Consider the following 144,179-nt stretch of genomic DNA (forward strand, 5'->3'; position numbering starts at 1 on the left):
TGATTTCTCTTCGCACAACATGACCTCGCCATTCATTCAGCTTTTGTGTCTGATTTTTTAGGAGAAAAAAAGAGGGAGAGGAAGAGGTTAACATTCCCCCCCAAGACAATATTTATTAACATAACTTTCCCTAACTGGTCAATATCTCTACCTTGCAATAAATCATGTAACCTTAAGCAACCTGCTTCCTTCGGGAACCCTTGGCTTTTCCGAACAACACTGTTTTGCAAATCAATAATATTTCTAACAGGACATTGCCTTGTTGTTCCTACATACACCTGCATATTACAGAACCTCCGAAGAGAGAAATGTTATTTCTTACACAGTATTGCCATCTAGTAGCAAATAATTGTACTTGGAGAAACATGAAAGCAGAATAGAAGCATGCGTGTGTGTGTGTGTGTGTGTGTATGTAAGTGCTCGCCATCTAGTTGCAATAGAGAGTACTAATATAGCTTTCATAACTGAGCATGCATAACTTTCTCCGAGCTAGTAACATTTAGCAATGCCTCAAAGTTTGTACATACACTTGCATATTACACTTTTCCAGAAGAGGGAGGGGGCGGTTACTAACAAATAGAAGTATGTGTGTGTAAGTGCTCGCCATCTAGTTGCAAAAAAAGTACTTGTCAGACACAAGTTTCATTACGTATTGTTTTATATCATGTTCAAGCAGTGACAGGATTTAGCTGAAAACCATAATAGAGCGCTCTTCAAGTTGACGTAGCTAAGTTTTTGGGCTACCTAATGTTACAAGAATATCTTAAACTTGTATATTTCTTGTACCACCATGATGCTGCTGATTAGTTATAAGCACAAACAGTGTGAAAAACAATGTCATAACACTGGAGGATATGAGAATATGCAAGTACGGTATCTTCGGTTCAGATATAAATGGACCGAATGTATACTGGGGTATTTTGCAAAAAATTTTAAAATTGACTCATGAGCGCCAATTATTTTTTACAGTTAAAAAAAGTAATGGATTTCGCTTTAGTTATTTGAAAAAGTGAAATTTAAAAAATTAGGTGTCATAGGGGGAAATTATTTAAATCTTAGAATTTTTATACAATAAAATTGGAATTTAAGCTCTTGCGTAAAACAAATTTTCAGTTTTTTACACTTGGAAAATCAGCTAAAATCATGATTTTCAGTTAAATTACACTAAGAGAGCTCACTATGAAATTGTTAGATTTTGGGAGAGTAGCCACTCGTGCCCCCTCTCTGACTACTGTGTGTGCAAATCACTGAAAGATGTGCAAGTGAAAACAGCTTTTATTATGTTTTTTTTCAAACTGATATTAACTTGAGTGTTCACATAATTGCCCTCCTACTTACATTTCTAACACATAAATGAAGATGGGGACAACATATAGTAACATGCATCAAAGGTGCAGCAATTGGTCTAATACAGAATATTACACATTATTTATTTTAATACACATTATTGGTTTTCATAGTAGGTATTTCAAACTTATTTGGATGATTTCCAAATTTTTACTCACCGAATGCCATACTATACTTTTAAAACAATTGCAGCAATTTGTTTCACACATTCATAAAAATTATGAATCAACTTTTATTACTTTCACTAATTAGAACCTAAATTTTTAATGCCTAGGCTTTCTGTTCGCATGTGCAGTAGAGTACCCCAAAATAACAGAGAAAACCACAGACCGTAAGACATGAGGAATACGAAGTTCCATAATGGATGATACTTTGCACTTTTTTCTTTAGCTTCCTCATTTTACTGATAAACTGCCTCTTCAGCATGTCTTCATATGTACACTAGTCGATAATTGCTAAGGAACAAACGCATATTGACCCATATCTTTTTCATACACAACTCTGGGTCAGTTTGTTGGCAGAAAGAGATCAGTTGGAATCGTTGCACCCATTCAGAAAGGAACGTGTGCGCTTGGAGCATCGTTATGAGGAAAAGACTGCAGTGCTTTGGCAGGAGGTGGTACCCACGGGAGACAGTCAAACACGGTAGAGGCCGTTGGCAGTGCAATACTGGTGTGCAACAGAAGAAGCATGTAGGAAGATGGCGAGAAGAGTACATTTAAGTGATTACGAACGGGGCAGAGTGGTTGGTCAGCTGGAGTCAGGGTGAAGTGTCACTGAAGTGGCACGTGTTAGGGGGGTATCAAAAAGTGTCATTTCCCGACTTCAGAAAGCTACTTGTACCAGAGGAACAGCTTTGCGTATGCATGGTGGAGGTCGTGAAAGGTGTACAAATTGCTCAAGACGTTGTCGGTGCTTCAGGTGTCCGTGTCTCCCCAAAAACCATTACAGGACGACTGAATAGTGGTGGGTTGTATGCCCGGAAGCCAGTTAGGTGCGTGCCATTAAAGCCAGCTCACTGTCATGCCAGCATCATAACTGGGACCAAGACAGATGGACAAATGTGATGTTCTCCGATGAATCGCAGTACTGTGTGACAAGTGATTCTGGACATCAAATGGTGTGAAGAGAATGTGGAACACGATATCATGCACAGCACATCTATGAACATGATAGGTATGGGGGACCGTAGTCATGGTATGAGGGGGTATAATGAAAAATGGGAAAACACCACTGCAAATCATCGCCGCAGGATCCATTACTGGAGCACGGTATTCTACCGAGATCCTGGATGGTTATGTTCATTTTTTTTTGGGGGGGGGGGGGTGCAGTGGGCCCTGACTTTCTTTACATGGATGATAATACGCATCCACACAGAACTGTCCAAGTGACAGACACAGTGGAAAGAGAAAACATCACTCGCATGGACTGGCCTGCATATTCACCGGATCTCAATCCCATCGAACATGCATGGGATGCTCTCGGAAGGCAGGTTGCACAAAGGAATCCCCCACCCTGGGCCCTCCAGGAGCTGAAAACCACTTCAGGAAGGATAGGACAATATACCCCTCACGCTCACGAACGCTCTCATCGACAACATGCCAAACAGGTGTGCAGCTTGCTGTGCAGTCTGTGGTGGCCCACGCCATACTGATTTCCTCTGAACTCACTCTACACATGCCAAATTGTGATTCATGTGCTTTCCTCACTTTGTTTTGCTTATCCTGGTTTTGTTTTATGACGTCCTGTTTCTTTGGTTGATGGGGAATCCCCGTCATATTTTCTCAATAAACCTTAAGTGATATCTGTACTTATATATTGTTCACTTGTTGCACCCTGATCACGTAGTCAAAAGTTATTGGTCAGAACGTGTTTGTTCCTTAGCAATTGTCAACCAGTGTACTTGAGGTTTGAATTTTGAAAGAGGAGGTCCTACTAACTTTATGAACAGCAAAGTTCATTGGATTACCGATGAAGACACTTGGGGCTCCCCGACATATTAGTTAATTTTTCATTCTAATTATTTAGCGTCACTTTTCTTCCACATTTTGGCTAATTGAGACCATGAGGAAGAATGATGATATGATCAAATTGATGAAGGGACACACTCAAAGAACACCCATGGATAGGGTTGGATTCAAATCTGAGATTGTGGGTGATGTTTTGATTGAGTTGGTGTTTTAAGTCCAATTTATGCACAATAAGGTTAATTGGGACTGGTCCTACAGTTTAAAGTGGGATCCTAACCACTAGGTGCCTCCACAGGGCATTGAACCCTTGATTACAAAGTGACGATGCTACCGCTGCACCATCGGGAAGGCTGTAGGTCATGAGATCATGAATCCAACATTTTATTAAGAAAATTAAAGACCTTTTGTTGTAATGCTATTTATTACCAAAAGTAAATCAACAAAGATAAAAAGAAAATGTTCAACATATATTTCCAAAAACTTTTCCTTTCCAAATACAAAACAAAAGTGTAACAAAAAACTATACAAGACTTTTCAATTTAATTTATAGTTAATGCTTGTGTAATATTTTAGAATTCTCTACTATACAAACATGACAGTCAGGGAACGTTATTTCCAGAATACAACCTTCAAGCAAAACAATATCTGATGATGATTTAGAATATTGCAGCTACTTAATATTAAATTTCCAAAACGTTTTTCACTTGCCTACTGTACTCTCACTCTGAATTTATAATTTTAAAGAAAAAAATAAAATGGTCTCACAGAAATTTCAAAGAACTAGAAAGTAAAAGAACTTCTGATATCATCACAATATTTAAGTATGGGATTAAAATAAGTATTACTTCTTGCCTCAAATTCTTTACTGTAATCTTGTATGGAAATGTTAATTTTGTCAAATTATTAAGTCTTACCTATAAACTCAACTGAAAATAAAAAGTTTTTCACTTTCATTTGTTAGCAATTCTAACAGGTAACTCTCTAGCAACAAAACTGTATTATAAAAAATAACTCAAAGTTATAAAAACAGGATTTTCATCCAGACTAGTCTTGACACTGCTTGTACTTATTTTGATTCAGCAAAGAAATGTGGTAACTATAAATTTTTCTTAGTTTATAACTTATTCCTTCATTCTCCCATGTTTGTAAATGTCAAGTTTCCACCTTTCAGTTGTCTCTCTCACTGCCTTTTCAACTGCACGACCAGATTCCTTTTCTGCAGACAATGACATAATCGATCTGACAGTGGATTTTAAAATATCATCAAAAACAGCCTTTTTCAGTTCACCCTCTATAACAGACATGGCATATTCACTTATTTGAGAAGATGCAGTGCTTGTTCCAAAATTCTGCAGGACCTCACACAGTGACAATTGCAGGATTGATGCCATTGCCGGATTAAGAAATTTACATGAACAATCAAAAGTAGTCTTTGTTCCCTTAGGCAAGTTTGAGTGCGGCACCAAATCACAATCTGAACTGGTATTTTCCTGGAGTAAAGAATCATAAGAATTTAAAGTTTTCTTCGTTTTGTAGTTCACATTTTCATTTTTGTTGCATTCACTATAAAAAATCATCCTATCTTGATGTGATAAGCACATTTTCTGCTTAGGAGATCTGCAAACACAAAAGGATAAATAATTAAAACTGAGTTAAACTTACTTTAACTCACAAAATGTGTTGGCATGTATGAAGTTTATTAGAAAATTAAAACAAATTGTTAATTTTATATTGTTGAGAATATTTTTTTTGTATTCTCGACTATCTAAATTTAACAATAATTTTTATTAATTTTATAATAAACTTTATATGTTTAAAAATGAAAATTCAAAGAAAACCTATATGCTTGAAAAATTATATAACAAAAAAATTGATCACAACCAATCTTATGTATGTAGATTACACTCTCTTTCTTAGCAAACCATAATTTTGTTTGTTTACTTTTGATATAAAGGGTGTTGCTACAATAAGAACTGCAGAACTGCAGATCTGTCAAAATAATAAAAAAAAAAATGTGCATTGTACTGCACAGAACAAGAAAGAAAATTATATATCTGTACATGTTCCCAAAAAGGCATTAGATGTTCTCCACAACCAATATAGCCTTCCTGATTCACTTGACTCTTTTGACGTGTTTTCTTAGCGAGTGCAAATTCAAGCAATTTAATATAAATTTTGCTCACATAAAACACCTCACATGCTTCGCCCAACTCTGACGAGCTGATACGTAGAGCATCCTTCATTTGTCTATGACGTAAAGTATGGGAAGTCGCAGGTAGAACCCCTCGCGCTTCATCGTTTTCTCCTGCTATGAGAAAGCCAGAACAGTTTAGCCGATGCGTGCATTGTGCAAGGTACTTGAAACAAGCATCTCAATGGCAGACTTCGCCACGGGGGGGATATTGGGTTCAGTCTCGCTCGTCTGATTTAAAACTTTGCATTCTTCGTACCAAATTGTATTGCACCGACTGAGCGAGAACAGTGCTTAAAAAGAATCAATTATAATGTAACGACGATTTGTATGGTTGCGTTACGTAAGCAGAATATTGGTTAATTGCATTTCTTCGTTTGGCACATGGACCTTTATTAAGTGAAATTTACCGTCTGTAAGTGAGTGGCAGTTTGGATTGTACCACGAGGAAGTGTCGAATTGCGACTATTACGCTCGTTGAGAAACTTTGTACGAGTGCCCCATTATATTCGTTCTGGTAGTTTAATTGAACGTTTCGCTAGAACATCTGTTATGATGTAGAAAAGGATCCACGAGTCAAGCAAGTAACCATATTGGAAGAGGTTACCAACACAACCTGAAGTATTGGTGTTCGAATGAGACAGGGTTTCCAAAACTAAAGAAGGGAATCTACGAGTCAAGCAGGTAACTATTGGGAAGAGGTTACTAGGACTGTGAGAAGATCTTCCACGTTCCATTGGGTCAGAAGTCGTTCCCGTTCTTGGAGTTGATTCTAGAAGGAAGTACCGAGTCCGACAATGATTGGAGCCAAACTTCGCATTTGAAGATCCCCTTGTTAAATTGGACAAAAGGAGGGTGACAACCAGTTCGAATAAGGTATGTACTGTGAACCGCTCAGTTGTATTCAGGTGAATGTGTTAAAGTGATCGTGAAAGGTAGAATGTGACGATATTCCCAAGTGCGCGAAGAGAGGATTTGAAACTGAACTGAAATTTTTGTAAACTCTTGACGTGTTACGCGAACTGTAGATTGTTCTGATAATGACATTATTCTTGTGTTTGAGGAAGGTGTGATTAAAAACTCTGTTTGTCGACTAATGTCTTAAAAAAAGGGCAAACATGTAGATAGGGGAGCATATTTGAGAGCATCAAAAGGCTTATGATTACCAATTGAAAAATTAAGATTGTAATGGTTATAGGGATCCAAGTATATCCATGTCTGTTGAAACATAGTTTATACACTGTTTTGAATGTTATTGGGAATAACAATTAAATTGTGTACTTTCATAAGCTGCTTTTGCGAATCTTTTGGATTAATGATGATCGCTCGTAATTGGTGAAACTTTAAATGTTGTATTTGAATTTGGATAACGCTGGACGTTAGTTACTTGTAATTGTGGATGATGTACTTTGTTATTATTATCGGCAGTCAATCTCTGTTGTGCCGGCTGTCGAAATAAACCAACACAAAACTTTAATTTATTGTACCTTTTAATTAACCTGAACAATCTGTTATATTTAAGAACCGTTTAGTGCATAAAAGATACGCTTAGGGTAAATAATATTTGGGGATCGAAATTAGCACCAAAAGAAGTACTCTTATGGATGTATTTTTACCTTGCCTTAATCGATAGAGGCATGACGCATCTTGGGGAAGCGACGGTAGATTAATGCTAATATTTGGTTGATAGTAATTTGCACGTTCCTTGTTGAAATGTTGTAGCGTTGCTTCGACCGCATGTCATTGATGGGTCGCTGGATCTCTGTAACGGGACTGAAGTGGTTCGTTACCACGTTTTGCAAACTTCAAACACTGTGTATTGCTTAGTACTTTGGTCGGTTGGGTTGTAGATTCGATCAATATCCTCTGGGCCACCTTCCACATTACATTCTCTATTCCCTATACAGAAAACTATCCTGCAATTTAGGCTGTTTGCCTCATCCATAAAGTGCCATGACATCTGTGTTGAAATTGGCATTGCCGACTCAAAAGATTTACAAAACTAGAACATTTGATTTTTTTAATCCATAAAAATAGTAACACAATTACAGAATTTTGCCTTAAACTGGGTTATTTATGGATATATCAGACTGGTATAGCCTCCTGGTATAGTGGAACCACAAGGAAAGAAACCTGCGCAGAACCTCATCGCGCTGGGGGGGTTGGGGAAAAACACAGGGGGAAGAAGCCTTCGGCGTACACCCAAGGTCGTTGTTGCCAGACCAATTGATTTCTTGGGAGAATTACTTAATAAACTATTGCTATGGCACCTCCAACGGCCTGCTCAAAAACACGTTTCCTGCTCATATCTTACTTGAACATGGAGGGGAGAGGTAGAGTGGAATTCCACTCAACCATGAAAAGTGTTGTTTGAACTGTGAAATTATGCCAAACGATACTCAATTGTGCTAGGACATTATTATTTTATTACTATTACTACATTACTATTTTTAGATGGTTGTATTTTATCCCACCCGATTCTATTTTAGTTATTTTACGTCACTTTTGTAACTCTACGGGTAAGTACGACAATATGGATGAATGAAAAACTGATGAAATGGATGAAGTGACACAGACACAGTGAGACGTCCTTGCCTTACTAGGTAGAAACACTGACTTCGTAGCTTGGGCAAATTATTTTATACGTGTGTGTGTGTATGTATATAAATCGAATGCAGCAACATAGAAGCAGCATAACTGACGAATAAAGCATTTGTGTTAATAACAAGAAATTTGCTAGAGAACGAAGCGGCATAGTTCAATTACAAAGGAAATAATGCACCCCCTCCCCCGTAGTTGCTTCCAACTTTCATTGGTTTGAAAATACTTAATTTTCTATCCTTAATATACTATTCTATACTTAAATACTTAATTTTCTACAAAATTATATAGCGGCATGGATGTCCAGAAGGAAGTGCAAGGATGGTCGCCACCCCCTCCCCATCTGACATAAAAGTATCTATTTTTTCAGATGTATGAGTTGATTTCAGTCACAGTAATTTACATCCTTTATTATAATAGGAATGTATGAACGTGTTAATTTCAAACTCAAGTGGCATTTTCTGAGAGGGCAACATTATTACGGGATAATATGCCTCGTTTACCGCCTGATAAAAATACATTGTTTCCCCTTTGCTGGAAAAAATCTGCGGACGTCCCCTTGCCCCCCCCCCCAGTGCACATGCCTATGCCACCCCCTGCCCCCGAGAACGTCGTTCATTTGCTACTATTAGATAATCTGATTTTGTAGCAGATCTTCTGTTCCCAAGGAACAATCTGCCGATTTTTTCAAGTCTGACCTGGCAACACTGCCCCGAGCACCGACAACGGTAGTGAAGATGCGCAAACGCATTTGAGGGAAGGTTTTTTTCCTTGTGGTCGAGCTATAGAGACCTCTCTACATAACGGTTTTCTACATTCTGCGAAGAATGGGGCGTGTGTTTGTGTTGAAAACCACTGTAGAGTATTCTTGACATTACAATTTCTGGTGCCAACGACAGATGGAGCAAGAATTGTGTAATTTTCCATGCTTGTTTGTTATTCCAAGATGGCGTCCACATTGTCTGCAGATATGTATGTGTTCTTCAATAGTAAAATTTTAGAGATTATCATCAATACTCTTTAGGAGAAAGAGTAATAACTACCGATTTACTTAGATGTATTTTTTCGTCAGTGCTTTCAGATTCTTCATTTGCAGGGGCAGTTTTTTGCCGATGTAGAAGCTTCGCTACATTCGGCAGTAATGTGTAAATTTAATGATGGTGAAAAAATGTCACTTTTTAAAATTTTTAGATGGAATCATGTGAAGAATTGCATTTAACTCTTCCAGAAATGAACACTATTTTTTTTGGTGTACAGATTTATGTATGAAAATAGTGTTAATCAATATTCTACATGACTTGTATAGGTACTATAGCTATGTCGCCATTTTTCTTACAGATTGCAGACGCAATGTTTTGTCCACTGAAGATGTATTATCGGCCCTTGATGACTCCGATGTGGATCTATCTGATATATTGGATGAGGAATATCATCCACCTGAAGAAAACATTTCTCAAAACAGTGAGGAAGACAGTGGCAAAGATGAGTCAGTCCAACCAGGTAACGAGAGTGTCTCACAACCCTCAGCATCAACTCAGATGACTGCAGTATGGAAGAAAACTCAGCAGACTTATTTCAGTACAACTGGACAAAGATTAAATACTTCCAAGTCTGAGAGGAAGAAGTTCTTTGGAGTTTCAATGTACATGTCTTGTCTAAAGGTAGGTGTTTGTTCTGATATTCTTTTTGTTTATTTTATAAATTCAACCGTATCCTTTACATTGGAACATTGTTCATTACTTCCTTCAGGAATGAAAAATTTCACATTCCTTTGAATTTTTTTTAATATTTTGAAGTAAGTTTTAATACTTTTGAGCATCAAATGTGTATTTAATCTACTAAACAAAACCCAGTTCACAGAAATATTTACGAATTTACAAGTTTTATGAATTTGCATGTAACATATTTTCAACTTTAAATTTTGTTGTGATTTTTTTTTTTAATATCAGTATTTTAACTGATTCCGAATTGTGTTTTTATACTTTCAGTATCCTGTCATGAGGATGTACTGGGCTGAAAGGACAAAGGTTCCATTCATTGCCTCAACTTTCTCCAGGAATCTTTACCTTAGCCTCAGAACAAAACTTAAAGTAGTCTTTGTTGATGATGTGAGTGACCAGGCAAAAGAGGTGGATACGTTCTGGAAGGTGAGACCACTCATTGAACGGATACGTTCAGGTTGTTTGCAGCTTCCAAGGCCTTCAAGTGTTTTGCATTGATGAACAAATGGTTCCATTTAGTGGGCGTGTACCCATGAGACAGTATGTTAGAGGTAAACCTAATCCTGTAGGGTTGAAAATGTTCATCCTATCCAGTCCTCATGGAGAAGTGTTGGACATGATATTGTGTCAAGGAAAAGGGACATTTCCTGGTGTTGATACATCACTAGGTGTAGGTGCTGCTGTTGTCTCATCCTTGTGTATCACACTTCCAGCAGGCACTCATGTATATTTCAATCGTTTCTTCACATCAATCCCTCTCCTAGACAGACTATTACAGACAAGAATTTACAGTACAGGAACCATTATGACTGGAAAAATTCCCCCTGCAGTTAAGAATAAACTTTTATCCGACAAGGAATTACAGAAGAATGACAGAGGAAGTTCAGATGAAGTAGTACGATCAGATGAAAAAATTGTTGTAGTTAAGTGGATGGACAACAAATTAGTTCTTATGGCATCACAATGGTAGGCATAGAACCTCTTGTAAAAGATGGTGCAAGAAAGACGAAAAAGACACATTGACTTAGACAATAGTTTCAGAATACAACAGAAACATGGGAGGCGTGGATTTATGTGATCCCATGATGTCTTTCTACAGGATGCAAGGTTCTACGAGAAAATGGACTATCAGAGTAATATTTCATGTTATGGACTTAGCAGTAGCCGATGCATGGTTCTGTTACAGAAGAGAATGTTTGTCGAATGGCATTCCAACCAAGAACATTCTGAAGTTCCTTGATTTCAAAATATCAATTGCAGAGAATCTACTATATGAAGGAACTGAAATGAAGGAAGCTAATGAAGAGAGAAACAATGCCAATGAAGAATCAGATGTCAAAAGGAGAAAAACACAAGTTTTTCCTTAAGTTTCACTCCAAGAATTAAAAGCTTCCAATTTGTGACATTCAGTCTAAAGGTTTAATATTTGATAAAAATTTAATTTAAATAATGAAAAATATTAACATTTTGTACGTAAATAATTCAAAAGTATATGAATAATTAATGAAAAAAATATTTTCCATCACAATCATTATATTGGACTTCAATAGTTCAGCAATTGAGTAGAACAAAATATTATGTCAGATTCTTAAGAAAAATAAAAATGTGTCTTGAGTTTAATATATTAAAGTGTTTCAATTGTTACACCTTGAAGCCCAATGTAAAGGACTCTACACCTCATTCTGCGCATGCACAACAAAATTTTCTAACAAGGTAGATATTTTTCTTCAAGTTGGTGCTCAATTAATGTGAATAACACAAATTTACTGAAAGAAGTAATGGGATAGGCTGTTACAGATTAATCTGTTCCATACCTCTAATGCCTTTGAGAGTGTAAGGTAAAGGAAGTTTCCCATGCTCACTGCACAGTGTCCTCAAGCATATAGACAGATATTAATCTCCGCCATTTTTGGAGGTGATGTGATCACTATCTCCCAGGGCTGTCCCCGGGTTTATTTGAGGTTGGGTGAACCCCAGAGCTGTTTTATGAAGGGACAAGGTTGGTAAAATTCTGGCCTTAGATTACAGACCCCAGGAATCAAACCCAGATCTACCATGTGGCTCCTCTGAAATAGTGAATAAGTGTATTTTACGAGGGCAAATCGAAAAGTTTTTGCACCTAATTTTTTCTAGAATGTCATAAGTGTTATTACAAAAGCAAAATATACGAGCGATGCAGTAGGATTTTCTTGGAATGGCCCTATTGTAACTTCCGATTTCTTCCACAGCACAGCGCTGCTATCAGTTGACAAAGATGGCCGGAGTGCTCAGGAAGTCCACGCCATATGAGCAGCGAAGTGTTATTTGTTTTTTATGGTGCAAAGGACAAACAGCCACAGATATTCATGGGGAAATGGAGCCAGTGTATGGGGACAAGTGTTTATCAGTCGAAGTGTGCAGTGGTGGTGCAAGGAATTTGAAAATGGACGGGAAAATGTGGAGGACAATGAGTAATGGGGCAACCTCGTTCCTCGCTGACACCGGACAACATTACCCATGTTGATGAAATGATGAAAGGTGATTGACGAGTTCATCTGAAGAACATTTCCTATGGTAGTGTTTTTGGTCCATTGAAGAAGTTCCTGGCAGGACAGAGGTTCACGAACGACACCGAAGTGCAGAACGTTGTTCGTCGTTGGTTCCGTGATCAGCCGGCCACCTTCGATGCAACGGGCATTGCGAAACTTGTGCTACGGTGGGACAAATGCCTCAACAGGTGTGGTGATTATGTGGAAAAATAACAAATAGTACATAGAAGATTGCGTATATCTTGTTTTTCTTTTATGGTTTGTAATCTGGCAATAAGGAGTTGGGTGCAAAGACTTTTTGATTTGCCCTCGTACTTGTGTGTCACAATCACTCTTGACTTACAAACTTTTCTAATTTTCTCATCCTGGATCACTTTAATCTTTTCTCTGTGCAGCTGGGTTTGCCCAAATACATTCTCACATTCATCTTGCCACATCAAATTCCCAATACACTTTCAAATGTATTTCCAAAACATATTGGAATATTTTAACTGATACAGCTTTGTTTATAGTATATTCTTGTACAAAAAACCTGTTGCAGCAAATTAGTACTTATTAATACATGACAATGTGAATGTGTACTTTTCCCAGGTTTTGGGGGATACTTATGAAATTTCCTGACTTTTTCACCCAAAGGCTGAATTTCCTAGAATTTCATGTTAGTGAAAATTCTGAGAGCAATTAAACCTTCTCTAAATGTTTCATGTTTCTTGAAATTATTAAATATTTTTCAATATTAATATGGATCATATATGATTGTGAAAGGTCATACACTTTAATCAGTGACATTTTTTTTTCTGAAGCTTCATCCTGTATGTTATGGAAACATACATCCTCTTGTTGGTTCTTGTGTGATGTGTAATGAGTTAAGAAACGCCCATGCCTTGCTGGAATTCGAACTCAAGACTCCCGATTTAATGCTACACTACACAAGCTACACACAGGACAGCTGCTACAAGGAAAACAATGTAGCAAGAACATTAAACTGTTTTGTACTCACACTTTAGTTACATAGCGTTACAAGAACAAAGCACACACTGATATACTTGCCCTGTTGACTTTATACCTTATCTTGTTTTCGTCTGTTTTCTCACTTGATGTACATACAGAGCTCTCGCAATTTAGTCCTGGGTTCTCTTCACCAACTAGTGGAGCCTATGAAATGAAAAAAAAATACTATAAAACAATATTATATCACATTTGTGTCACCTGTCGATGGACAGTAAGAAATTGAAACAGCATACAGTAAAAATGCTGCTTAAATTTAATTTGTTTCACCCTGGCATTATGAAGAAAAAATGGAAGAAAATTAACCCATCGCATACTCAAGACTTTTGCAACTTCACCACACTTTCACAGAATCAAATCAACCATGCCACAGAATTGTGTTTTTGCTAAAAGCCAAGGTTTTAAGTGTCACCAGGCAAATCATAATTCTGGATACCATGTTCATCTCTCTACCACTTACGGAGAAGAGTTGGGTATTCTGCACAGGGGTATATGATCCTGCTCCAGCACTCAGGTAGTGCTGCAATCCCTTGGTGATACAAAACAGCTAACATTGACCCACAAGAACTGTTGTGCCTTTAGTCACATTCTCAAGGAACTCTACTGTCTACTCCTGAGGAAGTGCACTCCAAAATGGAACAGGTGGAATTCAGATGCGCGAAGTCTGCACTGTTGCCTTGGCCAACCAAGTCTTGATTTTTTTAGCAGAATAAGTGTGACTTGTGATGTGGGACATTGTTCACTTGCATGAGGACCTCCTTTAGGGTTCACCAAAGCTGGGTAATGGTAGCTATAGCTGAACACGTGCTGCAGGTGGTTGGCACACATGTTCCCATTGATGGCCCTTCAACTTTGACTTTAGACTTTGTAATTACTAAACAAAATGTGTGTCTTATCTATAAATTATCATGTAACTATCCTAAAAATCAATGTAATGCATTTTGAATATTATATTTAATTTATTATTGAACTGGGAAAAATTGCTTGGAAAAGAGTAGGGTGAAAAATGAGAAAAATCATCCAATTTCCCCTTTTCAGTGAGAACACAGGTCTGGTTAATTAACAACAAGAGAATTTTGGTTTAGGACCAGTTGTTAGCTTGAGATAATCTGAATGACTTGCAAAGTGCACTGACCTCATGAAATGTCATGCCGTTGCCACTGGTATTGTGGACTATCACCCTACACCAGAGTTTCCATTGTAGCAAACTACATTTGAGAAGGGGAACAGGAATGTTATGCCATTCCTCTCTACAGGCTTTCCAAAGAACAACTCTGAATGCACAGAAATGCATAGGACTGGAATCAGGGCTTTTCACCAGAATGCACATTGATCCGATATGCAAAAATAATCGGCAAAAATCAGGAACTCTCTATTTGACCCCTAAATCAATACAAATGTGTAAGATTAGCAACTTTAAGGAATAATTCACAATATGGGTCCACAGAATTCACATGAGATTGATTACTTTGATTTTTATACAAAAAGTATATTTTTGACCTATTTCAAAACACTTGAAACCACAGTAAAACAAAACAATACACTCGGAACACTGAAATCCATTTCCAGAAATAGATTAAATAACGAAAATAATGAAAATAATGATTATAATGATAATAAAATAATAACAATTATAATAATAATAAAAAATGTGAGAAGTATCGTTAAATTGAATTTATGCACAATAAATGTTTAAAGCGAGGAAAATAGACTTTCTATCAAATCACTTTCAAGATAAATTAATATCTTTTAAGGCAGTAAATAATATTTATTTACTAGTTCTGATATCTTTCCTTCTTCCTTTAAATGCACTTTGGTGGTGAATGGAGTTCCTTAGCTGTATTTTCCTGGCAAAGCACTTCAGTTTATCGCCTATTATTTCTGTCATTACTTTCTTCAAAACTTATAATCTGCTTTTAAGATTGCATAGAGTGAAAAAAAAGCAACTACAAACAACACATTTTTTTTAAAAGTCAACTGAAATTATTTTTAAGAAAATTATCTTCTTTTCGGCAACAGTTTTCATATCCTTAAAATACCTTGCTGCAGCACCGCGACACATCAACACTAAAGATCTTAACACAATCTTAAGCGATATTTTCAAAATTTATAGAAAACAACACAAATGAAAAAAAAAAAGAAGATTAATCTGATCATTTCTATCTTCATCAGATTTTTCAGGAATAATGTTTTGTGGATTTCTATGACACACCATCACCATTAACCTGCAAGGACACGTGAATGGGTAATGACCCAAAAGATTTTTAAATATTTCTTTCATCTTTACCAATGAGTGTGCCTGAGGCGACCCTTCTCAGTACCTTTCCAGTAAATGCTTTCGAATGTCGTGACCTTGAATCAGCTATGAGGCTTCAATAGTTCCCCTCACAGGGCTGTAGAAACATAGCCTGTGTAAATTTCACCCACACATCCGCTCCTGCATTTCAGTTTGGTATTTAAACATGATCTTTTCTCTCATTTTTATCAATTGTGAAATGCAATAAAGATGTTCAAAATTAATACAATTAGTTTAGCCAATGAAAGTATTGTTAATCAAATGCTTTAATGTAATTATATCTCAGATTTATTAAGTAATTTTGCTTCTGGGTAATATTCACACAGCCAAGTCTTTGGAGAAAATTTTAGAAAGGGTGTTGATGAAGGTTTTGGGAGGTGTTAGGGATTGTTGGGCATGTTTCAATAAATTTATGTTACACTGCACTACTTCTGTATGTATTAAGCATCAACTCATAGTGAAATCAGAGACAACCTATTCCCCTAGCACGTGCACACGTGACCACGTTTGATTCAGGGTTGCCAGCTGACCCATTAACAATGGAGCACACGTTCACAAATAAGCTAAATTTGTCAAAAATAGCAAAAAGTAACAAAACTTTTCTCCCGTGCCGTTTTCACAATACTTTAAAGTATCCCTTGCTTTAGAAATCGTTGCGGGAAATAGCAGCGAAAGCTATGTTAACTCAAGATAACTTTTGTATTTTCAAAACAAAAAATAAAAACATTATATTTTATTGTAATTCAAATATGTGTTCATTTTCTGTGTTTTACTGAGAAATTGTGAGTCCACCTAGCACAATTATATTGTTCGGCTAAAAAATAATTGCTACAAGTCTTAAAAATAAGTACAAAATATAGTCCGAAAATTCCATTTTTACGAAGCGCCATTTTGAGGCATGAAAACAAGAACAAATAAACAATTTAGAGAAAAATGTATACGGCAGTTTCATGCCCAATTTAGTTGTTTACAGAAGTGGTAATGTTTTATCCCCTTACCGAAAAGTCAAAATTTCTATTTTTACCAACTTTTTTGGCATTCTGGATCACTGTCGAATGCCCTGAAATGGGATAACATGGATCCCTGTTTCCCTTTCCATCTCTTAATGAAAGCGAATGGATGTTCGCGCCATATGTTTTGAGGTCTTGTTCATATGAATGCGCACCTGTTGAGCGTCATATTCACAGTGGAAGAAGCTATACGCATGCTCCTGCCCACCTCTCATTGGGTTGGTGGATTTTTCTGGCATGCCATTCGCCACATATAACAGGTGTCCTGTTAAGAATGGGGTGAATGTTTACCAACAGACCCCTGTCGTGTGCACTGGAACACTATCTCTTTCAGTGTTTTTCCCAACAGTCAAACCATTCTCCCGACAATGTTTTACTATTTGGTCAAGAAATGTGCATGGAAACAACCCAGACATAGCCTTAAAAATAACGGTTCACTTTTGGTGTTACCATTTCACAGCCACACGCACGACACTCCAGCATTTGCAAGTTGCAATACACAACTGGTAATAACAGCTGCACCATTACTCCAGCTCAATCCCACAGATGGCAGTGGCATCACAAAGTTCTTAGGATATATATCTCGAAAAACTTTCTGCACAGCCACACCACCACTTACAACAACTGTTTCCATGTAGACATAATACATCTATTACCCCAGCACACTGACACCTCCACCTGCGGGTGATGGGAAAGGGCCTACATAATAGGCATCCACGTCACCATACCCACCGGACTCAACCTAGCCACCCAATAAGCATTTCTCCATTCCCTACCAATCCGCACTCACCCACCAGCATGGTTGAAAAGATCTGCTCGTAAAACCTGCATTCTATCACTTGTTTCTGGCACCACTGTGCAGACACTGGCATCAGTATTCTGTGCCTCTACGCTTTTGTTTACTTCCATTCTTTCTACCTGCATGTGGCAATGAGGCTATAGTCTCAAAATATATGACTTTTCTTCTTTCGTGGTAAGTGTTTACTGTTTCAACGGCCAGTTGAGAGATCGCGACATTATGAGGCGGCAACAAGCAAGAAGCCCAAGAAGCAGTCCGGACTATGGAGGATCATTAGCCAAAGCCAGCCAGAGAATCTGCACTCCATAGAATCAAGTTGACGAATTTGCCTGCTGCCTCTTATCACTACTTTTGATCTTTCCAGCGGGCATCTGTCACCATTCAACCGTCGCCCACGGCAGAAGCCGAGGGTCAGACCTACAGCAAGGGGTGAGTAGCGTTCAACATCACAGGGTCCCAACGATCCTTCATCAGCTTCCTTAAGGGTAAAGGTGGTTAGCTAAATCAAACTTAAAAACCTGTCTTATTTATCCGAGTTACGTTCCGGCGTGACTCGATCCCATGCCATACCCTAATTCACGCTACAATATATGGGCCAATTAGAGACGAGAATAAAGAAGAACATATAATATGAAATTAGAGGAATTATTCAATGTTGTGGCCACGGTGGCTCAGTCGGTAATGCGTCTGACTACCATGCTAAAGGTCCTGGGTTCGATCCCCGGCCGGTTCAAATTCGGGAACTTTTTTAATGGTGGAAGCGGCCCCGGCACCCACCCAGCGTCGAATAACATGGGTACCTGGGGGAAACCCTGGGGGGTAAAGGTGGTCAGGGGCGTGATGCTGATCACATCACCCCCACTCACGACCGGACCAAGAAAGTGTGGGGCGTTACCCCCACACCCCCTATACGCCTTCATGGCATGGTGCTAAGCACAGGGGAACACTTTACCTTTTATTCAATGTTAAAATAAATAACCTTATAAAATATAGTACAAAGGGTAGACTATGAACTGTACACATGTCGTCTATGTTATTTGAGGTTATTTGTGCAGGATCACAATATGCTGATACTAAGAATGGGGAGGGATGGATGGAGGGGGAGAGAGAGAGAAAAGAAACTTACAAACAAGACATATTTTGATGCAAATCTGCACAATAAGCAGATACTTACAAAGTCATTCTCTTCTGCAGAATCCTCTTTCATTTTAGCAAAATTTTCAGCAAGGTGAGTTCCTACAGACTTTTGTGCAGAATTTTCCTTTCTTGTTTGAGAAAGCTTCTCTGAAGGAATACTCGATTTGCACTCATCCACTGATACACACTGAGAAACTTCATGCTTCGTACCTTCAGAATTAATACATGATCTACCATCACCATCTTTATCACAACAGCCCAACTTACGTAGACCAATCTTTGTCCTGCAAGAAATAATTTTCTAAGAAATGAGTTATTAAACAAAAGTAACTTTCATCATTATTGACAACCTATTAATAATAAGTAACTTGCACACTAATGACATTTAAGACACTATACAGAGTGTTCCGTTAAAATCTCCCTAATTTCAATTAATTACTGTGAACGAAGTATGATGAATTGTGAAATAACTGCAACACCAAATGAAAGGCCAGATCTTCAAGTTTTGTTTTCATGACTTGAAGTTGTCCGTTTGCTCACTACGCAGCGCCACGGTCACATAAATAGAAATGGGGACTGTTGAACAATGCGCGCAGGCAGTGGTGTGGTATGCTGAGACAAAATCTGTGATTGCAACGCAATGAAATTTCAGACGAGTGTACGGAGGAGTTGCACCTGATGCTAAATCAATTAGGCTGCGGTTTAGTAAGTTTCTAACAACTGGCAGTGTGCTAAAACAATTTGGTGGAGCTCGCCGTCGTGTATCAGAGGAAAAGGTGGAAGAAATTCGAGCGGGGTTTTAGAGAAACCCAAGTAAATGCATCCTCCAGGCATCTAGGCAATTCAATGTGCCTCCAACAACAATGCATGGAGTTCTGCACAAGCGGCTTCGGTTGTATCCGTATAAAGTGGCGATTGTGCAACAATTGAAGTCAGGTGATAAGCCGCATCGCAAAGAATTTGGTATGGAAACCCCGCTCGAATTTCTTCCACCTTTTCCTCTGACACACGACGGCGAGTTCCACCAGATTGTTTTAGCACACTGCCGGTTGTTAGAAACTTACTAAACCGCAGCCTAATTGATTTAGCATCAGGTGCAACTCCTCCGTACACTCGTCTGAAATTTCGTTGCGTTGCAATCACAGATTTTGTCTCAGCATACCACAACACTGCCTGCGCTCATTGTTCAACAGTCGCCATTTTTATTTATGCAACCGTGGCGCTGCGTAGTGAGCAAACGGACAACTTCAAGTCATGAAAACAAAACTTGAAGATCTGGCCTTTCATTTGGTGTTGCAGTTATTTCACAATTCATCGTACTTCCTTCCCAGTAATTAATTGAAATTAGGGAGATATGAACGGAACACCCGGTACAATAGAATCCCAATTTTACATTCAAATGATTTCATTGACCTCCTTTATAAAAATGTTACCTGATGAACGAAGGTTTGCAATGCAAAAGAAGCTGTATAAGATATTTATAGATATATCAGATCAGTAAAATTATCAGCAATTTTACAGATAAACTGATACATTGATATGCCTATATCGGCCAATACCGGTAGAGTCCAAATAAATCTGTCCCATCCCTAATATATATATATATATATATATATATATATATATATATATACACACACACACACACATACATGCACGCACACACACAATTGAACCTGAGTTACACACATGTCAAGGTGAAGAGAAAGTAATACATATAACTAAAACTTGCTTACAAATCAAATTTAGATATCATGCAACATCATTCATATCAATATTAAAATACTGTACTGTAATTGCATCTATTTTGAGGAACAATATATAATACAGGTTATTTCTGTCATAAAGTGGTAAATTAGTGAATCTAAAAGTTTGATTCATAAATACAGGTAAGAAGTGCTTCTCTAAATCTCCATATCTTTCCCCTTCCCTATTGCTGACGACTGTGTTTAAATGATTTGGTACTCAATTTTAAAAAATGCATCTAAAGTAGTATTTCTTTCACTAATGACTGTGCAACGTGTGGAGTAAGCCCCAGTCCACACGGGCGGAAAGAATGCTTAAAGAGTGCTTAGTGTTTCAGCACTCTTTAAGCATTGGTTGTTATGGCTGAAGGAAGTAATAGGATCTGCCACACGGACTGACTAGTCTGCAGATGCTAAACGTCTGTCGCATTGCGTAAGCATCGCCCATAGCGAACAAAGTGCAGAATGAAGACTGGGCTGACTGCTATTTCTATTGTGTCTTATGGTATCGTCCACATGAGTGGAACGTCTGCTGAGCTGAATGATCACATCACGTGCTTTGTGCATTGTTTCACACCACGTGGTGCTGAGTTCTAGCATTGTGTTTCTGATAAACATTGTTTTTGCAAGTGAAGATGGGTGATCTAGATATAGATAAATTAGACACAGAAGTATTTATTATGGAAGTGGAAAAGAGGCCATGTATTTGGGATATTCGGTGTGAGGAATATAAAGACAGAAACAGAAAAGATTTGGCGTGGAATGAAATTTGCTGTACTTTGTTACCAAATTTCGCAGAGCTTTCAGTAGTTGTAGTACAACGAACCACTCATCATTGGTTTATTCACACGTACATGCTTCCCGTCTATTGCTCCTATGCAGTGTGGAAAATTAGCATGATTTTTGAAGCCATTTGAATATTCTTCCTCCTCCCTTCCGTTGGTTGAGGTGAGGAAAACACTGGCTTTTTGGAGAGTGTCCCATATTGCACGACAAACTGTTCTGACAACCTCACTGGCCGTAGATTTGCCAATAAGGTAGCAACCAGTTTCGGTCCAGGAACCTTTTTTTCCCCGCATGAATTTTAATACAGTCCACGAACCTTTTTTCAGCTTTCAGATAGAGAGAGGAAATCTCTTTGTTGGTGTAAGTCATGACTCATGTACAAGAGCTTATTCATAACACACGGCATACAAACACATTAAAAAAAAGGTTACTAGTAAATATCTCAAAATACACCGACATAAAAGCCATCCCCATCTCCCAAAAAGGGAAGGGCCTCAACTTTTTTGTTTTGGTGAAAATATAATTTTTTAAATGTTTACATTCCTCACCAAAATATAATTTGCTGTCACTTGGATAAAAGTTACGTATTTTCAGTTTCCGCTGAGTGTCAGCATTTTCTCTGCATTACCTTACAGACACAATGCAGAAAGAATGCTTAGACGTTAAGCACTTTTTAAGCATTCTTTCTGCCCGTGTGGACCACGTGTTACGGACACAATGCGGAAAGAATGCTTAGACGTTAAGAATTTTTTAAGCATTCTTTCTGCCTGTGTGGACCTGGTGTAAGTGATGCCTAAATCGGCAGCTATTTCAGTTTTAGTTTTATGTTGATTAGTGTCCACTTCCTAAATAAATATTACTTTCTGGTAAAGCATGCAACCTTTCCTCTTCCTGTTCTTCAGTAGCAACTGAAAATGTTCACTAAAGGAACCGCTGTTCTGTTTTCATTATGGAACGTGCTGAAGCATTTGGAATATATGCAACAAAGATCTAACTTTGGATTTCAAATTTCAAAAGCAAACGTCAGCTGTCAGCATCTTTTCACTTTCGTTTTGCGATTACACAAAAGAAAATGGCTCTTATTTTCTGAAAAACCACAGCAAATCTTTTCCACTGATTTCATGCATGCATGCACTGCCTCTCATACTCTGTGACATCGCACGTCTTTCTCGTACCTCAAGACCAAGTGCTGCCATGCTCTCCTATATCTTTCGTATTTGAAACTCGCCAAGTGGGTTTTGTAACATACAAATAAGGCTTAATTAACATGTTTTTAAATAATATTTGCCGGGAACTACACTAATTTACATATGAAACAGAATTATGTATAAGCAGTCTCAACTGTGCATGCGTGAATGTATTGTTTTCCAGGTTGGGAAGGAAGTTGTAGATGGTGCCAAATAAACATGGTTCTTTCGCCTGTCTTGTTGAAAACTGTGAGTGGTGGGGTGTGCTGGAGGAGGTGCAATGTGGGGGAAGACGATGATGGTGATGAAGGTGAAGGGTGAGGATGGGGGATGTTACTGGGTGGCCTCATTCAGGCCATGGGATGTGCTTGCACTCATGGCTGATATGTAGGCCCTCTCCCATATTTTACATACTGAGGTGTCGGTGGATTGGAGTAAGAGGTCATTGAAGGGGATAATATGGTAGTTGGTATGCACAGCAACAGTGAAGTGCAGGTTTCAGGTGGAGAAGCGGTGGTTGTTGATAGGGAGGTTGAGGACTGTGGATGTTCCCCAGATAGAAGCCACCACAGATGTTGCAGGTGATTTGATTTGATTTGATTTAGTTTATTTTACTTCGCGTTTTGTGCCTCTTGGCTAATTTGCGAAGATGGGGATGAGTGATGAAATGATGAAATTGATGAATGGACATTCACAAACAACCAAGCCCGACCGGGATTCGAACCCGGAACCCTTGGCGTCGCAGCGCGATGTGCTAACCACTCGGCCACAGGGTCGGGCATGTTGCAGGTGAGGATATAAATGAGGTTAGAGGTGTGGCAGGTTCCTTTGTGTAGAGGATGAATTTGCCAGTGGCGGTGTGGATCTGGAGGGTGCAAGAAGTGACAAAAATGGGGTAGTTTTTGTACCTTGGGTAGTTGCATTTGTGGGTGGGGAAGGGGGGGAAGTTGATTGTGATTTTGGGGAGATATGGTGGAGCAGATTATTTTGGAGGTGTGGGGGCATTTGAAAACAACTCTGGGCTTGTCAGGGAAGATGTTTCTGGTGCCAGGATTACTGTGGAGGATGGGAAGGAGGGAACGTAGAGTATGCCTGATTTTGTTGTCAAGTGAGATATGAACCAGTTCGAGATATTTGTTTGGGGACCAGGGTGGATGGATATCCACGGTTGACCAAGGCTTGGTGTAGGCAGAGGTTGTAGTTTTGTCGGGAGGTGGGTGAGGTGTTGAGGCACTGACAACTGAGGACCAGGGAGAATGGGATGGCATTCTTGGTGTGGAAGGAAGGAAGCTGGAGAAGTGTAAGTATTGTATATGGTTGGCATGTTTGATGTGGATAGAAGTTTCCAAATTACCTCCATATCCAGGATATTTTATATATATATATATATATATATATATACAGAAATAGGGTTAGAAATGGTGCCAGAAGGGCGGATAAATACAAATAATGAAGGAGACATTAAACACTTACCACACAAATAGAAATATTGAATTATTTCTATTCGTGTGGTAAGTGTTTACTGTCTCCTTCATTATTTGTATATATATATAACAGGAATAGAATAAAGAAAAGAGCTGGAAGGGCGAATAAACAAAAATAAGTGAAATAGGAGACAGTAAACACTAACCAAACACAAAATATAAATGTTGCTAATATTTTGCGGCTTTACTGCTTGTTCACTGTAGAGCAGAAGCACAGAATACACTTGTCACCTTGTAATCAATGAGATCTGTGATCCTGTGTGCAATTAGCAGTGCATACTGGCTTGGATTTCACTTTAAACTGTACGTCCAGTCATGATTAGCCTATCTCAGAAGTAAGTCATCCTAAAACAAATTTTGTTAAAATGAACGAACTCTTTTAACTTATGACTGATAACCATTCTCAAACATTCTCTTCTTCATACCTGACTTCACTGGCCGAAGATGATGGTTCAGAGACGACAGATCTGGTATTTTGTTTACAAGTAGATATTTCTTTATCTGGTTTGTAACTTTTTGCCACTTTTGCTTGCTGAATCTAAAACAATAGAAAAAATATTTTTTGGAACATATTTTTTTAAAAAAATTAAAGTGTACATACTTCATATATTTGGATATCTCAAGGTAAAAGTAAAAAAAGCCATCAAGTTTGAAATAAGTCTATCAGCAAATAATGTACTAAAAGACTGAATGTGTGTAAATGTGTATCTTCACTTGACACTAAAATCAACATTATTTTGTATTATCTTTGTGAATTGTATTTTGCAAGCTTATAGTGAACAACATCAATGATATTCCATTCAATAATTAATAATGTAGACGATTCTCAAAATTTTGACAGTGTAGCATACCTGAATTGAGTGGAAAGTTCATGAATTAAACCCAACTACAGTAGGGGGTGAAACAAATCTCATCTTTCAATCTCGTATCTTGAAACTTTGTTGTCAAAAAAAGATGAGCAGAGGAAAACATTCCTTGAATTTTTCATTGAATTAATTATTACAAACAAATACTGAACAAAATCATTTCACTTAACTACTACACTTCATACTCAACAAATCTGGGTGCCAACCTTCACAAAAAAGCAAACTCTACAGAACTTTGGATTTGAACTCACGTTGCTGAATTCCTTGAAAGTAAAGATGATTTTGCTCAAGCATTTTACAAACTGTTCTATAACATCACAAAAAGGAATGACTTCATACATGTAAATGTATTGCATAAGAAACCACTTTCCCATTTTAAAATCACATTTTCAGCACATATTCTGAGAAATATTATTTTTTGTTCATTGCATAGTACTTTACAAGATATTGTTAAATATATTTTGTCTAAACTATTTGCAATTATGCTTCTATCTGTTCAGACTTTACACTTCTATCTTTTCAGACTACAGAATGCATTGTTTCTAATCTCAAAAATTCTGATTCCAATGAAGAATTCCAAATAGTCTATGGCATTATTCCCCATAATTAAGTTTTCCGTTTTGTTCTCTCTTAATATGTTGGAATATAGTTTATGAATTCATGATAATAAGGAAGGATGTAAATTTCTCACCATTGTGTATTTTGTATAGCAAAGGGACATGTAGGAAACTGGTTGGTTCTCAAGACCTATGTTGCACATAAACGATTTCTGCACTTAGTAATTTTTCAGGGTGATCTGAAGTGTACACACAAGGCTTCCTTCATAAGAAATTGCATATTATTTGGGACGGCCATCTAAAAGATTTAACCCTGAAAACTGTAAAAAGTCCACAAACTGACATGTTGATTGATTGATTTAGTTTATTTTACTTCGCGTTTTGTGCCTCTTGGCTAATTTGGGAAGATGGGGATGAGTGATGAAATGATGAAATTCATGAATGGACATTCACAAACAACCAAGCCTGAGTGGGATTCGAACCCGGGACCCTTGGCGTCGCAGCGCGATGTGCTAACCACTCGGCCACAGGGTCCGGTTGACATGTTTGAGTTTATGCTGAGGAAATAAGATGCATTTGTAAGCAATAATGTTTGTTTTATTATTTTTTTAAACTAACAGACACCCTGTAGGTACATCTACAAGTAAAAATATTTATGCTTACACTAAACCTTGACATGTCCTTCCCGGACGTATGAACAAACTGTTGAAGTACACCATCCCGCCTGATAGATATGAATCTTGGCTGGAGGGGAGGAGATTAATGGAAGGGCATGAGAGAAAGATTGTGCTGTTACTGTGATTTCTTTTTGTGAGTTTCGTTATGATGTACAACTTTGGTTCATTTTAAATTGCATAATCAAGATAAATAGATTCTGAAGTCATATGTTAAAACGTAAGTTCTGTGTTTTTGTGTCTATTTACTGCAAATCTTAATGTTTTCCCGTGGCCTGGGAGGTATCACACGTATACCAATATATAGTCTCATGTTGCTCATTCTCAATTTGTATTGAGATAAATATATTCTTATGACTATCAATAATATCCTATGGTTCACTCTGGCACGACCGTGTCAATAATTTGGTGCACAGAACGTGGGGCCACGAACACATTGTGCATTAGCTACGTTAACCTTTGGTAACGTGTTTTAGATTTGCAGTTGACTCAGAACTTTTGATGCGCAACAATGGAAAAGAAAATATTAAGAAGTGGAAGCAAAGCTTCATATGTTGATGAAAGCACAGTTCATGTGTTTTTCTGTGAGACTACATCAAGGCTTGATGATACGTTTGTTTGCACTGAGTGTCACAATACTTTTCATTTGAATTGTGCAAAGCTAAAGTCACCAAAGGAAAGTAATTATCCTGGTGAATTAACATGTCTCGCATGCAAAGAAAAACTTGCAGTTCCTGTTACTGCTGATTTGCTCGCGTCATTGCAGCGAATGCTGGAGGCAAATTCCAGCAACCTGCAAACTAGAATCCAGGAAAAAATGACAGAAAATGCTAGCAGTCTTGAAGCTAAAATGGCAGAAAATTCTAGTAATCTAGAAATTAAAATCCAGGAAAATTCTAGTAATCTAGAACTTAGAATCCAGGAAAGGATTACGGAAAATGCTAATAATCTAGAATCTAGAATGCAGGAACATTCTGATAGCTTGGAGGCTAAGTTACATGAGAACTCTAGGAGGTTAGAGGATAAACTTCAGGAAAATATGAATATCTTGGAGCACAGTTTACAACTAAGACTAGAAGAAAGTAGTAGAACTCTTGAGTGCCGGCTAGAAGCAAGGATGGAGGAGAAACTGTCCCAGAGTTGTTCACAACTCGCTGCGTCCAATTCAGAGATGGGACGGAGGATTGAACAACTGACTCTGCAAATGTCTGAGGGACAGCAGAATTTGAACGAAAGCCTTGAAATTGAGATTATGAGCTTACGTCAAGCATGTCAGTCAAATTCTCAGCAGCTGGAATCTAAACTCCATGAAACAGTTGTTCTGTTGAGGGAAGAAGCTGAGCAGACAAAGGAGGACTTCCGAAAGGAAATAACTGAAACACAGAGCGGTTTCAGGGAAGAAATGTCCAGAGAGTTGGACAACCAGGTGACCAGTATGGCATATCAGCTGAGAGGAAACCTGAATTTGCGAGTTGTAGAGACGGTGGCAGAAAACCTTAAAAGCAGCACGGAGGGTCGTAGAGAGAATGCTGAAGAGTGGAAAAATGATATGGAATCCAAACAAGGGAAGCTTTCTTCAGACATGCGTAATCTTTGTGACGAAGTGGCTCAAATTTCAACCACTTTAAGCAAGTTGCCACTCTCCGGTGAATCAGACTTACCGTGGGTGGACCAGCTGGGCGTGCCTTTTCGAAGGTTACTGTCTCCTAGTCGTTCTGAGGTCTCTTCGGGGCAACGAAACCGTACACATGTAAAGAAAAGATGCCACAGAGAGATCGTTTCCAGTTCTTCGCGCAGCGAGTCGACTTTATCGGAAAAGAGAAAAGAAAGAAAATCTCGAACCAATGCTACGCGTGGTGGGATGACTCCACGGATGGCTGACCTGAATTCCATGCGGAAATTCGACGGAAATATTATAGCCACTTCGGCTGAGATTTATCTGAAAGAATTAGATACAAACCTTGAGATCCTTCAGAACCTGCATAGATACAGGCTGGAGATTATTCCTCGTTTGCTAACGGGCATGGCTTATCATTGGTTCTACTCTCATAAGAATGATTTCCACATATTCAGATTTCCGTAGGGCGTTTTGCTTCTTCAGAGGCAAAAGAAAGGGAATTGGCATCTGTTAGGGCCAAACGGTACAACAAAAACCATGACAATAGTTTGGAAGAATATGTTTGGTGTGTATACTCTGCTTACAGAAACCTGAGTAGCCACTACACAGAGCAGGAGGTGGTAAACCTCATAATCGGCCAATTGCCTTATAGAGTGAAGCAATTGTGTATGGCCCACGCTCCCGTAACTGATGATTTGCTTTCAGATTTTGTTAAGAGATACGAGCAAGCGGAAGAGCAGCATGCTTGGTGAACTGCGTGGAGGAAGGAGAATCCTACTCACCAGAACAACCGAGATATTCCAGGTAACTCGGCAAACAGAAACCCGAGGGTTCGATTGGTCCAGAGGCAGAATAATTACAGTGAAAATCGCTCTGCAGGTCCATATAGAAATGGCAATCGTTATCGTCAACAAAGCCAAAATAGGCAGAGACGTGAGTGTGCTGCTGCCAGATACGAGCCTTGTGAGAGACCACGAACTGAGAACCGTTTATCTTCACCGGAGCACAGTGAACCTTTGAGGGAAGGTCGTAGCTCTCCACGATTGCAAGTAGCAAGCAGTGGCTTACAAACAGATGCTGCAGTGTCGTACCCTAGTAATGAGCAGCAACAGAGCGTCGAGCTGACCAGAAATTTTTGCTGGGAGAATGGAGCAACTCTCGACAAGGTGCGGAATTTTACCCCACGCCTGGCATAGAAACGTCCCCTTCTGATGTCGGGCGGTCTCGGATAGAATTGGGGCCTGCAGAAAATATTTCCCAGTTTGTAAATAATGATCTGAAGCTGGTGTTTGTTATCAATCATGAAGAGAGTGAGTTTCTTTACAATTTGTGTCAGGCTAGTCAGTCTAAAAACTTTGGAAGAGCACCTGAGTTCAAGGCACGTGTAGCAAATGATGATATAACTTGTAAATTGGACACTGCAGCTGAAATATCTGTTCTGAGTCTAGAGATTTGGAAGAAAATAAAGCAAAATTTGCCAGGGGCCATGTTACAAGCTACTCCAGAGGTGCGACTTATTGATTTCGCTGGAAAAAGTCGAACTCGAGTTGTGGGAAAGCGCAGAATTGTGCTGGAAATTGCTGAGAGCACCATACCTTTAGAAATTTTTGTTGTGAAGGATTTGCCTTCAGACTTATTATTGGGTTATTCGTTCCTGCAGAAATATGAAGCAGAGATTAATCTCAAGCATAAAAAGTTATATTTAATGGTGGATGGTGAGCCAATTAAGCAAAAGCTAGATTATGATGATTCCATTGAAGCAGATGAGCGTCCGGAGGATTGAAGCTAGCTACGATAAATGGGCTACACCGCTAGAGGATATAAGGGAGAAGATTGACTCCAGTGAATTATTGGCTAAGGAACAAAGAGCGGAAATATTTGAGATATTTATTGCACATAGTAAGGTGTTTTCAGAGAGGCTGGCACGGAAAATGGCTTAGTTTGTGACATTCATCTGCCCAGTGACGTTCCAGTAAGTCAAGGACTTTATCCAGTTGAGTTGCAGAAATTCTTACGTTTTCTTCACGTGTATTGCCAGTGTGTCTACCTGATATTGTTCAAAAGGCTCTTCAACATTGCCTCATTGGTTGATAACAATTACAAATTACAAATTGATTTGTACGTGCAGTTTTATCCAAGATTGTACTAAATTTCCAGCCCGAATCCGAAGAAGGTGAGAAATACTGGTAGAGTAAGGTTGTTCAAGTGCGGTTACGAGAACGATATGCTGTGCAGAGGCGGAAACTGAAGCAGAAGTCCATGCTTTGCAGTTGAAGGAGGAGCACCTGGTGCTGCTAAGAAGACATCGTCCAAGTTCAGCTGTTAACCGAAACATTTCCAAGTCGTTTTATTTGTGGACAGGACCGTTCATAGCTACCCAAGTGAAATTCAACATGCAGTGTTATTGGACACAAAAACTTGTAAGGAAGTGTGCAAGTTGAATTTCGACAATCTGAAGATTTTTAATTGTTCTCGAGACATGAGGAAGATACTTTTAGAAGGTTGAATTAAAAAGCTCCTAGACTGTGAGTGCTTCCACGAGTCATCGTCGATTTTGTTACTCAATGGAGGGGGCTATTGACATGTCCTTCCCGGACGTATGAACAAACTGTTGAAGTACACCATCCCGCCTGATAGATATGAATCTTGGCTGGAGGGGAGGAGATTAATGGAAGGGCATGAGAGAAAGATTGTGCTGTTACTGTGATTTCTTTTTGTGAGTTTCGTTATGATGTACAACTTTGGTTCTTTTTAAATTGCATAATCAAGATAAATAGATTCTGAAGTCATATGTTAAAATGTAAGTTCTGTGTTTTTGTGTCTATTTACTTCAAATCTTAATGTATTCCCGTGCCCTGGGAGGTATCACGTGTATACCAATATATAGTCTCATGTTGCTCATTCTCAATTTGTATTGAGATAAATATATTCTTATGACTATCAATAATATCCTATGGTTCACTCTGGCACGACCGTGTCAATCTCTCTGTTAAAAAAAAGCTTGGCTTAAAAATTCAAATTTTTAACAAATGTTGGTCAAATTTCCACCTAACTTTTAAAAGTAAAGAAGTGATTTTGATCAAGATGTACTGAAAATTGTTAGAAAGTTCACTTCAATAGCTACAAAATGCATTTAATTCCAGGTGTCTAGTTTCAATGGTTTCTGAGGTATTAAGTGATGTGTAAAGTGCTGCCACCTAGGTATTCGAAGCTGTAAACTACCAGCAAGTGGGGCAGTACATCCTCTGACACACAGGTGATAACAGCATATACCTTTCCTCCTGCCAACATGACAAATTATACAGATTCATCATAATATGTAGGTGGTATCTTATTTCAACAAATACAAAAATATCAAATGTTGCTTAGCCAGCCCCCATGGCAGAGTGGTTAGCACATCGCACTATGACCTCAGGGGTCCCAGGTTCGTATCCCAGCCTGGGCATGGATGTTTGTCATTCATCCCTATCTTCCCAAATTAGCCAAAAGTGGCACAAGAAGCGAAGTAAAATAAAGCAAATCAATAAAAAAAATCAATTCTTGCTTATATTTCTGGAAAATTTATTACCTACAGAACAAAGGTACACTCAGATTGAAACCTTGGCTTTAACGTAGGCAATGGAAAAATTTCCTGAATGTGTGTTAGGTTCAACAGTAAATTTAGGAACAGATCATAAACCATTAATTCAGATTTTGGGTTCTAAAAATGTTGATGAACTAATTCCTAGATGCAGTGATTTAGAATAAGGATAATCAGGTATGATTATGCAGTAAGTTACATTAGCTGATAACCTGTCTAGAAACACTGTTGAATATAGCTTGGATAGAAGTGAATTAGGCAATGAAGTTAATGCCTTTGTGAATTCTGTTGTTCCAAACTGTCCTGTCAAAGATTACTATCGTAACGTTCCGTAGTATCTTTTAATTATTATGTACAACGAACTCCAACTGCCAGTCCTTCAACCATAGTTTTCCAATCAGGAAATATTTATTTATTTATTGATAGAGCTCAACAGGCAGAGCCCAATTATAGTGCTCTAATTACATAATATTACTACAATAGATTCAGTGTTCCAGTAATAGTATTTTTAAAATTGTATAAACTCATTGCAAAAATATCAATTGTGTTATTTACACATGAAATTGTGTTGAAAGAGTTGCACGCTCTCCACACCGGAGAGGTAGAAAGAATTGATGTTTTCGCTCTCTGGCAATGAAAGATTTTGTGCTTGGGACGTGTTTTGGAACTGGGAACATTAAATGATACGGCTGATAATAAGTTGGAATCGTCTTTTATACCGTTAATTACTTGATACAGAAAGAGCAGGTAATTTGCGCAAAGTGAAAATACAAAGTTGTTCGTTAGAAATTGCTATTTTCAGATTATTTATATGATATTTAGCACTTTCAGCTGCGTACACAGAATGAAAGTAAGTTGCAAAGGCATTCGCGATGTCATTTTCGTGTCAATATGTCTGCACCGACTTTAATAGCTTCGCAGTTTTGATTGGACTTTTTGCTTTTGATATAGGACCAGAATCGAGAAGGGTCGGCACTTATCTGGTCTTCAGACTGTTTTATGTAATTAGTGTAAGCTACAGTTATGTCTTTCTTAACCTGTGCGCGAAGCAGAAGGAATTTTTCCCTATAGTATTCTTTGTTTGTAATACTTTTCTTCCATTTTAAGCTGTGGTAAGATTTAGCTTTAATTTTTTTCACTATAGCAGGCATAAACCAGCAAGGATATGTTGAGTTATGTAATTTTTTAAGGGGAACGCACTCATCAAATATGTCATAAATTAATCCGTAGAAAATATCAACAGTTTCATTTACTATTTATTAGCGTCCAATCCGTTTGTGATACCAAACTGTGGAGTTTTGAATAGTCGGCTTTCTTAAAGTTGAAGATGGAAATGTTTTGTTTTGACTTTTTATTTGATTTTACGGAAAGGCATTGGATCTCAGTTATTATTGAGGGGTGATGTGTGTCTTCCGGTAGGAGAGGGTGCAACTCTCTACTTACATCTACATTACTAACATTCGTTAATATAAGGTCAAGTAACCTATTGTTTACATTTTGAATATTGTTTACGTTTCCGAGAGAATGGTAAGATATTAAAAATTTGTAGATCTTGACACACTGGCGTAAGACTTAATAAGTCAGCATCCACACTTGTAATTTCAGGTAAATTAAAGTTACCACAGAATAGCATAGTATCTCCTGGTTTAGTATGGGTTTCAACAAAGTCGTAAAATTTGTCATATAATGCCTTAGTTGATTTGGGGGGGGGGGGAGTACACAACACCAATATAGAAATTTCTTGTTAAGCAATACTTTAACTAAGATGGAGTCAGGCTGTTGCATCGGTTCTCCTACCAAAAAGAACGAATGGTCGTTTTTTTACAGGCACAAGTGCACCACCTCCACTCACTTTGCCGCTAAGGTCACAGCTTCGATCACATCTGTACACAGTGTACTGGGAATCAAAGTATTCGAAACTCAGGTGAGACGACGTTAGCCACATTTCATTAACACACACTACATCTAGATTGTGGCTCAGTACGTTCTCATAAAATGGCCTACTCTTGTTTCTCAAACTGTGAACATTTTGATAATAGAACGTGAAATAGTTATGAGCATTTCTTCCTTGGGAGTGTGTAGAGATGACGTCACTTTCTAATCTTACCTCACTCTATAGCTGCACGACGTCTCCCTTCTCCGAATTCCACAGATCCTTCCTGGTTCCTGGCAGTCGGGGTTCTTTGGGAGCACCTCAGGTGTTGGTGACCGTTTACATTTCTGCGAGGGGGAGGCTTCGATGTGCTGCTCATTGTCGCCCTTGCGGGCTTCGAACATCCGTTCGGCATTGATGATCTTGTTTTGGGGTCGTTGGTCACCTCGCTGTAGGATTTTCTATTTCTGTACGCTGGTTCTTGAGGGGGTCGGGAGGAGGAGACGAGGAGTTCAGCGCTGGTCGGGGCCTTCGATGTTGACGGTTCCTTGGGCGATCGAAGGGTGTAGGTCGGAGCGTAGAGGTAGAGGTTCCTTCGTTCCACTCGAAGAAAAAGGCACTTCGCTACACTCCACAGAAGGTGAAGCTTTTGAATTCACTTCTGTGTTTTGGTGCACCTCTTCCGTGGTCACAGGCTGCAGTCCGTTAGCATCCAGATCGCTCAACGTATATACGTACTTTACCCTCGATGTGTAGTTTGTCGTACCTCAGTGTTGCATGGAGATTGTTTTCTCTGGCTTCTTCCATGTATTTCCACAACTCGCTGCAGATATCGCGAACACGTCTCGAGTAGTCGCCAGAGATGCAGATGCCAGTTCCACGAAAGAAGCGCGCACGAGCAAGAACGGTTTTGCTATGTCGTAGTCAGACGTGTCAATCTCCAGAATGTTCCACAAAGCATCTCTCACGAGTCGCTCAGAACAGTTCCAAGATTCTCCGGACGTTTCACTATAACAATGGAAAATTAAATTGTCCCTTCTTGACCGGTTTTCCAAGCAATCCAATTTAAGTTCGCAGAACTGTAGTTTAGATTCAGAAACATCAGAGGAATGCAGTGTCAGACAGCACTTAAGCTCTTCCTGGTCATCAGCAGCATAATCATGTAAACAGGTGAAATCCAGGAAGAGGCTACAGGCCTGACTCTGCATTTGTTTAGTAAATTGAATTTGAATAAATGTGTGGGAGGCAGGGAGATCAAGCGCAGTAAGAGATAGAGGATGAATTCTAGGAAGAGCGTGTTGACGCTAGTCGCGAGTCAGACTCTACGTACAGTCACAACAGTGATGTGCGGTGATGTCGACACTTGGGGTAGCAATCAGTGGCTTGCCCAAGGGAGGTTGGTGTGGGTCATAATCCCCCTCCCCCCTTTAGGGTCCAGTATTCCTAAAAATAGAACGTCAAAGAAAGGAAAGGATTGCAAAATGAGGAAGGACTACTGAAAAGAAGCACGTCTTAATCCCACTCTCTTTCGAAAATCCAAAACATGTTGATTTGCCTATTAAGCCAGAGATCCCGGGTTCATACCCCGACCTGGGCATGGGTGTTATTTGTGTTTGTCCCTTCATCAATTTTATCATACCAATGATTTGATTTATGCTACTTAGCGTCACTGTCACATTTGGTTAATCACGAAGATGGTACAATACAATTAATGAAGAGACAAACACAAAAAAACACCCATGCCGAGGTCGGGGTTCGAACCTGCAACTCCTGGTGTCATAGCGTGCAGTGATAACCACTACCCCGCGGTTGGTTGATTTGGTGTTTAAGTCCACTTTATGTAAATTACATAAAAGCTAATCGGGACTGGACCCACAGTTTAAAGTGGGATCCAAACCACAATGTGCGTCCACCTGGTACCGATCCAGGGCCACTTGCACTCCCCCACGGAGGTCGGCCGACAACAAAGATGAGTGGAAAGCTCTAACTATTCGGATACTTGGGTATCGGTAAAGAAAACTGCGTATTTACTCAGTGGTACGTAAATTTCAATTGGATTTTTGAAACATCATACTTGCATATGATTAACGTTTTTCCAAAAAATTTGCATTCAATGATTTGCCTAATTTCTTCATCTCACGATCTCGTTACTGAAGGATCCGGGCTCGAGCCCTGGCCTGTGCACGAGTGTTCCTTTGTAACCACTTTTCATCCGTTTAATTTAATCAACGTTCATCGTCATGGCAGAAGTTAGGTAAAGTGATGGAAAAGCAACGCTAAAGAAATGAAAAAGAAAATACAAATAATTTCCTCCCAGTGCATCTGCAGGGCACTGTGAAATCAGGAGTCCAGAGTTCTCCATTTATGATTGTCCCTCGTGACTTCCATAAGCTAATTAGCTACCTATCGCGATTAAATCTATACAGCTAGAAAAAGTGATGGAAGGTGGCAAAAATTAAATATATTAGAGGGGATGAACAGGAAACAAAACACACCTTTTTGTAGTTTCTTCAACAATATTCGTTTGGCTTTTTTAGTTCTGGGATACATTTTACATTCCAAATTATTTCATTATTCACTGCAGAGTACAACACATAGGAATAAGAATGCGCGCTCGTCACGGGTTCGTATCCCGGCCTGAATTGTTCTTTGTGAGGTCCCTTCATCAATTTCATTATATCATCACTCATCCTCATTTTCGCGATAATCAAATGTGGCAGAAAGGTGAAGTAAAATAAACCAAACCAACAACAACAATTAGAACGTGCGTTTTCTTGCCCAAATTAATACATCCGTATTCATGACTGTTTAACTTACCCATTTTTTTTTATTGGAGGCCAAATTATTAGAATATTTAAATAAAACACTACTAAAACGAGGGCGAGAGAGAGCGTGAGCAAATATTTGTTATTTAATCATTATATATTCCATATTTGAAAAAAAAAAAGAAAAGAAACCATAACATTTTTGCACATAATACAAGTACGTTCCCATTCATATACAAATAAAACTACATCCCATATTATACATACATATTGTACAACGTTTAAAAGGTTGTGTAAATACAGAGAACATAAGTACTGCAGAAAATTTTCCCCCGAGTTCTTTAGAGGATTTACAAAGGAATCGAAGGGAAACCAATCCCCTATCTGTCCTATAGGAGATAGACTGGAGGACCTGAAACCATGGGCTTTCAACCATGGGAGCGGGGGGCGAAGGGGCAAGGGAGGTACAGGCAGAAATCTTCCCTTTCGCTTTGGGCGGTTGTCTATACCTGGAACTGGTAAGGCGTAAGAAGAGCCAGCTAGGGTATCCAGCCTTGCCAGCTGATCACATCGAGGGACGAGAAGCATGTGGAAAGAAATGTTGCATATGAACTGAGGAGGCTTCAAGATATATTGTGATTTGAAAATAATTAGAGACGTGAGATTGATTGATCTATCTCTGCTAGACTAGCTACTCCTCAGTGCACGTCACTGAGTCACAAGCATAACCTCTCACAGCAGATCTTCAGTTGCAGTACAGATACAGGTATATCCTTTCATTAGCCATGCTCATCCAATCTGTAGGGGTTTAAAACTCAAGAGTTGTGTATTGCCATTCAAGTGTATAAATTAGTACCTCTTGCTCTTTAGCATCAAGCTCACCATGAGCAGAGAGTGCTCTACCACGAAGGATGAATGATGAAGTGAGCTACATTCCCAAAATACATACCTAAGGGTATGAAACGCTATTAAAAAAAATGAAAGAACGTCAGGCTAATTGAGGACTCACGTTTTCTGCAAAGCTATTTTAAGTAATTTTCTATTAATTTCGGTAGCCACTGCCACCATCCTTGTTGGAATTCGTTGTGTGGCTAATGATGAAATGTGTAAACAAATTACATCCTACACTTTGAATGGATGGCCTCAAAAAAGTAGAAGGGAGAAAAAGGTTGGTGAAAATGCACCTCCAAAGGAAAACAAAACTTCCTGCATGGTTAAGAGATAATGTTTGTTACTAAAATACAAATAAGGTTCAAGAACTATTTACCTCAAATTTTGTTGCAGGGACGTAATTTTTTGTATAGCGTGACCGGCTTAAAATAGGGGGATGTGTAAGGTGCTTCCGCCTATGTATAAAAAGCTGTAAACTACCAGCACCTGAGGCAGAACATCCTCAGACCCATAGCTGATAACAGTCTTCTTTCCTCCTACCAACAGAACATTAAGGTTTCTGTAGACAGCAACATAAGCCAAGCAATACCATCCACCATGTTAGCAAACTGAATTCTCCCATGCAAAAAAATTCTGGAAATACTGGTTCCGATATCCTAAAACATGTACAAAATCTATGTACTAAATATGATTTTTTTTCTAAACTGGTCACGGAACCAACTATTTTTAAATTGGATGACTTAGAATAGAATGACTCTCTTATTAATATTATAATTTTTGTTGCGTTATCCTGTGCTTGCAAAATCCCTAGGGACACCACTGACCATGATTCATGTGAGAGAAGGGCTACGATTACATACCAACTTCCGAGTCACGTTTCCTGGAATCCTGTGATGCAAGCAATAGCTGGACAATTGGGAAGATTGGTCAATGGTAATGTCTGGGTTGATCCCAATCCAAACAAACGCACCCATAATAGAATTATTTGAAGTACTAGAGTCCCTTATAGATCTGAATTTGTATTTGACAGATTGACCTGAAAAAATATTCAAAATATATGTTGAATTCATGAAGTTATTCAGTATGTTTATTTTTGCCATACACTTAATGAACATGAAAATAAGTCAAAGCCAGTATTATATTTAGTTGCAACCAGTATAAGCACAAAGGTGTTTTCTTGGGATGGGACATATTAATTGGCACACAAAATATCAGCTGAAGTAAGCACAATAATGAATCAGTAAAATTACAGAAAATTTTACCAACATGATGTATCTACAAATAGCCTGTAATTTAATGTAAATTCTGCAACTCTGTTATTTCCATGAATATAAACTTAAATTCATATACTCTGGTTATGTAAATTAATATCTAAATAGGCAGTTTAATTTTAATAAACCAAAACAAAACCTACTGCAGTTAACAACCTGTAGAAATTAATGACATAAATAAAACTTTAGCGTTCCTTCTCTTTGAATACTTGCAATTTTATATCTGATTGATAGAATAACAGTTATTAGTATTGGCAAAACTTTTATATCGTTCCATCCCTAACGTAACATCTGCTTCAAATTAACTGATCAAACTTTCCATCTTTCACAATTATTTGCATACATATTCTACAATTCTTCTCATACTTAACAAAGCCACACCAACAGCATGATAAAACTAAAGATAAATCGATTGTGAACTTTCAATTTCATGTTCGAGTCATGATCAGGGTTGGGTTGGAGACTGGATTTGATTTATTATTTTATTTAACTTCATTATTCCATAATAAATACAGATTACCACATAGTTTGTTATTTAGGTCATTATTACATCTTCACAGCCATTTTTGTATCACATTGATTGGTAGTGGCATAATAAATAATATCTATGTACAAAAAATATTATAAAATTCTAATTTTAGTAGCTATTGGCAATTACAGTCCATCAGTGTATCAAATGGATAAGTTATGACTTCAAAAGCAGAGAAATTGCACATTTTTTTGTGCAATGACAATTTTTGCCTCATTTCTCAAAATTGACACATAACAAAAAAAATTTACTTTGCTATGCCTTGTTAATTTTTAATGTGTATATGCTTCAATTGTTTGTTATTTTCACATTAATCTGTTCTTATTGGTTTGTGTTATCAAATCTATAGTTTTTGGATTTGTGTGTGATTAAAAGTGAAACAGGAAATGGAGGTCATTTCCGGTTACTAGACATTTGTAAAACTATCCAGTCCGGCATGGATACATCTGTTGTTGATTGGGTTGCCATGACAACCATGAACGATGAGAGACAGAATGTTAATTGTGAAATGTAAAAAGATGTGTATGCGAGTTACATAATAATTTACCAGAGAAAGGTTCATTGGGTTGTGGTTGTGGTTGTAGTGATATTATAAAGCTGCGATTGATTTTAATTCAGATGAAATGCCATTAAACTTTATAAAGGTAAGGAATTATGTTTAAATTTAGATTGATTTATTGACTTTGTGCTTTAAGTCCACTTTATGCACAGTAAGGCTAATCGGGACTGGACCTACAGTTTAAAGTGGGATCCTAACCACTATGTGCCTCCATTATGTTTTCATTTCTTCAACATCACGTACTGAGATGGCTCAGTGTAGTCGCAAAATAAAGGAGAGTCTCATAACTCTGCTGCGCACGGAGATTGGGCAACTACCATGACATAGTTATCCTGTGGCTCCTACCTAAAGGAATGTCTCAACTTTATTAACATTTATTTCCAAGTTTTATATTTTCACTCTCTATTTCTTTGCAATAAAATTTACTTATTTAAAGGTTTGTTCACCTGCTCATTTTGTTTAGTGGAGAAATTTTAGCAAAAAAATAATGCAGGTTCAACCAGGCATTAGTTCCATATCTCTAAAATTCTGTACCACTGTTCTACCAACTGAGCTACAGAGTTAAACCTAGTTTCACCTACCAAATGCTGGTATGCTTAAGACCAGAATTAGGGTACTTTAAGTTAATTTTAAACCTCTCTACTTTAATTGTAATGATGATGATGAATGATTTGAATCAAGAAAAGAACATCCATGTATTACAATACAGTACTCCTGCTTTCACAGCACAAAATGCTCCATCATTAATCTTTACTGGATGGAACCTTTTATGCTGCATCACATCTGTATCTCAAATGTATTTTTTTAAAATTTCCAGTAATGTGCAATATATATATATATATATATATATTTACTGTGGAGAATTAATGTCGGGGGAGGGGCTGGGTGAGATAAGTCTCTTGTGGGAAGAGAAATTTTGAAATATCATTCCCATAAATCATTTGAAAGCAAGGGCCTTCTTCAGGGGGGGAAGAGTACTTTGTCCCCCACTAGGAAATGAATATCAGCCTAAAATTATATATTTCTCACCTATAACTTTATTTTAGTTGCAGTAATTTGTGTTACTTACTCTAATGAACTGAAATACGAGTAAGACATAATGATTGAACACAAGAACTTAAGAATGAAGCAGTCTTTGGAAGAAAATCTTTGCTTTACCCCTCCCTCCCTCCCCCTGAAAAAAATCATCATATGAGCTAGGTTCGAAGTAGAAAAAGTATTTAAAAATCTCTTGAGTGAGTCACTACAGTTAGTTCAAAACTAAACTAACTAACTCCCTAGCCTTCTTAAACCCGAAGGTTCATGGCTGCAGCAACACAGGCCTTCCATCTTTCCCCATCTTGAGCAAGTTCTATATACTCTTTTCCATCCCTACCAATTTCCCTTAGGTCCATCTCAACGTTGTCCCTCCATCTTCGTCTTGGCCTTCCTACAGGTCTCTTACCATCAGGTTTCCCAACAAGAATCCTGTAAACTCCTCTTTCCTCTCCCATTCGTGCCACATGGCCTGCCCACCTAAGTCTTCTTGATTTAATTATTCTAATAATATCTGGACATGAATACAAATTATGTAACCTTCTCCACTCACCTGTCTCCTCATCCCTTTTAGGTCCAAAGATTTTCCTAAGGATCTTAATTTCAAATATTCTCAATTTATGTTCCTCTTTCAATGTAAAGGACCAAGTTTCACATCCATATAATACTACAGGCAAAATTACTGTTTTGTGTATTTTAACTTTTAGTTTCTTAGATATTAAACAAGAAGACAAAAGTTTATGAAGAGAGAAGTAACATGCATTTTCTGAATTAAGCCTATTTTTTATTTCCTCTTTAATATAATTTTCATTTGTTAATATTACTCCTAAGTATTTGAATTTGGAAACTGAGTTCAAAACTAGATAAAATAAAATTGGTTCTTACTTTTGAACTATAGATGCAACCATTACAAGACAAATTTTGCAAAAATAGTGTTGGACTGCTGTGTATGGATCATTACAAACTAAGACTTACCAACATAAAGTACATCCTGGAGATAAAAGTGCTCAAGGCAGACTCCAAAAATATATGTCAGGTGCCCAAGAAACTTAACTTCAAGACCACCTTTGGTTTTGAAAATTCCTTCCTTCTTTCCAAGAGAGGATATCATCCCTACTCTTAAGGCAATTCCAATTTCCAAGTTTGCTGTTTCCAGCTGCGAGTTGGCTGCTTTCAAATTTGTAGGCGGAAAAACTTTCCAAGCATATGTGGCAACGTATTTACAGAAGTGCACGGATGGTTTGTCATCTTCCCTCACCATCAGTTGCATTGTGTCCCCAATCTTCACGAAATCAGCAGAGTTAGACCCATGCGGCAACTTCTCACCTAGCTTCTCCAGGCTCAAGTTGTGGGTGAAAGTGTAGACCTGTTCCATGTGATGTTCAAATCTCACATCTATCACAAAAGCATCCGGGGGATACAGCCTGGATACTGTTCCTTCATATATTTTGCCCCAGATTAGCTTCGTGCCACAATACGTGAGGTCCTGATAGAAAACCGGTTTCTTCCCTATCCACACCAAAGTGCTGAAACACTGACCACTGTGAAGTTGCTTGCAATTCAAGTAAACACTCATACCAGGAGACAAGTACTTGTCAATGGATTCATCGTTACAAAGCTCATGCATAATACATAGGGTATTCTTATGACACAGTACTTCTTTCTCTTGCTTATCAAACTTACACGAAAGAAGAACCTCATCAGAATTCAGAATTTTGCTAACATTACCTGTTATGCCATAATATGCAAAACCATTATTTTCCGAAATCATACAACACACTTGTGCTTCAATGCTTTTACTCCTCAAGCATGATGTGTCCATCATGGGGTTAGGTCTCAACCATTTCGTAATTGGTTTATGTCCTATCCAAACCAAGGAAGCCCTGTATGTAGCTCCATTGATATCGCAGGCATTCAATTTGATGGCATTGTAATTAAAAATTTCCTTTTCTGTTACATACTCGCATAATGGTTCCTGGTTACAAGGCACATCATGAATATGTAGAACATTTTTGTTGAATATGACTAAGAAGGATGTTTTAGAAATGGTGCAAGACAAAATACCCTCGTAGTCAGATATTATGTTGATTAGTGTGCCTACGTAACCTGTCAAGTGTGTAGGATATGTAGCAGGCGGTTCACAAATTTGGAGTTCAGTGTTGCTCATTTTGATTGGTTTGTCTCCTCCTGGATGTGTTAAATCTGTCTTTGAAGTAATTTTACAAAGTTCTATGCTTGTGAGGGCCAGTGTGCCTTTCTGGGAACCACTGCTATCAGGTAGCAACTGCTCCGTGTTACTCTGTGTAGGTAATTTTTTACAATATACAGAAGATAATCTTTCTGATACACTATCAAACACTTCACAATGACCCTCTGCATTTTCATGTGACCTTCTACAAGTGTCTGTGCAAAAAACTGAGTCCCGTCTGCATCTATTTTGTAAAGCTGAACACTTCCATGTGTGACTAGCACTCCACTTGCAACCAAATGCTTTCCATGCCTTATTGTCATACTTAACAACCATTTCCACATGATCTCCTACAGCAACAAATTGGTTTAAGTCCACACCTACAGTTAACTTCTTGCCAGTTTTTTCAACACTGAAATTAGTGATGAGGGTAAATACAGGTACAGAAATTCCCTGAAATGAAACCGATGAAATAAAAGCAGATTGAGGAAGCACTTCAGTCACTACTGCTTCATATGTTTCACCACATTTAAGATAGTCATTTTCATGGAGAGAAGATTCCTGGAAAACTGATTCTGAAATGTTGTTGTTTGAAGTGTTAAGAGGTTTTACACTCTTTCCAAATGCTTTATCGTGAAGCGAACCTCCTTCTTCAATGTTTTCTGATGTGTGTTCATTTTCCTTTCTTTCATTGAATCTAAAATTTAAGGAGGACCTTTTCAATCTGTCACCATTTCCTCTGAAACTTGCAACGTCCAAACAAGATGAGTGATACCCCATGACTATTCCGCTCTCATCTCCAATGCCCAATATCACTCTTCCAGACAATCCTTTCACCTCTTCAGCAACTACTTCTGATATCATTTCTGAAGCGTCAACATCCTCGGACATTACGTTACAGTGCCAAGTGGATGGTTGTATTGAACCGCTTGAAACAACAGATAAGTCATTAGTCTTGATTGCAGAGATATCTAAATCAGAATGCTGTAGAGTTGCCTTCTCTCTCCCTCCTCTTTCTGGCATTCTGGTTCCACTGTCAGCACTGGAACAGATGTCGCTGTCAATCAGAGAGTGTGTCCCATCATGCTCTGATTTTGCGGAAATACTTCCGGATGATGTTGATGTTAAAGACAAATGTCTCTTTTGAACCCACACCCGTTGTGCAGTGAAAAATGCATCAGCTGATCCCCCGTGACCGCAAACCACGTCCATCTTAACTTCCTCTTCAACAGACAGAACCTCAAACAGAGAGGCATTGCATTTCACCTTCTTTCCTTTAATGTAGACATTTTCTTTGAGGAATTTTGCTCTTTCCTTTTTACCCTTGCACTGAAAAGATGCAATCCCAAAAGATCTTGTTAATGACTTTATAATTCCATTTACATTGAATACGGGAAACTTGTTGCATGCAGATTGATGGAGCTTTTTCCGTTCATAGTTTTGAAAGACACGATTTCTAAACCTTTCCCAATCAAATTCTTCAGAATCATCTGAACTGCTGTCCTCTCCACGAAGTTCAAGGTTGGGAGGCTTCTGTCCAATCCAAGCACAGAGAGTTTCATACACAGCTCCTGAAGCATGAGGTGTTGACAGTCCCTTGGCATCAAAATTTACAACTGTTCCAATGGATATAAAACTACATAATTTTTTCCCCTTGCAGAGGGTACCATTCATGTAAAGGCATTCCTTCTTTAGCAGTACAAGTGTTTCAACATCGAGGAGTTGCATTCTCAGAATCCCTTCTGAACTGGAATCTTCAACAAACTTTACTAATTCACCTCTATGTGAATTAAGTATTGGACAAAACTTCGTTGATGTATTTGTTTCTGATAAAACAGCATTTGCCTGTTGTTCTTTACCAGCCCTGTCACTCGGATGCCATGTCTGAGGAGGATCAGGCAATGTTCCATCAATTTTGCACTCATCATAATATATCTCTATTTTCACCATTGTAGCTGATGCAATAATGTTCAACAAGAACTGTTGAAGTTTAGAAGATTTAATTTGAAACTTCAAAGTGGTCTGCAACAAAGGAAAATATTATCTATTAAAGATTATTATTATTATTTAAAAAATGATTGTACTATTAATTACTGCTTCTGAACTGAGAATGTATCTACAGGGTGGCTCAATAGAACGGGGAATTTTGGAGCAGATTAATAAAAGAGAATACATAATTTGAAACACTTAGTGAAGCCAGTGAATAGTACAGAGTATGCCATTGTTGAATTTCATACCATTACCTTATTTCTTAAAGATAACATCTGACAGACCACCTTCTCTCTGAGACATTCCTGCAGTCTGTGAGAGACATTGTGCATGACATGATGTAACATTGCAACAGGAATCCTGGCAATGTCCTCTCCTATTCTTGCCTTAAGTTCTTCTGTCGAGTATGGTGAACCTCACTTGTAAGATGACCCCACAAGAAGAAATCACATGCTGTGAGATCAGGCGATCTTCATCGCAGCCTCCACACTGCCATTCTTGTAATATGCTTTGACTGCAAAGGCATGTTGCACACCACTCCACTGCTCCATGATTACTAAATGGTAAGATGTTGCAAGCAGCATTGTATGTGCCATTCAGTGCTACCAACCTACCAGGGTTGCCAGGACACAATTCAAAATTACCCATTCTATTGAGTCACCCTTTATTAGCAAAGGTTGCACTTGACAGACACAAAGGATCACATTCAGCACACTTGATTAATTTCCAAGAACAACAGATTTATTAGTGAAAGTCAAACAAATACTTTCTTTTGTTATCCTTGTGAAGTGTTATTGTTTAAGTATAGATTACATGGACATCACAATTGCATATAAAATTATAAACAACAACAAAAACAAGGTATGCAATAAACGCTAATCCTGACAGAACAATACAGTCACCTAAAACTTACATTTTATTATTTATTTACTATATGACAATGTATTCCACAGTCATTCCACATTTGTGCTAAATATGCATAATTTTGCACTTTTAAAAGATAGGATTTTTTTTCAAATGATGAGGTTGAAAAATGTGGCAAAAGTTTCCAAAAAGTAAAGAGTGACACTTTATCATTCAGCACAGAAAATTCAATACATGAAATTTATTACTGTGAATGCAAAGAATAATGATTAATAATATAAGGCACAAGGGACTCTTTTTTTCAGACAGACAAAAAAAAAAAAAAAACTTTTCTGAGAATTTTGCTCAATTATGAAAGCAGAAAAAGAAGCATTGAGAGATATGGCAATTTTACAGATTCCTAAGTTTTGCAACCAATAATATATTGCAGAGAAATGGGGTATAAGTAATTGCTAGAATTATTTTTCCATTATTACTCGAGTTAACTGGTCAGGGAGAAATGATTTGAGGAAGAGCAAGTTACACCTTGGAATATAATTTGTAAGTGATGGATTATCTTAAAGGAAAAGATGAACAAAAGTGGAATATGATACCTGGGGGAAGTTTGGAGGAGCCTTGGGGTTAGCTGTGGGATGCTCCTATAGTTCAACATGGTGACAATGAGACAGCTCGGGGGCGGGGGGTTGCTTTGCGAAAAATTTTCTAGCTGGGGGTATACTATCCCTTGCATCCCCCCTTACTTTGAGGACTGGTTAGTACACAAATAAGGCACTGTTTATACAGATTCTCTTTTTTCGAAAGTTAGCAGGGTTAAGGCCGTACTAAAGGCAATTTTGTGGTAATTTTTTGATAACAGATGGCAGCACTGTTTACCATGGCAACCAAAGGCCATGTTGCCAGATCTCCACGTAATCAAGGTAGATACATACAGGTTGGTCGATTAGGGTACTCCTTGATGGGATATGACGTTACATTGGTTAGCAGATTTTATTGGAAAATCTAAGTAGATGTTGAGCAACGTAATTGTTTATCATGATATATTAGTTGTATGTTCTTATTGAAAATAAAAAAAATTATCAGCAATGGAAGATGGCAATAGTCATAATAGTAATATAAAATCCCTTGTATTGCATTATGTATTCCTTTTAATATTTCGAAAGCAGAAGAGAACATACAAAGATAATTGTAGTTAATTCAAACATGAAATGCATAAAGTAAGGAGAGTAATTGAAATAATTGAAAACATTTTGCAATTATGTTTGAAGCGAATGCTGCGTTGACTGTAGAATTCACTTTATACGACAGTAGTTGAACACATTTATATCTTTTATCGGTGACGATACCAGGTTTTCTTCATAAATTTGCAGTATTTCAGTGTACATTTTGTAAATATTTATAAATATTAGCGCTCTCTAACAATCCTTTATCCTTCAAGTGAATAAACATGGAATTTTGCACCCTTATTTTTTCCTGAGTTTTAATATTGCGATTTTGAAAGAAAAATGTCAGAATAATCCTGGATACAAAATAGAAGACATATTTGTTATTTTTATAATAGTTAAATACTTAATACCATTTTGTAGTGCATCTAATTTATTTGCATGTCTTGTCACCACACAATGTGCTGTTTCATAGTTCTTTACGGATTTGGTCTATTCTGGTTTTCAGTTCTGCAGCTGATGTAGAATCTTTGGAAGTATCAGTAACATTTTAAAGTAACAGTAACTGTAAACTACTTACGTTATGAAATTAGTAATTGTAACTCAGTTATTATTCCACCTAACTAGTAAGTTGTACAATTACTTTACGGCATGGAAAGAAATAATGCCTTGAACCAAATGTTCTCCTCAAAGAAAGAGTAAATTGACGATTATTAAAGCCGGCCCCTGTGGCGGAGTGGTTAGCACATTGTGCTACGATACCAGGGGTCCCAGGTTTGAATCCTGGCCTGGGCATGGATGTTTGTGAGTGTTCATTCATAAATTTCACCACATCATCACTCATCCCCATCTTCGTAAATTAGTCAAAAGTGGCACAAAAAGCGAAGTAAAATAAAGCAAATCAATCAATCAATCAATTGATGATTATTAACATCTTGAGACCATGAGGACAATTTTGTATTTTTTCGTCACAAGCCAGGATGTATTCCAAGTTTATTTGTATTAGAACACTTACCATATAAGACTACATACATAATCTCCAACAATCCTCATGGACACAGTAATTTTATAGTTAAAAAAAATCTAAAAAATATTTGGTTTGCTCAACAAAATAAAATGAAATGTTAATCGTCATTGCTTTGTAACAGAAGTTTATTGTGAATTTTATTACCTTCATGTTTGAATACAGTAATGAATTGTTTGATGATAACCATAATGTGTTCCGACATGACAGGTTAGAAAATAAGAGAGGAGGAAGCGTATTAATTGCTATTAAGCATAATATAAGATCTGATAATATTATTCTAGACAATAATAGGGATATTTTATGTGTAAAAGTAAACTTAAATAATATAATATATTATGTAATTACTGTATACTTCACCCCTTCAACTCTGAATGATTATATATCGTTCTATGATCTGTTTGAAGACTACGAAGAATTGCAAAACAATAACATTATTGTAACTGATGATTTTAATCTGCAGAAAATTGTAGATTAAAACTATAACCTGCAAACAGGTGGAACTTGTTACAGAAGTTGGACAATTTCTTGAATCTTTATAACTTACATTCTATTAACAATATTAAAAATCACAATAGTGGAACCCTAGATTTAATTCTAACAAATGTACATAACAATATCATCGTAAATAGGGATGAGATGCCTCTTGTCAAGGAAGATCTTCACCATCCGGCTTTAATATTAAATGTGCATTTTAAAATATCAACAAATGTGTTGAAACGAAATCCAGTCGAAATATTAGATTTTAAGAGGGAAACTTTTTAACATTATACGAAATGTTACGAGACATAAACAGGGCTCCCATTACTAGCATGGCTGAAGTTGAAGAGACTATAAACTATTTTTATGAAAATGTGAACTCTGTATTTCATAACACTGTACCAAAGAAGGTCCACAGAAAATACAAATACCCTCAGTGGTTTACTGGAGAAATTATTAAAACTTTAAAACTTAAGGAATATCATAGAAAACGCATGAAATACGCGGATGATAGTAAAACAAAATATAGAGAAACTCGCAAAAAGGCAAAGGCTATTATAAATAAAGCATATCGTATGTACATTAAAGAAACTGAGGAAAGCATTAACAATAATATAAAATCTTTTTGGAAGGGTAGTAAGAAGGGTAGAAACACGTATTCAAATCAAACTATGATACATGACAGCAGAACTTTACAAACAAATAAAAGTATAGCTGACAGCTTTGCATCATACTTTCAATCTGTTTATGCTGAATATCCTAGCACATACGAAATTACCGATGAAGTTAAATTAAAGGTATCTAGTTCACTCAATAATTATGGGATCACTGTGAAGGAATATTGGTATGCAGTAAAAAAATTAAAACCGAAAAAATCCAGTGGACCAGATGGAATTCCTCCATATGTAATTAAGGCTTGCGCCGAAGTGCTTCAGAAACCATAATGTTTTATTTATAATTTAATAATGAAGACACAATGTTTCCCCAAGGTTTGGAAATTAACTAAAGTCTGCCCAATCTTAAAATCAGGTGAATGTACAAGAATTGAAAATTATAGACCAATTGCTGTAATATGTGCACCTGCTAAAGTGTTAGAACAAATTTTATATGCAAGAATATTCAAACATGTCAAAAACTACATAAGCGATTGCCAACATGGTTTTTTTCCAGGTAGATCTACTACAACTAATTTAACAAATTTTGTGCAAGATGTATATAATGCATTCTATTGTAGATCTGCTGGACACACAATCTATACTGACTGTGCAAAAGCTTTTGATAAAATCAACCATGATATTCTTCTGCATGAACTATCAGGCTTTGGTTTGACAAATAATATGTTGAATTTACTGAAATCATATCTTCAGGGTAAGAGACAATATGTAACTTACAAAGAATCAAAGTCATGTGAACATACTGTAAACTCCGGTGTCCCACAAGGATCTAATCTAGGACCTCTCTTATTTATTTTGTATGTAAACGATCTACCAACTTGTGTTAAGAACTCACAAATTATTTTGTATGCTGATGATATTAAATTGTACAAAGTAATTAATGGTCCAGAAGATACAATAGATCTCAAAGAAGATATAGATAAACTATATGATTGGAGCTGTTTAAATGATCTCACATTTAATACAAATAAATGCTACTTTATGCAACTAACGAATAAAAGAAATAATTTGAGGTGTACATATTCAATTTGTGGTAAATTACTTCCAGAGGTGAACCCAATCAAAGATCTTGGTGTTTTCATTGATTCTGCTTTGACCTTCAAAGAACACATATCATATATGGTAAATAAGGCCTACAGATCATTGGGTTTTGTTATAAGGAATTCTAGAGATTTTAAGAGTATACATTGTATTACAACTCTATATAATAGCATAGTAAGAAGTAGACTTGAATACGCATCTGTTATTTGGTCTCCAATGTATAGATCGTACGAAAATAGCATAGAAAGAATTCAGAAAAGGTTCCTAAGGTATCTCTTTTACAAAAAATATGTCCCCACGACAAAATAACGTGAATTATAATAATCTGCTTGACATATTTGGATTTAAGAGTCTTAGTAATTGGAGGAAAATATGAGAACAGTTGTACTTGTATCAAACAATTAATGGTGTCTTAGACAACAGCTCCTTTCTCAGTCAAATACAATTCAATATAAGAAAAAAAAATCTGCGTAATAGAAATATTCTAACTTCTAAAATTTCAAAAACTCAGAAATATAGAAACTCACCAATAAATAGAATGTGTCACAGTTACAATATCCTTGTTGCAAACAACCAATGTGTAGATTTTTCACTTCCATTTGACAGATATAAAAGAATAATAGATTCAGTGCTATAGAAACTCTGATAGAATATAGATTGTTTAATATAAATGTTACCATTTACAGTGTGCAATATTTGTGAATTACGTATAAACCTCTTGCCTAAATGTATGTAGATAAGTGTATATATATCTCATGCGTTATGTATGTTGTATGTTATATGTATTGTACGTGAATGAATGAATATGTGTTTGTATATTTCCATGTAATTTGTATTGTATTAATCAAAGACAGTGTATGCCTTCTGTAATTGGAGTTTCAATCCTCTGTAGAAGTGCAAAGCATAAATAAATAAATAACGCATTGCAGGGAAGCGGGTTTGGATCCCACTTTAAACTGTAGGTCCAGTCCCAATTAGCCTTTCTATGTATAATGTAGATTTATAAAACGTATTTCGAGGGAAGATACAATACAGTAATAAATACCATTAGAATAGAAGTCCAATAGCTTACAAATCATTGTTTACAGGGACTACTAAAACTAGATTTTCGGGATATATAAAATCATATTTACGTTGTTGTTTCAATGCATATTTATTATTTTTCTTTATCATACCCTGCAAAACATTATTACGTTCTCTGAGAGCAGTGTTGGCGATTGGGTTCCAAAATTGGGAGGGGGCAAGGACACTATAATTTCCCTTGGTAGATAAGGTTTTGTATAGTATTGGGGCAAAAGTGAGGGGCAATCTGCACCTCCCGCTAATTGCCGCCACTGTCTGAGAGATATGCTTTTTGCAAATCATCATCGCATTCAGGAAGCAATGAATGTCCTAAGATTTTGGGAAAATACCTCTCAAAATTTCAACTTGCAAGAATATCAATGAATGCTTGCCAATGCTTGCCAGTCAAGACAAGTAAGTCACACCCCTCGCATTGGTTCCCCCCCCCCCTGTTTCCCCTAATATTATTAAGGCTTGAAACATCATTCCTTGAGCATATTTTGGACCCTTGATTTCTAGTAAATCATCACCCTTCAATCAAGCAAAAATCTATGTACTCTTCCACTTTGTTGATTTATATTCCATAGAAGCTTATACACCAACTCCCATGGTACGCAATTGCCATTGTTGGTCAAACCTATTGTCCTTTTGTACAAATTTCAAGAGTGCTCTTTACTATTGGTAGAAGAGGCTTCGATTAGATTCTCAAATCCTCATCTGCAAAAGGAACAAATACAAATAGTGTTAACATCATATATGAGACTATGAACTTACAAAACATGTTTAAAAAATATTGACATTAACAAGTTGAGTTAATAATGGAACTTACAGATGTTGTGTAAATGGATTTGAAAATAATGGATCTAATCGGCACTATAATGCTTAACGATATCGTCCTGTTATTAAAGGGCTGTTTGGTTCACGATATGTGCTCACTTCAGTGATCTAACTTTATAATGAATGTTAAAAATGATGAGCCTAAAACAGAAATTTGCAAAATAATTGTTAGAAATATTTTCATAGTAGAGTGATGATTGCAACGCTATATGGAGTGAGGTTCCTCCATGTTCGAATCCTGGTTTCATGTATGTATTTATATCATTATCTTTGTTCCAATCATCCATTTTATCAAATCATTATTCATCCTCATTGTCCCAAGGAGCAGAAGTTGGAGGTAAAATAACACAAATACATTATGAAATGGAAATTCAGTTTCTACTATATTTTTATTTGAATTATTATAGTAGACCAGGCAAGAAGCAAAAAACTTTTGCCTGCATGGAATGTTAATAATAGGCATCCATGCTAAATCAATCAGTCATGGGTCTGACAGAAAAACTAGGGTGGATGCCATCAAAAATTCCGACCTTGTAGGTCATTTCAAGCTCATAGTCTGACCATAAAAGGTCAAATTTCAAACTCATCCAAATATGTTCATGTAATATATCAAATGAAAGGTATGGACGAGACAAACTGTTTGGTGATATTTTCAGGTCAGAATATCAATGTCAGAAGTAGTCTTGTGGGGTAAAGTTAATCAGGCTAAATTTGTATTCACGGAAGTCCTACATAGTGGACCATCCAAGAAGCAAAAAAAGCATTTTTAAAACATTTAACTGTATGGAATGATAATATCAGACATCCATGCAAAATCAATCAGTCATAGGTCTGAGAGAAAAACTACTCAAACTTCATACTCACTGGTATTCAAAGTCAACTATTTAGTACAAACGCCTACTGAAATTCAATATGATATTGAACCAAATATATGTAGCACAATCAGGACAAATTATGATTTCTATGAAGCTCTGTGTCATCCACCATTAAATTACTGCTCTTGTACTTGCAAGTATGGGAACTAGTATCTTCATTAATCTATACCAGTACTCATTTGTAAATTATCAGTAAACATACAGATTTGTGTTCGATAGATGGTAAGACTTTAGTCTCATAACTGTTAGGGTGTATTTTTACGCTTTAAATATATACAGCATCAAGTTATTGGACGGAATGCACTCTTATTATAAGTCGTCCTAAATTATAAAAGGACAAGAAAACAGAAGAGCTTCATACAGTTTACAGAACCGGTTTTCCGACGTATTTGTGTAAAGGAAGATAACAGAACATTGTCCAAAACTTGCAAACATTCAGGGATCTCACATTTCATCTATTCAAATCAAATCTAACTTAGCCTGACCTACTTAATACATATGAATATTTGCGAGCTGCTTCAAAAATAAAAATGAAAAACCCTTGCAGAAAACAGGTCAGAGAGTACTTGTTTCAACCATGTACAAGGACAAAGTAATAAAACATTTAAACAAACTACTGATTTGTAATAAACATTCCGATGCTGTACATGTGAAAAGCACGGGTTTCCTAGGTTTGGAAATTAACTTACCGGAGTGAAAATAGAGCATTTTATGCAATATTGATTTAATGATATCAGATATAATCTATATTAAGCTACGTATATTTTATGTTATAGTAATGATCTCAAAACGGTAGTCATTAGGATTATGCCTAACGTAAAATATAACATCCTATTCTGATTTTACATTTACAAAGAATTATCAACTTCGTTAGGAAGTAAAAAAGTCATGCAGTGTTTAAGAAATTGCTAGGTTCAAGCGATATTCTCACCGAAATTACATCAGAAGATATTTCTTCAACATGTAAATAAATTATACATTTGCCTATATTTCAAACATTTTGCTTTCGATGGATAATATTAAGCAAAAGTAATTAAATATTAAGACTTACCTTCGAGCTTGTTCAGCTTTTTAACATCCTCCGTGGAATATTTGTTCCCTTGTTCTTGTATATGTACGGGATTCGATATCCTCTGGTAGCTTGGTTTGATTTACACTCTTTCAAGAACTTGCATTGATCATATCGTTAGACAACACAGAATGAAATATTGGCAACAGTGTATGCTAAATCTGCACTACGGAGTATATTGCGACGAAACGCCACTTCAAAAATTTTAATGATAACCACTACTTTCTGAAGGAACGAAATGTTTTCATTTTTTCACATAGTTTTTCAGATACTTGCGGGAAGAGCATGTGATCTTTGTTTCACCATGAAATCTTCCATACTACTCATAAAAGAAAAGAAATGCATCGGTATTAACAAAACTACCACTTCAGCGCCATCTGTACGCAGCAGTTTGAACATGACGGAGACCTTATATTTTCTGTTATTTACTTAAATCCCTTCAATCGTAACAAAATTATAAGGTTGACATGTTCTAGTGAATGAAACAAGCTTTTATATCAGAAAATTTCTTCCTTACCGAATCTATATTAGTTGTGCGGTTATCCAAATAAATTTGGGTCTATGCTTGAGCATGACTTTAGAACCTCCTTAAATACGAATAAATTAAAAATTAAACATGACTTAAATATAGATCACACCTCGTATTCTGTACAATAAAGTGCAGTCTATATACATGTAAATACGGTATAAAGTTTGATAGGAGAAATCTTTTCTTAATCACGGGGTTCCTGTTTTGTTTGTCGAAAATGAAACTTTTATAATAATAATAATATCGTCTTTATTGAGAGGGCGTGTTTCGGCCTCGCGGGCTGTTCTTTCAACAAACCCTTTAAAAAAACATATTACAATTGACACTTTCCACTTCTTGTAAATCATTGTTGCAGTAGAAAGAATAAAAATAAAAAAGAAATGAAAAAAACATTCCTACTTATAATGTAAACAACTAATGTACTGAAGGTACAGAGTTAAATCTAAAACCACAATTAGAAAACAATTATTACAGCTAAAACTACAACCAATACCTCATTCCCATTCATTACAGAAAAGACAAAGCCAGGCACTATTGTTTGGACAGCAGATGCTTCTTTAGATTTATTTTGTATGTTGCAGGGTGGAGCTCCCCTGAGGTCAGTGGTGGGGGGAGGTCATTCCATTCTTTTATTGCGGTGACTATGAAAGAATTCCCACAGAATGTTGTTCTGTGTACAGGAATCGTGAAGTGTGTTTTTTGACGAAGGTTAATTTGTTTTCCTTTCTTCCTGTACGGAGCAATTTGATCATATAAATATCTTGGTTCCTTATTGTTCAGGATCCTGTACAATAAAGACAATGCCAAAAATGTTCTCCTATTCTTAACGTTTAACCAATTAAGTTCCTGTAAGTACGGGGATATATGTTCTCTTCTTTTGACATTCAGTATAAATCTTATGCAACTGTTTTGAAGTTTTTGTATCTTGTAATTTAGAGCACTGTGGATGTTTATAAATACGGGGGAAGCATAATCAATTTTTGGCATTACAAGTGTGTTGACTAGGTGAGTTTTCGTTTCTTTGCTTAGCATATGTTTTAATGGAAAAAGTGATTTCAGTTTGGCTATCGAGTTTTTAATTATATGTGTGACATGAGAACCCCATTGTAGTAGATTCTCGTCCAATATTATGCCAAGGTTGCGTGCTGTTTCTACTTTCTGTATTTTGGAATTATTCAGTGTAGGGAGGGGGAGTTTTAATTGTTCTAACTTTTTGAGGTTACTCGTTGTGCCTAAGGTTAAAATGTAAGACTTGGATGAATTCAATTTGAGTGCATTACATTCAGACCATTTAGATATTGAATTTAGGTCCTGTTGCAATGCTTCTAGGGCCATTGCACTGTTTCTTAATGGTGTTTGTATATATATTTGTGTGTCATCCGCATACTGGTGGTATTTGCAGTGTTTTAGTGAATCATTAAAATCTTTGATGTATAGCGAAAATAGGATAGGTCCTAGAATACTTCCTTGTGGTACTCCTTGTTTGATATCAAGCCATTTAGACATGCACGATTTATTCTCATGTACTAATTTTACACATTGTTGCCTGTTCGTTAGATAAGACTGAAACCATAACAATTCCTTATTTCTTACGCCGATAGATTTCAATTTACCTGCCAAAAGGTTGTGGTTTATGGAGTCAAATGCCTTGATGTAATCAAGGAGTACCAGAAACGAAATTTTACCATTATCCATCCCCTTGGCTATGTCATCAACAACGCTAACTAAAGTAGTTACCGTGCTGTGCTGTTTTCTGAAGCCTGATTGATGTGGAGAATAGTGGTCATGCAACATCAGATGGTCTACTAATTGATCTTTTACTATGCGTTCTATAACTTTAGACATAATTGGTAGTACGCTTATTGGTCTTAGATCTTTAACATCAAGGGAAACAGTGGTTTTCGGTACGGGCATCACTACGGCCTTTTTCCAATCTTCGGGAAATACCCCTTGAGAAAGAGAGCAGTTTAAGATGTGAGTTAGGCTCTTTAGGCAATGGGGGATGCAGAGTCTCAACATTTTTAGACTGATGCCATCATGACCCTTGGCACTGGAATGTAGTTTCTTGACCTCTTTCAACACGGTAGCCTCATTAACCTTCTTCAGTTTGAAGGTTCCGGTTGTCTGCCGTGATTCATATGACTCGATTAATTTCTCAACCTCGGTCATGTTTGTTTGCTGACAAGCAGAATTTACAAAAAAGTCATTTATTGCATCCGCATTGAGTACACTTGAGGGTAATTTTTGGTTAAACTTATTAGTAACAACTCCCTCTTGTTTTAATGTCTGCCAAAATGCTCTAGCGTTTTTAACTTTTTCATTGAGAACCCGGTCATAATGGTGGAATTTTGCGTTTCTCACGGCTTTTCTTGCATGATTTTTAAAATATTTATAAGAGAGAAGCGCGTCTTGATCTCCGGTGTTAACATACTTCAGGTGAAAGTAATCGCGTATTTTCCAAAATTCTTTTACTTTTTCAGATATCCAAGGGGCGGGTGGTCTAGTTACTCGAAAAGTTTTTACTCGAAAATGTTTGTCAGCCAATGCAATAATGTTGCTGTTCAAGAGAAAAACTGATTCGTTTACGTCGTGTTTGCTGCATATTAAGTCCCAATTAATATTTCCCAAGTCTTTGTTAAACTCACTTTCGTTAAAGTTTTTAAAGCTTCTGACTTGAACCAATTTGTTATATTTTTTGGTGCAGTTGATTCCGAACACGGCATATGTTAGGTGATGGTCTGATATACCGGACATTATATTCTGATCGACGTGGGTCACCTTCAGGTTATCAGAGCAGATGATAACGTCGATTAAAGTCCTTGACGTTGGCGTTACCCTCGTGGGCTTTGTGATGATTTGCTTACCGTGAGCCTCGGCAATGATGTCGTTTAAGAATCGCGTGTTGGGTTAATTTTGTTTCAGCATGTTTACGTTGAGATCACCAATCGCAATGTAATGAGCATAATTCAAATGAAAATATTGCATGATATCGCCAATATCGCTTAGATGTGTATACTTAACGTTAGGAGGTTTGTATGCGACAAATATCCCGACCTTCACCTTCTGTACGGTTACCTCGACAGCTAGGGCTTCGATGTCATTATATTTTTGCATAGGCAATTCGAGTGCTTTCCATTGTAATGATTTGTGTATATATAAACAAACGCCTCCTTGAGTCCTATCACATCTGTCATTACGGGTAATATCATAATTATCTAATGCTACCGTGTTATTCGAAATATGTGGTTTAAGCCACGTTTCGGTAATTCCTATGATCTGAAAATTTAATTTGTTTATTATGTATTTAAATTCGTCAAAAGAATTTAGCAGACCATCCGTGTTGAAGTGACACACTTTCAGTTCTTTGGGGAATGACTCGAGGCCATTGTTTAGCTTCTGTTTGGGGGGCGGCGATTGACAATAGCTGAGTCGGGGAGGAGGGGGTGAGGGTGCCCGACGGAAATAACTGTCCCTGCAGCTAAAGGGAGGGGAGAGGACTCCACTGACCTCATCACGTGGGCTATTCACGAAGCCTGGTTTCTTTCCAGTTTAGCCGAACAATAAGCGCCTGGAACGTCTTGTAATATACACTTAGTTTTCCTGGCAGAAACGAGGCATTGAGTCTTACAATATTGTAACAAGGTAAACAATATCTTGTCATCCAAAATGTAATTGTATGTGGCTTAATCATCATGCTTGGAACATATAAGTAATTATGAATATATGATTTTAAAAAGAAAAAAATTCTACTAATAAAAGTGAGTAAGATAAAAAATATGAGTAGGATACAAGAATGCAGGAAATGATTACATAGATACCTATAAATAATGATACAAATAAGCAAAACGAGAAAATACACAAAAAACAAAGGGGTATATATACTATATATATGTTAATACGCTAGGGTTGCAAAATTTGGGCAACGATGTAGATTTCAACAATGTGTGTATATAAATGAAAGAAATAATTCAAAATACAAATATGCAAGATGCAATTTAAAAATATAGAAATAGGCAATTTGACAAAATGGAAAAAGTATATGTACGTTTAAAAATCTGTGAGAAAAAAATGAGGTTTCAACGCTATTTTGTGGAAATAAACGGATGTGTATATAATGTCTTGAGAAGTGAATATGATGAAAGGTTAATGATCATGAACCAGAAAACTGTAAAGGATTGTCATTGTCCGTGTAGTTTCCAAGGCACAACAGGCACATTTTACTTCATGTTCCGCAGCTCTTCCTTTGTAGAAATGAAGAATCTTTGATCGTCCCTTATGACGAGGATCTTCCCGTCTGTCGTAGTGGCAGCATCAAACTTTTCCCTTGCTTCATGCAAGAGCTGCAGCCGAGCTTTGCACAAATCTTCGTGAATGGAGATCCGGTTTCCCTTCAGTTTGCTTTTGTTCCTCATAACCAGGGATTTTGTCTTGTAACTGACAAACTTCACGATTATAGGGCGTGGTCTGTTGGATTTTTGACCAGTCCTATGCGAACGACAAATATCACTGTTTTGAATTTTTAATCCAAGCTTGTCCTCGAAGAGTTTTATCGCTATTTTGTCGGTATCAAAAGAAAATAATACTGACAACACAATGATCTGCATACAGAGGTTGTTCAGCGTGTTTGACCAAATGCGATTCCTTCCCCCTGCACTCAGAATGAACTTGCCCAACCTTGGTTGTGCACGTTTGTCAGTGTAGTGTGTGAGCTGTAAAAGAGTGGTTGTGTTTTCTCACTGGGTCGAAAATCCCGCCCAAACTGAGCTGCTTTTGGGAGAAGTACGTTGTATAACTTTTCCAAGTGTTTTGTGTTTTCTCGCTTGGTTAAAAATGTTGCCAAAACTGAGTCACTTTTGGGAGGGTTATGTTGTAACCCTTAATGATGCAAAGTTCAGCGTGTCAATGATCAGGAATTAGTGTAAGAGCAAGGACTGTGACGTTAGTTTGACTTTATTCAAGACTGTGATCGGCAAGTATAAGGATTGCATGGCGCCAGCGTTCGGTTCTCCAACAAAGGGGACGAGAACACAGGCCACCAGCAGTATGCAGGTGAAACTTCGCAGAATGGCCATGCAAGAGAATCCATCGACCCAAAGAAAGATGGTGAATCATCTAAATATGTCTTTGTAAACTGTTAACCGCACCTTGCACCTGCATACTGGTGGTGACCTGTGTGCACGGTCGTGTTCTCGTCCCCTTTGTTGGAGAACCGAAAGCTGGGGCCATGCAATTTATACTTGCCGATCACATGCTTGAATAAAGTCAAACTAACGTCACAATCCTTGCTCTTACACTAATTCCCGATCATTGACATGCTGAACTTTGCGTCATTAAGGGCTATAACATAACCCTCCCAAAAAACACTTGGAAAAGTTATACAACGTACTGCTCCCAAAAGCAGCTCAGTTTGGGTGGGATTTTCGGCCCAGTGAGAAAACACAACCACTGTTTTACAGCTCACACACTACACTGACAAACGTGCACGACCAAGGTTGGGCGAGTTCATTCTGAGTGCAGGGGAAAGGAATCACGTTTGGTCAAACATACGCTGAACAGCCTCTGTATAGAAACTGTATTGCTTTGTTTCACAATGTTTGGAACACCAGTAAACTACTGTTTTCCGGCATCCTTTTTATCAACAATGCTGGTCTGAAGTGCATTGCAGTGCAAGTATAAATACAAGTCAACACACCACACATTATCACTTATATCACAAAGAAGGCAAATCCCATCAGGACAGGAAAATAAGCCAAGAAGTAATTCTGGTCCCTATAATATGCATAGTTATATTTTCAAAGAATGTAGTGATATACTTCCACCCAGTGGCAACTCCAGGATTAATCAACATAGGGTGCTGAGGGGGTGCAGAATTAAATTTATAGGGTACGATGTTGTAACTATGATGACACTGCTCAATATAACATACATTAGTTTTAATCATATGGCATTGCAAGTTAATAGTGTTTGGTTGAAAATATGTTCTGAAAAGAGGTGCTGATGGGGGTGTGGAAGAAAATTAAGGGAGGTGCAAGCACCCCTTCGCACCCCACTGGCACAACCCTGCTTGCATTTGTCTTGAGCACAATTTTCAAAAAATCTTTAAAAGTTGACATCTTCCCTAAATTATGGAAGGAAGTAACTGTGGTGCCAGTTCAGAAGGCAACTGGAAACAGTAAAATTTCTAATTACAGACTAGTTACTATTGTTAATATTTTTAGTAAGATCTTCAAACCACTTAAATCGTTACATTTTAATGTCAAGAGTATAATAAATGATTTGTCAACATGGGTATATACCAGAGAGATCCACAAGCACAAATCTATTAATTCTACTAACTGATGCTTTCCAATCTTTCTGCAACAACAACCAACTTGATGTTATGTACCTCGATTTTCCAAAGCTTTTGATAGTGTCAATCATAACTTTTTAGCACACAAACTCATCAACTGCAGATGTGTTCTTAGATATTGTGCTTTGAACATGAGTTATCTTAGTAATAGTATTTTCTGTGTAAGGATTAAATCAATATTTTCTACTCCAGCTAAAATACACGAAGGAGTGCCCAGGGATCTCCAATGGGACCTCATCTCTTTGCTATCTCTTTGAATGATATTAATAAAGTAATTAAGCATGCAAAATATACGAGGGCCATACTGAAAATAATTAGCAACAATTTTTCATGAACCAAGTTTTGGTTTTATTAATGAAAAACATCATAATCTACAAACTTTACTCTTCAACAAAGTCTCCATTTCATTGCACCCATTTTCCCACCTTTCTGGAAGCTTGAAAATGAATGGAACCAGCTATTATCACCGGTCACAATACTCAATAAAAAAATCATCGCCATTATTGCAATAGCTCTGAAGAAGTTCTTGAGTGGTGTTTCTTGCTACACTTTGTGGTCTGCCATCAATAAACATGGAGCCATCAGCAATAAATTTTTTGATAGTCTAACCTTGCAATAATTTCTTGCACTGCACTGTCTCCTATCTCAAGTAATGCTGCAATTGTATCCATAAGTGTTCTATCTGTCTTCTTTAATGATGTTGTCAACTCTTTCCATCATCCATGGAGGCAGTTCGTAGGCAACAGCTCTGAGGCTGATCTTTGATGCTCGTGTTTCCATCTTTAAAATGTTTTATCCATTTTCTACCACTGCTAGCACCCATGCTTACATCTCCATATGCATACTGAAGTCTATTCTTGAATTTCAGCAGCAAGAAATTCAATCACAGAAAGTTATCATAGCGAAACATCACTGTCAGCCATGGGCGGTTATTCCGTGGAATGAAGGAAATGAGTCATTCCCTTATAAAGTAGAGCACATGTTAATTTATTAACTGTGTTTCTGTTGTCAATTTATTTTTAGTTTCATTCAAACTATTCTTACATAGCCACATATCATCTTCTAAGGGTTGCTGTAAAAGCAGCGAGAGGTTTCTTCTCGTACGTATGTCGCTCACCCTTGACATATTTCGTGACACTTCTGGGAAAAGGAGCCCTCAGGCATATGCTCCGTGCCTTGGCATTCTTTGTAGATTTTCGGCATAGTGAATGCATGACTGCGATTCATTTCAGCCTCACACTTTCTTACAAGTTAAATGTGCCTAAAAAATATGTATATTGTAATATTTTTTCTTCATTTACAGCAAATTTTGTGTTTTGAGTTGTCCCAGTGAAATTCATGTGCACTTTTACATACGTTTAAAAAATCATACTTAACAGTTGGCCAAATCACTGCGTTTCAACTGACTCGAAGGGAATGAATTCGCAGAACTCATTCCGCATCTTCCGCCAGCTAGCTAACGGTGCAAGGAAGAGCGGAGGTAAGTGATGGATACACTCTTCGTCCAGGCCTGGAGATCGAGAAGTTTTGAATGCCTGATTTAAACTCTACCGAGTGTATAAAGAAACTGCCTGTGTTCACACAATCAAAGCTAATGACATTACATTACCTCGATGCGTTCAGTAAAGTCTGCATTTTGCAATGATTTACTTCATTTACGTGTATTGATACAGGCTTGTGCAGTCTGTAATGCCACTACAATATGAAATGTTCTTCCTGATTGGATCATTCCCAAGCGACACGTGTCATGTGTCGCTTCAGTCTGAAATCCCATTAAACCATTAAGTGCCAAGAATTAAAATAATGAGACAATTGACAAACACATAACGGTTTGCAATGTGTGTGACCCAATTTGAACAAATTTCAGCATAAAAAAATTTTGTACGACTGGTATGAGCAGAAAAAAAATGTTGCGTTAATGCAGCATTGGCCTTGAGGGTTGAATTTCTCATGCAACCTAAAATTCTGGTTTCTATGCTATTTCATCTCAGATAGATCGCCAGATTGATTATATATATATTTTTTAATAATGTACAATTTGTATTATTCACTGTCTGTATATTAATATATAGGATGACCCCACAGTACCATTAGCATTACAATCAAACATAACTCTGAAAACACATAACAGAGCAGTGCTATTTTTTTTTGTTTTCAAAACATTCTACTAAAAAAGTTTTTTTTTTTTTTTTTTTTTTTTAATATTCTACAGCTTTCTTTTTTTTGTATGCCAGTGTCTCTTATCACGTGCCCTCTGGTTGCTCTCAGTATGTCAAGGTGATATTCCACTTTTACCCATACATGCTGCAGTGTATCAGCAACAAGTGATTGCACAGTTACAATTATCCTTCTGTGAAGTGTAAAAAGTTCTGGAACATAGGTTTGGTGTACACAATCCTTGATCTACCCCTACAGAAAAAAAAGGTCCAAGAGAGTGATATCAGGAGATTGCCGGGGCCAGGCAATTGGTCCATCATGGCCTATCCATCTCGCAGGGTAATATCTATCCAGAAAATCCCGATCCTTATTAGACCAATGCAGGGGTGCATTGTCTGTGGGAATAGGTACTTTTCAAGCATAGCTATTGCAGCAAATTTCCCTGTAAAGTCCTCCATTTTGGGCTGTAGAACACTTTACAAAAAAAACTTTGCTCTATGTCATTTGGTTTCAGAGTTAGTTTGATTATAATGGTCATGGTACTTTAGGGACACCCTGTATATTAATATGCAGACAATGAATAATACAATTGTACATTATCCAAATAAAATATATTATCAACCTGGCTATCTATTTCTATCTTTGATATTTCCACATTTATTTGACATAAAATAGCCAAGAAACCAGAAATTCAGGTTGGTTGAGAAATAAAACTCTGAGCAAAATTAGTGGGAGGGAGGGAAGAAGATAAGGTCTGGGCTGGCTTGAAGTCCTACTAGTAACGAACACGCAAGCGCAAGGTGTAAACTTGTTTTCAGTCAATATGAAAACCCATGCTATGCTGCACCCACCCCACTCCCTGAGTATCATTATTACACATGCTTCAAATTATTTACATTACATTACAAAGGTTACCATTTATTAACATGTTATTCTATAGCGGCAGTAACTCCTGTGAGTGTCCATTCATCATATCATCACTCATCCCCATCTTCACAAATTAGCCAAAAGTGGAACAAAAGGCAAAGTAAAATAAAGCAAGTCAATCAATCAATCAATCAAGAACTGTTCCACCCATAGAATCCCAACACTTACGAGGGACATTCATTAAAGATCTCCCCTGGACCAATTCCCATAAACAAAAATTGGTACAGACATTAGTCCTTCTCTACATAGGAACCACCAATGGCCACACACTTTTCCCATTGTTTTATGAACCAGTGGAGACCTTGTTTGTAGAAGTCTGCAGGTTGCTCCAGAAGCCATGAAGACCTCAGAAATCAACGTTTTATTGTCATGGAAGTGCATTCCCTTCAGAAATGACCATTGTTGGGAAGGGTGGAAGTCTGATTGTGCAAGGTCTGAATAGTATGGGGGATGAGGTAGGATTTCATATCTGCAGGACCGTGCTTCTGTCTGGGCAACATGCGAGTTGTGAACTGGAGCGTTGTCTTGCAGGATGCAAACACCTTTGGTCAGCATGCCACACCTCTTGGTTTTGATGGCCTTCCGCAATTTCTACAGCAGTGAAGTGTAGTACGTGCTCGTATTTGTGGTACCCTTCGATAGGAAATCCATCATAACTACTCCATGCTGGTCCCAAAAAACCATGAGTATCAATTTGCCCGCTGAGGGTTGGACAGGCCTTCTTTGGTGGTGGTGAGTCAGGATGCTTCCATTGCTTTGACTGAGCGTTGGTCTCTGGGTCATTGTGATGGACCCACGTTTCACCCTGGGTGACTAGCCTGTCAAAAAAATCCTTCTGCTTTTCCTGCCACATGGTCAAATTAGCCTAGGAGCACGTGACTCGTTCCTGCATTTGGAAAGGTGAGAGTAGCCGAGGAACCCATCGGGCAGACACCTTCTGCATGTGCAAATGGTCATGGATGATTTTTTTTTAACAGACTCCACACTGATCTTGACATCTTCAGGTAGTTGACGAACGGTTATGCGGCGATCCTCCAAGATGGCGGCTTACACTTGCCCAAGGGTGTCTTCGTCAATGGCGGACTGGGGTCGTACGGGAATGAACTTCTACTGAAGTCCGACCACACTTGAACTGACGATGACAGTGCTTCACTACGTCATATGATGGGGCATCCTCTCCATAGGTCACTTTCATCTCATCAAAAGTTTCCTTTGGTGTGCTGCCTCTCAAGTAAAGAAACTTGATGACTGCTCGGTATTACACTGGATCCATCACTACACCTTGTCTCAATTCAGTACTTGTAAGACAATAACTAAGAGTAGTTCAGAATTGAAAATTACCTCATGACCTACGAACATATGTATCATTACACATATAAAATTTCAGTATTCTACATTAACTAGAACTGAGTCAGGGGAAATCTTTAATGAAAGTCCCTCGTATCACAGCATAGTGGCGTGGGAGGGGAGAGTTAGAATGCATAACAATTGCATGCTTCAACTCCCTGCACACTTGGCAGCCACACTGCAACATTTGCTTTCCAGAGACAATGCTTATTGAATAGATTAACTAAAAATCAGTGTTTCTTGGACTTCACAGGAAACATTTTTATTTAAGTAGTAAATTTGTGGAACGTGCACATTTGTTTTTTCTCTCTCTCCATCGTTATGTGTGATGTTGCTTTGCAAACTCCTGGGACAGACTGTGTGTGGTTTTCATTCTCTTAAAGCAGTATTCAAAGTGGAGAGGCATCCCTCAGTTAAGAAAATTTGCATTAGCATCCCCCACTTACTTCATTGTCTCCATGCACCCTACTCTTCAACCACACACCTATAATTCTGCCGTCATAGCAAACTCTTTTTTTTCATTTTTACAAAATCCTGTTTCCCTACTGTTGCTTTGGGGAGGGAGATTATTAACATTGTCACTTCTTGCCCAAGTACTAGGTCTAATTGGTTATTCGACCACAAGTTTCTTCGTAGGTAAACGTGGCAACACAGGGTCACTGACATAAAGGCAGTCTCCGCACTGAATATAAGAGCAGTGCACCTGTAGGAATTCCCATTTCGAGCACTAGTATGAAGTAACATGGAAATGGAAACTAATTCTGTGCCACACTAATTCATGATACTATTAATGATGCAGTGGTTAAAACCAACTTGATATTACATGATCCAGTCATGCACAACATAAATAGAAAAAAAAATGTTAATTTGGCAACTATCAATAAAAAGCAGGTTGTGTAAGGTATTTGAGGACACATTGGAGGCAGTTAGAAAAACATTCATATCTGATTGGTTGGTTGAATTCGTGTTTGAAGGCAACTTTATGCACATTAAGACTAATTGGGAGTGGACCTACACTTTAAAGTGGGATCCGAACCACTATGTGCCTTCACCAGGTATCGAACCTGGGACCCCTTGTTTACAAGGCAACGATGCATCCATATCTGATGATCAACGAAACACATTGATGCAAAACTGGTACACAGATGCAGTAATGGTTGGAGTACAGGGATATTCAATATAAGTGCCTTCAGCCACAATGATTGCTTCAATGTGGGAACAGAAGCATTTACATGAAAGCATTAACTGGCCCTTTTCGATGTTGGACATTACTCAGATAATGGTGTCTGTTAGGAAATCAGTTGTATTGTGGGAATGTCGATTAGTCTCCCATTGAACAATGCCCTACATGTAATAGTCTAGAGGATTTAGGGCTGCGAAGTTAGGTGACCACAGTTTAGTGTGATCAGGTGCAGAGTCCTGCTGAAACATATACGGCCTTCCATTGCATATGCGGTCCATCCAGGACTTCACAACTGTTCCCAGCACCTCAATGTACCAACCAGCATTCACCCGGTAAAAATTTACTATCCTTCGGACACCTCTAATTTTTTCGTTTCGTCAATTTTTGACATTCGTACTTAATGGTAACAGTAGTATAAGCCGGAGACACATTAAACTCATTTGTTTTCAAATAAAAATCATTGCTGCTTACCTCATATGCATAGCGGAAGTTTTTTCAAGCTGGGGATCACTTTTTTTTTCCCATGAAAAAAGCGTTATTTTTAACATTATAATCATTTATTGGTCGTTGCTAATTCGGCGGGCAAATTTTGACTCACGTTGTCTATCGTCAGCTGATGTGCAGTGTTTCCAAACTTATGAACCGATAAATGCTGCACAAACTATTCACAAAAGGTTTTTAAGCGAAAATAGACTCTACTTTACGTCCATCTGCATGGTGATTGCTTCTTTGCGTTCGCGGTGCGGCACCCGGCATCTCTTCGGGTAAGTACCTTTTTCTTTTTACACTTTCTGTTCACGATAGCCCCACTATCCATCACGGGGTCGAGGTATGCCTACGAGGTTAGGTTAGGCCTGTTAGGTTAGGTTCCATTAGCACTCATTTCACCCCTAAATATGTGCTTCATTATCTAAAAAATTCCTCAGTACCTTCAATTGCGCATATCCGGACAACATCAGTTTTTCTCGATTTGTTCACGATAGTCCCACTATCCATTCACGGGGTCGAGGTATGCCTACGAGGTTAGGTTAGGCCTGTTAGGTTAGGTTCCATTAGCACTCATTTCATCCCTAAATATGTGCTTCATCATCTAAAAAATTCCCCATTACGTTCAATTGCGTATATCCGGACGACATCGGTTTTTCTCGATTTACTCCTTCAGGAAATTTTTGCTCGCTTTGGGATTTACGTTGTTGAATTCCTTATAAAATAAGCTTTCCAACGATATATGACACATATTCCTTAGGAAAAGGACGTAAACTAGAGTCTTACCTTACATTGGAAAAAAAACCGCTCACACGTCATCTTGTCAAACTTCCGCGTGGTTGCTACACTGTGAGGGGGTTACATAACCGAACGCATGGAACATTTGATTCACGTAGTCGACGGTAATGGCAGCACGAGCTATCGTACAACGGAGATGCATGATTGACGAAAAATACCTTATTTACAGGCAAAATACGTTGCACGATTCTAAAAAACAATTTCCCCGGCTTCAGAAAGTCCTCAAGAACGCAATTCCGTAAGTACTTTCTCGTCTTTTCTCCTATAAATTTTAAGAAATCCGTCTCCGCCTTATACTACTGTTACCCGTATCTGCTTCACGGAACATTCCTGAAGGTGTATCAACGTTGCTTTGATGAAATTAATTGCAATTTTTCACATTACCAGTACGTGTTTCTGATAGGCCTTTTCGCTTGCCCGAGACGAACTAACCTAACCACGCGCCAATAGTTCGCAATTATTTCCAATTTCTAGATCCTGATAGTAAAACGACACCAAATTTTAACTATGTTTCCTAACCTAACAGAACTAACCTATCCACGCGCCAATGGTTCGTGGGGCTAGATATTCTCCGTCGGAGAATTAATTTTCAACAAACAACATGAATTTCAGCTATGAAACATTCCTACATCACACAAAACACCTTCCCGATGTTCGACAATGCTACAGGAACTTATTACGGTAAGTAGTTTCTTCTGTAAAAATAAATAAATGTGTCCCAAGGATAGTAAACAAGTACCTCTACGAATTATGTTTCCATTTGCATATCGCCCCAAGATTTGAAAATTGGAATGTTTTCAGGAAGACATAATCCGAATGATGTAGGGAATACAAATGACAGATTATTTATAAATACATGATATAAATATAAGCAAATGATAATTCCCATGCTCAAGCACTGGTGTTCAAAAAGAAGGTTTATACTTCGAATTCAATAGCTTAACACATTTTCTGTCTGGCAAATGCATTACACGTTTTTTTCTACTATATGCTACAGGAGAATAACATACGTACATTGCTCAAGAAGAACGTATACAATCAGTAAAAAGAGTTTAATTGCCTCAAACTCTGCTACACATCAAACTTCGCACTGCAATTTCTGCTATACAGTGTTGCCAAACTTACTACCAAAACAGCCCCTTTTCCGAGAAGGGAAGGGATCGTAATATAGGGTGCGTTCCGAAAGTCTTAACGAAACGAACGCATTCAACGAAAATAACTGGGCTCGTGAATCTGGTGAAACCAGTTATTTTACGGACTTATGGGACACTCTAGGCGAAAGCGCAGGCGCAGCGTCTTGTTTAGAGAAAGTTTCCGCATGGCGTCAGCGGAAGGAATGTCCTTATGGCAAAAATAAACTCTATTATGGCCACTCTTACTCATTTTAATCACATTCTAAGAACGGTCAAGGCATACTTATCTTGTGCATGTTGCTTCATATCGCTATCTGTTAAAATTATAATACATTTTCCGAACTAGTGCAGTTTGAATCCATCAGAACGCGCTTTGTCTGCAAGGAGCAGACGATTTTCACGGAACAAACCAGCATCCTGGCCCGTGCGTTTGGTGAATCTCGTTCTTGCACGAAACGCACGGAATGCGACTTTTGGGACAGCATAATGAAACTCACGAAACGCACGGAAGCACTTATGGAACGGCCAGTTACCATAACTCGTTTAACGCGTTAAACTCGTGCGACTTTCGGAACGGGCCCATATTCTGTCCCGCACGCACAGCCCCATGATTGCTACCTAGAAAGTTAGTTCAGCGCCAACTAGGGCATTCCTACTAGAAATCCAGTTCCGTGTGATAGGGGCTTTAGTCGGGACGGGAAATTTTTAAAATTCCGACATTCGAGACGGGGAAAATTCGCAATTTGCCGGAGAAGTCGGGAAATTTTCGGGACGGGAAATGTTCGAAATTTCCCGAAGCTCTGGAAATCTCAGATTCTACACGTTATTTTCACCTTAAGTGGTTGTTTTTGCATTTCTGGAATAAAAACTAACAAGTTCCGATAATTTCCAGACACTTACAATGCAGAAAACGTCAAGAATTAGCGACTTTTAAAAATGACCATTCGGTATTTCCCGACTGTTCGGGATCCCGAAAAGTCGGGAAGTCATTTCCCGAAGCCGGGATCGGGACGGATCGGGATCCCGCTAACCCCTACTGCCTTGACAAATGGGCCTGGTTAAACCCAAGGCCGCCGTTAGGAAGCGCGAGGTCCTGTGCAAATTATACCGGCGAGGCTCTAATATTTTGAAAAATTATAATGTATACACCATTAACTCCTTGGAAACTTCTACACTAATAGACGGTGTTAAAGGCGGAGCTACTGCGGAGCATGCGCACTCGTCTGCAGGGCGATTCACGAAAATGACTACAAAATCGAGTATACAACGAAGTAGTAGTTTAGGGCCGGTTGCACCATCGCCACTTAATCTGCCACTTTACAAAGTGCTGGATAACGACAGGCGGGAGATTTAGGCGGCGGTGGGTTGCACCAAGCATTTTTATCCTCGGCCTTGTAAGGTGGAACTTTCTCCTGCTTGCCGTACGACCTGGCAACAGAAACTGGAGAAAGTTGTGTTTTCGATTGTGTTTTGTTTGTTTATTACGTGCTAATATCTGCTTGTCAATTCCAAATGCATGCTTTTTCAACTGAAATATGTTTAAAAAAACTAAATATTTATTGCAATAAAATGAAACAGCTGATAGAAGTAGGTAATGCATGTGTCGTACTCTCATATAATATCAAATGTGTTATATGATACAATATAACCCGTAATCTTTCGAAGTAGTGGGAAGCTTACAAAATTTTCAATTTATTTTTCACGTACTCCAATTAACATAATGCAAAAAAGAATATTCCTGGTCTTATCTTTCAGTAAGACATACGGTCACTTTTTAAAAAATATTAAACACTACTAAACAGTGACCAAAATTTTACGAAGTCGTAACAAATGCAAGTTACATTTATTCAATTTTTAGTGCAAGGCTGACATACCTGAGTTTGTGTAAATATACGGAATGAGAAGAGCAATCTTCTATTCTGCTCTTACTAATTTATCATTCCTTTCTGTTAATAATTTATTAATCCGTAATCCCTTCTTTAGCGAATAGCGAGGATTAGTATTATCAACGTTGACCATCTTATAGGTTTCTTCTTTATTTATAATGCAGCTTTTGTGAAAGTTGGTTAACGATGCAGATGAAAATTAAATTTTTGTATTCAAGACAAATTCGAATAGCACAAAAAAATCCTGAATCAACGGTTCCATGTACAAGGTACATTTTGGGAATTACTATCATCTTAGCACAAAAGGAAGAATCAAATAGTAATGTAAAGTACCGTAGTACTGTATGTACGCATGTTTTATTCTTATTAAGAAAAAAGAAGAAACTCCAGGCTGTATATACTTTCAGATAGGTAGTTTCGTGAAACGTTATATGCTAGTGCAATGCAAGAACGTATATATTTCTTTACAAAAAACAGTAATATTCACCAGGAAAATATACATTGTACATACGTACAAGCTGTGGTCCTTTTTAGACGAGCGGATAGGGACAGTATTAGCACCTTGGGTAATACATGCTAACAACACCAAACATGGCCTGCCTAACCTATCCACGTATGTACGTATATAATAGCTTAAATAAACAAATTATAATTTGCCAAACCTATTTACATGCTCATTTATGCTATTATATGCCTACGTGGATAGGTTAGGCAGGCCAGGTTTGGTGTTGTTAGCATGTATTTCCCAAGGTGCTAATGCTGCCCCTAGCCGCTCGTCTTTTTAGGGCAGTTATTTTGAAAAATCAAATACAAGATCATGTGTATTGCATATGAATGTTAAAAAAAAAACCAAAAAAAAAAAAAACAGAAAAAACTTGAGTGCACGTTTTATGCATCTTCAGGCATGTAGATTCGTGCAAGGTTTGTTACAATGGTGCATTTTCTTTGTATCTATGAAACGTAACACCATTCGGAAATTGTTCCTTGTATATACGTATCAACGCCGTAAAGATACTGCTGTACCTGTCTCTATTATTATTATTCTTTGCCAGTTTTAAAGTTAAAGTACAAAATCTCGCACAATGTAATGAAAAATATGTTTTTCGCATAATACGTTTCCTCTAAGTAGTAAATACCGAAAAAAAAACTTTGACACTTATGCTTATGCTCTCCCATGAATATTAGGGTAGGGTTGGTTAGGTTAGGTACAAAACCAGTAGGAAATTGTTCCTTGTACTTGTACATGCTTGTCAACATCGTAAGGATTCTTGTTAACAGTAAACTTTTTTTTTTGCCAATTTTGGAAGTTAACATACAAAATCGCACATATACAATGTATACGTTTCTTAAAAGATTGGTATTACGTCTTATGTACTACTAGGTATGTAGTTTCTTGCAAGGTTATTATTGTAAATGTGTGTGTTTGTAAAACACACTACCATTCGGAAATTGTTCCTTGTACGTACATATGTATGAACTGGACGGTAAGAGTAGCTACTGCTAAATATTATACGTGCATTCTTTGCCAGTTGTTATTCGGAAACAAAACATTACTTGTTTATTTGCAATGTTACATTCACACCAATGGCGACGGAAGTGACTCTAATAAAATTACACGTGTTTTAATCTTAAATATTACAAATTACCAGGATTGCGAAAAAGCAACTGATGCATGGTGTGCATTTCGTGTATTGCGTTTGGTTGAAAAAAATTGTTACAGAAAACACACATTCATTTATTTGGAACGGCATTTTAATACAATTTTGCAAGCATCAAACGCATTACTTTAACCTGGTTTTATTTTCTGTACCCGAATGCACTCAAATCCTACATACGAAATTACAGTGAAACTGCTAATGCTAATATCAATATACAACATTTTCGGAACACACCATCTAATATCCATTTCTACACATATATTTACAAACGTTGCTTTATTTATTGCCGTTCCTGGGATAATTAACAAATCCGCCTTTTTTTGCTGTTATTTGGTAATGCAAAACATGCAGCAAACTTTCGCAATTTGCAACAGCTGATGGAGACTTTGCCATTTTATCAACTATAAAAGTGTAAACACAGATTATACTAGGTGCTGCACGTATCTGTTGGCTGCACAGTGTACTGCTTTTCCATGTTTACCTGGCACTTAACGCGTTAGGCGGAGCCCCGACCGCCACTTACAGTACACGGGACTTTAAGTTCTAGGTAACGTTAGGCGGACATTGAACAACCGCAAAATGGTGTTAAGTGGGGGATAAGACGTTAAGCGGAGATGGTGCAACCGGCCCTTAGTAGTAAAAGATGTAGTAAAGTGCGATTCACGAAACCGTCTACTAAGAATCGACTATATCTTTAATTGTCTACAGCGCACGGCTACAAGGAAAGTGGTGAACTTGGCGAAACTAATCAATATCTATGGAAATAATCGATATTTTTATCGATTGTTGTGCTATTTCCTTGACATTATCGATGCATGTCGTACTTCGAGATTCCGAGAGTTGTTTGTTTACGCTAGAGATGGAAAGTTCCGTTCATTTTTGGGATTCGTTCTTTGTGAACCAGTTCAGCACTGGGATTCGTTCAAAAGATTCGTTCGCGAACGAATTAGCTGACCGGTCAGAAACAACCACGGACGGTGCCAGGGAGTTGCGAAGGGATACTTGTTCATTGCACACCCCTTTTTCAAAACCCATATTAAACAGAAACACTATTAACTCTTACAGTGTAACACTACATTGTTGTTTTAAGTCCAATTTATGCACAGATAAGCTAATCGGCGCTAGACCTACAGTTTAAACCACTATGCAATGTGTGGGCCTCCCCGATGGCGCAGTGGTAGCGTCGTCGCCTTGTAATCAAGGGGTCCCGGGTTCGATACCCGGTAGAGGCACAAGTGGTTCGGATCCCACTTTAAACTGTAGGCCAGTCCCGATTAGCCTTACTGTGCATAAAGTGGACTTAAAACAACAAATCAATCAATCAACTATGCAATGTGCCTCCACCGAGTATCGAACCCGGGGATCCTTAAATACAAGGCGACGCCGTTACCACTACGACATCAGGCAGGCCCTCACATTACGTCATGGCTTGTTAAACCAATTAATCATATTCAGCCTAGAAAGTTGTTAGGTTTTGAAGTGAGACAGCTATTTTATTGCATACAACAGACAATCCATTGGTTCTAATCTAAAATCGAAGCTTCATTTACTTTACTGCAATGGCGGCAGTCGCTACACCGATCAACGACTGTTGAGTTTCGTCATTACTGTTGTAAGATGTTTCTTCTTTTCTTTATTCAGCTATCCCTTTTGTGGTTTTCGATAATTGCCTACAGTTTAGTGTGATGGTTTTTACATATATATTACATTTTTAGCATTCATTTCATTACACATGATTGTAATTAGTGTTTAAAACAAACACTAATCGTCACTAACACTAAAACAAACTCATTGTCGCGATTAGCTAAAAGTGGCGGAGTAGAAATCTAAATTATGTTTTCATAGAATCCTACTAAAAGTTGATTCGTATTTTATGAATGACGCATGTTTCATATTTCATTTATTGTCAACATCGCACCCCTTTAATTTCATTCCGCACGGCTCATCACCCCTAGACGATTAATCCTGGTGCAGCCGGTAACGACCGACCAGCTGGAGGATCTGCTTTATTCTCTCCAATCGGCTCACGAACGAATTAATTGATTCGGTTAGAAACGACAATGTGGAGGGTTCTGCTTTCTCGAATCCGTTCGCGAACGGATTCACTGATATTGAAAGTCAACACCTAGCTCACGAGTGAGTTTTCTCGTTCGGTAGCCAAGTCGGTCGCCAGCCGAAAAGCGAATTATTGAAACTAAACGAGTTGAGCAGCTAACGCTATGTCCAACGTGGATACGGGCAGCGCGGTGCGTGCGGTGCGATGCGAGCAACGCGGCAGTCGTATCCGATCAAACCTGTAGTCAGCAATGAGCCCGTCCTACGTGGACACGTTACGCGTGCGATTCGTCCGCTCGCAACGCACGCAACGTTTGATTTTCAAACAGGTTTGTTTTGTATCGCATTTGCCGTCCGGTGGCGAGTCGCCGAGAAAGATGGAAGGGCTTATTGCAGAAGTGCAAAGAAGAAATGTGTTGTGGGATAAAACAAACCCTCGTTACAAAGATCGTTTAATTGTTGATAAGGAGTGGGATTCCGTAACAGTTTTCACGTTTTAAGTATTTGAAAGTCGTGAGTGGATGAACAAAAACATCAAATTGTATTCACTGAGAAGGAATCACAGAATACGGTTCATACATTTCTGCTGCTCTCGAAGCGCGGTTGTTTGCCTTCGAGAGCTGTAGTTCCTGTCCATCACATTTTCGTCCAAGACGTTTACAAGAGAATCTTTTTCTATGTCAATTATAACATTATGCAGAATGCGAATTGCTTTAACAATATGAACAGCATGCTGAACACTACTTTCAATTGGTTTCAATAGGATCCTAAATTTCGCAGAACTTATGCCGAAAGCACACTCCACTGTCATTCGAGCACGCGATAAACGATAATTGAAATATGACGCGGCTGCATTATTTGAACTCTTCTTTTAGAATATGGTCTCATAAGATATGTTCGCAATGGAAATGCTTCGTCTCCTACAAACACAAATGGGTCTTTTTGATGGAAGTTGGACAGCTGCAAATCTTTTGGTAAGAAACCATTTTCGACATTTTGATAAAGTGCTGAGTTAGAATATACACCAGCATCACTTTCTTTGCCATATGCACCCACATCGATCATTAAAAATCTGTACCTTGCATCAACAACGGCCAAAAGCACCGAACTGGAAGCCATGTTCGTCGCAACTGCTCATCACAATCGCACGCAGTAACGTTGGACACTCCCGACGTTCACGCACATATCTGCGGTGCGGCGCTCGCATCACACCGCACGCACCACGCTGCCCGTATCCACGTTGGACATAGCGTAACGGATTCGGGGTCTCGAGTTGCATGCGAGTGAAATGTTGGCTGGCAAGAGAGGCTACTGTACCATCAGCCAATGGCGTTGCGACTTTTTCCATCTCGGTCATGCACAGCTGATCGCGGACAATTTTGTTTCGTCTGCAATGAAATACAGAATGAGATGTATCGATACTCTTTTTCACGTATGATCTTAATGCAGGGGGTGCTCGTTCGGCGGCGCAGATCGTGTGCGCAGTTGTCCGTGGATGCATGACGTCACCATCGAAACACTCGGCACGGAAAAGGCTGGTTCCTTATGCAAATATTGAGAAATTTGACAACGAATATCTTCTAAAATATAGTAGCAAGGGAAAAGTTACAACTTTTACTGTTAAGATTCATCCTTTCTAATCAATTTATCACAAAGTTGATTCAAATGTGTAAAACGGTTTTCAAGAAATCGTGTTACGAAGGAGCCCCTGTTTTGTTCTCTCCAGGCTTCCAATGTAAGGGAGTTTTAACTTAAGCGCGTTGGATTTCTCTTTGCTCTATGTTTTGAAATAATATTATTTTGTTCTTGTCAACTGAAATCATGCCTAAATGCTATGGAAAGCTGTGAAAACTATTATCAGAAAACTAACGGAAGAAATCTAAAATATCACAGCTTGATTGATATAACAAATGCGAGATTGCCCATTTTTGTGAAAAAGGCATTGTGCGAGATCTAAAAGTAGAACTTTATAATATTGTATGTAAATGTAAGGGTGTAATAAACGTGACTGCTTCCCAGGCACGTATCTAAGGGGGGGGCTTAGGGGGCTCGAGCCCCCCAAATGTTTTTGGTTTACACTAGATAAAATGAGATTTTTTGTTTCTTGGGGTGTCAAATAAAATAATGTGACGTTAATTTAAGGAGAGAAATAATTATCGAGGCAAGACGGAGAATATTCTATAACCCTGTTATTGGTAACAGCTCGTATCCAAGGTGGGAATCAGGGGGCTCAAGCCCCCCTTCAGAAAATTTTCAGTTTACGCTAGATAAAATTAAGTTTTTGGCTTCTTGAATAATATGGTGATAATTTGAGAGAGATAATTATCTAGGCAAGACGGAGAATGTTCTATAAGCCTGTTATTGTTAATAGCGCGTATCCAAGGTAGGGATCAGGTGGTTCGAGGCCCCCCCTCCGCTCCCCAAGGAAATTTTTCAGTTTACACTGTTAAAATTAGGTTTTTGACTTCTTGAATAATGTGACGGTAATTTAAGGAGAGGAATAATTATCAAGGCAAGACGGAGAATGTTCTATAACCCTGTTGTTGATAATATTGCACGTAAACTTTTCTCACGCTTTCGGTGTTGTCGTAGCGAACTTGAACACTATGTGGAAGAGACTTGTCAGCATTTGGAAGCTGCACAACAAAGGTAGCGCCGCAGGTAGGGCGATTCGGATTCATTGTAATTTTTTAATCTCTGGAAAGCGCGAGAGGGAACGTTCTTGAAAAAGAGGAGTCGAACTACTGGCAATATTTACGAATCGTGATATCTGCGAAACGTTCTAGAATATAATGAAGATATTAATACGCGGCTTCAATTTCCCGGTTGATCTGTACAACAGAATAGGTGGAGACTTCAGAGGTAAGTGCGACAATTCATACAGTCGATTAGTGATCAGTCAGTGTCCATTGGTTGCTTTATAAGATGTAGTGATTCGAAAATGAAATGGACTAAATACCGTAAAGTAACGAAGTCTACCACTAGTTCCAGTTCGGTCCCAAAGCTAAAGACATTGACGACAGTGGAACTTCGAGTAGTGCTACGAGTAGTTCGGGTCGAAAGACGAAGAGATCGAAGGTCTCTCTCTCTCTAAAGTGAATATTTCGGCAGTATCGGGCTGGGCATTGGAGCGATTTATTAAAAAAGAAATAAGCTGCACAGATCAACTGAAAATCAAAGTTTTGAGTGATGATTTGGACCAAATTTTGTGTATGCAGTCCGAGAATTTCATGGCATAAAAAAATACTTTTGTTTAAGGCTACTGGGTTCGACACACAGTCAACAGGCAATTTTGGACACTTGCGAGTGCTTAGGCATGAATATGAACAATTTGGTGGGTTTCGGCTTTTATAAGAGCTGCAAACATGGGAGGACAAGACACATTAGTGGTGTTCAGGCTCGAATGAGAGATAAATATTCGTGAACTGTCTGACTCCAGTTCCCAGCACACAGTTTGAATCTTGCGTTGCGAAGTGGATTGTGCATTCCGTGCATGTGTAATACCTTCGTAAAAATACTTCTGGTACATAGATGTTTTGATGCCTGATGAGCAGAAATGGACAAACACACACACTGAGATGGTTCTGGCACACAATGTTAATGCATGGAAACAGAGGAGTTGAGTGGTAGAAAATGTCACAATTTCACGTTCTGATTAAAATGACAGCCTTAAACGCCGCACCCCGTGGCCGAGTGGTTAGCACATCGCGCTGCGACGCTGGGGGTCCCGGGTTTGAATCCCGCTCGGGCATGGTTGTTTGTAAATGTCGATTCATCAATTTCATAATTTCATCCCTCATCCCCATCTTCGCAACTTAGCCAAGAGGCACAAAACGCGAAGTAAAATAAAACAAACAAACAAAGACAGCCTTAAACAGTGGCGACGATTTAGGAGATAGTTGCTCCCCATTCTTTTGCCTCCACACTATCACACTATGGCCTCTTAATGCTTGTCTCCTTGTTCACCCTCGCCCCCACATTTTGGAACCCAATTGCCACCACTGGCCTTAAACATACAATTGTGATACCCCTTTAAAAAATTGTGTTCAGCCGCCGCCCCGAAAGGAATTTCTGGATACGTGCCTGCTGCTTCCCGTAAAATATCACTGAACTCTCCGTTCTTCTTCTTCTGTCTTTTCTTTGGCGCCGTCAATAGCTTCAACACGTTGTTTTTTTATATATATTTGTCACATATTTGTTTTAATTAGTATTCTGCTCGTTCCGCCACCTGAACGCAGCAGCTACGGCTCAAAGGGCAGTGTAGTTACACCGGAAGAAGGCTCGGAAATGGCAGGCTTCAGAAGTTAACTCATCCAAATTAAATTAAACAGGTATGTGCTCTCTCTAAATTTAAATCATAGTTCACAAATAATTTGATTAAAAGTTTTAAAAGTATCTATTTTACTTAATAGCGTATTAATTGGTGCATTCTTCTCCAGCATAGCCATAGGCAGTGACCACACTACGGGGGGGGGGGGAGGAACGCCCCCCAATTCTCGTTCGACAATTTCTCTCTCTCTCTTATCTGCCCCCAGTAAAACGACGGAATAATAAAAATGATTGCTCCGGGAAAATATGATTTACCCCTCCATCTTTACTATTGCGCTGTCACTAGCTACAACATATTTTGATTTCTATTGTTCCCACATATTTATTTTAATTTTAGTATTGTGAATCATATTCCACTGTGTTACCTCACGTAGCCACCCCCCCCCTCACACACACACACACGTACGACTTCAGTTGTAAGTTTTAGACTAAGCTTGTCAAATATCCACTTATATCTTTGTATTCTTGAGCCATTTAAAAAAAATCATTTCGCCCCTTCTTCTGGACTATTTCATAGGTATGTTTTCCCACTGGAAGCCCCTTTGCAGATCGAGATCCGGGGCTATAGCCTTCCCAAGCCAGCGTCCCCTCCAAATACTCTCTTGGCCTCATGAAAGACAAATATATGTATTTCTACGAAATATTAATTTGACTTGGCAGTTCCTCTTTTCGAACAGGAATAAGTTTTAAATTTTAATAGCTTATAAATTTACACTAGCAATTTTGAGTAAAGGTTTGGCGTAACCCTAAAAGTACATTTAGAGACTGCAAGGTCAACTCTCGATATTTCAGATATATTAAAAATTTTCATCACAACGTCTTGTAATAATTATTTGTTACTTCAATAACCTCCTCGCAAATGTTTCTCGCATATTAAAACATAGATGCCAATTTCTGTTTATTTCCTTGTAATGCTGACCTCCGTGGCGAAGTGGTTAGCACAACGCTTTACGATGCCAAGGGCCCCCAGGTTCGAATCCCCGCCCGGCCATGGGTCTACTTTCCTTTCTTCAATTGCATCATATCATCACGCATCCTCATCTTTGCGATTAGCCATATGTAACAGATAAGCGAAGTAAAATAAATTAAGTCTATTAATCATTTTTTTTTAAACTCTTTAATTTTTCTTTAGCATGCCACGTTTTTGTTAAAATTATATTACGATTTGTAAAATGACGAAATTCTAAACGAGAACACGCAAATTTCTTTGTAGCGCATCGGTCAGAAAGTTTCAGGAATATGGATTTTCAAAATACATTTTTTCACATGTACTTTGCCCCCTTTTAAAAGTAGCGCGTTTTTCAATTATGTTACTAATCATTAAAAGGATACCTCAATACCATCTTGGAGGATGACAATTATTATTTTTCCCCTCCTAAAAGTAATAATATACTTTCGCTTTCTGAATCTCCCATATAAATGCTAGGGGCCGTCTGCTTCAGCCGAGCTCACTGCTTCTCCGGCGACGTCACGCGTTCGTGCAAGATCGGCAATCTTCGGATGGCTTTACCTAATCTCTATATTCCTTGATCTTAATGCACGGATGTGTTAAGTGTAAAATGTGGGTGACATCGCATACAATTAATGACCGTGCTGTTCCATCTGGAAATAGCAGTAAAACTCTTCCACGGTTTGACAAAGATATGAAGAATAAGTGAAGTTCTGTTGCTGCGTAAAGGCAAGTATCCATTCTATTTTTAATATAAAAATAATTATTGTATTTGTTGAATGGAAATCACAGTTATGAGTTTATTAAAACCGTATGCACCATTCATAAGCAAGGATGTCTTCGATCTAATCTAATTTAAATTGTTGCGAACATGCGAAATTGTGCGAAGACGCACAATCTAATAAAACGGTGCCTAGTGGTGAAAAAGTTTAGTTTGGTACACAAAAGTTAATCAGGTCTGGATGTTGTGTTACTCACAGACCTCATTTCTATTATTGCTCGACACCAAAATACTCCAAGCAGAAAGTAACCACAAAAAAAATACAACTTGTGCTTATGTGTGTCTGCATTTTGCTTCTTTTCTATTTTAAGCCACTTTTCTTCATTTTTAGCCTAATTTTGTTATTCTACAGTGAAAGCTTGTATTACGTACTTTGAATCTCCACCTGTATTTAAGAATGATTTTCATTATTGTTACTGTGTTTTTCCAATTTTCCAATTCCATTGTTATAATGATACACATTATTTTCTACTTGAATCGAATTCCGTACACCACTATAAGCACATGTTTCATTATTATTTAACTCGTTTTTATGTGCAGATCGATTTTTCAACATGTTTCTGTAGCCTTACATCAGTAGGTTAGGGTTGGTGTCCTTAGCGTTATAATTATACTGCTATGTGCATACACATACAGTATTACCAATTTTACATTTTAAGTGGGTTTGGATACTTTAACATTTCCACACGTTCCTTGATGTGCTACACAAATATAGAACATTTTTCATACATCAGTGATTTGTGGCAGAGTAGCCTGCACAAGCTACTTTTCACAACAATTCCTCATGAATTAATGCATTCTTCATATTTAAAATGTACAAATTAGTTTGTCAGATAGTTATGTATATATTTTTCATTCTAATTCGTTTCATTTTTCTTTCAGCGTTTCAGATTAAGCATTCCCAGAACTCCAATTGAAAGAGGATGGGGAAGTAACATATGGCTTGTGTTTGTGTATGGCTGGTATTGGAGAGGTCTAATCTTGCTGCAATCATCTTCATGCTTGAACCTGGTGTACAAAAAAGGGATAATTTATCATGCATTGAAAAAGAAAATGCATGGCTGCTTCCTCATATGTAAACACTACTAACCATTTCAATAAGTATCATGGACTTCGTTGCTTCCGTGCAGAAGAAAAGAAGGTTGGACATGATAAGTGATACCGAAATCACCGATGAAATATCAGTCTCTTGTAAACATTCCGAAACCTACAAAAGACTAGTGAGATGTATTTCTTCAAAATTATGTTATTCAATTTAGGCACCTGGCCAAAATTTAGTGATCAAAAGTGCTTTAATATGCCAGGTTGCACTCAAACTACCTGTATTTGTGCTCAGAGTTGGAAAATAAATGTAGTTATATTTTGTGGTCAAGCAGGAAGTTCAAAGTGATTTCAGTACAAATCAGGGATGAACACTGTATCAAACAACTGGTAGTTTCACCATCTGTTTCGCTATTTTTTTAAGCTACTGAGACCAAGTTCTTCCTTTCTCCTGAAGTTTGTAACTAAGGTATAACCCATGAGAGAGTATGAACACAGTCAAAGTTCTTACTACTAATGTCTACATGTCTGTTATTCCTAAACAAAAATTGTCCTTGCATGGGCGCAATACTAGATGGAATGGTTAATAGTATTTGCTGATGCTGTGGGAAGGGAGTATATGGAATAAAGGGCCCATAGTTTGAGAAACTTTACTGTGAATGAGATTTGCTCTGTGAAATCATCTTGCTGAACTAAAGACAATGATCTCATGAAGTTGAAACTAGACTATCCCTATTACTTTCAGGTACAAACACAAATTTACAGAGAAGAAAATGTTCATATGTAGGATTCTGGGGGATGTTGAAATGTGTACTGTACTAAAAGACCAGGCATTCCAAATCAAACATGCATAGATATTGTCTTGTCAGCAAGGGTGCTGTGACACTACCATTAATAAGTATAGTGCTCGTTTTCGTTATATATGTGATTGATTGGTTTGGTTTATATTACTTTGCTTTTCTGTCACTTTTGGCTAATTGCAAAGGTGAGGAGGATAAATAGTAATGAGATTAAATTGATGAAGGGACTTTCAAAAAAGAGCACCAATGCCTTGACTGGGATTCAAACCCGACAACCCTAGCATTGTAGCTTGCTGTGCTAACCACTCCGCCACTGAGACTGGCTGTTATACATGTGAGTTTACATAGTTTTCGGTAATGTAGAAAATTAGAGCATCTACTTAATGCAGCATGTGCTCCAGTTTTGTTCTGGGATTTCAAGTGGAATGATGTGAATTTATTCAGTTGCTTTGTTTATCACAAGAATGTTCTTGAGCTGTTAACATGTTCACTTTAGCTGATGTTGTTTTAAAAATGAAAACTGGTTTTAAAATTAAGTTTGTTGCTGCAACCATTCAATCAATTTTTCAACAGTGCTATTGATACATAAGATTTTTTATGTGACATCACATTCATTGAAACAAAATAAAATAAATACAATTGATACCTGTCTACCCACAAAAATAAACTAAAGTGCACAAACGTGCATAACTAAAACAGTAAATTTTTCAAAAAAAATTATTTTCTACTTAGTTTATTACGTACAATAAAAGTGTTTGCTAAATAAGAAATTTTGCTTGGGTATTTTCATCCTTCATTTGAAGTATGTTTGGTACCCTTAACCCTCTGTACCTGTGAAATGTTTTGCTGTGAACATTTTCAGTTGTTTTTAGCTCTCTGAAACATGTTTTTGTGAAGTAAAGTACATTTGATACCTTAACGTGTTACTTTACTGTGAAGGAAGGCAGTGAATATAGCACCCAACAAGACATTCCATAACTATGTTGGGGGCCTTAGGTTTGGAGCTTATAGAAAGTTCCATGTTTTTCATTATTTTAATGTGCATACAAGCATTTTTTACTAATAAAAAGCAGCAAAAGTATTCGGAGATGGCAGGTTTCTACTTGTGCTGGCCATAATTTGGGTTCAAATATCTGTTATTTGTGTTTTCTGCATGCAATAATCAATTATATATTTCGTAAAGCATCAAAATTGCTTGATTAAAAAGGATAACTCTCGAAGGGGTACAGTGGTTAAAAGTACATTTCTTCTTATTTTCTGGTGACAGTGGTTTCTGTAACAAAGCTACCTTCATTCATTTGTTGGAACTTGAAATAATTCACAAGCAAAATATATTTCAAAGCTTCCTGCAACCCTTTGGCTGACATCCTATGGGTGCGGATGAAAATCTGCTTGGATGTCTTTGTGCTGCTGGCATGAGAAGCGAGACATTCGTGAATGGCTTTTCTGAAAGATCTCTGGTGGTGATTGTTGTGTGCATCAAAAGGAAGGAAATGTACTTTACAATTAAGGTGCTGACATTTATCACAGATGAGGTTGACATACATGGTGAACCTTTCTTTCGGTAGCTCTGATAGAGTCCTGGTCGTGCCTGTATTTTTTGCTTAAAATTTTACTTGGTGAACCATCGTCTATGTGAAATGAAATTTCATCCTAACTTGGCTAGCAAAAGTTAATTCTGTCACCATTTCCCTCCCCCTGATACTTTATCAGTTAGCATTGTTTACACAGCCACCCTTCAGTCTTCAGTGGTTGTGGAAAGCACCATAGATGCTGAAGGGCTCTTATTTGGTTGTGAACAACTAAACGTAACATATTCATTTGGTCTACTGAGAGGAAGTGAAGGTTCTTGAGTATATGTACTTGAAATTTAATTGCATGAGGTGAATTGGTCACACAATGAATGCTGTATTCAACAAAAACCCAATGCCACAGAAACAGCACAACAATCACCCATGTTGATATCCCAAGAAAACCAATTATCACCCATGTTGTTTTATGTTATACATTTTACCTCAAACAGGAAATTCCATGGTTCCGATAACTTTTCCATCTGTTCATAAAATGTGCCACTACTATATTCTGGAAAATAATTTTTCTTGTATGTACGCATTGCTTGCATTGTAGAATTATTTCTCTTGTAGTCTACAGTCATTACAAGCATAAAAACACAGTTTTTCATTGTGACGTTTCAGAAGATCATATCCGACTGTTATTTTTAGTTTTATTTACATTTATTCAAAAATAAATGTCTGATGAAGGGAGCATTCGTGTAACCGGTTCAGTTATTGCAGGATTCACCAAATCAAAACTGACAAGTAATTAAGCTAAACCTGCTGTACCTTTTTTCATTGTAGGCAGCACTTTGGTCAATATTTTAACAAGCACTACAGCAGAGCCGCTCTTGGTCACACACAACTAAACCTTGACATTGACTGCCATGCTGGGGGCATATTTAAATATATTTTACAGAAAAAAATAACTTACATTAGTGTGCAGAAGATACCAATCACACTGCCAACCTCAACTTTCATTAGAGCAGTTATACTCTCAAGTAAAATTAGATATTTTCACCAATCCAATATTTCTCTAAATAGTCTGTAATCTACTGCAATTATATTAATTTTGTGAACCTATATAAATTAAGTCCTCCTCTGTGCCCGTGCCTTTTAAGGCACCTTGCTTTGGATGGCAGCTGCGGGATGGTATGGGTTCGATCCCAAGTTCAGTCTCCAGGAATTTTCAGCCGGTGGCAATCCACCATCATGAGGAAATTGGGGAGCTCCGAATGAGTAAGCGTAATCCGGTCACGAAGACCTACTACAATGGTTGGGGATACGTCACGCTGACCCCCCGACTATTCCAATCCTGGTTGAAGATCTCCACACTTAGTGGTGATGAAGGAAAGCATAGGAGGGAGGCCGGTAGGTAAGCCAAGGCCCTTCATGGGCTGTTACGCACAGGATTATTATTTTTATATAAATTAATAAATCCTACTTTTCTATAATAGTACTTTATTTGTATCCAAAAATATTTCATATGGAGAGACATACACACTTTCCAGAGAGAAAAAAAATTACAATTATTAGAAATATTTATGCATATGGGTTGATCTGTGAATAACCAAACTGCACCATACACAATAGTATATTTAGAGAATAGATTAGTTTGAATTCATTGCATGGGTTTAGCAATTCCACTGTTGTCAAAACAACATTCGTAGCTATTCATTGACAAACAAAAAATTGTTAAAGCACAACACACTTGAAAAATTTTGTTTGTGTTACATCACTTGGTTTAGCACTGACAAATTGGGCAGGTATTGTTGATATCAGGATACTATATTTTCTGTAATCAAACAAACATCCAATCACTTGCTCGACTTGTTTTCTGAAATTTGCCAGTTTCCTAGTGTATTGCAGATAGAAAGTCGTATATACACGACATTTGACCACTTGTCTACTATTCAGGATGCTGAACAACTCCCATGTACACTCAACACAGGGAAACCGCCATTAAAATGGTTAACTTGCTGGGACCACTATAAAACTGCACTCTCATTGAAAGTCTTCAGTAAAATTTGCTTTTTGACACTTGAAATACTTCGCAAGTTCCTGTAATCTGACATCACAGTGTCAATATGTTGCAGGGTCATGTCTGTCTGCCATGCAGTATATTCAAATCCTAAAAAATAAAAGAGTATAAATAGTACATGTATCACAAAGAGAAAAATGGAAAAAAAATATATATGGTTGGGGTGGACCAATGTGATATGCTCACGTTGGCTGCTACTAATGCTTAACCGTTAGGGCTGTCCCATTCGTAACAAACTGTGATTATAAAAATATATATCGTACACATAAATGGAAAAAAGTTTAATCTGCACTGTGTCATGCATTTGGCTCTGACTATGGGATATGCATAGGTTTGGGTCTCCTGGGGGAAGCATAACAAATTTTCCCAAGATTTCAGCCTGTGTATGGAACCCATGGCCACCAGCCATCGTGAGGAAATTGGGGAGCTAAGAAAGAGTAGCGTAAGCTGGTCATGGAAACCCACGACAATGATCAGGGGTTCGTCACGACCCATCATGCCATGGGAAAAAGAAACTTTCCCACTTATCTCTGGATTTTTCATTTTTGTTTACACAGGATTATTAAAAAAAAGAAACACGCACACCAGCTTGATAACAGCAGCATGTGAAATGCTAGCATGGTTTTACAGCAATAATGTCCTATGAATAGTATTCTGGTTTCGTTAGCAAAAAAAGTCATTTCACTCAATACATTCCAGAGGTAAGGAAATTCTAAATCTAATGAATTGCATTTCAATATGATGAAAATAACAACTTAGTTTGTTACATTTATTGTTACTTTTCCCTACAAAATTCATACATGCTTTTCGTAGTTTGGATTTCATACATTTATAACGGATATTAGAAACTATTACTAGTATATGTAGAAATACTGTGTGTCTGAAAACACTCCCGTTAATGGTTGCATGGATCCCTATTGTGCTCCACTGAAATGTGAGCTTTATAACAAGTCAACAATGGATATATTTCACATAATGGATGAACAGACTTTCTGCACTCTTCCACGAAGGCACAGTGGGATCCATGAGTATTACCGTGCAAATTGTCCATCGCCATGTTCGTTCACTTTCTTAGACCCAATGAGAGCTTCAAGAATTATAAGAAAAGTAAAAACAAGCTGTTGACAACTTCTGCACCAGCATACATGAAAATCCATCGCTTAAAAACACTTAGGATGTAAGAGAAAAATTAATTAAAATAGTCATGGACAATTTTCACGGTAATACTCATGGATCCCACTGTACACTGGGAGTCAAAGTGATTAGTGTTGCCAAACTACAGAAGCATGTGAAAATAAACGAGTGGATCACTACCGTAATCCCCACAACCGTGTTAAAAAATTGATTTTTTTCAAACATTTACTGGAATCATTTATGGCATAAGTGTGTCATTATGTACTAGAACAAGAATTGTGGCCTTCTAAATCCATGAAACTTGACATTATAAAATATATATTAACTGTGGTTACATGCGTAGTAAATACAAATTGTTAAGGCAAGGGGAATTTATGTGTGCATCAAGTTCATATGAACATAAAATCTTAAGATTGAATATAACTTAAGGACCTCAAAAGGGAAGTTACTTCCACAGAGCAATTTTCTAAATACTTTCTAAAATAATGTCATGCATTTCATCTCCGATATTGTAAATCAGCAAGAAATTTGTTATTTAGAAGCAGATTTTTTTTAGCAGCAAAGTATTGTGAGTATTGTCAGTTATAAACACAGCAAATCTCAATCAGTGGTTATTCACTAACTTGTTATGTAGCTACATTAACCATCCAACTTTCATGTTAGTTCTAGTGTTGCCCACGAGACGAGACTTTGGCCTGTCTCGTCTCAAAAATATTCATTTGTCTCGGGACACATGATCAATCTCGTCTCGTCTCGAATTTTTAAAAGCCTGTCCCGCAGGCAACACTAGTTAGTTCAGTCTCATAGTCATAGAAGAGAGGATTCTCAGTATCTTCCAGTCAACCATGTTCTTAACTGCTTAGAATAAGTTCAGACATTGACGTTACCTTATCTCTTGTTTATTTTGTTTCAGTTTTTAAAGTCTAGTGAATACTGGTGTCATGATTTATGTAATACATTCAATTGTAACTGCTAGAGGTCTTTAGTTTGAGATTGAGTTTTGTTTTGAGTCCACTTTTATGCACAGATAGACTAATTGGGACTGGACCTACAGTTTAAAGTGGAATCTGGAACACTATATGCCTCCAACCAGGTATCGAGCCTGGGATGCTTTCATTACAAGGTGACTGCATTACCGCTAGGCCATCGGGGAGGCTGCTATGGGTTTTAGTGATGATGACATGGAAGGTTTTGTTAATACAAGATATATGTGTCAGACACAGAGGAATAAGTTGACGTTCCAATGTTTTGTTTGCTACATATTTTTAAAAATGCAGATTATATTAGTACTTACATTACTGATGTGTATATATTAATTTTTAATTTTGTTGGCCTCTGAAATTGTCAGTATTGGACCAATGGTTAGTGGAACACATCTAAATGTAAATTTTACCACATATCAATGAAAAATAGAATGCCTACATTCGCTTCCATGTGTGGTAAATAAGTTTTTTCTACATTTCTTTTACAAAAATAACATTTCTTAAATTTTGGAAATCATGAATAAATGTGTTAAAAAAGACGCTCACCCTCTCCACTGTATTCTGCCCTTCTTGGGAGAAAGTCTTGCTTGATGCAATTCCTGACTCTGGCCTGGGAAATGGAAATTCTGCAATCTCTTGCCACTGCCAACTAGTAGCTGCCTGTTGCAAAAAAGCAAATATAAACATCACTAAACATGCTAAAAATGTTCGAATTTAGTTGTACATTATCAGTACTCAGTAGTAAGTGTGTATACATTTGCATTTTATATCCATTCCATTATTTCAAATTTTTTTCTATACATTTTGTAACTCTGATCAACACAAAACGTGTTCTTGAAGTTAAACATAATTCAGGTTAGCTGCTAGTGTTCTATTTCTCAATTATGACCTTTAAAGTGCTTCTGTATTTTCAATTTAATTTTTGTTGCGCCGCTTTTCTATCATATGGATCAATCGCGACAATAACTGCGAACTTATGACATATATATGATGAGACAATCATATATTAACGCCTTACCCCATGAGCATTAAAGTGCTTTTATATTATTTTTTACACAAGAAAAGGGCAAAGGTAATATTTTCCGTGGATATAGCACCGTGTCATGAAGGCAACTTAGAAGAACATTGGAAAAACCTATTGTATTTTTTTAAATATATTTTTATTTACACCTTGTACTACTGAAATACAATATACATTGACAAATATGTCTTCAACAAAGTCAAGCATGCATACGCGGAAACCAATATTTCCTTAAGAAATCGAAAAAAATGCATTGACTAACAACGGCATATTTACATCGCTGATTACTGTTATTTTAATGTGCAAGTTTATAATAATAATAATACAAATCGTAACATACTCACCCTAAGATGGCCCGGAATGTAAGTATTCTCTTGCATCTCACATTATCCTTGTCTGAAGTACCAAAAGCAAACATAAATATACATCCATCTTCGACAATTATGGCAAACGACTCGACCGAACGACTGATCTTGGTTGGGTATGAGCTACCGAGTGCTAGCGAACGGAACGACTCGAGAGCCAGCGAACGAGTGAGTTTCAATAATACGGTATATTCCATGTCGTTTGTCTTGCAACCGACTTCAGCCACCAACTCGTCAGCTAGCTACCGTAACGAGTTTCAATAATAAGCTCCCCGGTTCAGAAAAGACCGACAAGCTGGATGTTCTGTTTCCTCGAATCCGTTCGCGAACGAATTCACTGATCCGGTTTTGAAACTCGTTACGGTAGCTAGCTGACGAGTTGGTGGCTGAAGTCGGTTGCAAGACAAACGACATGGAATATACCGTATTATTGAAACTCACTCGTTCGCTGGCTCTCGAGTCGTTCCGTTCGCTAGCACTCGGTAGCTCATACCCAACCGAGATCAGTCGTTCGGTCGAGTCGTTTGCCATAATTGTCGAAGATGGATGTATATTTATGTTTGCTTTTGGTACTTCAGACAAGGATAATGTGAGATGCAAGAGAATACTTACATTCCGGGCCATCTTAGGGTGAGTATGTTACGATTTGTATTATTATTATTATAAACTTGCACATTAAAATAACAGTAATCAGCGATGTAAATATGCCGTTGTTAGTCAATGCATTTTTTTCGATTTCTTAAGGAAATATTGGTTTCCGCGTATGCATGCTTGACTTTGTTGAAGACATATTTGTCAATGTATATTGTATTGCAGTAGTACAAGGTGTAAATAAAAATATATTTAAAAAAATACAATAGGTTTTTCCAATGTTCTTCTAAGTTGCCTTCATGACACGGTGCTATATCCACGGAAAATATTACCTTTGCCCTTTTCTTGTGTAAAAAATAATATAAAAGCACTTTAATGCTCATAGGGTAAGGTGTTAATATATGATTGTCTCATCATATATATGTCATAAGTTCGCAGTTATTGTCGCGATTGATCCATATGATAGAAAAGCGGCGCAACAAAAATTAAATTGAAAATACAGAAGCACTTTAAAGGTCATAATTGAGAAATAGAACACTAGCAGCTAACCTGAATTATGTTTAACTACAAGAACACGTTTTGTGTTGATCAGAGTTACAAAATGTATAGAGAAATTTTGAAATAATGGAATGGATATAAAATGCAAATGTATACACACTTACTACTGAGTACTGATAATGTAGAACTAAATTCGAACATTTTTAGCATGTTTAGTGATGTTTATATTTGCTTTTTTGCAACAGGCAGCTACTAGTTGGCAGTGGCAAGAGATTGCAGAATTTCCATTTCCCAGGCCAGAGTCAGGAATTGCATCAAGCAAGACTTTCTCCCAAGAAGGGCAGAATACAGTGGAGAGGGTGAGCGTCTTTTTTAACACATTTATTCATGATTTCCAAAATTTAAGAAATGTTATTTTTGTAAAAGAAATGTAGAAAAAACTTATTTACCACACATGGAAGCGAATGTAGGCATTCTATTTTTCATTGATATGTGGTAAAATTTACATTTAGATGTGTTCCACTAACCATTGGTCCAATACTGACAATTTCAGAGGCCAACAAAATTAAAAATTAATATATACACATCAGTAATGTAAGTACTAATATAATCTGCATTTTTAAAAATATGTAGCAAACAAAACATTGGAACGTCAACTTATTCCTCTGTGTCTGACACATATATCTTGTATTAACAAAACCTTCCATGTCATCATCACTAAAACCCATAGCAGCCTCCCCGATGGCCTAGCGGTAATGCAGTCACCTTGTAATGAAAGCATCCCAGGCTCGATACCTGGTTGGAGGCATATAGTGTTCCAGATTCCACTTTAAACTGTAGGTCCAGTCCCAATTAGTCTATCTGTGCATAAAAGTGGACTCAAAACAAAACTCAATCTCAAACTAAAGACCTCTAGCAGTTACAATTGAATGTGTTACATAAATCATGACACCAGTATTCACTAGACTTTAAAAACTGAAACAAAATAAACAAGAGATAAGGTAACGTCAATGTCTGAACTTATTCTAAGCAGTTAAGAACATGGTTGACTGGAAGATACTGAGAATCCTCTCTTCTATGACTATGAGACTGAACTAACTAGTGTTGCCTGCGGGACAGGCTTTTAAAAATTCGAGACGAGACGAGATTGATCATGTGTCCCGAGACAAATGAATATTTTTGAGACGAGACAGGCCAAAGTCTCGTCTCGTGGGCAACACTAGAACTAACATGAAAGTTGGATGGTTAATGTAGCTACATAACAAGTTAGTGAATAACCACTGATTGAGATTTGCTGTGTTTATAACTGACAATACTCACAATACTTTGCTGCTAAAAAAAATCTGCTTCTAAATAACAAATTTCTTGCTGATTTACAATATCGGAGATGAAATGCATGACATTATTTTAGAAAGTATTTAGAAAATTGCTCTGTGGAAGTAACTTCCCTTTTGAGGTCCTTAAGTTATATTCAATCTTAAGATTTTATGTTCATATGAACTTGATGCACACATAAATTCCCCTTGCCTTAACAATTTGTATTTACTACGCATGTAACCACAGTTAATATATATTTTATAATGTCAAGTTTCATGGATTTAGAAGGCCACAATTCTTGTTCTAGTACATAATGACACACTTATGCCATAAATGATTCCAGTAAATGTTTGAAAAAAATCAATTTTTTAACACGGTTGTGGGGATTACGGTAGTGATCCACTCGTTTATTTTCACATGCTTCTGTAGTTTGGCAACACTAATCACTTTGACTCCCAGTGTACAGTGGGATCCATGAGTATTACCGTGAAAATTGTCCATGACTATTTTAATTAATTTTTCTCTTACATCCTAAGTGTTTTTAAGCGATGGATTTTCATGTATGCTGGTGCAGAAGTTGTCAACAGCTTGTTTTTACTTTTCTTATAATTCTTGAAGCTCTCATTGGGTCTAAGAAAGTGAACGAACATGGCGATGGACAATTTGCACGGTAATACTCATGGATCCCACTGTGCCTTCGTGGAAGAGTGCAGAAAGTCTGTTCATCCATTATGTGAAATATATCCATTGTTGACTTGTTATAAAGCTCACATTTCAGTGGAGCACAATAGGGATCCATGCAACCATTAACGGGAGTGTTTTCAGACACACAGTATTTCTACATATACTAGTAATAGTTTCTAATATCCGTTATAAATGTATGAAATCCAAACTACGAAAAGCATGTATGAATTTTGTAGGGAAAAGTAACAATAAATGTAACAAACTAAGTTGTTATTTTCATCATATTGAAATGCAATTCATTAGATTTAGAATTTCCTTACCTCTGGAATGTATTGAGTGAAATGACTTTTTTTGCTAACGAAACCAGAATACTATTCATAGGACATTATTGCTGTAAAACCATGCTAGCATTTCACATGCTGCTGTTATCAAGCTGGTGTGCGTGTTTCTTTTTTTTAATAATCCTGTGTAAACAAAAATGAAAAATCCAGAGATAAGTTGGAAAGTTTCTTTTTCCCATGGCATGATGGGTCGTGACGAACCCCTGATCATTGTCGTGGGTTTCCATGACCAGCTTACGCTACTCTTTCTTAGCTCCCCAATTTCCTCACGATGGCTGGTGGCCATGGGTTCCATACACAGGCTGAAATCTTGGGAAAATTTGTTATGCTTCCCCCAGGAGACCCAAACCTATGCATATCCCATAGTCAGAGCCAAATGCATGACACAGTGCAGATTAAACTTTTTTCCATTTATGTGTACGATATATATTTTTATAATCACAGTTTGTTACGAATGGGACAGCCCTAACGGTTAAGCATTAGTAGCAGCCAACGTGAGCATATCACATTGGTCCACCCCAACCATATATATTTTTTTTCCATTTTTCTCTTTGTGATACATGTACTATTTATACTCTTTTATTTTTTAGGATTTGAATATACTGCATGGCAGACAGACATGACCCTGCAACATATTGACACTGTGATGTCAGATTACAGGAACTTGCGAAGTATTTCAAGTGTCAAAAAGCAAATTTTACTGAAGACTTTCAATGAGAGTGCAGTTTTATAGTGGTCCCAGCAAGTTAACCATTTTAATGGCGGTTTCCCTGTGTTGAGTGTACATGGGAGTTGTTCAGCATCCTGAATAGTAGACAAGTGGTCAAATGTCGTGTATATACGACTTTCTATCTGCAATACACTAGGAAACTGGCAAATTTCAGAAAACAAGTCGAGCAAGTGATTGGATGTTTGTTTGATTACAGAAAATATAGTATCCTGATATCAACAATACCTGCCCAATTTGTCAGTGCTAAACCAAGTGATGTAACACAAACAAAATTTTTCAAGTGTGTTGTGCTTTAACAATTTTTTGTTTGTCAATGAATAGCTACGAATGTTGTTTTGACAACAGTGGAATTGCTAAACCCATGCAATGAATTCAAACTAATCTATTCTCTAAATATACTATTGTGTATGGTGCAGTTTGGTTATTCACAGATCAACCCATATGCATAAATATTTCTAATAATTGTAATTTTTTTTCTCTCTGGAAAGTGTGTATGTCTCTCCATATGAAATATTTTTGGATACAAATAAAGTACTATTATAGAAAAGTAGGATTTATTAATTTATATAAAAATAATAATCCTGTGCGTAACAGCCCATGAAGGGCCTTGGCTTACCTACCGGCCTCCCTCCTATGCTTTCCTTCATCACCACTAAGTGTGGAGATCTTCAACCAGGATTGGAATAGTCGGGGGGTCAGCGTGACGTATCCCCAACCATTGTAGTAGGTCTTCGTGACCGGATTACGCTTACTCATTCGGAGCTCCCCAATTTCCTCATGATGGTGGATTGCCACCGGCTGAAAATTCCTGGAGACTGAACTTGGGATCGAACCCATACCATCCCGCAGCTGCCATCCAAAGCAAGGTGCCTTAGAAGGCACGGGCACAGAGGAGGACTTAATTTATATAGGTTCACAAAATTAATATAATTGCAGTAGATTACAGACTATTTAGAGAAATATTGGATTGGATAAAAATATCTAATTTTACTTGAGAGTATAACTGCTCTAATGAAAGTTGAGGTTGGCAGTGTGATTGGTATCTTCTACACACTAATGTAAGTTATTTTTTCCTGTAAAATATATTTAAATATGCCTCCAGCATGGCAGTCAATGTCAAGGTTTAGTTGTGTGTGACCAAGAGCGGCTCTGCTGTAGTGCTTGTTAAAATATTGACCAAAGTGCTGCCTACAATGAAAAAAAGGTACAGCAGGTTTAGCTTAATTGCTTGTCAGTTTTGATTTAGTGAATCCTGCAATAATTGAACCGGTTACACGAATGCTCCCTTCATCAGACATTTATTTTTGAATAAATGTAAATAAAACTAAAAATAACAGTCTGATTAAGGGAGCACATGATCTGCTGAAACGTCACAATGAAAAACTGTGTTTTTATGCTTGTAATGACTGTAGACTACAAGAGAAATAATTCTACAATGCAAGCAAAGCGTACATACAAGAAAAATTATTTTCCAGAATATAGTAGTGGCACATTTTATGAACAGATGGAAAAGTTTTCGGAACCATGGAACTTCCTGTTTGAGTTAAAATGTATAACATAAAACAACATGGGTGATAATTGGTTTTCTTGGGATATCAACATGGGTGATTGTTGTGCTGTTTCTGTGGCATTGGGTTTTTGTTGAATACAGCATTCATTGTGTGACCAATTCACCTCATGCAATTAAATTTCAAGTACATATACTCAAGAACCTTCATTTCCTCTCAGTAGACCAAATGAATATGTTACGTTTAGTTGTTCACAACCAAATAAGAGCCCTTCAGCTTCTATGGTGCTTTCCACAACCATTAAGACTGAAGGGTGGCTGTGTAAACAATGCTAACTGATAAAGTATCAGGGGGAGGGAAATGGTGACAGAATTAACTTTTGCTAGCCAAGTTAGGATGAAATTTCATTTCACATGGACGATGGTTCACCAAGTAAAATTTTAAGCAAAAAATACAGGCACGACCAGGACTCTATCAGAGCTACCGAAAGAAAGGTTCACCATGTATGTCAACCTCATCTGTGATAAATGTCAGCACCTTAATTGTAAAGTACATTTCCTTCTTTTTGATGCACACAACAATCACCACCAGAGATCTTTCAGAAAAGCCATTCACGAATGTCTCGCTTCTCATGCCAGCAGCACAAAGACATCCAAGCAGATTTTCATCCGCACCCATAGGATGTCAGCCAAAGGGTTGCAGGAAGCTTTGAAATATATTTTGCTTGTGAATTATTGTATGTTTGAAAAGAAATTGAGAACACTTTCAAGCACAAATAGAAACATTTCTTATAATTGAAAGGAACAGTCCACATAATTTGTCGTTTCAAGTTCCAACAAATGAATGAAGGTAGCTTTGTTACAGAAACCACTGTCACCAGAAAATAAGAAGAAATGTACTTTTAACCACTGTACCCCTTCGAGAGTTATCCTTTTTAATCAAGCAATTTTGATGCTTTACGAAATATATAATTGATTATTGCATGCAGAAAACACAAATAACAGATATTTGAACCCAAATTATGGCCAGCACAAGTAGAAACCTGCCATCTCCGAAAAATTTTGCTGCTTTTTATTAGTAAAAAATGCTTGTATGCACACTAAAATAATGAAAAACATGGAACTTTCTATAAGCTCCAAACCTAAGGCCCCCAACATAGTTATGGAATGTCTTGTTGGGTGCTATATTCACTGCCTTCCTTCACAGTAAAGTAACACGTTAAGGTATCAAATGTACTTTACTTCACAAAAACATGTTTCAGAGAGCTAAAAACAACTGAAAATGTTCACAGCAAAACATTTCACAGGTACAGAGGGTTAAGGGTACCAAACATACTTCAAATGAAGGATGAAAATACCCAAGCAAAATTTCTTATTTAGCAAACACTTTTATTGTACGTAATAAACTAAGTAGAAAATAATTTTTTTTGAAAAATTTACTGTTTTAGTTATGCACGTTTCTGCACTTTAGTTTATTTTTGTGGGTAGACAGGTATCAATTGTATTTATTTTATTTTGTTTCAATGAATGTGATGGTCACATAAAAAATCTTATGTATCAATAGCACTGTTGAAAAATTGATTGAATGGTTGCAGCAACAAACTTAATTTTAAAACCAGTTTTCATTTTTAAAACATCATCAGCTAAAGTGAACATGTTAACAGCTCAAGAACATTCTTGTGATAAACAAAGCAACTGAATAAATTCACATCATTCCACTTGAAATCCCAGAACAAAACTGGAGCACATGCTGCATTAAGTAGATGCTCTAATTTTCTACATTACCGAAAACTATGTAAACTCACATGTATAACAGCCAGTCTCAGTGGCGGAGTGGTTAGCACAGCAAGCTACAATGTTAGGGTTGTCGGGTTTGAATCCCAGTCAAGGCATTGGTGCTCTTTTTTGAAAGTCCCTTCATCAATTTAATCTCATTACTATTTATCCTCCTCACCTTTGCAATTAGCCAAAAGTGACAGAAAAGCAAAGTAATATAAACCAAACCAATCAATCACATATATAACGAAAACGAGCACTATACTTATTAATGGTAGTGTCACAGCACCCTTGCTGACAAGACAATATCTATGCATGTTTGATTTGGAATGCCTGGTCTTTTAGTACAGTACACATTTCAACATCCCCCAGAATCCTACATATGAACATTTTCTTCTCTGTAAATTTGTGTTTGTACCTGAAAGTAATAGGGATAGTCTAGTTTCAACTTCATGAGATCATTGTCTTTAGTTCAGCAAGATGATTTCACAGAGCAAATCTCATTCACAGTAAAGTTTCTCAAACTATGGGCCCTTTATTCCATATACTCCCTTCCCACAGCATCAGCAAATACTATTAACCATTCCATCTAGTATTGCGCCCATGCAAGGACAATTTTTGTTTAGGAATAACAGACATGTAGACATTAGTAGTAAGAACTTTGACTGTGTTCATACTCTCTCATGGGTTATACCTTAGTTACAAACTTCAGGGGAAAGGAAGAACTTGGTCTCAGTAGCTTAAAAAAATAGCGAAACAGATGGTGAAACTACCAGTTGTTTGATACAGTGTTCATCCCTGATTTGTACTGAAATCACTTTGAACTTCCTGCTTGACCACAAAATATAACTACATTTATTTTCCAACTCTGAGCACAAATACAGGTAGTTTGAGTGCAACCTGGCATATTAAAGCACTTTTGATCACTAAATTTTGGCCAGGTGCCTAAATTGAATAACATAATTTTGAAGAAATACATCTCACTAGTCTTTTGTAGGTTTCGGAATGTTTACAAGAGACTGATATTTCATCGGTGATTTCGGTATCACTTATCATGTCCAACCTTCTTTTCTTCTGCACGGAAGCAACGAAGTCCATGATACTTATTGAAATGGTTAGTAGTGTTTACATATGAGGAAGCAGCCATGCATTTTCTTTTTCAATGCATGATAAATTATCCCTTTTTTGTACACCAGGTTCAAGCATGAAGATGATTGCAGCAAGATTAGACCTCTCCAATACCAGCCATACACAAACACAAGCCATATGTTACTTCCCCATCCTCTTTCAATTGGAGTTCTGGGAATGCTTAATCTGAAACGCTGAAAGAAAAATGAAACGAATTAGAATGAAAAATATATACATAACTATCTGAAGTAATACACTAGCCAACATAGTAATGAATCAGATTGTGTAATGAAATTTGCAAGTTGTACAGAAAGATAAGAAATACATTTAGAATACTGAAAGTAAATTTAGAGAAACTGGTAACAGTTTAGTATATCGGAGACACATTTCTTCAATTTTACAGAAGAAACTACTTACGGAAATGAGTTTTTCCAAGGTTTACAATGTTCGTCAAGGTATTTTCTTTCATCGTGGAATATATTTGAGCAAGAAATCATGTATTTTTTAAGAGAAATATATCACCGATGCACAATTGCCATTGCTTTCATTTGCTTGCCCTACGACAACCGGATGCTGCATACGTTTGATAACGTAAGCCCCTGTCAGTGTTTCCAATCCCTTTTTTTTTTAAATATGCTTGCCTAACCTAACCAAAGCTAACCTTATAGGAAATGGTTTGTGGGGCTATCCGTCAGCTACCCGTGCATAATGTACAATTTGCACAAGTGACAAACATGACAGTAGGTATTTTTGGTGAAGAAGGTTGGAACCACTGTATACCCACTACGGTAGTCAACCTCAGCCTGCCATATTGTGTGTTACGAAAGCGAAGAAATGAATAAAAAGAAGTACTCTGTATGTGAAAATATTTTTTTTTTCTTTTCGTGTAAAAAGCATAATGGCACCTTGAACTATGTTCCGCAATACACAATTGGTAAGTACGAACCATTCCAAAACAAAATATTCGATTTAAATGTTTCTCCGATATACTAAACTCTTACCGACAAACTAATTTGTACATTTTAAATATGAAGAATGCATTAATTCATGAGGAATTGTTGTGAAAAGTAGCTTGTGCAGGCTACTCTGCCACAAATCACTGATGTATGAAAAATGTTCTATATTTGTGTAGCACATCAAGGAACGTGTGGAAATGTTAAAGTATCCAAACCCACTTAAAATGTAAAATTAGTAATACTGTATGTGTATGCACATAGGAGTATAATTATAACGCTAAGGGCACCAACCCTAACCTACTGATGTAAGGCTACAGAAACATGTTGAAAAATCGATCTGCACATAAAAACGAGTTAAATAATAATGAAACATGTGCTTATAGTGATGTACGGAATTCGATTCAAGTAGAAAATAATGTGTATCATTATAACAATGGAATTGGAAAATTGGAAAAACACAGTAACAATAATGAAAATCATTCTTAAATACAGGTGGAGATTCAAAGTACGTAATACAAGCTTTCACTGTAGAATAACAAAATTAGGCTAAAAATGAAGAAAAGTGGCTTAAAATAGAAAAGAAGCAAAATGCAGACACACATAAGCACAAGTTGTATTTTTTTTGTGGTTACTTTCTGCTTGGAGTATTTTGGTGTCGAGCAATAATAGAAATGAGGTCTGTGAGTAACACAACATCCAGACCTGATTAACTTTTGTGTACCAAACTAAACTTTTTCACCACTAGGCACCGTTTTATTAGATTGTGCGTCTTCGCACAATTTCGCATGTTCGCAACAATTTAAATTAGATTAGATCGAAGACATCCTTGCTTATGAATGGTGCATACGGTTTCAATAAACTCATAACTGTGATTTCCATTCAACAAATACAATAATTATTTTTATATTAAAAATAGAATGGATACTTGCCTTTACGCAGCAACAGAACTTCACTTATTCTTCATATCTTTGTCAACCGTGGAAGAGTTTTACTGCTATTTCCAGATGGAACAGCACGGTCATTAATTGTATGCGATGTCACCCACATTTTACACTTAACACATCCGTGCATTAAGATCATACGTGAAAAAGAGTATCGATACATCTCATTCTGTATTTCATTGCAGACGAAACAAAATTGTCCGCGATCAGCTGTGCATGACCGAGATGGAAAAAGTCGCAATGCCATTGGCTGATGGTACAGTAGCCTTTCTTGCCAGCCAACATTTCACTCGCATGCAACTCGAGACCCCGAATACGTTAGCTGCTCAACTCGTTTAGTTTCAATAATTCGCTTTTCGGCTGGCGACCGACTTGGCTACCGAACGAGAAAACTCACTCGTGAGCTAGGTGTTGACTTTCAATAATAAGCTCCCAGAAAAGACTGACAAGCTGGATGTTCTGTTTCCTCGAATCCGTTCGCGAACGAATTCACTGATCCGGATCAGCTTGGCTCGGCCCGGTCAGAAACGAGCGGCCGACTAGAACATATGTTTGCTTTTCTGGAATGCAGGAGGCCTGCCTACGAGATCCAATCAGATCAGAGAAGAATCTTTCGGAAAAGTCAATAACCTTTGATGTGGATGTTACAAGAGGGTTGTCTTGTGCTTGTCACTCGCCACCATAGACAAACTACTCGCCACCCGCAGCAGCTAAAATGGGAATGTAACGGGACTTGACTTTGCAAAATGAAAAGGAAGGAAGGGGGACTTGCTTTGTTTGCTGAACGGCTACCGTCTTTCGGTGCAATGCAATCTGTGTGTATGGGAATTGTTCTAGACATGCCGCGGCATGTGGAAGCCATAACCGTTGCATGAAAATTACCTTTACAGCCTTGAGTTAGTTCCCTTGAATAAGGTTTTGACTGATTTTAGGAATTTATAATGCTTCCTTATTTCAGGAAAAAAAACTAACAATTTTAACAATGGAGAAAGAGTTATGTTAGTAGGTAATTGTGTGGTTGTTTACTTATCACTCCATATTAACAAGAAACAATTACAATCAAAAACATCCCCCCATGAAAATTCAGCAACTTCATTCCAGTGTCCAGCCTTAGTGCTTGAAACCACACACCGTTTAGTACACACACACATAAATAGTGGCATTCTTCCTCATCGATTGCATATTATTTAGGTTTCCAAATGCTATTTTAACATTCTGTTTGTTTAGTTTGGTTTCTTCTTCAACGTTCATTGAAAACATTATATATATTTTTTTAAAAAAATAGGTCGATTTTCTATCTCTTCAGACGTGTCGTGGCGATGAGGATAAGTGATGAAAAATGTTCATGCAAGACTCGAACCTTGAACCTTCGGAAGCGAGATCATAATTAAACCATTGAATGTGCTTGATTATTGAGGCACCCTGTGCAGGCTGTAAAGACATTTAGAAGTTACGTATATTCAGCTTTATATATTCTATATTATATTATATTTATATTTATTGCCATTTATGTTAACTAGTGTATCTCTCCTTCCACTTTTGTCTAATCTAGACGATGAGGATGAGTAGTGGTTAGATTAAATTGATGAAAGGATACCCAGACCGAGAGATACGAACTCTGAAATATCCATGGTAAAGTAGGGAATAGCTAAAAAATATATTTCTCTATTCTAATTATTATAAGTAACTGACATGTTTAAAAAGCAACATTTTAACAATGTGTCAATAACTGCGAATTCTTCATGGAAAGAACTTGTACAAAATATTATAATTTTAAATTTTATAATATTTTCCGGATATGAAAAATATAGTTTAATTTGTTCATCTAGTAGAACTTACGGTAAATATCCCTGCAAGTGACCGTTATCATGAGCTTGCAATACAACAAACTTTTAAATAATGGCAACTTCTGTCCGAAAAAGAAACTGTAACATTGAAAATGCACTTTCCTCCTCCTATGACATGAGAACAATGCCTCAGAAATGTTTACCAGCTGTCACATATTTCAGGATGTGTGAAATAGTAGTGGATATAAACCACTAAAAATAAACTTATTTTCTCTGCAAAGATTTGTTTTACTCCTTCCTGTTTATTTTATAGTTATTTTTCATAACATTCTTATTTGTCCTTCTTGGAATTTATCTGTTGCATGTGGCGTAAGCGGTGACCCTTCCACGTAGTACATTCAATTTCCAACTTCACTTCCACTTAGTACAACCTGGACTGTATTTTGCAGGCTAACGAGGCTCTGGCGTCGGGACCTACGGCCAGTATAATCTACGTAGTGTGTGTGTGTGTTGTCCTGTGATTCGCCCTTGTTTCTGCGGAGTGCCCTTCTACAGCCTCAGCTTTTAACTGAAGCCAGAATATCTTAAGATTTTAGTTATACGGCATTACAGTTGTATTATTAGTTATTAGTTATGTTGGACCCCGTATCATGTGACGGGTGCAAAATAGACTAAGTGATGACTCCCTTGTAACTGCAACGCTTGTAACTCCCTCCCCTCTGTATGTGGGTGTGTTTTTCCTTTGTGGATAAGTGTATGAAAAAATAAATATGCAGTCGCTAGCAAAGGTAAGTATACATTGATTCTTTTTATCGACCTGTTGTTTTTCATAAAATGGTACTTTAGTGAGAAGGAAAATGTCATCCTGCCTAGGTAAGGAAGAGATAAGTATCATCGAGACTTGTTAAGACGAGGTCAAGAACTTCGGGGAATGTAAAATCGAGATCGAAACTTAAATATTCGAGAGTCTTAATTTAAAATTATTTTCCTTATTTTGTGTGTCGTTTCTGCCATTTTTGGCTAATTGCTACGACGAAGGTGAATGATGATTACTGTATATGATGAAGAGACTCTCATAAGGTATGCAATAACGATGCGCATGTAAGTTTTCGAACCTAGACCTTCAGTGGTACGTCGACGATTTCGGCGAAATCGAAGTTGCTTTACTGTAAGACGTATTAGAATATAACAAAGAATCCATGCTCTTTAATGTACAAACTTATGTTTTCAGTTTGTCTTCATGGAGGTTTTCTTGTTTTAAATGTTTGTATTTCGAGATCTTTCCTTATCAAAAAAATTCTCAAAGTTTGTGAGTCCGGATGTACAATTTAAAGCGATATCCGAACCAATATGTGGCCTCCCCGATGGCGCAGTGGTAGCGTCGTCGCCTTGCTAACACAAGGGCCCCCGGGTTCGATACCCGGTGGATGCACATAGTGGTTCGGATCCCACTTTAAACTGTAGGTCCAGTACCGATTAGCCTTACTGTGCATAAAGTGGACGTAAAAACACCAACTCAATCAATCAATCGGGACATCCCTAGATCGAAATACCTCTCGCATTTTCCTTTCTTTCGGATGAACGACAAATTTGCCAAATTTGCCAAATAATTCTAACCATACGCGTGGCGAGACTTTTTATCCCCAGAGGGGGATAAATCAAAACTATTTTCCAGGGGGACAAAGAATATGTACCCGTACTTATGGCGATGCTTTATTTTGAATTAATTAGTAAGGGAATAAATAACATTTATATTTATTTTACTTTCCAAGGTAAAAAGAACAGTGCACCAAATGAACAGCACTATCTTTTTCCAAGGGGGGTGACAAGTGCCCGTCTAGCCCCTTGCTGGTTCTAGCCACTTCCGCTTTTTTTTTCTCCGACGAGGAAATTTCCTTTGAAGACCACATTAGTAGAAACTACAGCGCCTTGAATAACGTAGTGTGGAAAACGACCCAAGAAACTGGTTCCCCCGACGGATGAGAAACATAGATGGCAGTGCGATCAGTGTCGGTGCTAATTTTCTTATGAAAGTAATGCGGCTTAGATAGTTTTTGGAATATATGATGTAGATTTGTTTGTCTTGAAAGGCGGTACGTGAATTGATGGAAACAGTCATATTTGTGGAGTGATTTGTAGTCACGAAATGGCATTAATTTGGAAAGAAAAGTAAAATAAAATTAATAAATAAATAGCATGCGTGCGTAACACAAGAAGAAATATCGCAATGTGATTCCGGACGTCAGGTCTTGGACTGTGTATTAGAGTTTATTTTTCTATGTTATTAGAATATAAATAGTATCCTGAGAGATATTTCATACCGAGGCGACAAACCACAAGTGTCGCTTGAAAGCGAGGACACGCGACAAACGATACGAGGATTTCACACCAAAGGGACACGGGTCATTCGGTCCAATGCAACTTTCATACCGAAGCGACACATGTTGCTTGGAAAGGAGCCAATCAAGAGCAACATTTCACATCGTAGCGGCATGACGGGAAGCACAGGCCAGCGTTTGGTTGGTGAAATCCTCAAGCGATAAGTGTCGCGTGCAGCTTGTCGCTTTGATGCGCAATCTCACTAAAGCAAGACACTCATTGCATCGCGTATGCGCGAACAACAAACCACGGCAACATGTTGCAAGCTATTGAGGAAATGGCCCAGTTTGAGCGACGCAGAAGCGACAAAGCGACACGTGTGGCTTATCGTGTCGCCTAGATCTGTTGTTGTAATGTGCGGTTTATCGTGTCGCCTATCTGTTGTTCGCAAGCAACGCTTGCTAATAGACTGAAGGCACCATGTCGCTTGTCACTTAGTTGGAAACTCCCCCTGTAGCGCGTCACTTCAGATTCGTGATTAGGAGGCCTCAATTAGTGAGTATGTCAAATATGAAGAAAATCGGAGAGGGGTCCGGTCATCTCAAGTCATACCCAAAATCACACAATAATGAAAGAACCAACCATATGGGATTATAGATTAAAAATAAAAATGCTCTGTTCACATATTTTTTTAACCTATTTATTGATTTATTTATTGCATTGGTCTTCTGCTACTTTTGGCTAATCATGAAGATGGGGATGAGGAATGACATGTTTAAATTGACGAAAGGACACTCACAATAACATCCATGTCCTGGGAAGGATTTGAACCCTTCACTCCTGGCATCATAGCAAACTTTGCTAACCTCGATAACAGTTCGTTATATCGGAGACACATTTCTTTATTTTTACAGAAGAAACTACTTACAACGTTCGTCGAGGTATTTCTTTCATCTTGGAATCTATTTGACCGGGAAATCATGTATTTTTCAAGAGAAACATCTCACCGACGCACAAGTGCCATTGCTTTCGCTACGTGAACTGGATGCTACATACGTTTGATGATGTAACCCCCTGTCAGTTTCCAACCCCCCTTTTTTTAACTATGCTTGCCTAACCTAACCTAACCTTATCAGAAATGGTTCGTGGTGCTATCCGTCAGCTACCCGTGCATAATGTACAATTTGCACACGTGACGAACACGATAGTAGGTATTTTTCGGTAAAGAAGGTTGGAAACACTGTATACCTACCAGGCGCGGTTGGCCCTATAGCGCACAGGATCAGTGAACCCCCAGTAATATACGATAATCACCTCGAGAATGAACAATGAACAATGTCTTTAAATTTTCACATTATTTCGCTAAAAATTCTACACAATAAGTCATGTATTTGTGCCCGTAACACGGCGAACTCTCTTGCTGAGAAGAAGAAACCGCGAATCGGCCGCCCTGATACAGACCCTCAGTTGAACCCCCACAGGACAGCTCGTGCCATTGTGAAAGCTTCGTGCGGGAGCAGAAGCGCGAGGAGGGTATAGGACAAAATACATGGGAGATGAGATTCCAGAACCTATGTCTCTACCCAACGGTCATGTGCAGTTCGTTCTCTCGCAGAAGCCGCGGACAAGGCTCCTTTCTCGCTGCTTCCTCCCTTCCAGTGTTGCTGTGTGCGGTTCAAGTTTGAAGCGCACACATTACATATTCAATCTTCTCTTGTATCATTTTTGCACCGAACTTCTTGGAATAAATGCAAGATTGTCCTTGTCCACTGAAAAAAAGCGTGTGCTGGTCGACCAGCCCCAAATTTGAACAAACCTGTCGCGTATAAATGAAAGGGTCTCAGGTTCGATTTCTAGTATGCGCATGCCATTAGTTGCCATTTCCCTTTAACAAATGTAGGACCAGTTCTGATTAGTCAGCATGGACGTCCGGAAGGGGAAAAGGGGGCCGTTCCCCCATGGAAATTGAATGTAAACCAAAAATTATATATTACACGCATATAATTTAATTTCAGTCACAGTAATTTTTGGTAATTATTATAAAAGCGTTGCAGTAACTTCAGACTGAAGGAGTGTTTTTTGCTCCTCGTGGGGAAAAAATATATTACTTGCCCCTACTTGAGGACGTCCATGATATTCCAACAAAACTCAACTTTTTTCATAAAGGCACAATTTATTGTAGTTTCAGCCCTAAATTTATTCGCACACCCCTACAACAAAACCTTATACTCCCAGATAAAAAGAATTCTTGACAAAGCTTTTAAACCCTCCCCCATCCTTTTGTTGGCCGAAGGAAGTATATTTTGCGGAAAGTGAATATATGTCACATCACTTCAGTGAACCCCCGGGTAAATAATGCACGAGCCGCGCCTGATACCTACAACAGTAGTCAACCTCTGCCCACCATATTGTGTGTTACGGAAGCGAAAAATGGAATAACAAAAACTACGCTCTATGTGAAAAATTGTGTTTGTTTTTGTGTAAAAAGCATAATGGCACCTTAACTATGTTTCACAATACACAATTGGTAAGTACGAACCATGCGAAACACAAAATATCCAATTTTAATGTGTCTCCGATATAACGAACTGTTACCCTAACCTCTTTACCTATTTACACTAGAATGCTTTGGTGCAACAAATTAATTTTAAAAAAAATCATGGTCTAATGCAATTTCCTCTCCTGTATTAACTATTTTGAAAGTTATGTTGTTTTAGAATAATTGCTACCACAATTTTTTAACCGTTAAAAAATAAGTAGTGTTACATAATTAAACATGAATGTGCTGAGGGGTTGCCAATAGAGGAAATATAGTGCTTCTTGTTTATAATAGTGATATCCCTAATATTTTATATGCATCGAAAGATGTTTTATGCTGGCTGATACAGGATTTGAACTGAGAAGTTTTATTTACAATACACTTCCCAAGCACAAATCCCATACCGTGCCTTGCATTAATGCTCCTGAGTCTGGATCCCAGGGAAGCCAGAATGAACTTGGAACCTGAGAAAAATAAAAAAATATATATATAGTTTGCACATGGTAATGAACACATAATCGTCACAACAAACTCGAAATGTTTACATGTGTTTGTGTCAGTACAGTGTACGGTTTTGTTCTAGCAGATAATATGTGCTCTATCTACACTATGCCCTAAGTATATAATGTGTAAATAAAACCTGCTGTAAAGTACAATTTTTATCCACATCTAATTTTTAAATGACATATGTTTGAACAATTTGTATTAATGCATGGTCATTATAAAAAAATATTTCATAATAAATGCATAATTATTGTGCTGTGAATTTTATTTATAAATTAAGTAAATGCTTAATAAATTTATGTAAAACTATATTTCACACAGATCTTGAGCACTGCACAAAGAAGAAAAATAGCTCTCACGGGACTTCATTGAAGCCCATGTTAACAATTGAGATGGTTAGGTTGATTTGATTTGATTTGCTTTATTTTACTTCGCTTTTGAGCCACTTTTGGCTAATTTGCGAAGATGGCAATGAGGGATGATATGATGAAATTGATGAATGGACACTCAGAAACAGCCATGCCCAGGCCAGGATTCGAACCCGGGACCCCTAGCATCATAGCACGATGTGCTAACCCCATCGCTGGCAATTGAGAAGGTGAATGGAATGGCATGGATAAATAACAATAATAAAAACATCATCACAAAGATTGTACATAACTGGCAAAAATATAGGCTGCTATGATAAGTGGTGTGTGTACTGTGAACATTTTCGATGCATGCGTTTGTATGATTTAGCAACCTTAAGTAGCCTATCAAGAGTTTTCATTTCTTTTCAGAAATGTTTTCACTATTTGTACTGTTCCGTTTACTTTTGTCCTGTTACAGCCATCGATAACCTATGCACATTTTTTTTTCACTTAAGTTTGTGCTGCTTCTTCTCATCCGTCTGCCTGCAAGCACGTTCATACAAAACCAAACTGCGTATTGTTGGGGCTTGACTTCCATATAATTACGATTTTTGCATGGCTTATGGGATGCATAAGATTCAAAATGAGTGGTTATTATTTATGGTCTGTAAAAGATGAAATTGCTGTTTTGAAATCGCAGGAAATCCTAGGTAACAGTTCCGAATGTTTCATGATTTTTCACAAATTTTATAGGAGTATTAGGAAGTGTTTACAAAACTGGAAATGATTGTGGGAGTAAGTTAGAAACTTGGAGAAACTAATTAGCACAGTTAAAAGTTGCACAAAGTATTAATTACAAGATGAATTATGTTTTGAAATGTATTGTGCACGAGCAGGAATGCCTGCAAAGAGGTGCTAACAAATTATGCCTACCACACAATCTGCTCGTGGAAGTGTATTTTCATATAAATTAGTGCAAGATATGGATAATTATTATTATTACTAACTTGGATTACAGGAGGTTGAGAGAAACAATCCTTTTGTTGGGAAAATGAGGTTCCACAATTTTGATCAATCTATCACCTCCTGTTCAGTGACAAATTACTATGTAGATATTTTCGAAACAGAAAAAGGATTTCCGATATCTCTAAGATGTGTTTTAAGTACACGCAAATGCCCACTGTCATTTCCTTCTGCTTACACAAACACAGAATATGACGAATGTAGTTCGCTGTAGCCCGCTCTAGGAGGGTTAAAAAGGGTCCTACAAGAACTGTCTACAACTGTGGCCCGATATGTAGTCGACTGTAGCCTGTAGACCGCTGTAGACAGTTTCAAGAATCGCAAATTCAGGAAATGACTACAAATTTGACCACAGGCCTGACGTGGCTACATATTAGACTACATATCGGACTACTAACAGTTCGTGAATCGCGCCGCTGGTCCCCCTCGAACATCCGGTTACGCTTACAGTGCTATGGGCGTTAATATGAAAGGGCAAAGTGGAGATTATTTTACAAGGAAATAGGGTGTCAGCTGTGTAGCATATGGTTGTACAGTTCGATCGGGAACAAATTTATTGAGTCAAGTATCACTTCGAAGGTTTCCGAAGGACGTAGAGAGACGAAACCTATTGATACAAGCAGAACGAAGAAAGGATTGGTACCCGGAAAGGATTTGTACGACTTGCATTTTGTTACAAACATGTTGATCGTATATCTGCGTATTGTGTTGTGGTGAAATGCCCGCCTGTTACTAAGGTTTCAAACCGAAGCGACACGCGACAGCAGTGGTTCGTACCGAAGTGACAAGCGACACAGGCCCATTTAGTCTATAAATAAGCATTTACCGCTCATGGGAAATCAAGTTTCAGGCGGCACAATACACGCCATTCGAAATCTGAGCGACACATGCAGCTTGTCGTGTCGCTTCGTTTCGAAAAAATTCATTGAGGATTCACTTTTAAGTGGCACGGAGGTTACTTATCGAAGCGACAAGCATCAGCCCCTTTACTCTAATGGAAACAATTCACCTTGTATAAGAGTACAACAGTACTCAGTACCATGCGACACGATGCATGGTACTGAGAAAACAACAGTCCAGTTCAAGCGACACGTGCGTTTCCTCTTGGTGATTTGGTTCGAAAGGAAGCTTTCAGACTGCAGCGATACGTGTCTCTTTGAAACCAACATTCAAAAATAGACAACGCCTTCCGAATTAGAGACACACGACAAATTGCAGGTGTCGCTTGTCGCTCGGAATGAGCCGTTTTATCAATACCGTGCATTGTGTTGCCCCGGGCCTGTTATTTGCGCAAGCGTGACTGGTGAATGGTTTGCTTTAGATCGAATGCTTCTGTGCGAAATCTCGATATCGCTTGTCCCTTCAGTCTGAAAACTCCATTGTTGTTTGAAATAAATTCGTGCAAGTGAAAGTAGCATGCCATATCATAGGTTTCCCTAAATCCCTCAGGCGGAAAGGCGACGTTGAAAGCACATATATTTACTAGCATTTGTTATGTGTCATTTCATTAATTCTGCACATTTGTTGGCAAAGATTCACTTAAGCATACTCTATAATATAATAATATCACTAGTTTTAAAGATTTATCTTTCCCTCACTTTTCCATTTACAAAATAATTGAATATATCTAAACTTTCGTATGTTTTTAGTTCGTTGTGCGTGTACATGAGATACTTGTATCATATGTAGTGCTATACAACTGGCGGCCACAAAGACGCGTCATATTTTAATAATCTGCTCTGCAGTTGATCATCCGACGGATTCTAGACGTCCACTCATTCATAGTAGAACCAGAGCGTATTATACGCTCTGGTAGAACTTTAACAAATACCTTTCTTGACTATCGTCGCACAATTAATGAAAACAAGCTCCCATATCTTACTTCATATGCCTGTGAATCTGCACTGGCAACAATGGGGACTGGCCTAAACCGGGAGTTCCGGGGGGACCGGGCAAGACCTCGCCAATGTTTATATTTACATTTTTAACACGGTCTATAGGCCAGTCCCCGTTGTTGCCAGTGCAGATTCACCGGCATACGAAGTAAGAAATGAGCGCTTGTTTTCATCAGTTATGCGACAATAGTCAAGAAAGGTATTTGTCAAAGTTCTACTATGAAGGAGTGGACGTCTAGAATCCGTCGGATGATCAACTGCAGAGCAGATTATTAAAATATGACGTGTCTTTGTGGCCGCCAGTTGTATAGCACACTACGTACAACATTATCTACGTACATACAAGTATCTCATGTACACGCACGACGAACGTTTAGATATATTTAACTATTTTGTAAATGGAAAAGTGAGGGAAAGATAATTCTATAAAACAAGTGATATTATTATATTATAAAGTATGCTTAAGTGAATCTTTGCCAACAAATCTGCAGAAGTAATGACACATAACAAATACTAGTAAATATATGTGCATTCAACGTCGCCTTTCCGCCTGAGGGATGTAGGGAAAACCTATGATATGGCATGCCACTTTCACTTGCACGAATTTACTTCAAGCAACAAGGGAGTTTTCAGATTGAAGCGACAAGCGATATCGGGATTTCGCACAGAAGCATTCGATCTAAAGTAAACCATTCACCAGTCACGCTTGCGCAAATAACAGGCCGGCGCAACACAATGCACGATATTGATAAAACTGGCCAGTCCGAGCGACAAGCGACACCTGCAATTTGTCGTTTGGAAGGTGTTGTTTATTTTTTAATATTGATTTCCAAGAGACACGTATCGCTGCAGTCTGAAGGCTTCCTTTCGAACCAATTCACCACAAGAAAATGAACGTGTCGCTTGGACTGGACTGGACTGTTGTTTTCTCAGTACCATAGATCGTGTCGCCTCGCTCTGTTGTACTCGTATGCAAGGTGAATTGTTTCCTTTAGAGTAAAGGGGCTGTTGCTTGTCGCTCCGGTGTGTAATCTCCGTGCCACTTGAAATAAAGATAATATTGCATAATTTTTACCCCAGCTTCAACACAAGGAGTTCCCTTGAGCAACCAACGAAATTTGGCAGCGTGTTGAGGACATCAAGACAAATAACTTTCTAACGTTTTGCTACTTTAGGACCTGTTTCGACCTATCAGCATTCAAAAAACATATTTCACCCATATTGTAGATTAGGCACACACAGGAGATGTACTAATTACGTAGAAATTTTTCAGCCAACCTGAGCCTGCATTTTTCGCTGAATAATTTCTACATATTTTATCCTCTATGTAGGTAGCCATGCTCTACAGATTCATCGTTATAAACATACATAAGAGCCGCGGTAGTCTAGTCCAACGGTTCCCAAAGTGTGCTCCGCGAAACAGCTTCTAGTACTCCTTGAAGAAATTGGAAGAATTAAAAAATAACCAGGTCTAAAAATTTTGAATTTTGTGCGGCCATGAGTCGTGTGTCGGTAAAAATCGAGTAGAAATAATTGAGGTGCATACGTGACCTTCAGCAGGTAACAATGGAAGTCGGACGTTTCCGCAAGACAATAAAGCCGTTCGACGTATTCTTTTGTTGTGAACCTTTGCCCGTCGACAACTTCTCAGAACAGTTGGAAACACAAAGCATATAGACAGCATGCGGCGAAACCAGATACAAAGACACAAATGGCAATTTTGTAGTTTCACTTCTTATTACTTTGACCCTCCAGTCAGTTGCAGTTCTGTCAGAATTCAGTTGAGAATCGAAACAAATCAATGTTGTTTATTTACGAGTGCTTTTAGTGCATCATTTTCAATTTAATATCGTCGAGTTTCGTGCAATGGACCGGTGGCTTAAGACTGGGGTCCTTAAAGAAAATATCCTCAAATCTTCCATCACAGTACCTCCAATACCTGTGGAAGAAGTTAGAAGGTATGTTCAAATACTTTGTTCTTATTATTCTATGCATTTTTATGAGTTTTTTGGGCACGATCGCAACCTTGTGGAGCGCTTATTAGCGTCGCTTTGTCCTCCTGTTACTACACATGAAACAACTCATGAATCGTCATACATATGAAGTTTAAATTAATACTTGTCAAATATAGTCGAAATTGAAAAAAAATAGAAAAAATACTGTTTTTGTCTATTATTTCCCAAGACATGTACGAGGTTGTACAGAATAAAAAAATAAATCACTTTTTTCCTTGCTATTTTTCAATATTTATTGTAAAAATTTTGTGATTGGCCGACCAAGTTTTTTTTCTACGAACGAACGCGACTGAATTTCAGCGCTAGCGTACATTTCCCATGTTGTTCATTATTTGCACAACCATTATTTTTAGGTATTATTATTACGTATATTTCCGAATGTAAGACCCACCTTTAGGCCAATTATTGGTTGCTCAAAATCGGGGTGCGCCTTACATTCGGAAATATACGCCATACGGTATTATTATTACTATTAATATATTTTACCCAACTGATACGAATATTATTTTACGATTGTAGTGTGGAAGAAGATGGAGCAGTTATTGGTGTCAGAATTTCTGGTGAAGATGAAAGTTTTTTGGACGATTCCGCGATACGAGACGAGACACGAGACGGGACGGGACGGCTTTTGAAAAGTCTCGTCTCGTCTCGAATGTCTCGAAAAAATAAAAGCAAAATTTTTAATCAGTTGCAAATACTTGTTTGCTTGGAATAAAGTATTTCAATTAGAAACGTTGATAAGCGTGTATTAAGTTAAAATAAGAAGACTATTCTAGAGAGAGGCATGAATGAATACCTAAACTTATTTCCTATACTCTCTCGAAACACAGCGTTACTCCCCATTTTTTTTAAAAAATAACTTTATGTTACGATAGTACTCCAGATACTAATACAATTCTGAATAACATCAAGTAAAAGGGCAGGTAGAGAAGGTGGAAGGAGGGGCCAAAAGATCGTGGAATGTGTGCGTCCGAGGTTTATCTTGTAAAAATAGTCTCAGCTCTATAGGTTGGAAAGATAAACGGACCGACGGATATGGTTTATTTTTATTATTTAATTTTTACATCAAAGGGTGTACAGAAGTGATTGTTATTAGGAAGTAGGAAAAGCATTGTAGGAAACATGGCAGTACAAATTGATAGGGAGTTGTTGGGAAAGTTATTAAGGAGTCCAAGATATAAACAAGACTAAGAGAAGGAGATAATTAGGGACAAATAATCTTGCATTATCCCACTCCGAACAGCTGAGAGCTAAAGAGGAGGAGAAAATACGGGAAATATGGAAAGAAGTAATTGGGTGATTTTAGTGTTTACAGTGAACCACGACAAGATTTTACCACATGATTATTTGCACGGGTTGCGAAATTATTAGAATGTTATGGAAATTTCGGATATGTCTTTGTTGAGAAAATTCTTGTTGTTTCCCTCAGGCATTCTGCAGGTGGTTGGATTCGATTTTTTTACGTCCGTTTGAAGATTATTTCCAATGTTTTTTTTTATTTCTTTATTTCTTATTTAAGGAGAATACTATTCCTTGGATTGTAATAACGAAATACTGAGGCTGATATAGAATAGATTTCAAATCAAGGAAGTGTACTAAGTTCTGTAATATCGTCGTAGAAGGAAACTTTGTTCTATGAGGGGACTCCCCGATGGTACGGTGGTAGCATCGTCGCCTTGTAATCAAGGGGTCCCGGGTTCGATACCCGGTGAAGGCACATTGTGATTTGAACCCCACTTTAAACTGTGGGTCCAGTCCCGATTAGCCTTTCTGTAAATCATATGAAGGAATGTTGTAGCTGTTCTTTTTATTCTGTAAATTTAGCCTTCAAGTTTATGAGCAAAATACATGTAGTATCTACTGTCTACATTTTCACTCGTTATTAAACACATTTCACAAAGTAGTTTTATCGAACTTCAGAGGGAAGCTGACAGCAATGTCAGGGTGGTGGGAGCTTGTTTACGACCAGGGTGTATTTCGAGACTATTTTTCGCCGTTCCCCACTGACAGAGGTTTCGCTTTGAACAATGGACACCTTTGCTTCAGGGGGCAAACATCAAACATAGGGCGAGGTTGACCTGCAGTAGCGGGTACGTGCCATAATTCCAGGCCTAAAGTAGGAATGAAAGTTGATGCAAGGGAGGGGCAATAAAAATTCTGTAATTTGGTTTGCTTGCTGACAACAATAAGGGGGGAACCCCCGAATGTATCCTAACCTCCACCCGCATACATTCGAGGGTATGCGCATGTCCCAGTGCCTCTGTGAAAAAAACTGGGACGGCAGTTGCTCGTTTTACGGTTCCCCCGTTATTGTTACGCTCCATTACTTTATTTGAAATTTGCATTTTACATAAATCTGGAAATAAAAATTTGACAATTACAATAATATTTAATAACATAATATATAACAAATATAATTGAGTATAATTACATTGGTATTAGTACAGTACAATGTTAATACATCTATACATTTCATTTTTTACATGAACCTTCGCTGGAATATGTTTAAAATACGATATAAGTCTTGTGTGTTTGTATGCATTGTTTAACATATACCGGATTTCGGGATCCGAAATCTATAGTGTTGAGAGCTCACGCGCCCAGCATATTACAATTTTCTTGCTACAAATAGTGCATAGGGAGCCAGAGAGCGACAGTAGATCAGCATGTGGTTTAAGACCATTGATTTGAGTTATATTAATTCAGTTGGATGGGTATGCTTCACCTCAGAGGCTAGGTGTTCCGCTGTCGGTCTCCAGCTCCCATATTTTGAAGATAGTTTGATGCGATTATGCGTGGTCAGTTCCCATTTGGAATTGTAAAATGTGTGTAGTATTGTGTGTGTGGAAGAAAGTTACCTGCTGCCTTGTATATCTGTTTGCTGAAATGAATACACTTCAGCAGAAAGCAACATAGTAGATATGAATTATTGATTGATAAAATAGAGTTAGTACAATACAAAAGGTAAAAGTATTTGAAATATTAATGAATGTAATTTTGAATGAGATTTATGGATTATAATTTATAACTGGATTGTATGATATGTAGTTTAGAGAATAACGCCGGAGTACCGACGTTTGAATGGTAGCTGGTGTGCCAGCTAGGTGTTGTGAGTTTGTTTTGAAGCCATTTCTCTTTCCATTTAATCCTTATGTCTTACTCCTGGTAATCGGACGGGGCGAATTCTTCTCCGCTCTGAGGCCTCCCCTTCGTCCAGTGGAAACCACACAGTGCCTTCGTCTGGAAACATTGGTGGGTGCTTCCTCCTCCTCCTCACCTTCCTCCTCTACAGGAGTAGGAGGCAAAGCACGAGAAGTAAGGGGCCTTCCAGCAGTTCCTCTCCTGGTTTCCATGGCAGATTGGGTCTGTGGTATGTGTATTGGCTGGGGTGGTCGCCTTTGCTGTTTCTCGAATCTTCCCAGCTCCTCCAAAGACACGGCGTCTGCGAGTGCCTTGAATCTTCCTATCTGTTGCTTAGATAGCAGGATTGTTATATCATATGTTGGAAGTTCCCTCCTCATGTTTTTAATGTTCTCACCTGATCCTAGGCAGAAGAAGACCTTGTGCTCTGGGGTATCTTCCGGAGCTTCGCAGGCAATGCATTTTTTAGAAGTTCTGCTGCCTATCCGGTGTAGATGCTCTCCGTAAGGGCCATGGCCTGACAGGAAGTTTTGCAGGAAAAGCTGAAAAGGAAAACGGCAGACTTTGAATGAAAGAGGGACAGTGAACACAAGTTCTTTGTATTATTCGCCGACACACAAGCTTCCATTTCGAAGGTGAGGCTATCAGCAGCGAAGTTATTAGAGGGTTGGAAGCAGTGACGACGCCAGAGGGGCAGGGGGACGCCCCATGTCAGACACTTCACCCCCCCTACCCGGGTCCCCCAACTGAAGTTAATTAAATATCGAATAATACGAGAGTTCATTTATAAGAGTATGACGATTTTCACCTTTTCAAAGTGGTGTATTCTGCATGATATCACTTTCCTGCTTATAATATCAACTTGATTAACAAATATTAATTTGTTTCGTCCAAGATTCGAGCGTCGACCTGAGCATAGGTGATTTCTCATTCATTTATGTCCTGTAATAGCCGAGATTAACCTAAGTTTTAACCAGTCTTAAGAACTGGGAAAAAGTGTTGAATGTGGATGATTTTAAAACATCACGAATATTTTCAGGACCACAAGACATCATCTGTAGTACGGGCAAATTATTCTAATTGTGGTCGTTAGTGACAACGCTAATTATTAAAAGACATTCAAAGTTGATTCAAGATTTGGTTGGTTGGTTGATTTGGCGTTTGAAGTCCACTTTATGCACAGTAAGGCTAATCGGGACTGGACTTATAGTTTAAAGTGCCTCCACTGGGTATCGAACCCAGGACCAAAGGTGATCGAAGAAAACCCGTCACTACATGTCAGTTGTGGATTCATCGCGGTTTCTTACTATTCAGGGACTTGAATTTCGAGATGATGAGTCTGAGGAAACCTTAACAAAGGGGATTTCTTCGATACTCTTGAAGCTAATGAGGGGATATTATTTGGAAATGTATTGAACGTGAACCTTAAAATGCAAATTACACTTAAAATTCGATTCAAAACATATCGCGGGCAGGTAAAAGAACACTTATTAGGATTTGCCACTTTTCAATCATTAGATGCAGGTTCGCTCTTTCTCGTACATATCGAAATCGAAGAACTTCTTCCCACGAACTCCATAGGTGCCTGTAATTGGGTAGCACAGACATACGTTGGAGTGGTAGAGTAAGAGTAAGTATTGCCAGCGTCAGAATATTTCTTGAATTCTGAGATAACTGTAACCTTTGTCTGATTTTTTATCCTGTGATAACATTTCCCTGAAAGGTGAAACACAAATTTTGCCCAAAACTCTTCAGCGTTACGAAGATGGTTGTCCTTAAAATCTTTGAAAAGGCTTGCTCGAAACAGGATGCTGGATGCAAACTGCCTCATTTGGCTGTTCTTGCCATTGAGAAGAAATGTCAAGTCCTGGACGTACCAAAGGTGCGCAATGAGTTCTCCAAAGCACATAGAGCAGAATTCTCCTACAGGAGAATTGCACTTCACTAACTGCCTCACATTGTTTCTAATACTTAAGAAGATTAATTTCTTCCAACGTCACGTTTATTTTGCAAGAAAATTAAACTCTTAGAAGCATTATTTTCATCATTTATATTATTATCTTATAACTTAAATATTTATATCAGTAGTTTCATCTCAAGAAAGACGATGAATTATAAAATTATGAATGTCTTTCAATACTGAAATAGGCCACTAGAGACAACGCAACTTACCAATAAAAAAGAATTAATGTCTTTATTAAAACGAATCATGTGGAGATAAACTCGTAATCAAGAAGTAAATTTAGGCAGTAAACGTCCACTCTAAATAAAAGGCACACACAAAACACCATACATGAATATAATAATAATTATAATAATAATAATTATTATTATTATAATTATTATTATATAAGTATATATATGTGTAGTGTTTTCGGGCGTTTTAATGTGACTGCCCCCTTACAATATTTTGTTGCCAGCCTTCCCCCCCCAGTCAAATTTCCCTGGCGCCGTCACTGGTTGGAAGTAAATTTATTAGGACGAGGAAAGTAACATTAGCTGTTGACAGTGTTGCACCAAAGGGCGTGATATGTGCTACTGTTCGTATAAATGATAGGAAATTTAAGCAAAAATTTATAATTATTGAGACTTGAGAGTTGTTTCCTTCATTTGATCGTAGGAAGAGGTTTTCTGAGACAGAGTGGGATTATTTTACACATACATGGGAAAGGGTGGTTGTTTAAAGATAGAGACGTATTTTGCACATTTTTTAAAAGTTCAGATAAAACGAGAATTTAGCCTTACTGTTATGAAAAGAAATAACGCAGTACGGGGAAATAATAACTTCACATTTTTCGCACCTGGCGGGATGCAATACAAGAGTATTGCAGGAAGTCTATGAACGAGGATGAAGAAGGATATGTGAAATTTGACTTACCTGCGGGTGAATTAGTTTATTCTAATATTCTTAAGGTTGATATTGTTTTTTTTTTGTTTTTTTAAGTCCACTTGATTCGCAAATAGGCTAAATCGCAAACCGACCTGCAGTTTACAGTGCGATCCGATCCACTTTGTGCCTTCATTGAGTATCGACGCGAGGACCCTTCATTACAAGACCTCGACGTTATTACTACGCCATCGGGGAGGCACCCAATTTTCACAAATATGTTGATTCTAATAACATGTTATATGCATAATCTGATAATGATGCACTTTGGGTGAATCTAAACATATTTTTTTCAACTATAGCATGTCTAAAAGAATCATTCAAGTTGGGATTTTTATAACTTCAGGAGGCACGGCTCTGTAAACGTGCGATATAAAATTAATGCAGGTTTGCCTTCCATACGTGGTGGTTTTGTCACGTTTCTACGCTTCGTAAAACATACACTTTTGCAGGAAAGGCTTCTTGCATCCTCCTGGGGCCTTGATCTAGCTAAACAAAAAATATATTTGTTTAGCATAATCGAGGGTTACATATTCCTGCCGAACGTACTAGAAAACAAGGATTCTATTGGGATCATACTGCTTTTGAATGACAGTATCAATGAAGTTTTATGTACGCTACTACTTATAATAATGAGCATAAAATATTAATCAGGAACTTTATTTTTCGTCAACTGGATATAACATCTTTTTTTGTTATTCAGCAAATATTCAATTCATCACCTTTTTTTACATTAATTTTCTTGCCAGGACAGCTGTTTTTATGCAGATTTTGACGATCTTAACTACACGTAAGCTAGATATTAGCTAATATTCGTGCTGTTATATTACTATTCTTCTACCATCCCTGTAACATGTCATGCAATAACAATAATAGAATTGATTAATTTACATATTCAAGTGAATAGACCTATGAATTATAATAATGCATTAATTTAAACATTTGCTTAATTGTTGTCGTTAATGTTATTATTATCATTTTTTCTGAAACACTTGGCTCAGACACCCTCCCCCGACATATATTTCTAGATGCGTGCCTGCCGAAGGATAAATTAAATCAAGCGGTGGTGGTACCGGACTTAGAGGCTAAAGGGAAAACAAAGAAGTATGTGCGTCATAAGCTGAGCATAAGAAACAGCACAATATCACAAAGAAACACTTTTTGAAACTTATGTCATAGAAGATGTTTAACAATATTAAGAACAATAAATGCTTTCTATTTGTAATATACTAAATATTGAAATTTTAAATAGTCTTTTGTGTTCGTACTACACATTTAAAAACTTTTTTGTTGCTCCCCAGCGCCAAGCTTAGAATTTAAAGAAAAAATGTACATTTTCATAGTGCACGGAAGTTCGACATTCAGAAAGAAAGAAGGTCTATTGGAAAACATTTCAAGACTTCCAAAAGGTATAGCAGTAATGAAAAAGAGCACTCACTTATACCATGTTTGTTACAACCTGTCCGGCTTCCCGCGGTAGCTGATCGCTGGCTTTTCTAGCATAAACCAAGCGGTGTTGCTGCTGAAGACCGCCTGAACTCCGTGCTGGGGAAAGCCAAAGCCAGGCAGCAAATTAAAATACGCAACGTGGCAACAACGTCTACGTAAGCTCCTCTCTTCTGGCTTCCATTCGCTCCTCGCTGCCAGCAGACGACTTTTTTCTCGTTTCTCATTGGCACCAAAACTGTCGAGCGATTGCTAGCGCGGGAAACGGGACAGGTTCTAACAAACTTGGTATAAATGGACGATGGATAGGCAGTTGTATGAAGCGAGAAAAACCACAAGGTAGATTTCATAAGATATCTAGCAATCAGTAACCAACAAACTGCATTTTTAATATTAATGTCCTCATGATTAACGAACCTTATTTATTCTCACCACGCAATGGGTAAAATATTTGGAGCTTTATCCCACTTTCCGGAAAAATATTTCGTGTTTCTGCTACTTTTGACTTTTGTTGGCATTATATTCCGGATCACTTTTACGAGACGAGACGGGACAAAACGAGACGGGACTAGACGAGACGAGACAGAACCCTTCGAGACGGGACACGAGACGGGACAAACGAATATTTTCGAGACGAGACACGAGACGAGACAGCATTTTCACGAGACGGGACGGGACAGACCAAAGTCTCGTCTCGTCTCGTCTCGTGGGCAACACTATAGCGGATGCGACAGCACCTCCTGAAGCTAAGAACCAAATACCGAGTTCTTCCGAGATCAGTGGCACAGGAAAGAGAACAGTAAAAAGGAAGTACCACGATTCCTACTTAGACATTGGGTTCGTTGAGACCAGCGACAACAAACCGCAGTGAGTAATTTGTGGCAAAGTATTGCAAAACAGTGCGATGTTCCCAGCGAAAATGCGCCATCATTTTGTGGGGGGTCCATCCAGAATGCAAGGGCAAACCAATTGATTATTTCAGAAGGAAGGCAGTGAAGTTGCAGAAGCCCAGAAAATTATATCTTATCACTCAAAAACAATTAACGAAAAGGTTTGATGTCATCATACTTAGTACTCGTAAGTTACCTAGTTGCTCAAGCTGGCAAAGCCCATACCTTCGCTGAAAATCTTATCAAGCCTTGTGCAAAGGACATAGTTGAATGCTGGATGGAAAAGCCACGAAATTAATAGACACAATTCCTTTGTCAAATAACACTATTTCACGACACATCAGGGACTTAGTAGATGACGTGGAAGGTACTTTACTTTCACGAACAAAATTCATCACATTTTTTGCTTCAAATGGATGAATCAACAGATGTAACTGGCAATTTTAATAGTTTTTGTGCGCTACCAGTACTTGGAGTCTTTTCAAGAGGATCTGCTTCTCTGCAAATCGTTACTGACTATCACAACTACCGCTGAAATTTTTAAATTAATAGATGAATTTTTCACAGTGAATGGCATCCCATGGGATAATTGTGTCGACGTGTGCACAGACGGCGCGAAGGCCATGACTGGATCAACATCTGGTGTTATCTCAAAAAATAAACAAAAAGTGAAGGAGTGCAGCAATAGCCACTGCATCCTCCACCGCCAAGCTCTTGCTGTGAAGAAGATGCCACCTTCCCTAAAAGTAATCCTGGACGAAAGCGTGAAATTAATTAATTTTATTATATCACCACCTAAGAATACCAGCCTATTCAAAGTGTTGTGTGATAGCATGGGGAGTTTACATACATTTTTACTTCTTCACACAGAAATAAGATGGCTCTTTCGGGGCAAACGTTTGACTCGGCTCTTTGAAATGAGGGCTGAAGTCAGAACCTTCCTGACTGACAATGACTTCGCTTTGGGAGACAAGTTATGTGACGAACGCTGGCTAGTAAAATTGGCATATTTAGGTGATATTTTTCAGAAAGTTAATAATTTAAGCCTCTCACTTCAAGGAAAATCAACGGACGAGGGAGAAAATGGTCACTACATACCACTTGCTTACTTTCTTTTGCCAAACAAAAGTGCCTGCATTTACGTAGATATGTTTCTGTTGCTGTCAAAGCGTTGTGAAGAATTAAAATTGAAATTCGAGCCGAAGACTATTGTCGCTGATTTTGAAATTGGCATTCATTCAGCAATTAAGAAGATCTGAGCGGAGAAAGGGTAAGCGGTGCAACTTACCCCTTGGTCTTAAGGGTTTATCAGTGCAACTGACCCCTTGGTTCGGAGAATTTAGCGGTGCATCGTGCCCATTTAGGTATTGTCGGGGTGCAACTAACCGACACCCAAATCAACAACAGTGTTTGACGCCAGCGATAAAGTGCAAGGGTTCAAAAAGAAAATCAATTTTTGGGCAGAATCAGTGAACAATGGCAATCTTGACAGCTTCCCAATGGTAAAAGAATTTATAGAAGAACTAGATTCAGACATACCTGATAACCATTCATTTTCGTAAAAATCCTAATAGCGGCGGAAGACCACCAAGTGATAGTATTGAAATAAATAGTGACATTGTTTTTATAGAGGGAAGCTTTAGTATAAAGAGTTGATGGATATAGTATGATTTGTTTATTGAAAATAGCATGATAGCGGAGGAGGTTATAAGGATGTATAGGAGTAAGTATGTTAGTCAGGTGTTATCTTCTGATGTTATTCTCAGGATGATTCATGATATGTGGTTAATTGATGAAAAGGCTATAATTTTTCGTAATGAAGTTTGATTTAACCCTCCAACTGCTCCAATAATTGCTGATATTCCGATTGTGATAATTAAAATTGTTTAAATTATCAACTACATATCTAAGTAACGTTGATGTAGCAATTTTTTGAATAGTTGTTATTACTAAACAATTAAAGTAGTAGTATTGGTACTATTATAAACCCAAGAAAGTACGAGCCCCCCTCAAGCAGATTTGCTACACTTAAAACTTGCTCAACATGCCCATATGAGCTTTTTGCTCAAGTGTGGAACCCTTGCCTAATCCAAGATTTTTGTAAAAATGCCCTCATGGATTCCATGAGAAAGTACGAACCCCCTCAGATTGATTTGTCTATACTTACAAAAGGCACTTCTGTAAGATTGTTGTCCATAAACCTGTCAAAAATATGCCCCTCTTGGGCCATACTTAAAACTAGGCTATACCCACCTATATACACCTACACCCACCCACACCCACCCACGCATATTCACTTCCGGTCCACTTCCGGTCCACTTCCGGTCCACTTCCGGTCCACTTCCGGTTCACTTCCGGTTTACTTCCGGTCCACTTCCGGTCCACTTCCGGTCCACTTCCGGTTCACTTCCGGTTTACTTCCGGTTCACTTCCGGTTTACTTCCGGTTCACTTCCGGTTTGCCTACTTCCGGTCCACTTGTGGCCTATTTCTGCTATTTTTATCCAGCATAAAGTTTTGAATTGAATCCCAAGAAATTGTATATAAATACCAAAGCCAAAAATATTAAGTGTATACACACATACACACGTACACACACATACACAGCACAGTGTTGAACCCAACTGATATTTTTATCCAGCATAAAGTTTTGAATTGAATCCCAAGAAATTGTATATAAATACCAAAGCCAAAAATATTAAGTGTATACACACATACACACGTACACACACATACACAGCACAGTGTTGAACCCAACTGATATTTTTATCCAGCATAAAGTTTTGAATTGAATCCCAAGAAATTGTATATAAATACCAAAGCCAAAAATATTAAGTGTATACACACATACACACGTACACACACATACACAGCACAGTGTTGAACCCAACTGATATTTTTATCCAGCATAAAGTTTTGAATTGAATCCCAAGAAATTGTATATAAATACCAAAGCCAAAAATATTAAGTGTATACACACATACACACGTACACACACATACACAGCACAGTGTTGAACCCAACTGATATTTTTATCCAGCATAAAGTTTTGAATTGAATCCCAAGAAATTGTATATAAATACCAAAGCCAAAAATATTAAGTGTATACACACATACACACGTACACACACATACACAGCACAGTGTTGAACCCAACTGATATTTTTATCCAGCATAAAGTTTTGAATTGAATCCCAAGAAATTGTATATAAATACCAAAGCCAAAAATATTAAGTGTATACACACATACACACGTACACACACATACACAGCACAGTGTTGAACCCAACTGATATTTTTATCCAGCATAAAGTTTTGAATTGAATCCCAAGAAATTGTATATAAATACCAAAGCCAAAAATATTAAGTGTATACACACATACACACGTACACACACATACACAGCACAGTGTTGAACCCAACTGATATTTTTATCCAGCATAAAGTTTTGAATTGAATCCCAAGAAATTGTATATAAATACCAAAGCCAAAAATATTAAGTGTATACACACATACACACGTACACACACATACACAGCACAGTGTTGAACCCAACTGATATTTTTATCCAGCATAAAGTTTTGAATTGAATCCCAAGAAATTGTATATAAATACCAAAGCCAAAAATATTAAGTGTATACACACGTACACACACATACACAGCACAGTGTTGAACCCAACTGATATTTTTATCCAGCATAAAGTTTTGAATTGAATCCCAAGAAATTGTATATAAATACCAAAGCCAAAAATATTAAGTGTATACACACATACACACGTACACACACATACACAGCACAGTGTTGAACCCAACTGATATTTTTATCCAGCATAAAGTTTTGAATTGAATCCCAAGAAATTGTATATAAATACCAAAGCCAAAAATATTAAGTGTATACACACATACACACGTACACACACATACACAGCACAGTGTTGAACCCAACTGATATTTTTATCCAGCATAAAGTTTTGAATTGAATCCCAAGAAATTGTATATAAATACCAAAGCCAAAAATATTAAGTGTATACACACATACACACGTACACACACATACACAGCACAGTGTTGAACCCAACTGATATTTTTATCCAGCATAAAGTTTTGAATTGAATCCCAAGAAATTGTATATAAATACCAAAGCCAAAAATATTAAGTGTATACACACATACACACGTACACACACATACACAGCACAGTGTTGAACCCAACTGATATTTTTATCCAGCATAAAGTTTTGAATTGAATCCCAAGAAATTGTATATAATAAACAACAACAAAAATGCCGAATCAAAAACATTGTAATCAGTGCAATAAAAATATATCCAGCTCCAATTGGGCCAAGCACCAAAAGATTTGTAACCCAGATAAATACAGAACTCCCACAATAATTTGCCACAAATGCCATAGAGAATATAACATGCAATACTTCACATATATACATAAAGATACTTGCTCTGCTCAATCATCAACATCTGGTCTGAAAAGAAGGCACGAAGCACCTCTTAATGCCAGAGCAGCAAAGCAGCCACGCTATGAACCTATCCGTAGCAGTTTTAAAGGTCAATTAAGGGATCACCGTTTTGTATCAGAGCCAAGATGTGGAATTAATAATTTTTTGAACAGTATAAATCCTAATCTCCAGGCAATTCTAAATGCACAAAATGGCTCTTATAAGCTCTCCCTCAAATTGTTTGCACAATATAAGAAACCAAATGGCACAAAATTTATACAGCCCCACATAACAGAAACTGTACCGGTTTATTCAAATGCAAATTCAGACACAATAATAAGCAGGTTGATAGATCAACTGAATATTAAACACTCTGAATTTGCGGCAAAAGAGTCCGGATGGAGCCTATGCGGTTCATCACACAAGTTATATGTTAATATTTCTGAATTCAGCCCATTAAAAGGTTCTACATATCTGCCATTACCTGCCAATATCAAAAACAAAAGAGCCGTGGTCAATATTGAAAATACCGACCAGAAATGCTTTTTGTGGTGTATTTTAGCTGCTTTGTATCCAGTTTCAAGGCATCCTGAGAGAATAACTTATTACAAACAACATGAACATCTTTTTGACGATGCAATGGAGGGTTTAGAATATCCAATGTCTATTCAGAATATTGATAAATTTGAAAAAAGGGCCAGGCACATCAATGGCAAACAATTATCTATTAATGTATTTATTTGTTCCACTGGCAATTGCTTGATAGCACCTCTCAGAATCAGTACACTTGATGATGATTCTGCTGTTCCGATTGATCTGCTCTTAATTGAAGGGGATGATACATACCATTATACTCTGATACAAAATCTTGAAGCTTTAGTCAGAAAACAACAAGGCAAATCCAATACAATATTCAAGTCGTGCAGAAGATGTTTAACTGAATTTGATGGTAGAAAAATGGTGAATGGGGTTCGGGAAGTGAATGCAGAAATTGCAAAAAACAAGTTAATTGAGCATCTGAAATACTGTGGGAACCATAAACCTGTTCATATGGTGATGCCAATGCCAAGAGAAAATTGCAAATTCAAAAAGTATGAAGCCTCGTTGGAACACCCAGTATATATTGTCTGTGATTTTGAATCGAACGTCAAACTTCTTGAATTCTGCAATCCAGATCCTGAAGAATCTTCAATTACACCATACCAGCTACATGAACCTTCCAGTTTTTGTTATACAGTTATACGGGATGGTGTAGCTAGTGAGCCACACTTATACATGGGACCAAATGCCATCAAAGAATTTGCAGATAGAATAGAAAATGTGTGCCGTGACATAGCATCTAACATCTTATTAAAATCAAAGCCTATGTTGCCTTTAACAGAGGATCAGATTGAAGATTTCAACAATGCAGAAAAATGCCCGGTATGTGATTCTGAATTTTCAGATACAAATATCAAGGTGAAACACCATTCTCATACAGATGGTAAATTCTTAATGGCCCTGTGTAATAGCTGCAATATTAAGATCAAGAGACCAAGATTTGTCCCCATATTTTGCCATGGAGCATCCAATTATGATTTCCATCATCTGATCAGATACGAGGGGTTTGACAAGCAGAATTTAAATATTTTAGCTGAAAATGATGAGAAATATATATCTATTAGCAAGATAATTAAAGTTGATGGTGTTGCTATTCACTTAAGATTTCTTGATTCTTACAGATTTTTATCTGCTAGCCTGGCTACACTGGCCTCTCAATTATCTGATGATCAATTCAAAATCACACGTGCATTGTTTCCAAATCAGGACCTGAAATTAATTAGGCGGAAGGGTGTATATCCATATGACTATGTTACAGATTTTTCTAAATTTGATGAGTGTTCCCTGCCACCACAAGAAGAGTTTTACAGCAAAATCAGAGGATCTGGAATCAGTGATGATGATTATCACCATGCTCAGTTGATGTGGAACAATTTAAAATGCAAGACATTTGCTGATTATCACATGGCATATTTGAAACTTGATGTCACCCTCTTAGCTGATATATTGCAAGCATTCAGAAAATCTTCCATGCAAAATTATAAACTGGACCCAGTGTATTTTTACAGTGCCCCGGGTCTAGCATGGGCCGCAATGTTTTTCAACACCAAAATGCAATTGGATCTGATCCACGATCAAGATATGTATCTGTTTATGGAGCAATGTATAAGAGGAGGGATGGTGCAATGTTCCCAGAGATATGCCAGAGCAAATAACAAGCATATTCCCGATTATGATCCAGCACGGCCATCAAATTATATACTGTATGTAGATGCAAACAGCCTCTATGGTCACGCCATGATGCAAAAACTGCCATATGCAGGGCTTGAATGGGTTGAAGATTTCAACATTGAAGATCTTCAGGACTTTGATGACAGTGACTATGGCCTCTTCTTAGAGGTTGATCTGGCCATTCCTGATGATTTGCACAACATATTTTCTGATCTGCCCCCAATTCCCGAGGTTCAGTGCTCACCTGGCTCTAAACAGAAGAAGCTCATGATGACCCTGGAACCGAAACAGGGTTATGTTATATATTACAAAAACCTCCAGTTCCTGATGAAACATGGTGTCCACGTGACCAAAGTTGGAAAAGTTTTGAGGTTCAGGCACTCAGAATGGTTGAAGCCATATATTGATACAAACACAGAGCTTCGAACATCTGCAATGAGCCAATTTGATAAGGCCTTGTTTAAATTGATGGTGAATTCTGTCTATGGCAAAACAATTGAAAATGTCAGAAAACATACCGATGTTAAAATAATTACTGACCCCAGCCGGAGCAAAAAATTGGTTGCAAAGCCCAACTTCAATTACAGAAGAATTTATGATGAGCACATGGCACTTTTCAACATGAAGAAAACAAAGATCAAGTTTGATAAACCTATTTATGTAGGGGCTGCGATATTGGAATTGTCCAAATTACATATGTTAATATTATATTATGATGTGCTGAAACCTTTTTATGGTGATCGTGTAAAACTGATGTACATGGACACGGATAGTTTTATTCTTGATATTCAAACAGAAGATGTTTATCAAGATATTGCACAGTCTGAATTGCTTGAATATTTTGATACCAGTGAACATACAAGGATTCAACACCACAACAAAAAGGTGCCTGGCAAGTTAAAAGATGAGACACTTGGTGATGTTATTGTGAAATTTGCTGGGTTAAGTGCCAAGATGTACACTTTTGAGACATGTGGTGGCGCTGTTGCCAAAAAGGCCAAGGGTATTGGCAAAGTAACTGTTGAAAAAGATCTTCAATTTGAAGATTATGAAAATTGCCTCAAATCCCAGAATTCAATCAAAACATCAGAATCCAGAATCCAGAGTGTGGATCACTTGCTGACTAGCAATATTGTAAGAAAAGTGGCTCTGGATCCACATGATGATAAGAGATGCATTTTATCATGTGGCATACATACTCTACCTTGGGGGCATTGTGATTTGAAAAATGGGAATCAATGCCCAATTACAGAGCATGATTTGAAATAAATAAACATGCCCATGAACTTATTTGGGTTCAAAAAACAGGCTATTATGGAGCTGCCAACACCACAACCCTCTTCTGATATAATATCTAAACTGAGTGGCTTGTTAATTATTCATCTGAACAGCATACTTACAGATGTTGATGACGAAACAGGCAAAACATTGTACATATTTAACAATAATTTAAATCACTACCAATTACCTGTAGGTGGGCAATTGCAATTTATTACAACCCCTGAGGGTGATGTCAAGATTTCAGTAGGGAGAAATATTTATAGAATTAAGCATTCAAACATGATTTCTGGCACTGTATATACTGTTTCTGCTGGTGACTGCTTATATATTGAGGTCCCTGGATCATATGACAAGCTTATACCCTTTTTTATAGAATTAAGAATCAGATACTCTATAATAAATAACCATTAAAACAAAAATGCCTAATGATATATTTGGCCATACAAGACATGAAGATCACAGTGATGAGATTCTGATGCTTGATGTCAGAGTCAAGAAATTAAGAAGTGATTTACAAGCTTTACAAACCACACTCAATGCCAGTCTTCAATTAGAAATTACAAATTTACAATCACAATGCATGGACCCTCTTCTTAAAATTGATTCTGAACTCAAATTGCTGCTTCAGAAATATACTGATCTGGCAACATTAGATAATTTTCAAAGTTTAGAAGAAGCTGTAGCAGCTCTTCAAGCCAAATTTAAGACCCAGGCCACCAACTCCGAGCAATTGAAACAACAATTGGAAGAGCAGATAAATAATGTCCAGACACAGCTCCAAACAATTGTCAAAAGCATAAAATCACAAGAAGATTTTGATCTAGTCATTTCCACTCTAAAAGAACAGATTCAATCACTCCAGATACCTAATCTGGATCCTCTGCACAATGCCATAGCCGAGGTTAAAGAAAAAATTGAGACGCTTGAAAATTTTATGAACAACTTGCCATCTTCTGATGCTTTGAATGCAATAACTCGGAGTGTAGCCAACATCAAGCTGCAACTTGAAACATATGAAGATTTTGGAAAAATTCAAAGTACCATAACCCATCTTGAAGGTACAATAGCAGCAGTGCAAAGTGATTTGGCAAATGTACAAGAAACTCGCCTGCCCGGTATTGTAGATACTCTTGTCAGTGTCCAGCAACAAATCACAAAGCTTGAAAACCTCAACACTGAATCTGAGCTATCTCATTTTCATCACTTGATCGATGATATTCAAACAAAACTTGAAATTTTACAACAATCCACACCCTCTCAGGCTGATATAGCCCTGCTCCAAAATGCTATGCAAAATGTGGCTGATGCTTCTGAATTAAACAATGTGAAATTGGCACTTGAATTTTTGCAAAATACAGTATCAAATCTTCCCACATCACAGGAACTTAAAAATATTAAGAGGGCAGTGAATAGGATATTGAAATCAGAAGATATCAAGAATATCCAAGCAGAGATCAAACATCTCACTCAGACAGTGGCCACTCTTCCAACCAATCAACATATTAATGAACTGCATGCCCTGTTTGAGGATATCAGAAGACAGGTCCATGATCTTACTGCTCAAAATTCAAAATTGGCAGTTGTTGAAAATTTACAACAAATTGTAGCTAATATCAAGCAACAGCTAGGGACCATGGAATCCAATCAAGCAAATGCTCTGTCTGTTTTTGCCACTCAGCTTCAAGAGATTGTGCAACAATACAAGAAACTTGTTGTGGACATAAAAATCAAGCCAGGCCACGATGATGTTGTTAGGACCATCAATGAGCACCTTGAATCTGTAACAAGCAGATTGCTTACAGCAGAAAAGGAAATAACACGCATAATCGAGAATCCAAAACATACAGTAATTCTTGAATTGTACAGCATCCCCAACAAAGAATATGATTCACCATTTACACCAGTTGGCAAAATATATATGCTGTCCCCTGCACAATTTTATTACCAGTTTTTTGTTGGGGGCACATTGAGACCAATCAAGATCAAATATTGGCATCAGCCACAGGCACACCACTACCCTACCTTATCAATAACAAATGCTGAGAACAAAGTGAAAATCACCAGTGTAGAATTGGAGGATTTTACAGATCCCAACACATTAGAAACAGCCTATACTGAAGATGATGGCACTTTGGAATTTAAAATACAAATAGGAGACAAATTATATTTAGAAAATCCTGCAGTCTCAGCTGCTGAATACCCCATAGTTGCAATATTCTTGTTTTCATATTATGTCTAGAGAAATTATAGTTGATGAATTACACAGACAAGCCAGGCATAATTTTAAGAGACTCCCAGTAGTCACAAAGGGCATAGATGATTTATGGCAGAGCGACTTGATTGAGTTGTCAAGTGGACAGTTGAAAAACTTAGACAAAATCAACAAGGGCTACAAGTATCTACTCACTGTAATAGATACATTTTCAAAATTTGCCTGGGCTGTGCCACTCAAATCCAAGACTGGAAAATGTGTTACAGAAGCCCTCAGGACAATCATCAATCATTCAGGAAGATCACCGCGCTATTTGCAAACAGATAATGGCAAAGAATTTTATAATTCAGTGTTTCAACAATTTATTAAAAGCCAGGCAATAAAACATTACTCGAGTTACAGTGATCTCAAAGCCTCAATTGTAGAGAGATTCAACAGAACCCTAAAAAATCTTATGTATAAGCAATTTACACTTCAAGGTAATTATAAATGGATTAATATTCTTCCAGAACTTCTACATAAATATAACAACTCGGTCCATTCCACAATCAACATGAAACCCTCTGAAGTAACTTCATCTGATGAGCAAAAATTGATCAGCACTGTTTATTATCCTAGATACCAGCCAACAATAAGAAGAGCCAAATACAGGGTGGGTGATCAAGTAAGAATCAGCAAATATAAGCACTTATTCAAGAGAGGCTTTACAAGAAACTGGAGCACAGAATTATTTACAGTGGTTCAAGTTAAACCCGGGACCCTTAACACATATATAATAAAAGATCACCGAGGAGAAATTCTCAAAGGCAGGTTCTATGAACAAGAGCTCAGCAAAACTAAACAGCCTGACACATATCTCATAGAAAAAATCATCCGCAGAAAAGGCAACAAGTTATTTGTCAAATGGCTGGGTCATCCGGAAAACAGCTGGATCGATGCAGACAAAGTGATAATATGAGCACCTGGGATGTTATAAAAAGGCTGCCAGAACCTGAACAACAGAATAAGAGAAATGGCAACTTGCTACCTGATAATATTAGGTGTCTTATCGTTGGGCCATCTGCTTGTGGTAAAACTACACTAATGATTGATAATTTTTTATTGGCACCCAACTGGTTAGACTGGAAAAACAGGCACTTGTATGTCTTCTCTAAGAGCTTGGAACAATTAAAATATCAGCAGCTGATGAAGCTATATGATGGATTGGATATTGCCACTTTTGAACCAGATGTTAAGCCACTTCACGAATGTCTCGATAATTCTGTTGTTGTGTTTGATGACATTATACTGGATAATCAAAACAAGGTTAGAAATTTCTTTACACAGGGGCGGCACAAAAACATTGATTGCTTCTACCTGGCACAGACTTTTTCAAAAATACCGAAGCAGCTGATCCGAGACAACAGCAATTTTATATGTGTGTTTCATCAAGATCATACCAACCTCAAACACATACATGATGAATATGTAGGTGGGGACTTGAGCTACAATGATTTTTCCAAGTTTTGCAGCAGGTGCTGGAATCAGGACAGTTATGGGTTTGTCACAATTGATATGACAAGAAAACCCAATACTGGAAAATATAGAAGTAAAATCAACGATTTTCTAGACGTAGAGACGTATATAAACAACCATGAAACGACCAATCATTGACGATCTTAAGTTAAGAGATTATCTTGTAAAAAGATTCAAGGGATGGAAATCACAGAACCGAGGAATTTATGAAAAACACAAACAAACAGAACAGCCTGTAATTGATGCTATTAATAATTTAGGTAAGAATATCAAAACTGTTACAGAGCAAAATCAAGATTTGATCACAGAGCTCGTACCTGTAGCTGCAAGGAACATATTAGATTATCCATTCACCCCACTTTCCAGTATTCATACACCTAGTCCTGTTGCTCCTAGAAGAATTGAAGCTACTCAGGATCCTATTGAATTGGGTCTTCTTGCTCAAAAATATTTAAGCACACCTAAAGACAACAAAGATGAGGTCTTTGGCTTATATGCCGACACAGAGCTGGATGGCAGCATCATTCATAGAATTGGCAATTTCAGAGTAACATTTATGGGAGATGATATAATTGTATATTCAGAATCTCGACTTGGAGAAAAAGGTGCTTTTGTTAAGTACACCGGAACACCTGGGTTGTGGGAACTGATGACTAGGAAAAGGCCTGGCAGCTATACAGAGCAAGATTATGAGGATTACAAAGAAATATTAATAAAATCAGATGCTCTATACCAGAACAATGATCCCACACAAAAAAGAGTCAAGTCGAGCAGTGGGGCAAAATACAATAATTTAATCAAGCCCATATGGTCACAGATCAAGACTGGCAGTGGAATCAAACAATACAACACCCTGCCTAAAGAATTTGTCTGGGTTGATGATGTCAGGAAACTTGTAGATAGGTTATTGGTGATAGCTGGGGAGGAAAATGCTGGGAACCACAATTTTTACAATGAAAAGGTTGGAATTATGGACATGATAAGCACAAAATTGTCTAATTTTATAGTGAATGACCCTAAGGGGATTGGATATCTCATAAAAATTATTAATACTCTACCACCTAAATTTTGGAATATTTCTGAGGGCCGGGGCTTGGTTAATGACATTATAAACAAGTTGCCATTTGAACTACACATTCCAGGCTATCAGTATTGTGGTCCAGGTACAAAATTGGATCATAGATTAAACAGAGGGGATCCTGGTGTTAATCCTTTAGATGCTGCTTGTAGAGACCATGACATAGCATACAACACACATTCTGATCTTGACAAGAGACATGTTGCAGACAAGAAATTAGAAGAGGCTGCATTTGGTAGATTTGTAAGCAAAGATGCTTCTTTGAGTGAGAGAATATCAGCATTGGGGACCACCATAGCTATGAGCACCAAACAAAAACTGGGGTGGGGGTTGTGAATATGTATATAATAAACCTACAATGAAGGCCAAGGGTGTTATGTATCAAATACCTTATGCAGGTCTCAAATCTCTTAAAACTATTGACAGTCTTTTAACCAAAAAGCAGCGCAAGAAAAAAAGCTCTTGTATTGCCAAGGGACATGGTATGAAATTGTTGCTTAGTACCCCCCAATTAAAAAAATTACAGCAATCAAGAAAAAAATTGCATACAGGGGGATTCATATTTACTATCCCTGCCATCTTAGCAGCACTCGGGGCTGTTGGGAGCTTGGCTGGGGGATCAGCTGCCATAGCAAAAACAGTAATAGATGCCAAGAAAAATAGGGCAGAATTAGATGAGCAGAGGCGCCATAACCTGGCCATGGAGAAAAAAGGCAAAGGTGTTAAGAGAGCCATGAATAAGTTTAAAAAAAACAAGAGCCGCTTACAAACCAAGATATTGAAGCTTTAATCAAGCCACTGGGCATCAAACATTTTAGAGGTGTGTACATGTCTGATTCTTTGCCAGAACAACCACTCAACAAAGAGTGTGGCATTGTTAATTTGGATAAGTACAAAAATCAGGGCACTCACTGGATCTGTTATCTTAAATATTTAAACAATGAGGCATTTGTGTTTGATTCATTTGGAGGTGTTCCACCTGAAAATTTAATAAAATATCTAAAATCAGCTAATCTTTATTACAATAATGCCCGTGTTCAAAACTTTAAAGATGTTAATTGCGGACATTTGTGTTTATCTGTTCTCAGATATATGTCTCAAATAAATAAACCATCAATTGAAAATTTTCAAAAGGCCTTGTGGTATCTGAAACATCATGGGGGTATTCCATCTCACCAGCCAAAATTCAATATTGAAACTCAAATTGCATGATGACATAGTATATCCCAAAACAATAGCTCTCAGAGCATTTTATGGCATGTACTTGATCCCTAATATTACACACCACAACAACAAAATTGCAGTAGGGGATCAAAAAATTGTCATCACTCCAGGGCAATATAATCTGTCCACTCTAAATGCTCAATTACCCAGAGGTGTAGTGTTAAGTCAAAATTCTGTCACTCACAGAGTAGAGATTGTATCTGCTACAGAAACAGTGGATCTGGGTACTATAGGAGAGCTGTTAGGATTTGAGAACAACACAAAACTCGAACCGGCCATCAAACACACTGCTATGAATATACCTAAATTCTTAGCCATAGAGACTCTGAATATTCACTGTAATGTGGCCGAGGGTATGATCACCAAATCAAATGGCATAGGCACTCACAAACAAACTGGCGTCATTGCAACATTCAAACCTAATTCTGAATTTATGGAGCCAATCATCTACAATCCATCCCCAACATTATATTTTCCTGTGTGCCATAATAGAATAGATTATATTGAATTGATGGTCACTAATGAAAAAGAAGAATTAGTTGATTTTGCTGGAGCCACAACAACTGCTATCATAGAGATTAACATTTAAATAAAAATACATACAATGGAAAATATTGAGAGTTATGAGCTACAATCATTCCCCCCAAACAGGAGGACATTTGCAAATTTAAATCAACCCAACACAGAGATTGAGGTTGATCTTGATGTAGGGGATGGCTTTATACACCCTCACAGAGCAGATCTATACATCAAATTTGATGTTGTAAAGCTCGATGGAACAGATTATCCGGCAAATTCAAATATAAGATTGGTTGATAATTTTGTGCCGCATCTGTTCTCTGAAATTGAGATCAGAAAGCATGGTGTTGTTATAAACAGAGTGGATTATCCCGGCATTACCTCCACAGCTTTGGCCACACTAAAATTATCCAAAACCGAGGCTTCTTACTACAGAATCGGTGGATTTGAAGCTGGTGATAAGATATTAACCAAGAGCCACACTGTGCTGTTCCCCATGCGCCTTTTGCCAGGATTCTTCTCGGATTACAAAGAAATTATGTGGAAGGGCGGGTTAAGAATTACATTTAGAAGAGCTGCAAATGATAATAATGCATTGATGAGGTACAGCACATTAATCCCTACAGGAGAAGCTCTGCCCAATACCCTACCTGATGAAGGCAAATGCATTATTCAGACTATGGAGTTAAGAATCCCAGTTGTTGAATATGAGGCCAGTTATGCTCTTAAATACAAAGCTGATATAATAAAAAATCCACAGATTCCTCTGCAATTTTACACATATCAATGTGTACAGAAGGTTGCCACTGGCACATATTATGAATTTGATGCTACAAATTCATTCTCTAGTATTCAATATGACATGCCTGATTTTGTAGTAGTACTGTTTCAGACTGGAAGACACAACAATCAGGAAAAAAATTCAAGTAAATTTGATAGCTGCAACATCAAGAACATATATCTTAAAAATGGCAGAAATGAGGTATTCCCTAGAGAAAATTACAATTTAGACATGTCCAAGGATGATTTCCTCAAATTATATGAGGCTTTTTCGGCTTTCAAGCGTGTCACTACTGGCAATACGGATATGTATTACACACCAGATGAATTCAAGACACATAGACCCATGTTTGTAATCAACACTTCAAAAAGGAAACAAGTTGTGGTTAATGACAGGACAAACATTAAAATTATCTGTGAATTCCAGGAGGCTTTACCAGATGACACCATATGTAGTGTCATTCTCATAGTGGAAAAATCATATGTTTATGACGTAAGAAATGAGCGGGTCACGGAGCAATTCTAGAGGGTCTCTGCATATTGCATTGTTTTAATAATAGATAAACAAATTGAATGGTATCCAGTTGAACTTAAACCGGAAGTGGACCGGAAGTAAACCGGAAGTGGACCGGAAGTAAACCGGAAGTGGACCGGAAGTGGACCGGAAGTGGACCGGAAGTAAACCGGAAGTGAACCGGAAGTGGACCGGAAGTGGACCGGAAGTGGACCGGAAGTGGACCGGAAGTGAATATGCGTGGGTGGGTGTGGGTGGGTGTAGGTGTGTGTTAATACGTTTGGCGTAGTTTTAGGTGTGGGCAAAAAAAATATGAAGAGGGGCATATTTTTAACAAATTTATGGACAACAATCTTACAGAAGTGCCTTTTGTAAGTGTAGACAAATCAATCTGAGGGGGGTTCGTACTTTCTCATGGAATCCATGAGGGCATTTTTACAAAAATCTTGGATTAGGCAAGGGTTCCACACTTGAGCAAAAAGCTCATATGGGCATGTTGAGCAAGTTTTAAGTGTAGCAAATCTGCTTGAGGGGGGCTCGTACTTTCTTGGGTTTATAATAGTACCAATACTACTACTAATTAATTCATGTTATTCCTTCCATAACCTACAAATGTGGAATGGAGCTGCTCCTATTTTTATTAATAATGCTAAGATTAGAAATTATTGAATTAATTACAATTAGTGCTGCTGTCAGAATTATTGATGATGCTAGCGCTTGAATTAAGAAGTACCTAAGTGACGCTTCTGTATTTCGTTGGTTATTTGGTGTAGAAATTAATGGAATAAAATATATTAAATTAATTTCTAAGCCTATTCAGGCTCCATATCATGAGGGGAAGAAATAGAAAGGAGGGTTCCTATTGTGAGGGTCAATAGGAATATTATTTTTTAAGGGGTTGTGAGCATTAAAAAGGGAAGGATTGATTATGAACCTTCATATGTGGGGTATGAGCCCTCCAGCTTAATTAGCTTACCTTTTTATTATATTTTGGTGTATGATGCACTATGGAGTTTGATACCATCGGTGAAAGTTTAATTCTTTCAAATAAAAAACATTCATGAATAATAAGAACATGTTAGGTTTCATGTACACTTTACCCTATCATGGTAATCCTTTTTCAGACATCTTATTTATATGTTAATTATAATAGTGGGTTAAGAAAATTATTTATTGGGTTTTTACTTTTATGGTTAATAAGTAGAACCTATTTATTAAATAATATAAAATACTTCAGTATTATTTTTAATTTTATTTAATTTTTAGAAGTATTTGTATCTAACTTAAAGTAATTGCCTTACTTAATATGTAATTTTAATGCTTATTGAGTTTAGAGAAAAAAGAAGTGAATATACCTATATAGAACACAATTTTGAGGGGAAAAAAATTGTGTTCCATATAGTATGGGAGAGTGAGAATAATTAAAATTGGGGGGATATTTTCGTGAGATAATTTCTAATTATAGTCCAATTTAATATAATACATGTTATGTAATAATAAGAACCTCTCTTTATAACTTAAATTAAAGTTTTATTCTAGCTTAAATCTCCTTAATTAAATTAATATAAAAATATTAAAACGTAAAACTATATTAAATATAATTCCCAGTAGTAATGGCAGCACTATGTTCCTACGCGTCAGCAAAAATTTGATGCGCCTGGTGTTATGTTACATCCGGTGGTAGCGGGTCACGAGCGATTTTATTGTTGAGTCAGCAGAACGTGACTGTTCTGAAGACATCGGAAGCGGTGGGGGGAGGGGGGTCAATGGATTTGTCACGTTGTTTGTTGATGTATGCTAACCTAACACGTGCGTATGTTTGTGTGTGTGTGGAGGAAATGCGCGCGCAACCATTGCGTATGATTCAAAGACATGAAGAAATGATTTAAAGATGGCGCCGAAGGTGCTTTACCCCGAAAGCTTAGCGGCTAAGGTTATTGCTCTGTAAAACAAGAGGCATCGAGGGTTCGATTCCTGGTAGAGTCAATATTGATTGATTGATAGATTGAGTTAGTTTTTTAAGTCCGTTTTATGCACGGCAAAACTAATCAGGATTGGAGCTACAGTTGAAAAGTGGTGATTCGGACCACTATGTGCCTCCACCGAGTATCGAATCTGGGACCCCTTGATTACCAGTCGACGATGTCAATATTGAATGGTCTCGATTAGCCTGGGTGTAAATAAAGGCAACAAAATGTTTGAGTTCGAAAATCGAGTTGGGTTAGTGGTTAATGTTGTCATCTGGCAATGAAGAGGTCGCGGGTTCGATTCTCTAGGTAGTTAAATTAGGCCAATTGTTTAGTCCCGCCATTATAGGTCCCCGATTAGTCCATCTGTGCATAAATAGTGTTTGAATAAAATCAATATGGCGGCCGCGTTTTGTGTTTAGCGGCGGCGGCGGCGGCGGCGGCGACCGGGGGCGCGGCGCGGCGCGGGGCGGGGCGGGGCGGCGCGGCGCGGGTGGTGTTTTTTATTCCGCAAGATGTTTCAACCAAGTGGTTGAGGGTTCGATTCCCAATGTTGGTGAAAATTGGATATTCAATTGTATTTGTTTAAAAGTTCCGATTAGCTTTTTTGTGCACAAAGAGAAAATGAACTAATTGGAAATAGGATGTTTATGCTGTAATGAAAAGGTCGCGGGTTCGATTCACAATGTCAAATTGGCTGATAATGATGTTGTTTTTAAAATAAAATAAAAAAAGAAGTGTGTTGAGTCCCCATTAGTATTTATGCAGGAACAGATATTAAAAATCAAAACAAAATGGCTGTGACTGGTGTTTAGTATTCGAAAAGTTCCAGGTTCGAGTTCCTAGTTATAATTTTTTTTTTAGTTTACAGAATTAGTTCCCATTTATTGCGTTTTGGCGAACACGTCCTCCCCCCTTTGTGGCATTTGGACATGTTGGATATATACATAGAAATTGTTGTCAAAGTGCCTAATAATGATTTTCTGTTTAAATAAAAAAAGAAGTGTGTTATCAGTCCCGATTAGCACGAACAGATATTCAAAAAGCAAAACAAAATAGCTCATATTGTTGTTTAGTATTCAAAAGGTTTTGGGTTCCAATGCTGGCAAATTTGCAGAATAACATTGATTTGTTTAAAAAGTGAGTTACTATCCCCGATTATTTTTGATACACAAATAGAAAATGCGTAACCAAGGGGCTAATGTTGGCGTTTTTTTTAACGCAGTCCCGATTAACCGTAATGCATAAAGCTGTTTCAACGAATATCGAACCTGGAACTTTTTGATTACAATGCAAAGACTTTTCCACTAATGTATGCTATGTTTTAAAACCAAAAATAAATAATAGTATCGAATTTTTTTAAAAAATGCGTTACCAGTCTCGATTAGCTATTATGCACAAACAGATGTGTTTTGAAACCAAAGGGGGGTCGAGGGTTCGATTACAACTGGGGTATGTGTGTTGAGGAAACTAAAGGTCAACAGGCATGGAAAGTTTTTATTCGCCATCTCAAAATAAGTTTTTGGGCTTGGTACAGGTAGCTTTTTGTAGAAAGCCCCACAACGACATCAACGTGGCTACCATCTGTGGGGGCCTCTTTTTTTTTAAGTTGGAGAGGGGCACAAAGCCGTTTGTACCATACAACGTTGCACCGAAGAACCAACTTGTCAACTAGTCACTCACTCCATCATTAAAGTGCACAACATAATATCAGATTTGCACTGATAATAAGCAAAAAATTATAGCGGCTGCATAATTATATTTCAATGACAGCAAATGGTTTCAAATGAATGGTTTTCACTTTTATTTTTTACTAAGTAACAGATTTGGTAATGAAAAGCTTTAACATTTGCATATAATATGAGATTTGTTTTGGTATCCAGTTTGTATGTTGACCAAATCACAGATATACTATTACTAAGGATAGCATTAACTTAATCTAATAAAAATATATTCCACTGCATTACAAAATTAACTCATTCTGTTTTCTGTTGTTTGAATCCATATGGTAAAGTCTCGAAACTTGATGCACATCTTTCTCTTTTGGTATATACCACCTGAAAAACCCTTATTTCCGGCTTACTAACAACGGAATGTGTTTTTGTGCGTACGATTTTGTTCGAGTTGAGTAAAGTTAAAGAGGAGGTGTTGTTGAGAATAGCATTGGTGAGTGATTCGAAATTGATTGTGCTGCTGTTTTTATGGTTTAGACATATGCCTTTCACCTTGCAAACAGTAGTAACATTAGTATTGTCTGGATTTACTACCTCAAATGCATAACTTTTCGGCCCACTGGATGAAAATGCTCTGATATAAGCATTTTTCCCATAGAGTTCTAGTTCATTTGTTAACTCCCCTAGATAGTCTCCAACAGGCAGATCAACATCACCTGGTCTTTGAATATAAATAACACTATCGCTATCATAGTACAATACATTTTCGCCTAATGTATCCAAATATTCATAAAGCTCTAATCGTGCATGTGTTGTAGTGTATGCTGCAATAACTACATTTACAGTCGATAATGGAAGTGCAGATTCTTCGAGATATTGCCAGTGAACAATCAACATATCTTCATTTATAGGTGTAACTTGATGTACTTCAACATTGGGATTTTTCTAGTTTATCGAAAAAATCCTTAGGATTGTTGATAATACTAACTTGACCAGGGTTTTCTCTCTGTCCAAATTTACCCCAAAATGAATTCAGCATAAGTTTTGCTAAGCTTCGTAATCCAGGATTAGCACATATTCTGTTTTCATTCAACAACACACCCTCCTTTTCAAGATAGTCAGCTATGTATTTTTTTTTGGATTCTTCATCAATACACCACAATGGCCAGCCGCTTGCTTCAACTTTTGCTTTGAGAAATGTATTGATGTACTCTGCAAAAACACCACCTGATTTTTTTGCAGAATCATATTGTTCAACATTATATTCCCATACCTCATGTAATTCTAAAATTTTGTATTTCTTTTGAACTGCCTTCTGAACTTCATCCACAACCCAGGTTCCAGTTATAGCTCTTTCCCTAGCAGTATGGTTACATTCCGCCTGGTTTATTTCATCGGCACAAGTTCTACATAGAGGGAAAGTTAATTTTGAATTGGTTCGATATGGTAACACAGGATGGTACAGATCTCTCGGTGGAAGTATTGTTGCTTTGACAAATCCTTCAAAAGAATAAATATCGGGGCATTCTTCCCCCACATAAATTTTCACCGGATGGCCAACTGGAAACTTTTTAACTTTGCAACAATAAGGGTACAGGCTACATACATCCTTATATTGAATTGTTTCATTTTCTTTCACAGTGTAATGTAGTTTGGTAGCATTAGTTCTACCACCATAAAACGCCTCCCGGGGAATTATGGGGGCTTTAATTGATAACGGATGTTTTTCAACATAATGTTTCATGGTTTTGTTATTTCTCAACTGCTGGTGAAATTCGCACCCCCACATCTCATGGACAATGTAGTTAAGTGCTTTTAATCTGGTAATTTTATTTTCTGTTCTTTCATACCGAAAAGACAATGTATCATATGGGTCATCATGAAGAGGTTCTGTACGTGAAGTAGGGAAACATTTGACACAACCATGTGTTCTGCATCCTTGATATTCAAATACATGCTCTTGCCCCTTTTGATCTTTAAAATATCCATCTACTTTCAAATTTCCTCCAACTTTTACTTCTGGTCCTCTGGCTGCATGTTGGATTTCGATTTTATGTTTTTTTTCCTCCCATACCAACCATTGAATAGCCTCTATAGACTGAATATCACACCATCTGTATCCGTTTTTAGGAATAATTCCTATATGTTCTGCTTTCAAAAATCTTTTACGGAATACTTTATTACAAGCTGAAGCGATGGTGATGGCTTCCAATAATGGGTTCACTGTTGTTTCTTTTTCAAAAGTGGTCATGAATTTCAAACAGGCAGCACGTAGTACATTAACATCTTCTACACAGTATTTTCTCAACTCCTTCTGCATATCGAAAACTACCCCTGTTTTCTGTTGCTCACTATGCCATTCCAAAAAACTGGTTCTCTGATTCTCCATCATAGAATCAACAGCGTAAAATTCAGTACCAGGGATACATCCGACATATTCTTTATTTTTCAAAGTATTAAAAAAATGAGGAAAATACCCTTTGGACATTGGGAGATCAAATGCTTTCGGTAATTTGTTGAGCGCCATTGGAATAAAGTTGAGAGAATCTATGAAATGGATATTGTGCATCTTCAAAGATAATATTTTGGCTCCATTCATGATCACAGACGGTGTCCATTTAATTTTTTCGATCATAGTTTGCAGTACAAAGTGCGAATCATACCCTCTACTATTGTGTGCAATACACACAATATTGTTAATTTTGGTGCGGTGAGCTGAAACAAATTGCAGAAAATCGTAAACAGGTTCTGTACTATCAAAAATGTGCTGTCTTTTTCCGCATACACTGCACCATTGAGACATATCTTTGTTCTCAATGCAATTATAGCATACATTTTGGCACACCAAAAGATTTGGAATATGCAGAAATTTGTTTTCAGTGCCTTCTAGTTTTGTGTCCTGCCTCGATTCAATATCGTAGAAAACAAGCATTGCTTTTTTTGATATAAGAGAAGATATTTGTTTGCCATAAATTTTTTGGATGTGACATAGATGTTCAGATGGTACCATATTTTTACAGCTGACACAGAATTTCTCTCCACATATATGAGGATTTCTGTTTGTACGGATAGCATACGCTTTCAGGCATTTTTCACAACATTTTACTGTCTGACAAAGAGAGTTTTTTCTATTGTAACATGTTTTATGATTATTGTAACATTTTTGACCATAGAAAAATCTGTTACAATCAGTGCACTTTATTTTGGTTTCTGAAACAGTACATTTGGGCTTTTCTTGGCATTGTGAACAAACAGCTGTACAGGATCCTAGATGTCTAGAAACATGATCATATTTTTTATGGCAAGTTTCACAATAGAAATTAGCGGAGAATGCAGCTGTAAGAGATGTTATAACATTAAAATGGTTGTTTATGTACACCAAATTTAAAGTTTCGCGCCTAGGTAATAAAGGACCTTCATATATCACATCACTCCCGGAAAATCCATTATATACGGTAATCTTGAAATCAGATAAATAGTCCTGAAATTTTTGAATTTCGGTAGTTCCTCCACCACCATTCAAATTTTCCCCAGCTTCTCTGCACAGTTTATCCACTTCTTCTTCCATAACACATTTATGTTGTCTAACATATTGATAACGTTTTTTAGGTTCATTTTTGTAAACATTAATACCTCTTGCCACAACCAACGCATAAGCCAAACACCTGCTATCGGAATTTTTAATAGTTATAATTCCTTTTTTTAGTTTACAGAATTGTTCCCCATTCATTGCATTTTGGCGAACACGTCCTCCCCCTCGTGGCATTTGGACATGATGGAGATATACATAGAAATTGTTGTCAGAAAAAAATGTTGTATTGCTCTGCAATACTTTTTCCAATGCTGCCCACAATATCTCCATATTTACCGCCTGTGCTTCCCGAAAAGATAACCAAAAAGGGCGATCAGGGTGATCTTCATTTCTGATAGTAATACCAACTTGGTCATGCTCGGCCACATCACGTAGAACATATTGGACCAGTTCTTGCAATCCCTCCTGAACCCATATCACCGGATTCTCATTGTGTGGTGCCCCCCGCAACCGAGCACGCACCATTCGTCCTTCCATATTGAATCTTTGGTAACGCCTTTTTGTCTCTTCTATAACTTCAACATGATGTAACACTGCATCATCGCCACCGCCTACCTGTCTGCACACTTCCGCTTTCTGAATACAATCCCTAAGCACCATTTGGTATAACGCTGGCGAAATATGATTTGTACATTGCTCCAATTCTCTAGTGTCTAAAACAGATTCTAAATGGAAAATATCTCCACATTTTTCATCGATTGTTCCAATACACCCAAATATCTCTGTATCCTGGTTGTTATAGTTGTTAGGAAACATTTCAACATGTTGGTTGGTCTCACTAGAAATAGAGACAGAGGGTCTGGGTTGATTGCTGTTAATAGCAGTAGAGGTAGAGGGGGTAGATTGGTTGAGGTCATGAACAGTACTGGGAACAGTAGGAGAGACATTTTGTTTGTGCTTATTATGCTCTTGTGAATAATCACCCCCCGTTGATTTATTAGCATTATTTTCCCCCAATTCATTGGCAATAGCAACAAAAATATCCTGAGTATCAATGTTTACAGATTTGTCTATGTTGTCAATCGATTTATTTGCTCCA

The 144,179-nt window shown here is 37.6% G+C and overlaps 1 protein-coding gene across 4 annotated transcripts; it reads right to left on the reverse strand.

The window, feature by feature from the left end:
- Positions 1 to 3,728: 3,728 nt before the first annotated feature.
- On the reverse strand, positions 3,729 to 101,162 carry LOC145990859 (uncharacterized). Of its 4 annotated transcripts, none has more exons than XM_083126300.1 (7): positions 101,105 to 101,162; positions 41,004 to 44,238; positions 37,495 to 37,670; positions 24,236 to 24,348; positions 18,646 to 18,892; positions 13,425 to 13,513; positions 3,729 to 4,934 (listed from the first exon to the last, which is right to left on the reverse strand). In XM_083126300.1, exons 2-7 carry the CDS (start codon positions 44,164 to 44,166, stop codon positions 4,439 to 4,441), a joined length of 4,284 nt encoding a protein of 1,427 aa, XP_082982426.1. In that variant the 5' UTR covers positions 44,167 to 44,238; positions 101,105 to 101,162; the 3' UTR covers positions 3,729 to 4,438. The 4 variants fall into 4 exon arrangements, 3 of the variants coding, with proteins under 3 accessions (XP_082982426.1, XP_082982425.1, XP_082982424.1); XM_083126299.1 differs by lacking the exon at positions 101,105 to 101,162 and adding an exon at positions 68,082 to 68,170; XM_083126298.1 differs by lacking the exon at positions 101,105 to 101,162 and adding an exon at positions 66,036 to 66,105.
- Between the last annotated feature and the right edge of the window lie 43,017 nt (positions 101,163 to 144,179).

This window comes from Lepisma saccharinum, chromosome 8 (genome assembly GCF_977018435.1).
Source record: "Lepisma saccharinum chromosome 8, izLepSacc3.1, whole genome shotgun sequence".
Classification (NCBI taxonomy): domain Eukaryota; kingdom Metazoa; phylum Arthropoda; class Insecta; order Zygentoma; family Lepismatidae; genus Lepisma; species Lepisma saccharinum.

Excerpts from the sequence above, each read along its gene's own strand:
- LOC145990859 (XM_083126298.1), bottom strand. Across the intron at positions 24,349-37,494 it reads GAAACGTGACTCGGAAGTTG|ATTCAGCAAGCAAAAGTGGC; the intron begins GTATGTAATCGT and ends CTATTGTTTTAG. Across the intron at positions 4,935-13,424 it reads ACAGACGAAAACAAGATAAG|ATCTCCTAAGCAGAAAATGT; the intron begins GTATAAAGTCAA and ends TTGTGTTTGCAG.